The 144179-nt window shown below is 48.3% G+C and overlaps 2 protein-coding genes and 2 long non-coding RNA genes across 9 annotated transcripts; 2 read left to right on the forward strand and 2 right to left on the reverse strand.

Moving 5' to 3' along the window:
• Positions 1-7203: 7203 nt before the first annotated feature.
• LOC144168945 (uncharacterized) lies at positions 7204-27172 on the forward strand. Of its 6 annotated transcripts, none has more exons than XM_077697961.1 (5): positions 7204-7460; positions 8700-8801; positions 10220-10330; positions 16487-16656; positions 26967-27172. In XM_077697961.1, the coding sequence occupies exons 1-4, from the start codon at positions 7243-7245 to the stop codon at positions 16512-16514; spliced, it is 459 nt and encodes a 152-aa protein (XP_077554087.1). In that variant the 5' UTR covers positions 7204-7242; the 3' UTR covers positions 16515-16656; positions 26967-27172. The 6 variants fall into 6 exon arrangements, with proteins under 6 accessions (XP_077554087.1, XP_077554093.1, XP_077554078.1 ...); XM_077697967.1 differs by having other exon boundaries at positions 7251-7460; positions 8680-8801; XM_077697952.1 differs by lacking the exon at positions 26967-27172 and adding an exon at positions 19816-19855 and having other exon boundaries at positions 7258-7460; positions 8673-8801.
• Positions 27173-33032: 5860 nt separating this feature from the next.
• Positions 33033-35967, forward strand: LOC144168983 (uncharacterized). Its single transcript, XM_077697988.1, has one exon. The coding sequence runs from the start codon at positions 33103-33105 to the stop codon at positions 35932-35934; it is 2832 nt and encodes a 943-aa protein (XP_077554114.1). The 5' UTR covers positions 33033-33102; the 3' UTR covers positions 35935-35967.
• Positions 35968-43731: 7764 nt separating this feature from the next.
• Positions 43732-54250, reverse strand: LOC144168990 (uncharacterized). Its single transcript, XR_013322324.1, has 3 exons — positions 54152-54250; positions 46449-46598; positions 43732-43966 (listed from the first exon to the last, which is right to left on the reverse strand). It is a non-coding gene; the product is annotated as an uncharacterized LOC144168990 (long non-coding RNA).
• A 14455-nt stretch (positions 54251-68705) lies between these two features.
• LOC144168998 (uncharacterized) lies at positions 68706-82410 on the reverse strand. Its single transcript, XR_013322331.1, has 3 exons — positions 82314-82410; positions 70711-70891; positions 68706-68798 (listed from the first exon to the last, which is right to left on the reverse strand). It is a non-coding gene; the product is annotated as an uncharacterized LOC144168998 (long non-coding RNA).
• Positions 82411-144179: the final 61769 nt, after the last annotated feature.

The following is a 144179-nucleotide window of genomic DNA, read 5'->3' on the forward strand; positions in this document are numbered from 1 at the left end:
GCCGAAACAGCAGAAGAAAGCAGAACCAAAGGTTGCAAGTGGCAGATGCACATGCTGCGGAGGAAAGTGGCCGCACGAGGGAGGCAGAGAGAAATGTCCTGCGTGGGGATCCACTTGCCACAGCTGCAACAAGAAGAACCATTTCGCCAAAATGTGCAGGACGCCCAAAGAAGTGCGAACGGTCAGAGAGAGAAACAACCCAGAAGATGACCCAGAAGAACTGTACTACGTGCAAGGAAAGAACTCAAAAATTCCTACTGTGCTTGTCGAGATAGAAGGAGCCAGAATGGAATTTTGCGTGGACTCTGGAGCAGGAGTTGACGTGATTGGAGAAATTGCGTGGAGAGACGTCCTGAAAACACCTTTGCAGGAGACCAACATTCACCTGGTTCCGTACGGAGTGAACCAAGCCCTTCCAGTGCTGGGAATGTTCAGAGCAACAATAAAAGCTAGGGAGAAGACAACGGAGACCAACGTGTACGTCATAAAAGGACAACACGCGTCCCTCCTGAGCTACAGCACAGCGACCAACCTTGGACTTATACAGCTGCAGTATGGCGTTGAAGAGAAGTCAAGAGTAGATCCTGAGAGGGAATTTCTAAGTCTCTTCACCGGACTCGGGAAACTGAAGAACTTCCAGGTCAAGCTCCAGATCAAGACGGATGTTAAGCCTGTGGCCCGCCCACACAGAAGGATACCATTCAAGATGCGAAATGGAGTCGAAAAAGAAGTGAGAAGACTCGATGAAGAAGACATCACCGAACCAGTGACAGGACCAACACCCTGGGTCTCACCGATAGTGGCAGTACCGAAGATGAAAGACCCTGACGCCCTAAGAATATGTGTGGACATGAGGGAGCCTAATGTGGCCATAGAAAGACAGAGGCACATTATGCCGACGGTAGAAGATATCATTGGGATCTTGAACGGAGCCAAATTCTTCTCAAAACTAGACTTGAACGAAGGATACCATCAGCTAGAGCTGGACGAACAGTCACGACAAATAACAACGTTTTCGACTCACATCGGACTCAGGAGGTACAAGAGACTTCCTTTTGGAGTCAATTCGGCGGCAGAGGTCTTCCAGGACGCCATTCGACAAGTCCTGCCTGATGAAGATGGAATCATCAACATCAGTGATGACATCTTGGTGTCGGGACAAAACCTGGAGGAACACGACCGGCGACTCCGTCTGGTGTTAAATGCTCTTCAGACTGCTGGACTGACACTGAACAGCAAGAAATGCGTATTTGGCACCGCCAGCCTGAAGTTCTTCGGACATGTGTTCTCAGCAGAAGGCATCACAGCAGACCCAGCGAAAGTAGAGGCGGTGAGAAAGATGACACCTCCAAAGAATCCAAGTGAAGTCAGAAGCCTCCTTGGAATGATCAACTATTGTAGCAGGTTTATCCCTCGCCTGGCACATATTGTAGAACCGCTACGTGAGCTCACACATGCCAAGAATGTGTTTGAGTGGAGCAGCAAGGAACAAGACACCCTAGACAAGGTCAAGGAAGAGCTGGCTGCCAATCACTCACTAGACTACTATGATGACTGTAAGGAGACATACCTCATTACAGACGCAGGTCCCGATGGAATCGGTGCAGTGCTTGCACAAGAAAAACCAGGAAAAGGAGGAAAAGAGGAAACCAGCATCCTGGCCTACTACAGCAAAGCACTAACTCCGACAGAAAAGAGGTATCCGCAAATTGACAAAGAGATGCTGGCTATAGTGTCATCGGTGGAACACTTCAGAGTGTACCTCGCTGGAGGAAAGTTCACCATCAAGACCGATCACAAGCCTCTGGTCTCTATCCTGCAGAATCCAAGGGCGAAGCTGTCTGCTAGGCTCGAACGACTAAGCCTTAGATTGCAGCAATACGACTACGAAGTCGAGCACATCTCTGGCAAAGACAACCCAGCGGACTTCTTGTCAAGGCATGCACACGAAGATGAAGTGATGCCGCAAACAAAAGAAGGCAGAGCAACTCAACAGTATGTCCGTTTTCTGAGCAGGGTAGCTGTGCCAAAAGCTATGACCATGACTGAAGTTGAGACAGCCTACGCAGAAGACCCACTTATGCAGAAGCTCATCGTTGCCATCCAAGAGGTTGATAAGAAGGCATCTGAGAAAATGTGGGAAGAAACTGCCTTGAAAGCTTACGTCCACATTCGCCACGAGCTTACAGTGACCGACAACAACGTCATTCTTCGAGGCACAAGGCTTGTACTTCCAGATAAGCTTCAGAGGAGAGCGATAGAAATTGCTCACAGAGGACATCAAGGTATCGTAAAGACGAAACAGCTGATAAAGGAAAAAAATTGGTTTCCCGGTCTGGACAAAAAGGTGGAGGACCTGATCAGGGACTGCCGTGCTTGCCAGAGCACTGTTCCAAGAGACAAACCACCACCTCTTCAGATGACAGAACTACCTCCAGGGCCATGGCACACTCTGGCAGCAGATTTTGCAGGTCCTCTTCCCGGTGGAAAATACCTCTTGGTTGTGGTAGACGAGTACTCAAGATTTCCCATGGTCGCAACCTTGCCTTCGCTGAACACGCCCACAGTGACAGCGAAAATGCTGGAAATGTTTGCCATTCATGGAATGCCACTGAAGGTCAAAACGGACAATGGACCCCCATTTTTCAGCGCTGACTTTGCGAGCTGCATGGGAGCAAACGGAATAAAGCATCACAGAGTGACACCTTTGTGGCCGCAAGCCAACGGAGAGGCTGAGAGATTCATCAAAAACATAAAGAAGACTGTGAAAGCAGCAGCAATAGAAGGAATAAATTGGGAAACAGAGCTGCAAGAATACCTGCTCAACTACAGGGCGACCCCGCAAGGAACAACAGGTCTCTCTCCAGCGGAGCTTCTCTTCGGGAGAAAAATCAAGACAAAACTCCCAGGGGTAGCAACCGAAGACGAAGACAAACAACTCCGAGAAAGGGACACGCTCAAGAAACGAAAAATGAAAACATACGCGGACGAGAGACGTCATGCAGCTCCACACTCTCTTCAGGTGGGAGATCGAGTACTGTTAAAGCGCCCAGTGAGATTGGCCCACGAGTCGCACTACGACCCAGACCCATACGTAGTAACCCGCGTACAAGGGACTGCGATCACAGCAAAAAGAGCAGGGAAGAAAACGATCAGAAACTCATCATTTTTCAAAAGAATCGAAGGGTCCTCCGAACACACATCTGCGGAAGAGGACGCAATGGCGGGTTTCAGGACTGCTACAACTGCAGACGACTTCAGTGCGAGCCCTGGGGCCGACGACACGCCTGCTTCAAACGAAGACACCGCGAGACTTCCCGCCGAAGCTGAGGAGCCAGAAAACTCCGAGGGAGCCGAGGATTTACCACAGCCTCCACTTCAATCACCCCAAGCCGAAGCGGCGCCGCAGCTACGGTGGCCACGGCGTTCAACAAGAAATAAAACGCCGAGCCGGCTCATGGACTACGTCGTGGAGACACGCTAGGCGAACATTTCCAAAAGCACAAGAGGAAATGTGGTGTCTGACGGATAAACCAGACGGCGCCACCGTCCCTGGGCGTACGCTTGAAAACCGAAACCCAAACGAAAACACGGGCGGCCGGAGCGGGGCCGCGGGAGGCGCGCAGGGGGAGAAAGGAAGCGCACTGGCGCTAGGTTGTACGCTTGCATCTCGTCTTTTACAATAAACCCAGTATCCGTTTAACTGAGTGTTTTAATAAGAAGCAAGAACACTACAGTTTCAACGGAGCGAACGAAATGCAACGACCCGCCGGCGTGCGAGCCCTGCAGCGGCGCGCCAAACCAAGCCATCTTGTTTTGAATGCATACGAAACGCCATAGGAAATCGGCAAGAAGGATGCAGAAAGGAGAACCGCATTTTCGAATTGATTTTTCTACTGAAAAATTACGCCAACCTCCCCTCGCGGGAACCCTGGTGTGATGCGACGCTGAGGGGGGTTCAAGCGCAAGCGAAGAGCAACCGTCGACCGAAAGGCCGCCGGAGAGCGGCACACCGGTTATATGCGCAGCGCGCCCGAAGGAGAGGAGACATCGGACTCGGAGAGAGAGAGTACTGCACATGCGCAGCACCGCGCGCAGCGCCGTCCACCGGCGGAGTGAGAGCGCGCTGGGCCGCACACCCGCAGATGTTGAGAGTGTTCGCTCTCACCAGGGCACGCGCCGGCGCCAGTGCGTCTGCCGCGGCTATGACGCAACACAACCCAACACAATCCACTTTAATCCAATCTAATCCAAATCAAATCGAATCCAAGCCAATCCTATCGAATCCAATCCAATGCCCCTCGCGAGAGAGTGTTTGCTATCTGAGAGGAGAGGGGGTGAGCGGAGGAGAGTGCGGACACCGACGACAGACGCACGCAGGAAGGACAGGGCCGCCGACAAGAGATGCTCTCAGCGCCGCATCTAATAAAGTCGCTTATAACCATAGCGAGAGTGGTCGAAACATGGCCTAGGCTCCAGACTACAATTTGCGCTAGCAATGCGGCATTGCTTACAAACCATTTCAGTGTCCCTTTAAGAATACGCGTGATCATATCGTCCCTCGATCTACCTCGCGCGAACATGATCGAGGCTCGGACACCTTGTTCCAGTTCCGGAATTCCGCAGGCGCGCCGCGTTTCTAAGCGCGGGACACATGAGCGGAGAGGGACGCGAATGCGTGCACGTTCCACTCCGCAAACCGGTTCGGCGGCGGCCAGGCGCACGCATGAAGGCTACAGGACCGGCTAGACTGGGCGATGTGTGAATATACGCTTACAAGAGCATCGAAGGATGGCTCTAACCTGGCGAAACACTGTTCTGCGTGTGGTTGTACACCAATTTTTTTGCGAGGCTTCAGTTTATCAAAATTTCGGGACAAAACCACCAGAGAAGTTATAGAATCATTCCATATTAAAAGGTGTGGCGAACGATGTGTCAGCGCCTCCTCCCTCACTTTGACCGCCAAGGGAACTAATGCTTTGGTTTATGAAAGGTTGTGGCGCTGTTTCAGGTTTTTGGGTACTATATGTTTGGCGTGTGTTTTATATTTTTCTGCCGCATATGCCTCGGCCGCTGTTAAGTCTTGTAACGGTGTGTATAATTGGGGAGGGAATCCGACCACGTGTACTCTGGATGGACTCTATGCTGGATGGTATATATATGTGTATGTTTTTCAATAAACGAGTAGTTGCAAGCGCCGTGCTGTCTACGTCTTCCTTCGTCCCTGTTTTTTGAGCGCTTTTGTTTTCCACCAAGATGAACACATACCAACTAGCCCAACTTTCCGTTCTTCTGCAAAGGAGGAAAACGCGCGCGGCAACGCGTTGCTCTCCGCACATGTGTCCCCCGCTTTCAGAAGCCAGTATCAGTTGTCTCTCTTTAAGCGGGATTCACACGATGGAGGAACAGGCGCGCCGAGGCGGACGGATATGTGACGTCAACAGCACGTAACCGGATTATCCGGCCTGGCGGCGCATCCACACGTGCGGAGCTACGCGGAGTGACTAGCAGACGACAGCGCCGAGGAACAGGTTCCATTCCCCGCCGAGGGCCACCGCCGTCGAGCGAGAACATGCGGAGGCATTTTCTTTCGCGGAGCCTCCGCGGGCTATCCCCACCGAAGGGCGGAGCCTAAAACCGGTCACGTGAGCGGGTCCCGCGGGCCAAAAAGAGAGGGTTTCTCCGTCGTGTGAATCCTCCCTGTTGGTTCTGTGTGTGAATCCCGCTTTAGCAGCGGCTTGACTGCACAACGATCCTTTTCTTCCCCGCCAATATCCGCATTTCGTAACCGCCATTCCCATTCCTCCCTCGTTTACCGCCGCATTGGCTGCAGACCCGATTCTACAACGCTTACAAGTGGTCGCGACTCGCGGGAGTCGCAAGACGACCCGACGAGGCGCAGGCAGTTGGCGCGCCGCTCTCTCTACGCGGTGATCTCCGCTCTGTCGCTTTCTGCTCCACTATCGCTCGATCTGCTGACAGAGCGATGCGTTAATTCTCAGAACACTGCAACGATTTTATGATTTTGTCGACGCATGTTTCATTATTGCTCACGCAATAAAAAAAATGCATGGCGCCTCCACGCTACGCAATGCAGCAAGAGCCCCGCCGTAGTTTTGGTTCATAAAGTAGTAGTAGCACCTTTATTGGTAAGGAGGGCCAAAGGCCGGTTTAGGGAGGAGGAAAGGGGAGTAGGGGAGACAAATGCAGCGTCTTTTACAGGGACGTGGCAGCTTGCAGGGACCAGAGTCGACCCCAGCTACACTGCCCGTGCTAGGCCACTTTTGATAGCAAACAGCCCTATTTTGTGCGGTAGAGGTTTCTCCATAGTATGATAGTCTTCTGGGGTGCTTGTGGGCGCGTGGAAAGATGTAATGATGTCTGAGCGGTGTTGCGAGAAGAAGGAGCAATTCCGAAGGAGATATTTGGTTCATAAAATCAGATTTTATTTAGCGGTCAGCTCAGCTTAGGAACTTGATCTGCAAAGCACCATATGTTTACGGCAACACTTTGGAGCAGACGCCTGCATGCCTGCGCAGGATCCTAGCGGCTGAACAGTTTCTCAGACCAGTGGGGTATTGGTCAGACTGCGAGCAATTTAACAATCAGTTCCTTTCAAGCAACTGTTTCTGCACAGGTAATTATTACCTGTTTAAACTCCCCATCAATCTCGCCCCAATTACCCCGAAAATAGCGTAATATCAAATTGGGCTCTAGTCTGGGCGACTGGCAACAAAGAGTTCTCGAATGAGACAGAAAAAATTAATATATGACTCAACCATAACATAAGTCGCACAATTTAAAGTTGCAATATAAAATTGTAAGCAAGCCTAATCTTACCACAAACAAAAGTTAGTTTTGTTTAACTACATAAATACGGCAACATTGTTCTAAATACATATATTAAGTTCTGGCAACATGCAAATATATATATCTCAAAATATCAGTTGATGTATTTTATAACGTGCATATTATGTTAACAAACTTATAAGTTCAGATTAACTAAACTAAAGCCCGACATTGCACTTTTTGTTATGACAACAGAAGTTCGGCCACTATGGCATGGTTTTGATTGTTAAAAATCTGGCAACAGAGGAGTCGACGTTTCAAATGTTTCAAGTAGTATTAACTCTATGGTTTCAAGCGTTTCAACTTTTTCTTCCTCCATGATGTAGATAATCAGTCATTGCAGTCATTGTAGGCATTGTGAAGTTCCCACAGGTAACATTCATTACATATTGCATGCGTGCTTCTTCATTAAAGCTTTGGATCATTTCCTCAGCCAATAAAATGTCCCCTTTCCTTCAGGAATCAGTACTCGGCCAGATGTTTCAGCCATTCTGTGCTTCCTCTATTGATCGAGGTGCACCGGCCGTCTCTTGTTGCTGCTTGATCACCAAAGCTTGTAGCGCCCATCGTACGAGCGAGAATGCGTTGACAAGACGTGTCAGGGACAAAAGGTGAGTTGGGTGAGTGCGAGGCACTCTGGCGAGTCCAGCCCCGACCACCAACGCCAGCGTAGCCCTAGATTTTCCCTAGCCTGGCGCGTTTCCCTGCTCGCACTGCCCGCGCGCGGATACGCGTTGTTCAGAGCAACGTTTATCTACAAACGTTGGTTCAGAGCGGGCTACGTGCACGAGGTGCTGAGCAATTTATTTCATCCCAGAATTCAAGTCTTTATCATGACATCCCCCCAGAGACTGAACTGGCCCGTCACTTCGCCGGTCGGTATGTTGTCGTCACATGCCGTTGAAGTGTTCGGAACAGTCCAGAGCTAGCTGAATTCATTGTCAAATGTTTTTCTGGAAGGGATCCTGGCGTGAGCTGTGTTCGCGGACTCATGTGGTGTGGTTGCCGCATTCAAACGCAGCCTTCGCTTTCGTGTTGCGTCTTGGGTTGCGTGAGCTGGCAAAGCAAACGATACCACGGCTTTCTGATACTCAGGACTGCGTCTTCTCCTGAAATTTCATGCTTCACGTTTTGTGTGTGTGCGTGCGTGCGTGGAATGTTTCTACATTGGCGCTTTACCAGAGTATGAATAGATGGCGAACTAGCACATCGCCAGTGCAGAAAGCGTTGGATCAAGCAAATAACCCCAACACAGTCCTTTTTCTCAGTTCAACAGTGTCGTGCTTTGTACGTTGTAGTAGCAGTTGCAAAGCGTACGGCGGGCTTGTCAGCCGTGTATTTACTCAGTTGCCATTACGTGCAAACTCTAATTGCCGGATGCACTTTATTTTAGGCTGCGGTGGATGAAATTCGTATGCGGTAACAAACTGGCAGGCCTGGCGCTAGAATTTCGGCGCAACGGCGTAGGCGGCAATCCGTGATTTCATTTTCGGGCCTGGGCGATAGTTTTGTAGCTAACTTTCCAAAATAAAATTGCTGCCAGACCTTAACATTCAGTTATTTGCCAGCGCAACGTACGCTCTACTATCAAGGTAATTTTGTTGTGGCACATATTCTTATGATTCAGCGAGAGACAAAATTTGGTACTAGGTTGATGCTGCATTCCACCTGAACTGGCACTTGTGAGGGCACGTCACTTGATGCTGATTATTGATGTTTGTCCACTGGTGTGTGTTGAAAACAACACCTGGGGGGTTTAATTATCTTGCGCCCCCTCCACTATGGCACACCTCACAGCCCAGGTGTGGCTTTGGTATGTGCACTTTGCAGGCATGGGCCCATGTGTGCAGGGTTGGTGTAAGGAGGTGGTGGCGCCCATGCTCCAGGGGCATGCAGTGCCACCATGGGTCTGCCGGGAGGATGTGCAGAGGAGTGTGTTGTGCCAAGTTGGGGTAAGTGCAGGATGCTCTGTGTGAACCACTGTATTGACCTGTGGGAGATATGCATCTCAGGAGGATTGACAATGAAAGCGCACTTAGAACGTTCATGCTGTTGTAGCGGGCGTCTGAGGCCAACAGCGTATGTACAGTGGTGATCTCGCTAAGGGTGAACACGGGAGCGCGTGGCCGCCGGTACTATCAGTGCAGCCTACCGTGCCCAGCGCGAAGCATCACGCATGCGCTGTGCGTGCCGAGCGAGACTATGCTTTCAGCGCGCGCACTGCGTCATCGGAGCGTCTACGCGTCGTCTGCTATGTTTATCGCGCGTGTAGCGCTTGAGCTATCGGCCACTGTATGAATGAGTGGAAACTAGAATCCACATGAAAAATGTTTCCGTGTAAGCGGTAATTCGTTCTTCAGCTCCAATACAATGGTTTCGGCACAGCAGCGTAACTAGCCCACTTGTTTCAGACTCAATCGAAAGATCACGCAGATTTTAACAGCACTTAAAATTTTTGCAAGTGCTTACAAAAAGTCTTTTAAATGCACATATATATAGAAGCACGCAATTCAAGGCTTCGAAGGTGTTCACTCAAAGGGAGCACGCAGGCGCTACGACCTTCACTCAATATACGGGAGAAAACTATCATCCTTTACCTTTTTATATTTGGGCGTTTTCATGCAAGAATCCAGGAATCGTGGATCAAAGCAAGGTACTATTAGCAGACGAGACGCAACATAGCAGACGACGAGCAGACGTTCCGATGACGCGATGCGCGCGCTCAAAGCAAAATATCTCTCGGCCCGCACAGCGCATGCGTGATGGTTCGCGCTGGGCACGCTAGGCTGCTCTGATAGTACCGGCGGCCACGCGCTCCCGTGTTCACCCTTAGCGAGATCACCACTGTACTCTGGTTCGTACTCTTGTGACTGGCAGAAAAGACAGGATAGTGGATGAGTGGCCATCTAGCTGACAATTATATGTGGGAAGCTTGTTTTGGCTAACTTTGGCAGAAAGAGTATTAGGCATTTTGGAATGACGAACGCGTGTATTTTCACCTGTCTTAAATAGTGTGGTCTCGTTTACCATAACAAAGCGATGGAAATGAATAGCTGTTGCTTGTGCCCGATTATTCTATTGTGTCTCTGCTCTGCCATGGTAGCTACGTTTGAACCGAATGCTTTATATGTATGTCCTCATTCTAGACAGAACCACTTTTTTTTAGCAAGCTTGTAACAAGCAACCATCCCACGTAGTCAACGTTAAAAGTTTTCACATTTACGAAGTAGTGCTGCATTCTTGTAAGCTGCTATTTCTTATATGATTCTGGTGAAGTTAGGCTAATCTAGACAAGCTGCCTTTCAGGAGCATTGGACGTGTGCCCTGATGCAGTGTTATGTATCCCTTGATTTTGCTCTTCCTGCCGCAGGGTTTGCATGAGGAGAGAGCCCATGGTTGGGCCTGTTTTGGAAGAGTGCCTGGTGCTATGTACTACTGGAGCGGCAGCTGAAAACTCCCCCAAGAAAGTTGGATCTCCAAGGTAGGTGCGGACAGAGCTTGGAAATGTCAGTGCAGTTCTATCATTTAGTGTGCAATATGACTAAGATTTGCATAACAATGTGCAGACCCATACCTACTGGCTGGTTGTGAGTCCGGCAGTATGAATACATGTAGGCCTGTCTTGATGCAAAATGCGAGTGTGATTGTCAGTATGCTGAGGAAGAAAAAAAAAGCCTGATACAGACACAAATACACACAACTATAAGTTATGAAACCAGCTGGGGCATCAGATGGGTACGAGTAACATGGAATATTAGTTCACATAATTAAATGCTTCAATTGACATGTGGAGAGTGCAAACAAATTTTTTTGCTGCCTTTGCGCCATAAAAATGCACATACTAATTAAACACAACAGTGCACTAAACTAATTTATTTAATAGTGTTTGGGCTACTAATGACAAGACTATCATGTACTATCATGATAAATTGAAATACGAACAACGGTGCGCGTGGTTTTTATTTTAGTGTATGATCCACACTCTAAGCGAGAGGCTGTGCCTGCGCAGTAAGAATAAGCTACCAGAGGGCTTTCCCAACCTTATGCCTACTGCACACGCACGGCCCGTCACCAGGGGGTGCAGGATGTACTGAAAACCACGTACACTGTTGTTCGTATTTCAATTTATCATGATAGTACAAAATATAGACCATGTGTGCTTCAGTTTGACCTAACAAACATTTTTTAAAATCTACAACGAAAACTGACCTCATGTTTTATTAAAAGGGTTTAGTGTCCCCTACTTTAATGGCGCTCAATTTCCATATGTTGTGCACCATGCACAGTGTTAGTTGGGGAAGATACAAATCATCCGGTGAGCAGCTTCCAATGGTGTGGACATTGGCGGATCCAGAGGGGGAGCCCGGATGTTCTGACCCCCCCTCCCCCCCTTCCCCCCTCAATTTGGGAATGTACCCTCTAGAAGATGACCCCTCAGGTCGTAGAAAAAGCCTAGTTGAATATTTTTTTCTATTTCTTGTATTTCTGGTTTGAAATATTTCAGTGAATAAAAAAAGACTACTATCCTCATCCTCCTTTTTATCATCATCATCATCATCACTGGTAGAAGCTGACTCCCCCCTCACAAAAAACCTGGATCCGCCCCTGGGTGTGGAACAGGTTTCAGGCGGGAAATGGATGACCTTACTGATAATTTTGAATTCGGTAGAGGTATGAAGGCTGAATTCGGAAGTTGTTGAACAGTGGGTTATTGGCATAATGATGGTTAGAATCACTTGTAATTCTTAGTACTGGATTTTGCGATCACTTTATACATACGCAGGCAGGTTTCTCCTCAAAATTTAATACATACATTGGAAAATGGAATGCTGCGTGGAAAGAAAGTACAAAATTTGAAGTGTGGGTATGTCAGATTGCTCACAAACTTGATGCAGAACAATTAAACGCAGCTTAGAAAGACACCAAACTGAGCAGGTTGGTATTCTACTGCGCAAGACACATACACTTTAGAAGATAAAAAAAGATGACACATGCGCTTATTTTGTCCTTTTCTTCTTCTAAAGTATTTGTATTGTGCAGTTTTTCACTATGACATGCAGAGGCGAGTATCGAACCCACTGCATCATGAATCTGGTCTTTGACAGTGTAAATGCATATATCTAGGTATTGAAATGATGACGCTTTCCCTTGTGCAAGTTCTCTATGGTTATTTTAATGCTGACAGCAGAAGGTCTTCTCCATGAGCGAAACATAAAACGGGTCTTGTTAGCATTAATTGTTAGAACATTAGACATGAGCCACTTTACACTTGTAGTTCTATTTTGTGTTGGCAAGCTGTAGTTATGCTATTTTGTAATGGGCCTTTTCCCAGTAGTGATCTGTGCAAGCACTGCTCTCATACCAAGCACTTTTGTGCTGCCGGTCATTTTCAGCGGGTGCTCTTGGCAATGTAAACAAACAGGCACATTCTCAGCTTGCTGCTTGGAGAGCGGCTACTGCTTTTAGTGCCTCACCTTTCTTGTTCTCTGCTTTTCTGACGGCTCGCGGTAAGTTCTAATGTGCATACACACACACAAAAAAAGAAGCTTTTGAAGGAAAGAAGCAAACACGTGTGAGGCTGACCAGGCTGCAAGTACATGGCTACCAGTCGTGGAGTAAAAAAGACTAATAAAGTAGAGAAAAAGGCGCTTCATTTATGGCATATTAATCTGGATGTGCACCGGCTTTTGTGGCCTTCATCTGAATGGAAGGTACCATGAGGGAGAATATATTGAACAAGGGGGGTGTTTCAATTAAGCACAGATTTTTTTTTCTGTGTGAGATCTTTAAGGAGCATGCCTTCATGTGATTTTCAGTTTGCCTGATGGCCGCTATGGGGGCCGGTACTGGGAAGAGGTTCATTAGCACGCATTACCATTAAAGAACAATTAGGCATAAATAAGTTGTTAACATAAAAGGAAAAAAAATTGTCCAAGTTATGTGAAAGCTCGTTAATCTGAACTTCAATAACTCAGATTCATGGATAATTCGAACAGCGCGATTCAGCCCCGCCAAACTTCATGGAAGTGTATGTATAAAATAGCCCATGAAATTGAATGTATGTAGCGCCAAGGATAATTCAAACTACGTGCCACCGCACTGACGGCCAGAGATGTGCACCCGCTGCGTACATACTAGGCTGGGTCACCTCGAGAACAGAGCACTAAAGAATAGGGAGAACGTAGAATTGTAAGGAAACTTGCCACCACAAAGATACCAGTCAGCTTTGTCGAAAGTGGGGTCACCACCCCCATAGCGGACATTTTGGAAGACGTGTCCTTTGCAGACTACGCTGATATGCATGCAGTCGCAGTGGTGTATAGTGCTCTGGCCTATAGGCCACCATTTCTCCGGTCAGCAGCGCAGAACCTGTAGCTGCTGCTGACGGGAAGGAGGCAGAGGACGAAGCACCGGTGTGGCGGCCCTCTGCTGCGAAGTCGTGGCCAGATTGAATGCCACCCGTGTCTTGTTCAGAGTTGAAGAAAGTACAGGGAAGGCCTTCCATCACATTTGCTTGTTAAAGCAAAAAGTGCTGGCTGTCGCCTTTAATGACAAAAAGCAAACTGCAATTGGACTTTTTCAAGCATCAAATTGTTAGCACTTCCTACTAATTCCCAATTGCAGTGTATGTTGTTATTTTTCACTTTTGTTAGTTTGAACTTTTCTTAATTTACTCATACGACCTCCATTTGTGGTTTGAATCAGTGAGTTTGTACTGCACTTTGTCTTCTGCCTATAGATACTGCGGTGGAGATGCATTGTTATTCATAATGACTGTGGGATGATGGTCATGATGATTTTATAAGAAAATTAGGGGTAACATCCATAGTGGCATGATGTTTTATGGGTGCTTAATTTGCAGTTTGCACTACTTTCTATTATTCTAGAAAGATAGCAGATGGTAAGTGGCCTTTCTGTAACATCGTATCGTTTGTCTCAGTGAGTGATAGGACTGCAGTAAGTATGATTGATGTCTGCATTGCGGAGTGGACTGAGTGTCAAGATTTGGGCATACATTATGGATGCCTTGGTGGTCGTTATTAATCCATAGTTCTTTAATATGGCCGGTCCCACACATAAAATAAGGGATATGAGGTCACTGAGGAAGACCAGTCATACATAAGATGAGGGAGCTATGCCTCGGCTATGAGGCCTTGGGCCTCATTATGCAGGTGTTTGTTTGGCATGTAAAACCTCAAATATTAAAAATTGTTGTCATGCATAGGGTTATTGCAGTATTTGTAAGAGCTCCTCCAAAAAAGTATTCTTAGAAAGCATACCAAGAAAAAAAAAGGGTCAGTTGCAACTTGTAAACATAGTATCCTGCTCGAGAGGTCTGTTTGGCTTGGTTTTGCAAAGTACATACACACGTTTTATAAAAATAAGTTACCGGATGATTGGGTTCAGCCTGTCACACTTGTGCTGAAGCGCACACAGAGGCGGCTCTGCCAGCGTGCCATCCATGGCATGACAGAGTGACCAAGCGCTGGTGAAGCAGACGTTAAACCCTCGCCTACTCACGTGGCACCACGTTGGGGAGGCTTCAAGTGAGTGGATGGCGGAACTTTGCCGCCTCTCCTCACTGGATCACGTGGCGTGACGTTACACCTGCGAGACATGCGCTGCAGCGACTCAAAGGTCATTGCGACACGATGAATGACCTTCCGAGACAGGGCTTAGTAGAGCTTTCACTCTAAAATTGGTGTGAAATTTAGAAAGTTGCATCGATCACCTTCATTATACATTGGCATGACTCTTCCAGTTTTTAAACGTTACAGATATGTTGATTTATTAACCAAATGATTTAAATGGCTGCTTCACAGCCAGCCAAGGGGCCGAGATTTCCTTATGAAACTAATTTTATTTGCAGCATAATGAAGTTTTCCTACTGTAATGGACTATAGAAGCTGCGATAAGCTTGTATGACATGCAGATGCATGCGTAGCTATGAAATAATATGTGTGAATGGGTCTGGTGCGGCATGTTTGTTATTGTGTTTCAATTTTTAAAAATCATTTTTAGCTTGTATTCATTGTGTTTCAATTTCCATCATGAGCCTCGTGTGTGGCGAGAAATTTATCCTGTATTGCTCCAATCTAAAAAATACATATGCATATTCTCTGTTGCATCTTTTTTTTGTGATGCCAAAAGTCTTATATAATAGCTCAGGGTAGCTTTGTTCATGAACGGACAGAGTGGTGTACTCAAGATATATGTAGACACATTCTGACTGGCTTTTGAGATTGCGCAAGCTAGGGCATGCATGAGCATTGAGAATTCCACACTGTTGTCATGGGAAATGCCAAAGTGAATTGACGTACTGCTGTTCCATAGTTTTGTTGTTCATGTGGTGACAAAGGAAGAAGGTTTGCATACCGCTCTTGGTAAATTGTTACGTGGGATGAAAATTAGTGGTGGTGGTTTGAACTTGAGTTGTCGTAAGCTCAGCTCCAGCAGCTATGCCTAATGGAGGTTAATTAATGAGAGCATTATCAGTTAGTGTGGCGGATAAGGCTGCTAGTAAGGGTAGTTCAGCAATTAGGTTTTGAATTTGAAGTGGCCTTCAAAGTATTTGAGTCTATATTAATCGCGCTATCAGTGTTACTGCGCGTCTCCTACCATCACAATGGGTTCTTGTGCTGGTGCCAAAAAACTGCATGAATCTTATTAAAGAAAGAATTGAGACAAGAACTGGTCTGCTGGTGTGATTGGAGTCGTTCCAACTGAAGAGAAAGTACTACCATCAGCGCCAAAACAATAGAATACGCATGTTCATGGTTATAGTGCATAACCAGCATACATATACGTCCCCATTCTGTGGTGGCATTCACGTTAAAATTTCGTTTGTCATGTACCACTGGTGTATCCATGATTTTATTACGGGAGACGTTCTTCAATGTTTCAGCAGGGTGGCCCATTCCCGCACCAAAGCTCATGGCATATGCATAAGCTTGTGAGCATCCCAGGAAAAGTTGGATTTCTCCCACTCACATCTGCCTATGCCACTATGTTGTACCACTAACGCCTCCCCCCACCCCCAGAACAGACTACAGCATATGCACATGATAGCGCAAAACAACCTGCACCACTCAAGCCAAAGTTTGGGTTATTCCTTGTCTGCTTTGAGGAGTGAAACGGTAGTATTGCGTGTTAAGTGATCACCTTCCTTAATGTGAAATGTCACAGTCTTCTACTTCGAATCTGAGCTCCATTAAATTGTGGAATATAAGGGCAGGGCCCACATTGTGTGGGCAAGTAAGCCAAGTTACCTTTTTCATACCTATGGCATGTTCCCAGAGCCAGTCATCAATGTGACAACTAGTTTGTACAGTGTAGGACTTGGCTGTTTGCCATAGACATTGGTTGGCTGGAAGATGCATAATAAGCTGAGGAGTTTTTTTCTAGCTTTATACAACCTTAAGATCTTCATTGCACGTTTCATGAATGGCTCGCGAGTTTTGCCCCCTGAAGCCTTAATGAATTCCTACTTCTCTCTTATACGAGTTGATTTGTGAATTATGATCTTGTGTTTTGGGCTCAAATGATTTCTGGCATACAGCAGCTCACTGTGGGGGCAGATGTGTTCAGTCTGGGCTTGCACGAGTCCTGCCTGTCACGAAATTTGATGGTTGTGCAGGTGGAGGGATGCCGTGCACCTCCAGTGAGGGCTGGTCCTCTTCAGCACTGCTGGGGGGGCTGCTGAAGATGGGGGCATTGCCTCCATGAGACACTCCCAATGATGCACCACAAGCCTTGCTGCCAACAGGAGAGCCTCAAAGCAGCAAAGAAGCAGAATGAAGGAGTGCTGTGAGTGCTTCTCAGCCGGTGATTCTTTTGTGCCCTGACAAATGCATGACTTGACAAATTTAGCTGTTGTTTCAGCAGGTTCACAAAACAAAGCCTACCCTTGTTTTCAGAGAACAGCTCTCCCTCGCTCTTTGTTTAATACCGTATTTACTCGCGTAATCCTCGCACTCGCGTAATCCTTGCACCTCTAATGTGAGCCACCAAAACTTGGATTTTTTGGTTCCTCGCATAATCCTCGCACCCCCAACTTCGCAGCGGCGAAAGTTGCCTGCTCGCGAAACCAGCATGGTGCACGCGCTCTCCAACGCGCGCCCTCCCCCGCCGCATCTCCGTTCGGCGGAGAACGCTGTGTATCCAAGGCCATCCAGGCACCCTAACAACCTGCATGGCTACTCCCTAACAGGAGCCCTAACACACTACTCACACTGTCCTTGAGCCGGTTTCGCGCATGTTTCGCGTGCGCGCAACTCGACGGTGTTCGCGCAGCCCGCTGTCGTGTCGTCGTGTCGCCGTCGTGGTCCCGTCGTTGAGCGGCAGCAGTCAGTGAGTCACCCGCGTCAGTGGTGGATAGCTCGCTCCCATTTTGAGAACTTTTTGATATCTTTGTTTTGTGCTTGGTGCCGCTTCGCCATGGGGAAGAACGCTAGCTACACTACCGCTTTCAAATTGAAAGCGAAAGAGTACGCGATCGAACACGGTAACCGTACCGCAGGCAGGCACTTCGGCGTCACCGACTTCAACGTGCGTTACTGGAGTTGGGCACGCACATACGACGACGAGATAGGGCGCGCGCCAGAAAGCAAAGGCGGCAATTTCATGATCGCTGATCGACGGGAGACTGTTTACGTTGTAAATAATGAAATAAAAAGAAATAGCTGCTGTTGGCAACACTGAGCTTACATATACAAAAAACGACCGCTAAATTTAGCAGGATTGGCATAAGGCAAATTGGCAACACTGTGCACCGAAATTTTTTTCCCCGCGTAATTCTCGCACCCCTACCTTTGCATTGACTTTTCCGAAAAAAAAGTGCGAGGATTATCCGAGTAAATACGGTATATGTAAGAGTCAGACCACCATGAACTGTGCACACAGGGGAATGCCTCCTGTGCTGTGGGGCCCTGGCAGTGTCTAGACAGACACAGTTTGCGTACAGTCATACTGAACAAAGTGCACAACTGAGGGGATTAATACAGGCTCACTACATCGCTGACACTTAGCGAAAACTGTGTTTATTTATTTTATTTATTTATTTCAATACCTTCAAAGCCCAGAGGGCGTTACAGGAGGGAGTGGTCACTGGCATTATCACCAGAAAAAAACAAGTGAAACAAATCATTGGGAACAGCCACAACAAAAACAATAGTGGACAACAAAAATGCAAATAGCATACACAACAGAGTCAATAGCATAAATGCAATTACAGTTGAACCCCTTTATAAGAGACACGTACCGGGGAGCAGTTTCTGTCTCTTATACGAGATGTCTCTTATAAGCAGGGTACCATGTTTTCACTTACTAATCAGACCCTAGTTCAATGTGGGCACCGTATAACTAAAATAAGCTCAAAAGAACGCTACAGCATGTTTCAAAAGATTCATTCTAATTATTGTTTGGTCCCAGAATTTATGAAACTTTGTTTGCTTCATGACTGTATTTACACTGTTTTTTACAACCTATTCTGCAAGCTTTTTTTCCTTTCCTTGTTTGTGGAAGATGAATCGTAGATGTTGAGTTCACAAGCCTGATGAATAGCCAGAGCGCAGAGCTTCTTCCGCTGTGTGCTCAGGCTATTCATTACGCTTGCAGGACTCAACGTCTGCAGTGCTTCTTGATTGGGAGCTACGCGAGTAGGAAAGCCCGCATGTGTGACCGCGCTCCATACAATGAACGGCAGTAAGCTTCAACTACTTCTGTCAGTTGCATTTCCATTGGCAGGGCTTCTCATCGTCATTTCATAGCTGACTGAACCACTTTGTGCTTGCTGAAGTTATAATAAATAGCGACTGCAGGCGTCTGTCGTCCACCTGTGTTTCCAGAATGGAAGCAACTGTAATTAGTGACTGGTGGCACTGCATCTGAAGTTAAAATGTCTGTTACAAGCGAGATTATCGATTAAAGTTCAGGAATGACTTGTCCCTTATAACCAATCTTCTACATCCGATGTCTGTTATAAAAGAGGTCAATTTAATGGGAAAGATAGGGCAGCCAACCATGTGGGTGAATAGTGTCTCTTATACCCATTTGTCTCTTACATCAGTGTCTCTTATAACGAGGTTCAGCTGTATAAGGAACAAAAGTAATTTTCGATGGCAATCTTAAATGAAGATACATCGATTATACTAGCTATTGCAGGGGGCAAGTGATTCCATTCGTTAGCAGTTTTGGGAATGAAAGAGGCAAAAAATAAGTTAGTGTTGTAGTGGGGAATGTATACCTTATGGCGATGGTCAATACGGGATGATACATATGATGGCGCAGAAAGAAGTTCAGTTTTGAGGTATGCGTTTGAAAAATAAATTTTATGAAAGGCTGACAAACGGGCAATTTTTCTGCGTAGGGCTAGGTTGGGAAGGTTTAAAATTCGTTTCATAGCAGAAACACTAGATGTCCGAGCATAGTTAGGAAGGATGAAGCGTGCACTACGATTTTGAACCATTTCCAATGTGTTAATGAGATAATCATAATGGGAATCCCACACCGAACACACGTACTCAAGTTTAGGCCGAATTAAAGTTTTATATAACAGTAGTTTAAGCCGAGAAGGCGCCATAGAGAAATCACGTCACAAGTACCCAAGCATATGGTTCGCATTATTAACAATAAAATTTACATGAAGTTGCCAAGAAAGGTTGTTGGTGATATGAATTCCTAAATATTTGTATGAAGCAACAAGTTCAAGTTTAGAGCCCTGGATATAGTAGTCGTAAATATTGGAGGTATCAGGTGGAAAAGGAATTAAGGAAACAATACCAAAATTTCCAAACAACCCATTAAGCATGTGCCCACCTAGTGGGGGGCACATGTACCCTTCTAGCAGGCACATGTGGCCGGCACATGTGCACAGGTCTGAAGTGGTGAAACAGGGCACCACCCCAGCCCCTTCTCTAATCTCTTTCCTCAAAAGGAGGAACATTTCTTTGTTTGAAATGCCTGTAGGCGGCCGATGAGGTGGTGTGGCCGAGCCCACGTTTATTGATTTGATTGATTGTAGGGTTTAACGCGCCGACGCAACGCAGGCGATGAGGCGCGCCGTAGTGGAGGGCTCCGGATTAATTTTGACCACCTGGGGATCTTTATCGTGCGCCGAAATCTCGTACACACGGGCGTTTTTGCTTTTCGCCTCCATCAGAAAAGCGGCCGCCGCGGCCGGGAATCGAACCCGCGACCTCGTGCTCAGCAGCGCAACGCCTTAGCCACTGAGCCACCGCGGCGGGTCCACGTTTATTGAGGTTGCGCTGGTTGTGCCATGGTCAGGACGAGGCGAGTAGAACCGGGGTGCTGTTCCAGACCGGGGGCCGAGTGCTGAGTGTCTCCGTCCCAGCTGGCCAATCTGCCAATGACAGGGGTGAGACAGCTGCGCATATTGCGGAGATTTGATACCAATTTGTTTTCCTGCGCCAGGTTGCTCCAAAAGCTTGAAAATTACAAAAATTGTACCAAACTGCTCCAAAACAGTCTGGGAGCCAAGGATTTTAACGCTCCCGTCAGTTCCAGTGTGGAAAAATGCTTACTGACGGCATAATTTTCCAGCACCCCCAAGGTGATGCTGGTTGTAAAGGTTTAATTGATTGATCGATCATTCCACAAAAAACCTGCATAAAATTGTCCCCGAGGTAGTTTTTTTCGAAAGTCACTATGTCGGGTTGCACATGTTATATTCTGTGCGTTTTTAAAATTCTCCTATCAAAAGCCATTTCCAAGTCCTGTAGAAAAAAATGCTGAGGTGTCAAACCGCTTGTGCAAGTTATGAAAAAACGGCAATTTTTCGAGCGCCGTATCAACGCAACGACACTACTGGGCGCCACCATTTTGGTGTGGTGAAGATTTGAAGGAGGAGGAGGAACAACTTTATTAAGTCAACAATCATTAAGTTTTATTATTAAGGTTTGAAAACATGGCCGCCGGGCGAAGCAGTTCCTTGTGGTTCAGACAGAGCGCTCTTCGCCGATTTCTACCTTGGTTTTAGTTATGGGGGTGGCTGGGTCTACATTTAGTCTTTTGATCGGTTGGGGGAACGGGCGCGACTCAAAAGACGGGAGCTCCTCAAAAACGGCATGGCGCCCGCGAATTCGCCGTGTTTCGGCCTTGAGTGTGAGGCCGGTACGTGCTTGAAGTGAAATTTCGGACTCATTGCGGTGTTATAAAACGCTAAGTAATTGCTGCCTTTCCCAGCGGAATTGCGAGCGACGGGAATGGGTGCATTGACGCTGCAGAAGTGGCGGCGCAGGCTACATCGCCGCAAAATGTTCAAGCAGTGTTCGATAGCGGGACGGGCTATTATTGCACGCTAGTAATAATGGTTCATCTATCTGAAGTCAAATTTATTGCCAAAAGGGAGGTGGCTAAACATACCAACGTTACTCAGATTACGATCATAGTGAACATGCACCTTGGGGATTGAAATGGGAGGGCTGGTGGGGTGCGACGACTGTGACCTCGCTTTGCGCAGCTTTGGCCGTGGCTCTACACTTGTGCGTGAAGACGAGTCTGGGATTACAAAAATAACAATTTCAGCATTCATATGATAATAACAATGCCTTACAATTGCTTAGTTTTTCAATTCGACATTATCAATGATAGAGCCTAAGAATTTAAAAATGGCTAGTAAAAAGGTAGCGCAGTTCGTACCTTGTGATACTCTGGTAGAAAAACTATTGAAAGGCTGTTTCAGTGTTACGTACGTTCAAAACCGATTAAAAAGTGCACTTTCCCCCCGTGAGTTGCCAAAAATTTGATTTTTTAGGCTCCTAAGGTGACATAATAAATGTCGCTCTTCTGCTCCAAAATAGATATTTCGCTGCTCCAAAAGCTGCTCCCAAATCTGATTCAGCTGTCTCACCCCTGCGATGATGATGGTGGCACTGAAGAAGGTGATGATGATGGTGGCGCTACAGGGCTCCTCGCCAAGCGCGGAGCGCGATAGAGAAAACTGAGCTGGTTGTTGTTTTGTGTGCAGTACTGTACGTTAAAGCGGGGGGGGGGTTGGCGGTAGGAAAAGCACTTATCGAAGTTCACAGGCACATGTAATGTTTGTCCGTAGGCAGTCAGTGGTCTAGTGGCAGGGGTTGAGTAAAGGGCATGGTCCTGGTCGTCGGCAAGGTAGCGTCCGGGTAAGGGGGCAACCTCTGGTGGTCGAGGCTGGGAGGGAGTGTGGCCGCGGACGCGTTGCGGGGTGCGAAGCGGCTGCTGCAATTGATGGTGCAGCGTGGTGTAGCAAAATGACGACCGCAGTGTGGGCTTGACTGTGCGCCAGTGTGGGGTCTGTGGCTTCGTCGCTGACTCGGCTGCTTTCGCAACCGCGGTGGGAGGTGGCAGAGCGGAGCCTTGCAATGATGAGCTGCGCTTGAACTCCCATGATGTCGGATCCACATCCTGCAAGCTGGTTTCGTCTGTTTGATTTGTAGATAGACGGCTGAGCTTCGGTTACTGCGTCTACCTAACACTGTCCTGGAGCAGGGAATCGGTCGATGTCTGGGGACCAGCGTTTGATGCGTCTCTTGATTGCATGGGGTCATGGGATACTCCTTTCGGCAACGGTTGTTGGGAGGGGCGTCCCACAATCTTTGCTCCGGTATCGCCATCGTAGCCAGGGTGTGAAGATTGTCAATAGCAAGCTGATGTGCTTCGAAGGGAGCTTCGACTCCTGGAGTTCTCGATCTGTCGTTGGCTGCTGGAGGCTGTTCCACCTGAGGCGAGGAAGACGGCTGTCATACACCAAGAGTACAGCACTCATGAAGATCGCTCTCTCTCTCTCGTGCCGTGCAGAGAAGTTTCGCAGCCACGAGCGGCAAAGCAGTCGACACTTGCTGGGGTCGGTGAAGCCGACGCAGCAACCTGTAGCGTTGCGGCATGGAGGTGGGCGTGTCATCACAGCCATCGCTGTAGTATTAAAATATACTGTTTAAGACGCCATAGTGCTTAAGGGGCCCTGGAACAAGCGACATAGGTGGCAAAAAACAAAAACAAAAAAAAGCCATTCCTTGAAAAGGGTGTGATCAGGTGGGCAATTTGAGAAAGTCATGACAAATTATGATTGGCACCTTGCACTACTTCCTCTCTATTATTTTTATGCTTGGTTTATAGGCCGTGCAAGTTATTCGCTTGCAGTTTAATTAGCCATCCTATGTAGCAGGTGCTCCCTGCTCTTCTCTTAGACATAGACGTGTCGCGAAAAAGAAAAAAAAAGATTAGCCATCCTATGCAGTAGATGGTCCCTGTTCTCCCCTAACTTAGACACAGGAAAGGAAAAATAGGCACCTTTTTGTTTGCATGTACCCTTTGCCACAACTGCCCTTGCTCTTGGGGCACCTTTGAAAATAGGGAACCCTCGCGCACCTATTGGAACTTTGTGCAACAGCCCTTTCCCTTTTCAAACATCTGGAGGTAGCGAGCTGCAATGCTGAAGGTTTCCAGTGTACATTGTGCTGGTGCACAGGGCTTCTTGATCTTGAACAGTGTGAAAAAAAGGCTGGCTTGCATTCTTGTCACCTTGATTGGCCAGCATGAGTCGGGCCTCCTCAAAACATAAACACAAAGTAAGTTCAAGCCATGCTCCCCGTTTGCAAGACCGTGCAGCAGGCCCTTGATCTGATTGCATCAGCAACAACATACTTCAATCGGCAAAAATATGCTACTTTGTCTTCTGCAGTCCTGCTTCTCTATGGAACAGAAATGATACTGAAGGACTTGAGTCGAGAGCAAATCTGTTTGCAAACGACATGCTCAAAGCCATGAGAGCAAGGTTTGCTGGCTGCAGTCAACAAATGGCGACTGCTTGCGACCCAGGGTTCAAGAACATCTTTTTCACTGGAGCTGCCCAAGGAATGGTTCATTTGGAAATTGTGCAGACTGAGCTGCAGAAGTCAGCCCCAGCACCCTGTGATTGTACGGAACCCTCAACAGCTGTGCCATCAACAAATGAGTGCAGCACTGGCATATGGGAAACGATTGAAAAGCTGGCAATGTCATCGGGACAGAAGCAGCTTCATGCCTCCAGTAGCAGCAGGGAGCTCTGGCAGTATTTTCAAGAACCGACTTGCAGCAGGAATGAAGATCCACTGGCGTATTGGCGAACAAGTGGGAAACAGAAGCACCCCAGCGTGAGCACCCTGGCCACGCAAGTGCCGAGTGAGAAGCTCTCCACTGCTGAAAACATTGTCGCAGCTCGACACTGCCTCCAGAACACAGGCAGCAGCTCCTCCTTCTGCATGAGAATTTGTGAACAGGGGTTTCAATAAACATGTGTGGCTGCTGAATATTTGCCCTCCCATTCCATGGCTGTATATGTTGCAGTGACCACATTGGAGTGAGCCACCATTCATTGCTCCTAGGTGTTTGACCATTGGCACTATTTGGCCATTGTTTGCACTACTGGACATTGTGTGACATCACATTATAGTAAGAAAAGAAAAACTCCAAACTGCAAGCTGTGGCTCTAAGTGCATACAGATCACTTGGGCACCTCAAACTCAAAGCATACTCAAAGGCGCCGCAAACTTAAAGTTAAACTTTATTTTGCTCCAAATGTACATAGACCATTTGAGTAATGGCCAGAAGGGACTCTGTTCTTGCCATGGGATTAGTCTAGTTGCCCAGTATGCAATTGTACCCTTAACTTCTGACACAAACCCTTGGTCTGTCTAGCTAGGGCGGCCCACGTATCCCCCTAGCAATTAGACGAGCACCCCCTATGTCTCCCCAGCATCTGCCTGGCTCGGATGCTCGGACAAGAATGCCTATTTTTGCTAAAGTTCGGCTTTATAAAACCTCGGCATCTTTCCCTCTCAGAGTCTTCTCTACCTGCATAGGGGAGGGCCTAGGTTTGCGCGGATAGCTGTTGCTCATAGTCACCTGCCAGTCAATTACCTCTCACAGTGTATGGGCGTAATGCATGTACCTTACATGTGCAAGGGAACAAGCAGTGCTGAGAACACGTGCCTTGTGCTGCTGAACACAAGGGTGCGGGTTAAATTCCCGGCCGCGGTGTCCGCTTTTCTCATGGAGGCAACGCCCGTGTGTTCGAGATTTCGGTGCACATCAAAGGTCCCCAGGTGATCAAAATTAATCCAAAGCCCTCCACTATGGCGCGCTTCATTGCCTGTGTAGCATCGGTGCATTAAACCCTGCAATCAATCAATCGAGAGAACTCGCCAACTCCGGGGGTGGGTGGCAGGCAAGACACCATGCGCAATGAAACTCACCTGCCACGGCATGATCAGCACAAAGATGACCGCCTGACAAACTTTGCCTTTCTGCATGGGAAGCGGTCACATGGCACGTGGACTGTGGCGGGACGATGCATGATGGTCGTTGAGCTAGTGGCGGCAATAAAGTGTTTATCCCTCCCCCTGCGAATTACCCAAACTCGGAGGGGCTTGTGTCACAAGGGACACGCTAGCTCAGCGAGCATCTTTCGCAGACATTCCGCCGCCCAGAGATTCTGTGAATAATTCAACACGCCAGTGGTGCAGACAGTACAGTAGCTTTTTTTGTGTTCCCACCGCGGAGCAAGAATATATAATAGGAGAAATGGCCCATTGCGGCAAGTGCGGTCGAGCGACCAGAAAATGTCACAATGAAAATCAAGGCGACTGAATAGCTATTTTGCTGCCAGAGGAGAGGGTAGCGGCACCTGATGGACGAAATGATAGCGGCCGCAATTCATTCCGTGGCTGCACAGTGAAATGCCAATCGTGGCAGCAGTGCAGTTTTTTTTCACCTGCAGCAGATGCCGCTAGCTTAACCTATGATGAGGGCTTGTGACATTATCTGGCCGCACTAGGAAGCCTCATTTCTCCTCCTGTCTTGTTCTTGCTCTGTGCTTCCAACACAAGGCAAATCCGTCCAGTGACTGGCCTTACGAATGGCCCTACAAGTCTTGCAAATGAAACATTAAGAGACGGTGGGAAGGAGAAAGATGGAAGTACATAGTCTGTGTGTGCACAGATGATTAGAGTGATTAAGTAACTTTGAGTGCGGCGTGTGGTCTACAACTGTTGGCAGCATGGTGTTCCCCTAGACGGAGCATGCCAATACTCCATCCATCTCTTCCAGCAGCTAAATGAAAACGGCCTTAGTGTTCGCTTCTAATAGCCCTGTTTACTTGTAGGAGTGCTAGGAAACGAAGCCGCTGACAGGTTGGCCCCGCAAGTACTGCCAGGCAAACAGCAATTTTAAAGCAGAACATTACCGAACATTTTAGGTCCATTTGGGCTCCACATTTACAGCATTGCGTTACACATCAGCTGTGTCCCACGCAGGGTGTAACAGGTGACATCGGACTTTTTTTTTTGTGGACTGGCCAGAACATGCAATGACTCCATTGCATTTTCTGGGCAGGAAGCAATGTTTAAGGAACTTTAAAGGAGAGCCGCCTCACATTCCTCCTTTGTGGGACATGCTCACGCTGTACCCAAATAGACGCTGGATCGTAGACAAGACATCTTGTGCCTAGTCCTCCCATTTTTTGAGAAGACAAACTTTTGTGATTCTTGATTTGCCGACAGTGGTTTTAAAAAGGTGCTGTATTTTTACAGTGCCAAACGCATCAGACCGGACCGGCCAACCAAGCCCTCTCCTTCTACTCCGGCCACTCTCCCCCAATCTGTAACCTTCCCAGCACTTTAGTCACGTGACCGGTTCATCCCGGCGCGACGCGTGGTGGAAAGTGGCAAGATTGGCAAAACGTGCTCCGCCGCGAGCCTGAGTTTTCCGACGCTGGCGGGGGTGCCCCCTCTTTCGGTTATCTCAAACATAGGTTGCCTTGGCAACCAGGCACAAGCCACTCTCGAAATTAGTTACGGTTGCGTGATCCCGGTTCAGCTCGGGGCCCCACCTTGCGAAATCTAGGCTCTGCAGGTGTACCAGTCGCTCCCATTGGGAAGCGCGCGATGCGTTTGCCATTGTAAAAATACAGGAGGCGATGGGTGTACAAGCTTCATCGCCAAGGGGGCAAGCTGCAACAGGTTATGGGTATGGTGAAATGCCTATACATATTTATTGTGTCAGTTTTATTTTGGGGGGTTTCTACTGCGTGAACTTAATGTGCTTTGAGCAATGCTCATTTCCTGCACGCCTCGTTTTTGCAGGTCCATTCTATCTGGACACCCTGAATATATTCATCAGGATTGCCATACTGCTTGCCACTGGTGGTTCGCGGGGGAAGCGAAAAACGAGCACGGTTTGGGAGATGCAGGCAGCAGCTGCCGTCTTGACAAAATTCTGCACATTTCAAGCAGGAGTCTGGAACAGGAGCCGTAGCATTTAGTTATGGAACGCTGCAAATAAAGGACGAGTTCCCGCAAAATAGGCCTGGCCAGTGAAATTTCTAATGCTCTTACCTGGAGTTTGGTGCGGGCCTTATAGCACCCTGAAAAAAATGTCGTGGCCTAAGTCATTAATTTTACATTGTGGGTAGCTAAGGTTTTTAGCAGTAGTTGGGGGAAAGTCCAATCTAGCTGAAGGCTTGGTGAGAAAAACCTGTCATTAGAACCAGCAGTCAAGTTCTACTTCAAACAATATTCCTTACTGTTCCAATTCTTTTTGTATTAGGTTTGTGAGCATGTGTCAGGAGAGGGGTGTTTGGATGCGTCGACACAGTTGGCAAAACGGTCTCCTTGTTGCTTTTGTATCACAGCTTGTGTGGTGTGAGCAGTAGTGACCGTGTGAACTTTAAGAAACGAATTGTACAGCATGACTACAATGTTGGGGAACATCAGGACTTCAAACACTCTGACTGAGGTTGCAGGAACCTCTAAAAACTAGATAAACTGGAGCACAGTGCACATGCTTGCGAAAGAGAGGAAAGTGAATCTGAGCCCTTATTTGCAATCATTGATAATACAAAGAAATGAAGCTAACTTTGAACCAAATCAAGCGTTATGTTCCTCTGATTTGTTCGTAATGCCTATGACCCATACTTGCGTAAACATGCCTCCGTGTACTGACTGTTTCATCATGAACAAGGCTCCTATGTGGAGCCAAGGTGTCCGATTCCCTTGGATATTCTGGTCGACGTTTTTGTTCTCTGCTGTCACCACGGTATAAAGTAATGCACCTAACGCAGTTATTGTACTCAACCACGGCAATTTGTTGCACATTACTGCCTGAATGAAATAAGGGGTGTTGTGAGGCATGCTATTCCCCCCCTCAAAAAAAGGCACACACAGGTGTGGGGCAGTGCCCCAGCTACGCTTTACTCGTGCTGTTCTCCAATTTTGTCTGTTCTGAATATCTGGTCTTGCACCGACATTTCGTAAGCAGATTTGTAGATACTGCTCTCTGCTGACTTAATTGGCAGCATGTTTTGGCAGTGTCAAGATATGCATAACAGCGGTAACGTTTGCAGGTATGGCAATGTGATTATACGGTGCTATAAACAAGGGCTGTTGGTGTACGAGGGAGATTCTGTGTAGCACTCCAGGAGGTGTGGTCCACTTATAGAAGAGCTTATGAGTGAACGCAAGGGCAAGTGGGGAAAAGTTCAGGAAGGCACTTCTTGTGACAGTGCGTGACTAATTTTAAGTTGCTTGCTCAGACTTTCAGCAAAGTTGACTACCAGCGTTACGAGTTGGCTGAAAGTTGGTAACCTGCAATTGGAAGTACGCGCATGTTTAATTAAGGTAAACTTAGGCCGTCCACATATTTTCTGACTGCATGTAGTGTACGTGCTTTGTGCTTCCTTGCAGAGCAGCCGGAGACTTCTTTTGGTCATTTTGGACTGGTCAGAACAAAGCAAGAGAGGCTAACACGTGGGCAGATCTTCATCGCTGTAATTAACCAAGTAATTCCTCCCCCCAACATCCACAAATCAGCCGATCCCCACTTAAATTGCAACACATCCCAAAGGGTTACCTCTGAATTGGACGCTCGGAACGAAGCCCAGTCTAACCTCCATCAAGGCCTGTGCCAGCTGAGCATAACAACAGTGAGAAGAGGAAATAAAGAACTGAGAATTGTACACATTGTACTAACATTTGGGGAAACATCAGTTCGTTATGAAGGATAGCTGGAAGTGGGATGGATACATTGCACTTGTCTTTTGGGAAAAGAAGCGAGACATTTTACTGCAGATGCCTATTTATGAATATCAAAGCTTATCAGTGGGAGCAATGCCACAATTGCGTGCATAACTTGTCCTGTCAATACGCCCGCTGCCTATAGCACTGTTTAGCTATTAGAACCAACAAAACAATCTAAAGAAGATGCCTTATGAAAATGCTGCGAAACATCTTGTTCAGCTACAGCCGTCCTATCATGCAAACTACAATCCATCCTCTGCTGCCATCAGCTTTGCCACAGTTTGGCAGAAAAGTAGCTTTTTTTTTTTCATTCATTCTAGTAGCATTTACCAGAAAGCATGCTTAGCGATTCCTGCAGCATGTGAAGTCACGTCTGGTAGGAAATTGATCACTGTTGGTGGCACTGGCATTATGTTCAGGCAACCTTCCTACTCTGTAGATGCATAGCTACTTGCAAGAGGTGAAAGATGCTTCATTTCATTCATTGCACTCCACTCCTGGAAATAATATGCTAACTTGGCAGCAGTCTAATAGCAGTTTAATAAAATCTAAAAATCTACCAGGAATCTGATTAAGCATGCACCAGTATTAATTTTTCAGAATATCACTTGTAATTATGAGAATGTTTTTGGCTTCAGCATTTCTATGAGAAGATTTGATGGGAGCTAAGTCACATCCCTTTTAGCCAATCAACATTAATATTGGTAACCTTAGCACTGTGATATCAATAATAACTGCTGCCAGTTTTGTGAGAGCCAAGGAACGGTAGCGTTGCATTAATAGATCGACAGCAGCCAATTATTGATAGCAATATACCAAGATTGTCATTGTAGCAGTGATGTGATAGCTGCGCTATAGCGCTTAACTGCGACGAAAGGTAAATCCTGCTACATCCTGCTACATTTCGAGCAATCTGTGCCAATCTTGCGCCAAAGCTTCGTTTTTCCGGGTTTCTTCGATGTGGCATGGTCTGGTCTGAGGAGTCCTCTTTACGCTACGTGCGTTGAAGAGGAGGGAATATCTTAATCTCCTTTGCAATAAAGCTTGGCAGAAGTTCACGTGACTAGCTCCGTAGGGTCGAGATGGAGAGGGAATTTAAAGGGTAGCTAGCGGGAAAGGGGACGAAAGTTCAACATGGCTTACTTTGGGACTGGCTTCCCGGCTTTGAAGAAAGTGATCTTTTCTGACAACATGTTTAGGAGGACAGCTACGGGAGCGCTTCAGGAAAGCATTTTTTGATAAAACTTTCTTTACAAAGCTACTCTGTGAAGAATGTGGTCGAAGATCCACTGATTTTTTGGCTTTGTTTCAAAGAAGTGAGCAGTTGGCCCACCTACTCTATGATGAGAAGGTTGCCCTCGTTCACAAGCTGGGTGGATGCTTCATGTAGAGATTCTTACCGCGCGAAGAAAGCCAGAGAGTTGCTGATGTTGCAAACCTAGTCCCCTGCAAATTGGAAAGCGAGAGTAGAAGTCGGAGATGCCACAGAGCGTGCAATTTCGTCTTGGGAACCCGGAGAGAAACTGACATTTAGGTTGGGTGCTAAGCTTTTACATAAAATGCACTGAGTACAGTGCGCAACACCCTTGTCTATAACACTGAGTTCAACTTCAACTAGTTACTTCTCAAAACTGCGGACTCAAACTTGTCACAAAAAACGTTGGGGTCAAAATATAGGGTTAAAACTTCAGAATGACACAATAGTTCTCTTCAAATGCTTTTCGGCCGAGGCAAGATAAGGCTATAAGTATGAAACATGTGTTATAGACAAGTGTGTTGCCCTCTGTACCTCCTGTTGCAGCTGCTGTTCGACGTCATTTTGCAGAGCCTGCGCTTCTTAAGCCCACAGCTGAGGGAAGAGGAGTCCTCTTGCTCTCATTTTAGGGTGCTACCAGGCTGCCGCAAGTGACCCAACCCTGCGATGTTTTTACTTTGGTGGATGAATACACTCTCCTCCAGCTGGAACATGTTGAATCAGATCCGTCTACACGGATTGACGAGTATTGGCAGCATTTGAGCAGGAGGAGGCTGACAACACAACAAAACCAAATTCCCTCTCTTGGCCAGGCTAGTGAAGGCATTGCTTTGCATTCTACATAGAAATGCAGATGTGAAAAGTGGCTTCAGAGAGAACCGCCAGCACCTTAATGAAAGGGCTCAGTTGACGATGCAAAATGTTAATGGCATCAGGCACTTTGAATCGTTCTCCAGGCGCTTTGAAAGAGATGCAAGTTGCTTCAATGTGACACCAGAGGTTTTCAGAGCAGTACGAACGTCGGACAAAAACTTAAAAAAAAAAAAAAAAGCTGGCGAATGCAGAGCATCTATTTTGCCACGGCATGAAGTCCAAGAGCTTCAGTTATGTCGAAAGTGGACAGTCTCTTCTAGCCGAGGGTAAAGCGAGAATGGCGGCAGCACTGGACAAAATGGCGCCAAAGAAAACTTTGGACCAGTCATGATAGTTGTACTTTCATTACATGTTCTGCTTAAACAAAATCAAAGGCATTTTCAGTGGATCTGATCATGTTGTTTTATTGCCATGTAGTCTTTTTTAGCTTTAAAATGTTTTAATGTACATCAAACTGTCCACATTATGTGACTATGTTTCGTTCATTATGGTTTAATGAAAAGTACAGAATCGAATGTTACCCCGATAGTCATTTTTTAAACAAGGAGTCAAGTTCCTTCATGATCTGTTGGCTCATGTAGTGAATGTGCACAATCGTGCGAACTCTTTCGGTGCTTGTCCTGAGGCATTTCATAATCACTGTTAAAAGACATCTGTGCAGCAGAAACTTTTCTGCACCGTAGACATTTTACTTGTTTAAACGTTTGTGTGCCCAGGATGCTGCTTTTTGGGCTCCTCTCGGTTGTTTTCTGCCCATTCTAGCAATATTTCTCAAATATTAATGCTCGTTCTGGCTGCTACAAAACCTACTTTGGCTCCTCCAAAAGCTGTTTCAAAATGACTTGACCCAATCACATCACTGTTGTAGGTGTGCTGTTGATAGCTAACTATAGATATCACTACAAATAATTTCTCTATTTGTTTTTCTTTATATACAAAGAAAAACAAATATTGAATAATTGAGTCATTGATTGAAAAATTGAAATTGAAATTAGCATTAGTCGACTTACAAGCCAACTATCGTTGAAAGTTTTGCATCGCTAGTTTCCACACTTCTGCATTGGCAGGTTGATAGCGACAAAACATGTTGCCTTGAGCCACATAAAGCTGTATTAAATTACCTCAACGCACGACTGAAGCATAATACAGTTTCTACAGCTTGAAATTTTACCCAATAAGTTTTATCGATAATCTATGAAAATAGCCAAGGACGGGCATTACACCCTAAAGGTGTTTGCAACTGACAAGAAAAGGAAGGTGCGAGAGCTCGCACAGAATAGATTGTGAAGCGGCTTTGCATGAATCTGAGCAGCACTCAGTGAGGTGGGCTGTAAACGCGTGCTGCCCCCATGCTGCAGCAGGCTAAGGTACACACTGGTGAAGTAAGCACACCCTTTTTTATTGTTTTTACCATCATGCATACTTGCCTGAACTACAGAGGACGTTTTTCTTTTGCAAATCGATACTGCTCAATACTGCAGCAGCTTCCAAGAGATCGTGGCTGTACGTTTATACATTGGTAGAAAGACTATGTTAATTGCGTCGTATTACGCACGTCCTGAGCCCAGCTGCTGCCGCCGTGGGTCCCAAGGGGGCAATGTCGGGTACCAGTGGATGCTCGACATGAGAAAACAGTACCCAGAGGACCGCTTCCTTGTGGCTGGAGATTTTAACGCACACCACCCAGACTGGGGATACAGCACGGCGGACGCACGTGGCAACAAACTTCAGGAGACTACTGAAGCCGCCCGCCTTACACTCATCAATGACTTGGAATACCCTACGAGGCGCGGACTTCACGCGAGACAGCGCGATACCACCGTAGATCTCACATGGGCAGATCACCGCGTCGTTAAAGAATGGCGCTGCGGAGCAGATCCCATGAGCTCCGACCACTATCCCATATGGCTGCAGTTAAACGCCCGAAGCCTCCGACGGTCCAAGCGTACAACACAAACAGTCGATTGGGATGCCTTCCGTGCTGCTATGGCTGAATATGAAAGCAATCTTTCCATCACTCAAAAGTTGAAGCGCGCAGTTCAGGACTCCACACGCGTAATCCAAGTTAGTGAAGACATGCCGGTACCGGACAAACACCTCGTCAATCTCTGGAATACGAGGGAACAACTATGCATTCAGTACTTGAACAATGGAAGGCTGTTTAAAGATCTTCTCAGGGTACGAAAAAAGGCGGCTGAGGCTCGACGGTACGCCAAACGACTAGCGCGATCGCGGTGGCTCGACCACTGCGCCTCCTTTAGTGAAAAGACCGGCTCAACCAAGCTATGGCACACATTTCGTACCCTGATAGGGAAGGCCAAAGCCGCGCATACGGGCCGCAATATTTGTCTGGCAACCAGCCTTTCTGCTGCAGAATTTGAGGAGGAGGCCGCTCGCACATTTTTCCCGCAACCCAGCATTCCCCCGGCACCGACTACGTATCAATGGCAACCACCAGAGAATGATGTGGCCCAAAATGCGCCGTTCACTCCACAGGAAATGGCAATAGCTCTGGGGGCGATCAACGTGAGGAGCGCGCCCGGTAAAGATGGGATTACATGGCGCATGCTTCAAAACTTGGATGAAGACGCCAAAATGCAGTTGTTATCAGAGTTAAACGCTGTGTGGATGTCCGGTGAGCTGCCAGTCGACTGGAAGCACTCAGTAGTTTACCCCATTCCCAAGGCAGGAAAAAAGATGAATAACATCAACAACATGAGGCCCATCTCCTTGACTTCTACACTTTGCAAGCTTCTTGAGCGCATGGTTCTCACCAGGTTAAGCTACATTCTTGAGAACGCTGGCGCAGAGCCGTACTATGACGAAGGGCAAACTGGATTTCGCCCTGGTCTGTGCACCTACGACAGCCTGCTGCTCCTGCGCAACTTGACCGGCAAGAAGCGCCGACGAACGAAGATCCCCGCCGTGATCGTGGCAGTCGACCTCAAAAAGGCTTTCGACACCGTCCGCCACAGTGCCATTATTGAAGCTCTCCAGGACTGTGGTGCGGGTACGCGCGTAATTAATTTTGTTAAAAGCTTTTTAAATGGCCGCACGTTTGAAATTAGAACGGAGCTAAACCATCCCCGCGTCTTCACCAATACAACTGGTGTACCGCAAGGAGCCATCCTCTCGCCCACGCTGTTTAACCTAGTGATGCGGAAGATTGCAAAACAACTTCGCAACATTCCACACCTGCAGCACACTATGTACGCTGATGATATCACCATCTGGGTTGACCCTCGATGCACTACGCTGAACACGCAGCAAGTCATCGACACAATTCAGCTTGGACTTGATACCATTGACAGGTGCCTGCCTCCGACTGGAATGAGTCCGTCTCCAGAAAAGACAAAATACCTCGTCATTGGAGGGCTCGACCATCTGCAGGCACAAATACATTTCACGCTGAATGGTCAACCCATCGAGCGTGCTGCCGACAGGTGGCTCCGGATACTTGGCGTACCACTCCATGAAGACGGAGGGGCCAGTGAATGGATCCGGCAAATCATATGTGTTTGGAAGCAGCAGCTTCATATCATCAAGAGAATTGGAGGCCGCTTCGGCGGGGCAACAACGCAGGTCCTGCGCACACTTACACAGGCCGTCCTGACTTCCAAGGCGTGCTACGGTGCTCCATGCTTTGCCCTTACGAAGACACAATATGACCGACTGGAGACATTACACCGCGAAAGCCTCAGAGTAATTACTGGTTTACCTCGGCACACCCGCGTGGAAGAACTCTACCGCTATTCCCAGCTGCCCCCCCTCCGCGCTATCATAACGGAGAGGGTCGAAGGCCACAACAGGAGACGCGCCGCAACCCGCGCGGGGCAGCTTGTCCAAAAATTGGCTTCCGGTCAGAGCGATTCGCTTTTCCCGCAACTGCCGGCTGTTCGAGCCCCTTGGGAAGATGTCTTGGTTCGTGTGTCAAAGCCTCTATCTCGCCTGCGTGGCCGAAACCATAACCACCATGAGCGCGCCGCTATTGCTGCACGCGCAGACCGCCGAGCCGGCGCCATCTTTACAACAGCAGTCCTAAATGAAACAACATCTCGCGCTTCACTTTCCTGTATTGACGGCCAAATGCGCATTTCCCGCACAATTCAATTTCTTCACCCTCCAAGCCCATGTCAGACCCGTCTTGCGGCAGTTCTTCTCGCTGCGGAGCACATTGAGGCAACTTACGGCGCCGGTGACAACCACCACTTCACAATATTTACGGACAGCCCCCAAGCCCTCGATCGACTTGGCAAAACCCCATACGTCGGAACTACCTGCGACCTCATCAAGACCATTTGTCGCAGACTGCGAGACACACGCAATATAGTCGTTCGGGTAGACTGCGTCCCGGGACACGCAGGCGGAATCGGCAGCGAGACCGCTTACGCGTGCGCGAGCGAGCACTTTGAACTCCGCTCCAACCCGGCGTTGCCCGTCCCATTTGCACAACACGACCCCGACCCCCCAGAAGCAAAAGCGGCAGCACGGCACGCGTCCAAACAGTCGTTGCGGAACTTGGTTCCACCAGACCCCGCCCCCCTGCCCGCTGGATTGCCCCGTGGCGCACAAGTACTTCTGCACAAGGCACGGGCTGGTGCCGCGCTAACCGATGATGTGTTGGCCAAGTGGCGTGCGTATGTGCCAAAACGTCACCACCGTGCCGTCGAGGTTGCGCAATCTGTGGCCACAGTTGCCTGCACCTCTTGCTCCACAGGAGCCACGCCCACTGTCCACCACATGTTGTGGGACTGTCCCGGCCTTCAAACGCTCCGTTTACAGTATCTTCCGCCCGGCGTCCAGCGGCTTGTGGAATGGACAACCCCGCTGCAACCCGCCACTGCAAGGCAGACGCTGCTTTCTCTGTGGGAGTTCGCGCGCTCTTCAGGCGTCGACCGCAGAATGTAACATTTAAACTCTCCCCCCCCCCACCTTCCTTTCTTCCCCATGCTGACCGACGCGTCCACCTTCTGAAATAAAGTTTTGTTATGTTATGTTATGTTATGTCTTTTGCTGCTTGTAAACGCACAGTGGGTTATTCGGAACTCAACCTACAGTTCTTGCAGCCCCATAATGCATGCCGGCATACTTTCATGCCATGACAACGTAAAGGGACGTGATACCATACTTTCGAGCGTTCGGCAAGGTTGCAAAAACTTACAATACATACGATTACCAGGACTCCCAACGCCTTCTGCCAAAGCCGACAGCCCCGAAAGCCTGGTATTTGTCTTGGTCTTGCGGTTTCGCTGTCGGTTATTAGCAGCTGAGTGTTCCTTTTGTTTGAAAGATTGCTTAATACAGAGGCTGACGCCTAGCTCTGAGTCTTCGCACTCCGCACAGGACCGGCTTCGCAAGGAATGGGGCGACGCCGGCAATGTTTCTTCCGTAGCAGTACCCAAAACTGCAAAACTCGCGCTTTGAGCTAGTGTGTGCGATTTTACGTCTATTATTATGATAAAAAGTTACGCACATGCCAAATCTGGTGCGGACAAGCGTCCGATGTCAATCGAGTGCGAAGAAACTGCAGGGAGAGCGAGCCCGAGTGAAGCAGGCGACAAATGCGAGAATCCCCAAGCCGACGTCATGGAGGTGCGTTTCGCACGCCGCCCGTGGTCGCGCTCACTGCCAATTTTCGTACAGTCTGCTTAAAAAGAAGCGGCATGCAAAATACAACAGCTGAAATACGCGCATGGACGCCGCAAGTGGCCAGCAAAAATCAGATTTCGAAACCGAAACTGAGGAGAGCGCAGCCATTGTAGTGACGTTGCAGCTGTCCAGTGAGCGGCCAGACAGTCACCAGCTCGGGAGAAAGTGTGCGGCGTGCACGGGACAGCTAATGGGCGAAGCCTGCGCAACAGCTCCACCAGTTCTCCAGCGTCATGGCTGGCCAGAGGAAGAAGCCCCCCGTCGGCTGGAACGTCACAGGCGCGTTATGGCTGTTTACGTGATGTACCGGCAGGTGCAGCGTGGTCTGCAGTGGAGCTTTTTTAAATGCTTCTGACTGATTAACGAGGCGTTCACGGGGTTACCACTTGTGTCCCAGCTGATTTGGGGGGTACTTACTACACATTAAAAATAAATTTGGTCGAGGTGAAATTTGAGTGCAGTTGGCCTTTAAACGAACCTATTTTCTCACTTTGCTTGATGCATGAAGACAAAAAAAAATAATAAAAAGTGGCTGCATGGGCATCACTGCCCTGCTTGATGCATCCACAGAGGTAGTGACGAGCACACCATCATGTGTACAATGGCGCTGCTGCTCAGGTGGAAACCACCGGTGAAACGTGTCCACTCCTGGTTGGAAGGGTTGGCAACGCATTCTTAGCTCGAGGCATCTTGGAATGAGGATGTTTCCCACGATGCCTTTCTCAATTTCAATAAAACGTTTATTCTGGCCCATTGGCACTACTCAGCCTAGTCAGCATTGCCCAAAGCCTTTCCTGTGGCCCTGCTGACGACTCCTGCATGGACGACTAAGGCAGGCGAAGAGGAGATGCTGAGCCAATGCCAATCCCAGACGATGTGCGATGGCCCCGGAATGAAGGCCCAGAAGTCGTCGGCACTGCTCGGCGACTCTGGCTAGTTTCGGTTTCCGAAATTCTGGCGATCCTAGCGGTAGGGTGCTGCGGCGTGGCCCTTCCTTTTCCCTCGGCGTTTCTGTCTTTCCACACCGTGCATGCTTCCGCGCCTCCTCACGCATGCGCAACAGCTCACCAGCGCCAATATTTTTTTTTCTTTCTCTCGGCGCCTGCGGCGGGCCAGTTCGGTGCGTGCGTGAGCGAGCCGGCGTGCGAGGGTTGCCTAAACGCCTCCACGGGATGAAAGTTTCGCTGCATTATAAAATATATTCGAATGTATTCTAAATATAAGGCCGCGGAGGAAGGAGCGTCACCAGTCCTGCGTAGCTCTGTGGTGCAGCAACATAGGGCGAAACAGTTCGGCCAAGTTTCTCGTCTTCTCCAAAGATGACAGGTAAGCAAATTACCGCTGTACGAGTTGTAGTAATTTCCAAAAAAGCCGACCGATCGCACTCTTCCGTTTTCAAAATACTTCGCGCATGTAACGGGAAGTTAATGAGACATGTCAGTCGTCTTGGAGTGGAAACTAATGTGTAAATATATCCCAGCACGCCTTGCAGGTACAAAATTTTTAGTAGAAGTAAACGCGCGTTCAGCGCGCACACTCTTGCTCATAAGGCGAATTTGAGGCGGCATTGCCGTTTTATGATTGCCTTAGTAACTGCTTGAACGTCGATTATTCAGGATTCTTATCAATGTATTTTTTATTGTTGTTTCGTGCAGTGGGTTTGCGTCTTGGTTGGGGCCCCAAGTCGAGGAAGGTTTGAGACTTCATTGGACGTTTCCTCTGGTGAATCTGAACCCCTCCAAAGTCATCACGCTGCACCTGCTCACAAAGAAGGCAAGCTCAACGGTACGCGCTTCTTGTCATTGACTTCGTACCTGTTACATATTTAAAGCGACGGGGACCAGAAGAGGACGACGAACCTGGCATGAACTGAGGGTATGGGGGGAACGAGGTGGCGCGTGCCATCAACATTGGTTTTTTGGAATGATTCTGGCCGCTGGTACAATAAAGTGGTCCTCTCTCTACGTCGCCCGCTCCACGGTTTTCAACAGAATTGGTGCCGTCACCAGGATGTGAAATCCTACCGTTGAAGACCCCATCGAACAGCGAGCCTACTGAAGAGAAGCAGGGCCAGCGCAGACCAGCGGTTCGAGATCCAGACCAGCGAACCCGTTCATAGCAACGCCATGGATCGGTTGAAACAGAAACGGGCGCACCTTCGCGCAGCCACAACGAGGGTGATCAACGACCTCAACACCTTGATGGACGCGACACCCATCTCTGCCGGTGAGCTGAATGACAAACTTGGACTTTTAAAGACTAAAGAAGGACCACTCGCCGCGTTAGATGAAGAAATTGAACGGCTTGTTGAGGATGGTGATTTAGAAAAAAAGTTGACCTCAGTAACCCGCTATCAAGAGTCTATTGCTCTCACCAAGCTTCGTGCAGAACGCCTTCTTTCGTCCACAGCGCAAGCTACGTCCACAGCGCAAGCAGCGCAGGCGCAACCGCCAAGTGCTCCTCTAGCGATTGGTGCGATGGCACACGGTCGAGCTCAGGTCAGACTTCCTAAACTAGAGCTGATCAAATTTCAAGGGGACATTGCGGAGTGGCCTGCCTTTTGGGACCAATTTGAGTCTACCATTCACAGCAATGATTCGCTTGCAGACGTAGATAAATTGAAATACTTGCGCAGCTACCTGAAAGGAAGAGCCGAAAATGTCATCAGCGGATTACCAACAACAAACGAAAGCTACGGAACCGCCGTCGACCTCTTAAAGCAACGATTCGGCCAGACGGCGCTAATAATAAACGACCTCATGAGCAAGCTACTAAATATAAAAAAAGTTGAGTCCTGCGATGATTTAGAAGGCCTCCAAAGATTGAATGAGGATTTCCAAGCTCATTTGCACTCTTTAAAGAACCTCGGAGTTGACACTGATGCCCACGGTGTCCTACTGAAGTCAGCATTACTCCGTGCCCTGCCAAAAGAGCTTGTACTAAAGTACCACCAGCACTTGCTCAGGGAGGCATCCACGCAAGGGCAAGGAGACCGGCAAGATGATTTGTCGTCGCTGCTCAACATCTTGAATATCGAAGTACGAAGCCGTGAATCTGCAGAGATGATTATTTCAAGTGACAAGCACCATCCGTATAAGTCAACGCAGCGAAGACTCAACAGCGACACCTTTCAAGGTTCGGCGTCTATGCTGGTGGTTCATCAGAACGCAGGTACCTGCCTTCTTTGCGGCACTCCAGCTCATACGACGGAGGCCTGCACAGCTCGTGTGACGATTGGTGACAAAAGGGCCAAATTACAAAAACTGGGTCGCTGCTTCCGCTGCGCGAAACCGTTTCATCGCGCCAAAGACTGCAGAACGGCGCGAAGATTGCAGTGTGTAAACTGCGGGGGACGCCACATATCATCGATGTGCGACCCCAACTGGAAACGTGCACCACCAGATAAGGTAACCATCGTTTCCAGCTCGGCGACTGACCAGAAAGAACGAACAGTTCTTTTGCAGACAGCGCTTGTTTGGGCCAAGGGCACAACAACGAAACGTTTTCTAAGAATTCTTTTTGATGGAGGCAGCCAGCGCAGCTTTATTACACAATCTCTAGCACGACGTATGCAGGCTGAATCAACCGGACACGAACTGTTGACCATTTCTCGCTTTGGAAATTCTTCATTTCAAAGAAAACAATATCGAAAAGTGAGAGTCACGCTGTACAGTCAGTACGACAACCGACCATTGGAGATCGAGGCACTCGAAGTACCAGAAATATGTAAGGACCTCTCTCCTCTAACGGAGCAGCATGCTTTCCAACACATGAAGGATGATCAGCTTTCCTTTGCTGACGTTGCCGCCTACGACATCCAGCCTGACCCAGGCATTAACATACTTATTGGCGCAGATTTTTACTGGACGTTCGTCACTGGAGATATCAAGCGTCTGAACGAATCGTTGACTGCTGTGAACACTGCTGTCGGATGGACTTTACACGGGAACAGCGTGAGCGTTACCAACAGCGGCAGAGTGGAAGAGGTTAAGACCTTCCACGTGTCTACTGGAGAAATCTCACATCAGCTTAAGCCATTTTGGGAAATTGAGCACCTCGGATTGAAAGATGAACCACAATTTACAGACGAAGAACACGACGTTTTCGAGAAGGACGCGTCGAGGAACAGGCTTAAAAACGAGATGGAGCAGTACGAGGACGTCTGGCGGCAGAAGATGAAGGAACTGGGCAGGGCCGTCGCTCGGCTGCAGGAGGAAAACTCCAAGCTGAGCAGCTCCCTCAAGGAGAAAGAGTGCCGCCGTTCCCAGCATAGCCAACCGTACAGCGTGATGCTGGATGATGACGTCGTTGTGCTTGAGGGACTCCGGGATGCCTTCAACAAGCAGTCGGCCAAGCTGAGCCAGTGCAAGAGAGAGATGGCCACCAGTGCTGCTGACATTGAGTCGCTGCAGCAGCAGCTGGAAGCGAGCAAGAAGGCAAGCCAGAAGCAGTGGCGGCGGAAGGGGCGACTTTATTCTCTCGGAAGGTCCTCGGGCATCCAAAAATTGTTCCAGTGCGTTATGCACAACCTACAGGTGCCCGGCGAGGATCCCCGCTCAGAGATCTTGCCCGAACGTTTCAGTTTTCTCAGCGCCCTGTGGCCCCACGTCAAGCCTGGATGACGCCGCCGAGTGGCCTGGCGGGAAGCCTTCTGAAGGGTCTGCTCGCCCAAGGCCCGCCACCGGAGTGGCTAGTTGACATCGCACCCTTCTTCGAATTTGCCACAGCCTTCCTTTGCTTTTCCCTCCAGACTTTGGACTCCTGCTGTGACACCGCGAAGCTCTTCTTCTCGCGCTGCTGATCAGTGCTTGTGTGTGACACATTCCATGACCAGCGGGTGTCCACTGGCCAAAAACTAGGGGCGCACTGAGTGCTTTCTGTGACAGTGCATTGTTTTATTCTGCAATTTCAAGTCTCAAGACGTTCCGGTCTAATGTCAAGATCGGTCACCCAGCTGCAACCTGTTGCTTCATATCTGGCCGGCCCGGAGCCTATTACATATTTAAAGCGACGGGGACCAGAAGAGGACGACGAACCTGGCATGAACTGAGGGTATGGGGGGAACGAGGTGGCGCGTGCCATCAACATTGGTTTTTTGGAATGATTCTGGCCGCTGGTACAATAAAGTGGTCCTCTCTCTACGTCGCCCGCTCCACGGTTTTCAACAGTACCTATTACCACGGCGATTGTTGGCGTGGGGGCGGTGTTCCCTGACCAATTTTTCCTTTGCCACCTTGCTCCCCAAACGGATATTTGCGGCAAAATGGCTGCCAAGCGTTGCTTCAGTGCACCAAAAAATCTGGCAAATACCGCGGTGTTCAATGCCACTCGATTTGCACAGTGATCAGTGGAAGGCCAAGCCGAAATACACGCGTTGTCTGCAGCCCCCATTGTAAGGGTTTCGCTCATTAAATGTGCGCGCCCCCGCCTTGTCATCTTATCGCGAGTGGCCTTGCTGTTCCATAGTTCTAAGTCAGAAGCATGATGCCGTAGCGGACAGGATGAGATAAGAGGCGCGGCCCAGGCACGAGCTAGAGAGTAGCTTGTGACAACCTAGCCGATATCTGGAAGTAATGAGCACGGTACATTCGGCTTACAACACAGGAACGGTTTTTTTTCTGCACGTCTTCTCCCCTCCCTCCCCTCCCCTCCTCTCCACCCTCCCTCCCTCCCCCCTCCTCCCCCCCCCCCGCGCAGTAATGAGATTGTTCACGGGCCATTAAAAGAAAAGACGGTGCGTTCGATTTGTGTTGCGATTTTGTTCTGTGCTGTACGACGTGGTTGCGCATTATTTTTGTACGCAGATATAATCCAGCAATGAGTCGTCAATAGTGCGGTTTTTGTTTTGCAACAGTTTTTTCTCGCTGCATTTTGTTGGTGTGAACATGATTTCTCGGCAGTGTATGCAGGTTAATGTCCGGGTTAACGCTTTCTTTCAGATTTTGCGTTAACTGGCCAAAAAGGCAGACCTTGAAGCATACCTGTGCATGCTTTATTTTAGTTTATAGGTTCCCAATTACTGTGTCTGAACTGAAACGAATTTCTTGAATGTCTAAGAATATTCCTGTCTCGAGGTGAGCCCAAGAAATAAGTATACATTGAGTGGGACCTTTCAAGTTCTTTTCTTCTCCCGCCGAGGTGTGCACGAAAAAAAATCTATAGTGACTAAAACTTTCGAAGTTCTGCTTGCGTAATCAATTATTGTGTATTTAAATGTGTATCGCGCACGTTTTTTTTTTCCTATTGTGCAATGTTGTAGTCCAATAGTGTGTTCATAACATGTATGTGCAATAGGTATATGAGAGTAGTGCATGTTTTTTCATGACTTCGAATTAAAGATGTCCTCATATGAATTTTGGATAAAAGAAAACCGAAAAGAATGTTTTGTAATGCTCCAATTAATATTGCCACAAAGACAACAATTCGACACAAGAAAACGCACTATTACCTACATGTTTTCTTCGTTCAATTATTAAACGCATTACTGCGCACACATACCAAACGACGGGCGGTGGCCATTCCGAGGCATCGCCGCCGCTCGTCCAACTTTCGCGCCTAGTGCCATTGCCGAGCGGCCCATGAGAAGCGGCCGGAGCGAAAGTTGGGCGAGCGTCGGTTGCTGCGGCCGGCACCCGGCGGCCCGGCCCGGCTGCCGCGGAAAAAAATGACATCAGAAGCGTCCGCGACGTCACCAACCTTCTCTCCCCCCTCTCCACTCGTTGCCATGACGATAAATGCAACGTTTTTCATCAGACGCCACGTACCACTAGGTGAGGATTTGGCGCGAATTACGCGGGACCACTGTGGATGCTAGAGAGGCTGCCCCGTGTTGTCGGTGTGTGCACGTTTAAGAGCAGTGTGGAGTGGTAGGTACAGCGCTCACAATCAAGCATTACAAAATGTGGGCCCTCTCCAAGCAACTGGAAGCACTCTGGGTGCCCTTGGCATACCGGGCAGCCTCAAGGTCACATTTTTCAAGCGATCTAAAGCCCACAGGGAAAGAAATGTTTTTTTTTTCTTTTTTTTTCTCTCTTTTTTTTTTGTTTCACATGACGCATGCCAGCCGTGAAATCACACGCAAGCCACTGGCCATGTGTACAGGCTTCCATTTGGACAGCATTAGTGATCCAGGTCTTTGCCAGTCCACCTCCTGGCCCGAAGTCGGGTGATAGGCCCTTTGATATCTGCCAAACTCCCCTGGTGCTGCTTCTGCCACTTGTGCTTGTAAGGGCACACTTGTCCATCGAAGATCAACACTAGGTGGTTCCATAAAGGACCTCACGAAACCTTTCTGGAAAAGAGAATAGACGGTGGTGAAAAAGGCAGACCTTCCTACGATTCTCTTACATCATTGCAACAGCAGCTGATGCGTCTTTTTCATTGGGGAAATGAGGAAGTGGGAGGGAAGGAGGGGAATGGATTGCAAGATAAGTTGCACAGCAGATAAATGCACCACTCGACAAGTTGCAGTACCGCTAAATAGAAGATGTTCAAAGTGGTACCAGCAACTCAATCTCTAAACAGAGGGCCCCAAACTTTCACAGCCTGTTCAGCTTCTTCAGGGGTGACAGAATGAGCCGGGAGGTGTTCTTGCCAAGACTGCAAAATGCATTTTGAAGGTATTATTCCAAATGTTTAGGATGCAGGTGTTGCCAACAGGTCAATGCAGTGGTCACTGACCATGCAAGGTTCTGCAAGAGTGCTGTATGTGAGGTCGCATTTACGCACATTATTATTATCCAAGAGGGCGATCTTGACAAAAAAAAAATCACATGCCTTGCCTTGCACATGGCTTTGGTGTATTTAATTCCAAATTTGATTGTATGCTCGAACCAATAACCCCTTCCCTAGATGTGATGAAATTCTCTCTTTCTAATACATGCAGCAGCATTTGGAAAGCCATTAAGTCAGCAGGAGAGTTTCTAGCTCTTGACCCTTGCCATTATTTGTATGTGCACCAGTTGCCCCCCACATACAGCCAAATATGAAGTCGCCCGTGTGGCTTTAGTACCCATGGCGGCTCGTGCAAATTTCACTCGATTACCATCCATCGGAGAAACTGTGTCCATCGGGGTAACTTTTGCCATTTCACCCATAGCAACAAAATTAGACATGGAAAAATTTGCCCAACAGGACGAAAAAGTTTGTTATTGAGAAATAAAGCAGCTAGGGGCTATCATTTGATTATGAAGTTTAATGTGCCGATGCTACACAGTGATGAGCAGCACAGTAGAGGTAGGCTACGGATTAATTTTAGCCACCTGAGGGTCTTTAATGTGCGCCAAAATCTCGAGCATGCGGGTGTTTTTGCTTTCCCCTCATAAGAAAAATGGTTGCCACAGCTGGGAATCGAACCCGTATCCTTAGACTCAGCAGCGCACCGCCTTAGCCATTGAGCCATGGCAGCAGATAGCTGGGTGCTACCACCTACTACCTTGTTTTAAGAAAAGCAGACCAAGCTATATAATCTCCCAATGCGAAATTTGAGCGCGAATGAGCCAGTGATTTGAAAAGGTGAAAGTATGATGTGCTGGTGCTGCACCACTCCATACTGATTTACTTCTCTTCCTCAAACTGCACTACAACCAAAACATGCAACCTAACCACCTAAAGAAGCATTACAAGGAGAAGCCAAACCAAACCATAAGTCAGTGCAATAAAGTCCTCAAACAAGCCATGCATACAAAATGCAAGTTTCTTTCATTTGAAAGACTACCTCGTTAGAATGACACTGAGTTATATAATTAGGAAAACAGAAAACGTCTATGCAACTAGAACGTATGATGTGTTATGCACAGCTGTGCAATTGGCTGAGGCTGGCAAATTCATATTGAACAGGGATTATAAGCAAGCAATTTCTGTTAAAATTTAGGGCACATTCTTTTTATAACAGTGAGAATGGTGGGGTGAACAATTGAAGTTACAAACACATAAACATCGAAGCACTTAGTGCAGCACTTAGCTGGCTGACACTGTTTTACACAGCCGATCGGACACGTTGGAACGGCACTAACCAACTGACATAAGTGGCACGGCCACTTACGTGACCATGTTTGTTGAGTCATAGCTTATGTTTTAGGAAACGATTAGCATCAACCCTAATAAAAATATGGTAGGTGTAGAAGTCCGGCCACAAGCAAAGTGTGAAAACTGGCACATCAGCGGTATTGCAGCACCATCAATGAAAGTGGATGATAAACAAGATAACCAAACGGCCGTCTTCGAGGTGGTAGCAGCCCTGGTCAGCAAACTGTCTTTAGTTTTTGGGGCCCTGCTCTGGATACATTTTGTCGACGTGGCAAAACAAGCCATTTAGCCGGAGAATTGAAATTTTGGCTTAAAAAGTTTAATTTCTCAGTGAATAAAGCATCGCTTGCTGCCGCACAAGTGCTGAGGGCACTATAAAATACAAAATATTTCGAATAAAACAAACTCTTATTTTGTCTGCATGGCCCCTTTAGCAGTAAACCTTAAAAAAAACGACTTATTGCTGATGAATCCAGTTGAGTTACAATCGCCGACGAAAAAAGATCACTTGCCCTTTAATTGTTTCTTGAGGTAATATAAGGATGCATTGTTTACTCTCTCTCTCTAGAAGGTGCAGCACAACTGTCACAGCCTCAACATCCAGGGCCAGGACGGGGGAATACAGCTACAGACGCACTTTATGGCAAAACTTTCCCTTATGAGAGGCCCAGAAAGATAGCGTTCATTCCAGGCCCATTAAACTGAGCGCTGGAAACAAGTGGGAAGAAGTTGTGATCACCACGAACCCTGGGCCTGCGATCAGATGTCTTGCTTGAGAACAAGCTCCCTCTCTCGGGAACGCTGCTCCAGGTCCGTTGCGGGCAGCTTCGCTGTTGTGCAGCTGGCAGTCCACCTGCTGGCTCATCTGGGGGGCTGCGCTGCTCCACCTCTTCCAGCTACGAAAAAGCAGAAGAGATGGCAGACATTAGAAATGCAAACTTTGTTAGTGAATGTGATTGCTTAGTGCAGAAAATTGAAATTGTCAAACCCTCGGGGTTTTAAAGGAGCCAACACAAGTTTGTGTTATTCGAAAGATTTTGTGTTTTACAGTGCCCCCAGCACCTGTACGAATGCAAACAATGCTTTATTCACTTTAAAATTTTGATTTGCCCGCTAAATCGTGCGTTTTCGTGGTCTGCAATGACATCACAGGGCCTTGTTTACCATTAGTGAACCTAGATGGCGCCACCACACCACGGCAAGCCGTTTTCTGCCTTTGGTTTGTTTGTGAACGTATTTGTACCTGGCTTGTTTTGTTCATGGAGACAATCGTTTCGTGAAACATGGTGCTCGCTCCACAAATACGGTCACGTAAGACATCGTCGCTTGCATCAATCGGCCAGTGTCGTCTGAGACAACCCCAAAGCCCCGCAGTCCTGTGCAGGTAAACCAAGCATAGTGCACGCAGTACCAACAGCAGCATACGCATTGCACTTCTATGTTTACGTGTGCTTTCGTAACTTCTACTATTTGTCTCATCATTCTTGGGGCTTCAAAAAGAATGTGCTCTAAATTTAAGCGCAAATAGCTCGTTCGGCAAGCTTATAAGCTCTGCCTAATTTGTGTTTGCTTTTGCCGGCCTCCACCAATCGCAGAGCTGTCTGATATGACATCATAGGTTCTGTTGCGGGAAATGAGCTAGTGGGTCGCATGGCCATTCCAGTTTTTCGTAATTATGTAGCTTATTTGAGCGAAGTTTACGTTAAAAGTGTTGTCAGTATGTTTCTAATGAAGCAATCTTTTGAATGAACCAAACTAGTGTTTTCTCTTCATGGCTCCTTTAAAGGGACATCGAAGTGAATTTGTCAAGCTCCCGTTTTTGCTTGCACTGTGTTGACTGAAAGAAGAAAAATTACCATGCGCGGTTTGCGGCGGCTGCACCAACCAACCGCAAAGACGTCGGGTCAAGGTGCTACATGATTGGAAGATGTCCAAGATTAGCATTCAAACAAGTTGGTTTTAGTTCTGTGAAACAATATGCTTGCGATCCGACGTTATGATTGGATGGGCATTCTCCATATCTCAATAATCGCCATACCGCGTTTCTGTCATGTTGTCGGCTGTAAAATGCCTCAGATATTGCATGCTGCATCTGCCCCTGTTTGGGGAAGAGGCAAGCTCCAGCCGACCGCAGTGCAATGGCAACCTCCGCCTGGGGCGCCGGCCATCATCACCACCGGACAGCCCAGCCCCAGGTAAGTATATAGATAAGCCTACCAGGACAGGCTGTAATCGTAGCAATCACTAGCTGGGGCCTACGCAGTGGATACGTACGCCCTCCGCGTCACCACAGACGCTCAAATGCCATGCGCTTTTCCTTGATCTTTAAAGGAGCCATGAAGACAAAATACAAGTTGGGTTTATTAGAAAGACTGCTTAGTCCTGATAACAATGATACCAATATCATCGCAATCTTCGAACAAATAACGGAGATATTAAAGGAGCCATGAAGACAAAATGCAAGTTGGGTTTATTAGAAAGACTGCTTAGTCCCGATAACAATGATACCAATATCATCGCAATCTTCGAACAAATAACGGAGATATTAAAGAAAACGTGTGAAGCAGTCACGACCCCCTAGCCAATTTCCCGCAACTTTTCTATGACGTCACAGAACCTTGTTTGTGCGATTGGCGACCGCCTAACTGACCTGTCACGACGACACGTGACCGGACGTCTGTAATGGGGCCTCTAGTTCCATTTGACAGCATCACTTAAATGCGAACGTGCAGTTAACGCACTGAAAATTATGTTTTATTATTGGCCCGTATGACGTCACTCTTGCTCATAATACGTCACAGTGGCGCAAAATTTGAAAGTTTTTAAATACTTTTTGCTTTTTTTTTCGTCAAAAAACATATTTTGTGTGTGTAATGGAGCTGAGTGAGATACTGAATCCTAGTTCTTTCAAATTAAACGAAGTTGTATTTTCTCTTCATGGCTCCTTTAAAGAAAACGTGTGAAGCAGTCGCGACCCCCTAGCCAATTTCCCGCAACTTTTCTATGACGTCACGGAACCTTGTTCGTGCTATTGGCGGCCGCCTAACTCGCCTGTCGCGACGACACATGACTGGACCTGTGTAATGGGGCCTCTAGTTCCATTTGACCGCATCACTTGAATGCTAAAGTGCAGTTAACGCTCTGAAAATTATGTTTTATTGTTGGCCCGTATGATGTCGTTCTTGCTCATAACACGTCACTCTGGCGCCAAATTAGAAAGTTTTTAAATAATTCTTGCCTTTTTTTTCGTTAAAAAACATCTTTTGTGGCTCTAATGGAACTGAGTGAGATACTGAATCCTAGTTCTTTCAAATTAAACGAAGTTGTATTTTCTCTTCATGGCTCCTTTAAAGCTTGCCTCACTCATGTTTGTATATTTAAAAGCGTGTTCGCACGAGGCCAAGGGTCGGCTGATACGGGACTGTGCCCACTGCCCGCAAGCAGTCGGTGCTTGTGGCAACAGCACGCCAACAAGAACTCGATAGCGTGTCAGTGTCACCCTGCATGCTTTCTGCAAAGTCGCCTGTGGAGCAATGAATGTTACGGCCCAAAAATGGTGACCTAAGTACAGAAAACATCAGCCAAAAACGATAAAATCAATTTACAAGAGAGAGAGAGAGAGAGAGAAGTATGTACCCTCGGAGATTCGAACTTGCGACTTGTGAAATAACATACCTAGCGCTCCAGACCACCAGGCCATGAGCCAGCACTGCCGGTGTTGTCTCATGTACCTTTAATGTGCCAAAGCTAAATCTGGGCTGTGAGGCGCGCCGCAGTGTAAGGCTCCAGATTAGTTGATTTGTAACGTGCTAAAGCCTCGACACACAAGAGTTGGCACTTTCCGCCTCCATTTGCAAAGCTGACGCAACGGCAGAGATCTAACCTGGGCCCTTGGATTCAGCAGCAAAATGGCTTACCCACTGAGCCACTGTGGCAGGTGTGTTCACATATTAAAAAAGATGCAAGCATAAGTTGGACATATCAATGGGCTGAATCATTATTGAGAAATCCGTAAAGACAGGTAATTTACCAAAAATTCTTATTACATGGCCATTAAGAAAAAATGCTTGTAAAACAGTGTTTAAATATTTGAATTGGTTACGCATACCAACAAAAACTTTTTCGATATTTCAACAGGCTTGCAATGAAAAAAATTTGTGCAACAATCTTAGTGCTTCTTACATTCTCAGGGGTGTAATTTTGAAAAATTCTGCAATATTGGGTTCCTGCACCATAATAGGAATGTGCTTCTCAAATTTGAAGTTTCTGCAACCAGCAGTTTGTTTGGCTTGGCATCCATATAAAGTGGAAACCTTGTCCTGAAAACATCTGTTTCTCCCTGTTAGCGGCGTTGCAGGGCGAAATCCCTCACACTGGTTTTGTGCACTTGTATGAGTAACATTTATTAAACATTTATTAAAACCAATTGGATAAATCAATCAGTAATACATTCATTGGAGAATCTTTAAGAACACCTATTTTCTTCCGAAACGCAGAATCACCTTCAAAACTACTTTTTAGATATTCTTACGGGCTACAGATATCAGCAAAAGGCACTTCGATATGTGAACGGAAGGCGCGATAATCAGGAATTTACAAAAACAGAATTTCCTTCTTTTCCCCGGTTAGGAGTATAATTTTGGAAAATCCTGCCCTTTGTGCTGCTGAGCATGAGGTCGCGAGTTCGATTTCCGGCCGCGGTGGCCGCTTTTCTGATGGAGGTGAAAAGCAGAAACGCCCGTGTGTTCCAGATTTCGGCGCACGTTAAAGATCCCGAGGTGGTCAAAATTATTCTGGAGCCCTCCACTACGGCATGCCTCATCACCTGCGTTGCATCGCGCGTTAAACCCTACAAACAGTCAATCAATTGAAAAATCCTGCCTTAGTGAGCCCCTACGCCATGACACCAATGTACTCCCGAAATTTCAAGTCGCTAGGTTAAGCAGCTTTGGCTGGGCGTTGATAAAACAGTCAGTGAATCAGTCGGGCACTTCTCTTTATAGGCATAGATTAATCGTTTCAACTTTTGTCTGGTCAGCTGAATTGAGTGACAGCCTCGGCCATTATCTGAATCGATCTCCGGAAACTCATTGCCCTGATCGTCGCCAGTTTCTCATTTCACCCACAATGAGAACACGAACTTCTAGAGCCACCAAACTGAACTTCCTCCCACATATGCCACTCCAACCCCATTGCATGCAATAACGGTCGGGCCTTCCAACTTCAATTTCATGCAATGACCCAATGCTATCCAGAAGTATGTATTGTTTGAATTATTGATTACAGCAAAAATGTTTCTATCCTGATGATTCTTAGTTCCAGTTCACATTTGATTACCTATGTGTATTGTTTGTACATACCACCAAATAGCGTATTCCTCCCCCCTCCCCTAGTGATGCTGTTGGGCCTTTAAAGGGGCACTGACACAAAATTTTGAAGGCGAGATAACTTCGGAGATAGATTGGTGGGAACACATATACATCATCTGCAAAATATCAGCGGCGAATACAGCCTAGAACACATTTAAAATCAATTTTGAAGTGTGCGAAACGCAACCGAGCAGCCAGCAGAGGACCACGCGCAATTGTAAATAAACAACATCCAACACGTCACGAGTTTGTGTTCGCCGCTTCCGCACTACCGGCGTTTTTAGCCGGCTCGCCCGGCTCGCCGCTCCAATCGGAGGGCCGGAGGGCGGAGCTTCTGCTCTCGAGAACGAACGACCCGATCGTTGGCGGCGGAGGCACCGTGATTTCACCAGAATCGGGCAGCTGGCCGCGACCAAAGTTCTACAGCGATTCCAGGCACTCTGTGTCTATTACTGTTTATTACCATTGGATGCGAAAACGCGCCGGAGGCACGAAAAGCTCACTGAGCTAGCCGCACGGTCGCTGTGCAGGCGGCGGCCACGGCCGCGAAGTGGCCCAGGCCGGCGCAAGTAGCTCGAGTGATAGCTTGTTACCGCTGCACGAAATTGTCCCCAAGTCCAGACCATGGTGGCTTACATGAGAAAGGAGTTAATGATGCGATGGCGGGTTGCATTCAAAATTGTCATCTGTACCGCTTACGAGAGCGGCACTCGAATATCCGCCCCAGTGCTGAGCCGAACACATCTGTAGGCGGACCTGTAGGCAGACCGGCCGGCTGCTCCCAGCGCGCGTCTTGCCACCCACCGTCTCGAGCGTCGCGCGTCGTTCTTTAGCCGCGGTAGCATTTGCACTCGCAGCGCCTGCGTCACATCCACGGTCGCTTTTTAATTAAGCGCCTCACGAGATCAGTACGTGGGGGCATTCGCAGAAACTGCCATCGATGCGGATTCGACAGTGCTACGGCGGCTCTGCTCTGTGATATCCCTCCGACGGTCACGTGGTCAGCTTTGTTCACACAAAATCCACAAAATCCATCGTTTCGCGGCACTCGCTGAAACCGAAACTGCGACTGGCCGCATTGAAAATGCCTCTAATTAAACAACCGTCGCACACTGAAGCAAATGAGGTTTCTACAGGTTATAAGTAGGTCACTAGCTACTTATCGCAACAAAAAAAACAAGATGCAAAATTTTTGTGTCAGTGCCCCTTTAAGGACAATCCTAAGCAAAGTTCAAGTGTGCTCCCAACAGTGAAGCAAAGTTCTGGCTCTTGGGGATTTTATTTACTTCTCAGCAGTGACTTTCTCTGTCTCTCTTCTAGTTCAGTAAGATGCTCCCCAAAAATTTAACAGATGTATGAGTTGCCACCGCATTACATCTCCTTGCACCTGCCCATAAATAGGAAATTGCTGAAGTGCACTTTTGGAATTTTAAGATTAAACATGCACTCAAAGAAACGTATCAGTTCCTTTCACATTTCCAAAGTGCACTGCAAAGGGTCTTTTAATTACATTTGCTGTTTTGAGATACCTAGAGCCCTTGAACGATATTGTTTAGCATGTTACCACTTTTGCTACACCCACTTTTCAAACTCATCCCAAGCACAGAAACACCACACGCTGCGTTAAATCCTTCGTGCCACATCCCTCAGTAGTCAGGTGCATCCATCTTTGCCCTCTGCTCCTGCAACGTTCTAATGCAGCCCCGTCTCCGCTGACTCCATACCACACTCACCACCAGGCGTTGGCTTTGGCCAACTACCCACCGCGGTGGCTCAGTAGCTAAGGCATTGTGCTGCTGAGCACTAGGTCGCGGGTTCGATTCCCGGCCACGGCGGCCGCTTTTCTGATGGAGGTGAAAAGCAATAACGCCCGTGTGTTCGAGATTTCGGCGCACGTTAAAGATCCCCAGGTGGTCAAAATTAATCCGGAGCCCTCCAATACGGCGCGCCTCACTCCAATACGGCGCACCTCATTGCCTGCGTTGCGTCGGCGCATTAAACACTACAATCAATCTGCTTTGGCCAGCTACTTTGTAGAATTATATGCAGTGCCATCTACTGTAGTCTCAACAGAGCAGCGTTCTAGCATCAAAGCTAAACTCAGAGCCAACATTTAGAGTACTTCAAACCAACACAAAGGACAACATGGGTCACAAGGCTTCTGGTCGCAGAAAAGGTGAAAATGAGGGATGACAACCACAAGGTATCCTTCAAAGCAGCCGCTTGATCACACAACAACCAGCGGGAATTCTACTGGAGATCAATCAACTGTACTGTTCATTACACAAGTTGAGGTGCAATCCGTTTGGCACAGGATGCATACCTTCCACTTGAACCGTTTCTCAGAGGAGTGCATACTTCAAGTATATATGCAAAACATGGGAAAATGCAAGAAGGAAGCCAACGAGCCCAAAGTCACTGCGAAGGTCTGTGGCACATGTCACCAGGCATTTTGCAGTCTACTGTTCCCTCAAAATCTCTGTGGGTGCCTTACCAAAAGGATGAATCGGTGGCATATATAGATATATAGTCTGCGTCACACAACTTACATTTGAAGCCATGCAATTAAAACACCTAGCTGGCACCTTCCAGGGGATTAATATTTTAATAACAAGCAAAGACACAGGGCCCCCCCTAGTTGATAATGGTTTAAGAGCGGAACACGCAGGTGGTAACTTCCAAAAGTGAGCTTTATATAATTACCTCACGTGCATTGTACGGCCCGAGGTGCATCCAATCCACATAGCGAGAGACCAGGGTGGAAACTTTTGTAGTACAAAGCCCAAGTTGAGTAAACCAAATGGGACATTAAGCACATTGCAGCATTTCATGACTGAGGGACACAGGGCATTTGTTAACTAGTAGGATAATTAATTAACATTAGCATACACTGCAAATCACGTCTGCTAGTGCACTTCATACAACCACATGCAGGAGTGTTGTAAACTAATACTGCAAACAATTGTACTGGATTAGAACATTTAGGCACAGCTTTTGTTATTCACTCGCGAAACTAGTGTGAGGCCCTAGCGTATGAACGCTGCTGTCTCCACACACAGAGGCAGTTGTGTTCCACCTACCAGCGTGGGGCCGCTGTTGGCTGCGGGGGGTGATGGCGCACAGGCTTCCGGCGCATCTGTTATACAGGCCCCAGAAGCTGTGGCCTGTGCCCAGCAGATCCACCTTGATGACACGCAATGTACGAGGCAGAACGAAAATCATTCACCCTGGATCAAGCATGAAGAATTCATGCAACTTCCACAAAAACGATACAAAAACGCATTTTTTCTCCCGAAAACTATGTTTGGGATGATGATGCCGTGATATCAGAGAAGCATAATCTTTCTGCTCGCAGTCTTCTTTTCAAGCTTTTTTTTTTGCTAGGAACAAAGTATCGTAAAGTGCAGTAAGACCAAGATAAATGTAATTACTCAAGAAAAAAATTGAGGCAGCTTTGTGCCCTCAGCCGTCAGGATGGTTATTTGCATAAAAAAGTTGAACAGATCTTTGACATCAGCTCAGATTTGTTAGTACAAAGGGTTTCGCCTTATTCAACTACCTCATGATTTATGATTGCTTCGGTATGCCACTAAAATACCACCTGGTATGTAACAAAAGGTCACGTTTTTAAAAAGATGAACAAAGCTGTTTTCTTGAAGCAAGTTGTTTCGGAAGAAAAATTTCACAATTTAAATGGGATGGAAATACGGGTTGAGAGACACAATAGCCTTACTTCGTTGCCAAGGCAGCATATTGCTGAATCCATTGCTGAAAGCCAACAGCACTGATGACGTTCTGCCTTCCATACGATGTGCATGGCTGTTGCAAACTGATAATACAAACACCTGCATTGAATTATGAACTTTTCTGCACAGCTTTTGCGTTTCACTCAAGAAGAATCTGTTAGGCTGCTAGTCTCCGGAGTACAAACGGTGGTGTGCCTTTATGCAGAGACAGGCGCAGGTGCAGCGCACTTACCAGCGTTGGGCCGGTGTTTTCCACTGGGGATGAGGGCGCACAGGCCTCCTGGCTCCACCCTGAAACAACCCTCGGTGGACGCAGCTACCAGGCAGCTGCCAAGAGCGCCGAGAGCTGTTTCAGGATGGAACCGGCCGTGGTGGAGGGGGCCCTGGCGGCATTCCCAAATCCAGTACTTGGCAGCACCGGAACGGCACAGTGCACGAGGTGGAGTGCAGCCTGCATGCACACACACACACACACACATGTACATACACTTTACGCTCGTTACAGACGATCCTGCAACAACAGACTTTCGGTTACAACAGACCATTGCTGTTGGTTTGTTTGGTCGCCATGCGTTTCAAGTGGAATCCACTCTGCTCATAACGGACCCGGCTTAGCAGACTCCTGGATACAACAGACTAAATTTCGGGCGAAAACTGTTTTGACTGAATGCTAACAGTGAACTTTCGCAGTGCCGGCACCCGATATGCTTTTCTAAGGAAACTACTGTCTGGCAACATTGTCAGCATCAGCATTGTCTGGTCATTGGTGCAGCCAAGCCAAGCCAGTGCCGGTCGGCCTTTTTTATTTTTTTCTGTGTGACCAGCGGCACGATAGCTGGTAGCTGGTTTCACTGCCGGATAAACTAAGCATAATGCTGTCGAACAAGGTGAAAAACAGGCCGACACCAGCAAAAGTATGGGACTGTAAGCAGACGGTCTGCTCGACAGCCAAGAACAAGGAAGCTGCCGGAAAATGCGACTCAGGTGTGATTGAAGAACAGAACTTTTGAATAGGCAAAGTGGCGCACCTGGAGGTTGAAGTTCTTCGTCGCACTTTCTACGTACTAAAGAACTGAGGTTCAGTGAAGTTCGGCATTTATTGTAACCACAAATACATCGTTCCCGTTCTCAGTCAATAAAAAAAGGTAAGAAATGCCTTGTGCAGGGGGAAGGTTCCATCCATTGTGTGCAATCTGGCGCTGGCCATGCAGAGACCAGCTGCTATAACTTTCAATTTCACAGATGTCTGTCAGATTATTTCGTAAGAGCTGTTTTACTGAGCAGCAGGGGTGGAACAAGGTACATGGGTTTGGGAGCTGTCCTGGGAGCAGGCAAAGTTGCCTTTTGTAGTAGGCTTGGAGTAGCGGCAAAGGCGTTTTGGAGCAGGTGTGGAGGAGCCAGAAAGGCCGTTTGGAAAGGGGCTGGCACAGGTTGCTGTGCAAGTTCCTTGCCAATTAACTTCAATCTATTTATCTTCTATATTCTTCTTCTATCTTTCTATACTTATCTTCTATCTTCTAGTGGTCTTGAGGACATTTTTGCAATTTTTTAACACATGTGCTTGAGATTTGCACATTGAGTGTATTTTAACATTCAGAGCACAAATATGCAGCCAGTTTTCATCAATGTGGCGCAAGGTCAGAGTTATGCAACACGTTATGCCTTTCAATTTCGGGCAATTTTTTCATCATCTACCTATGAAATACTCAAATAGCTTTTATCCCTTTGTGCTCTAGAAGAACCAGGGAGTGCAACTGTACCACAGCAATAATTTTAGCCTTGTTTCTGCAAACTCTGTAAACTTCATAAATGCCAGTTCATCAAATTGCATAAAATCTTGTGCCAGCAAAAAGAAACTCTATATCTTGTGGTTTTATTTCACTGTTCAGTTCGTAAGCTTTTGAATCCAGCAAAAATGATACAAATCAAACCAGTACATCCCAAGATATTGCACCCGATAGCTGAACATGTGGAAAAAAAATTGGTTCTGAGAAAACGGGGCACAAAGTTTGGAAACAGGCAAAAATGATCATTTAGGCAACTTCAAAGGGCGACAGCTTTGTGAATACTTATGATACAGCTATGATATTTTGCAGGTACATTGTCTTGGACCTGTATATTGCAAATAAAATAATACAGAAAATTGATATTTTGGCAAATTTTCAGTCCTCAAGACCAGTGTCAAGACCTTGCACTAGAACTTACTCCTAACCGATAATGGAAGTTTACAATATGCAGCGTTATCTGCCTTCAGCCCCAATGAGCATGCTGCGTTATCACCGTTCAAAGGGTACACCTCACACGCAGAGTCGAAGAGTATCAGATAACAGGCGTAGCTTCGTTTCCGGTAGACGGCAGCATTAGGCGAACTCGCGGCGGCATTCTGTAAAACAAGGGGTTTGCTTGCTTTTTTAAGTGCGAATGCACTTTATAAGCGACCCCAAACCATCCACCGCCGGCGGCGGCGTCGGCGTCCGCAGTGCTCCTCTATATTTAAAAAAGAAACAGCATCCGGCGCCAGGTTTCGATCCCAGGACTTTGCGGCCGCAGCGCGACGCTCTACCGACCAAGCCACGGACGCGACGGTGATACCAGTGTTAGTGACGCGCTTTATATCTTTAACGCATTCAAACTACGTCGTCAGCGGCGTGCGTTGGCGACTCAGCGGCGTTATAGCGGCTTGATAACTGCGTGGTGTACACGTGATACTACAAACCCGATGGAAGAGATGGAAGAGAAGGCGGCGAGGCGGTGGGCTGCGGAGGCCGAGCGCAAGCGCCGCAAGCGGGCCGACAACCGTGCATTCGCACTTTCACATTCTCCCCCTCGGGGAAATGCGGGGGAATTTTTTCTATCGAACAGCGTTTTCACTGTGGGAAAATCAGACCATAGGTTTGTCTTCGCCTGTCATGGGGTTGTGAGTCGAATAACGTACACTGTAGACTACGTAACGGGAGCGTGTTAGACATAATTAATGTTGGACAATCCTCCACATAAGCAAAGCTAACCCCAAATTTCACAAGCAAAAATGAGTAGTTACCTCACAACAATGGCGAACCGAATTAACAAGCAAGGGAAAAGCGTCCAAGACCCTGTTTGTTCAACAATAGTCACATCAAAAATGGTCAACTAAATTGAAGTTCACCTCCAATAAACTGCTACCTTTCATGCGAATAATATTGTATTTGTTTTCTATCTGTTTGCAATGTGACACAAGAACATTTCACTTAGTTTTTGTCATTTTTCATTTAATGGTGGTGCAGGCGCCGGAACCGGCAAACAAAACCCCGCAAATGCGACACGAATAAATCCAAAGTGAAGGCGGATAATGCGCGTAGTGCCTGCGGCCTTAGAGATAACCAAAAGCCAACCACCATAGCCACTCATAGCCTTGATGAAACCGAAAGTATAATCGCCTTGAAATAGAAAACACGATGTTTCAGCCAAGTTTTGGGCAAGGGGCATCAAGGAGGTCGTATCTTGTGGCTCAGTTCGGGTGCTGCAGCACAGTACAGTACTGATAAACACTGATAATAGGGGCAGTTTGGCGCAGGATGGTGCAAATGGCGCAGCTGTTCCACCCCTGGAGCAGACTAACATCATTGAAGATGTGGACGCTGCCTTGGGAAAACGATCAGTTTCGGGTACACCTGTCTCATCACAAAGGGTTTGAAAATAGCCTCGGTAATTTTGCTGGCCACGACAGGCTCTTATAGCTGGTTAGTACTTGCACCTACTTGTGTTCTTGCTTTAGTTGCTCAGCTTAGTGTGTGTATCTACACACCCGACCGCATGTGCTAGGCCTTTTCCAAGTGCTTGTGCGAATCCTCGAAAACAGCATTAGGTGATTGTTTTCCTCCGTGCGACTGCTGTGGAGAGATGCTGCAGGCTTGTAGAAAGAACACTGTCTGTAACATGTATATGCAATGCTAGTCAAAGTTCCCGTGAACTTTAAGTACCCTCTGCTCGCATTTATTCCTGCAATTTCAAAATGCGAGCGCATGCTGGCATTTGGGTCCGTTGCTTCGGTGGAGTGATACACTAGATGAGCTATTGCTGTTCAGCCGTTCGTAAGTTTTCTGAGTACAGTAGAATCACGATATGAATCTCGCGGGACCGCGAGAATATTCGTATCATCCAAAATTGATATCAACCAACAACAGACAAAAAATTGAGCACTAAAAAAAGTTTCAGTTTTTTTTTCTTATTATTTTCGCGTGCAGAAATGCGTGATGTTTTCTTTTTTTTTTTTTTTTAAACCTCCATGCCACCGAGCAGTCCTTTCTGAAGCGTGTAAAACTTGGCATTTGTCTCCTCAATTGCGATGCCCAGGCCCACTACACTCCGAAACAGTCATGGCATGAACCGTGCGGTGCGTTTTTGCACACTATTCGGGAATGTCAGCGTTGCGTGCAGGATTTTTTCACGCCCGCGTCGACAATTCCGCTTCTGCCTTGGTCAGAAAATGACGCGCGAAGCGCATGACAGTGGGAGAAGCCTGACGACTTGCTGTATTGGGATGCGCACATTTAATGGCGGCAGTTTCGAAGCGCTCGAGACAGCCGGCTGGCTTCGCCAGAGATGCTGAGGCTTGCCACCCCGCCAGGTATTTTTCATGGGCCCTTTCACTTGTGGCGCAGATGATGTTTTATAGTACCATTTCTGCTCATGTTATCAGCTCCTTTACCGCACAAGCAACTTCGTGTGTGCCTTGATCAACATTTTGAAGAGTGGTTAGGACGCAGTCGCCCGAACGCCCCGCACGAATTAGCGACAGAAGCCACCGTCGGCCACGTCATGCGCAGAGTGCAGGTGGTTCCACAAAGGCATTAGCATGCCTATGTGGTGCTTCATGGGCCGAAAACAACCCGGCCGTACCTGGAGAAAGTGACAAAGAGGGGGGAGAGAGCCCGCACGTCTCCGTTGCTTGCTCACTCGGCAGTCGGACGCCTCACCGGCTCGTTTGCATCACCCGCCGGGCCGCGCAGGTCCGTTCGTAACACCCGAATTTTTTCCCATTGCAAACAATGCAATTTGGCCAGGACTTCTCATAAATTCGTATCATCCCAAATTTCTTATCACCCCAGAATTGTATCATCGAGATTCCACTGTATAGTGCCTGCGGACTTATGATGGCAAATCCAAACCACAACTGCCTTGATGTATCCAAAACAGGATGTTTCAGCCAAGTTTTCAGGCACCAGAAGGCTCGGACCACCTGGACATCTGTAACATGCACTAAAGCATCGACACACAAGAGTTGGCACTTTTCTTCTCCATTAGAAGAGCAGACACCATGGCAGAGATCTAACCTGTGTCCTTGGGCAGAGCAACACAATGCCTTACCCTCCGAGCCACTGCAGCAAGTGTGTGCACAGAGAAAAAAAGCCCTTCAGCACAGTGCTTTGATTCAAGGTCCACTGAATGAGCATTTTTCGGCTCTCCAAGGCCACGTCCGGCTTTATATAGATAGCGACCTGCCCACACGCACTGATTCCGCGTGCCGAATTTGTTATTGCTTGTTTGATTCTTTTTAGTTCATTCCGCCGGCACTGCACTGGCTGGTGCTGGTTTTATTCCCCACTTCTCCACTGTAGACACATTTTCTCGGCCTGCCATCGTAGTTATTTTGCCTTGCAGTCGGTCTGTTGTGCTAGTTTCTTTGCCTATTCAAGCTGGGGGTACCACACAGCTTCTGTGTGATCGCCGGTGTGCTGAAAGAAGTGTTTTTTAACGCCAAATTGGTACTTTGATAGGCTGGAAAAAGCACACACCCGACCGGCGTCCACTGAACGTGCACCCACCCGGATATTGTCCGCAAAAAAAGTGTCCACAGCTGCTAACCCTTTGCTAACGCGCTCAATGTCATTTGATAGCGCGCGTAAATCCGCGAGGATAAAATTAAAAAATATTCAGTGAGTAAAGTTTTATGCATGGAACAGACAAAAAGGAATAGAAATTAAAAAGCACTTGGCATGCAATTTCATATAGCGCGACAAAAAAAAAAGATTAAGAAACCAGAAGAAACACTTGGCATGCGTCTTACGGCACATAGCACGAATATTAAAAAAAGAAAAAATATAGCGTGTCAGAAATTTCCCATTGGCTGCTAGGCAGTGCAGCAGCAGCATCAACAGTTGTTGAAAAAAGTAGCGGCCATGAGTCTGATGCCAAGGTTGTAGGATATGGTCGACTTAGGCAGTAGGCTCGGCGTTAAACCTAGCAAAAAACACGCGAAAAAATATCCTGAAAGATCCTACAATATTTTTGAAACTTACTTTGATAGACTGATTGCAGGGTTTAACGCGCAGACGCAACGCAGGCGATGAGGCGCACCGTAGTGGACGGCTCCGGATTAATTTTGACCACCTGGGGATCTTTAACGTGTACCGAAATCTCATACACACAGACGTTCTTGCTTTTCGCCTCCATCAGAAAAGCGGCCGCCGCGGCCGGGAATCGAACCCGTGACCTCATGCTCAGCAGCGCAACGCCTTAGCCATGCAACATACCGTAATTACCCGATTCTAACGCGCCCCCGATTCTAACGCGCACCCGATTTTCCTGGCAAAAAAAAACGAAAAAATTTGCGCCTCCCATTGTAACGCGCACGGAACTTTGTGAGCAAGAAAAACGAATACGAGAGAAACGGGCGATTTATTTCTCGAAATAATCTCACTCATCTCACTCCTCGTCGCTCTCCGCTGACCAGAACATCTCGTTCTTGGTGCTGTCAAGCGCGTTCGCGATGCCACACTTCATAACGAACGTACCATGATCGATGGGATCGTGGCCCATATGCCTCGCACGCCCATCCTGCGAGCTTCTCCAGAGGCGCACGCTTCAGCCGACCGCTCGTTTTGAACGCGTGAGAGCCGCTGCCGCCATTGCTGTTATCAAGCGCGCAAGTGGAACGATTTGACGATTTGTGTGAACGCCGATAGAAAAGCCTAGGCGCCTATGCTATAGTGCCTAGAATATTCTAGGCACTATATCTATGCTTCCTGCGTCTGAAAAATCGTTGCTAAAAGCTTTGGCGCCTGCTTGAGATGGCGATGGTGATGGGCGGGACGAAATTTCCGTTGTTTCGGCAGTTTCGGTTTCATATCCGATTCTAACGCGCATGCGATTTTTTTACCTATTTTTCCGGAAAAAAAGTGCGCGTTAGAATCGGGTAATTACGGTACTTTCAATGAAGATATCGTATGTGATATTTGTTGCATACAGCTGAGCAACCCTGGCACGGGCACGGTAAATGGAATTTTTTTTGAACAGGTTCCGATCGCTTCGGTACGGGAGCAGTCGCTCAAAAAGATATGCCAAAGATACTGGTTCTCACCACAAGCATTGAACTCGGACAGCTGTTATACCCAACTTTGCCATTCGTTGGGCTTGTAAGCCACCTCGACGGAGCTCCTACAAACGTGAAGCTCCATTATGGTGAAAATGCGCAGTCAATGAAAAGGTTGCCATCGATTAGCTCTCCCTTTTTTGGAAATACCTTATTTTCTCACAAGAAGGACGGCGCTTCCACGCACGGAATGGCCCTGTTGGAGTGTTTATTCAAATTACAGCTTTATTTGTGAACTAGCCTTTATTTACTAGAGCTAGAGCTTTATTTGTGAACATTGACTGACGCTTGCATAGCTAATGGATGGCTCTAGATTTAACCGTGAATTATAGTTGCTGGCTGCTACTGTAGCTAGTGATCGGCACAATCGACATCTATTGGTACGACCGCTACATTTTATGCGAGCAGTCGCAGGCCCTGCAGCGAGCGAAGCAAAGCTGGCGGCTTTGAGGATTAAATTTCGCCCCACCTGATGGAGCACTCCGTCTCTACGCAGCAATGTTTTGGCACGCTTGCTCCCATTGTCGCCGGCTGCAATGGGCAGGTCGGTATCTATAAAGCCAGTCGTTTTCAGGACTATAGTTTTGCAATACGCTTTTTCTAAACCACACAAGTACAAGCCAGACGAGGAGGACTTGCCTTGGCCTGAAGCTGCGCCTTTTCATTGCGCAGCCTGTCGACCTCGTAAGGGCTGCCACGGTCAAGCAGCTGTGCACGCAGGAGAGTGGTTGGGGTGGCGGAGCACCAGCTCCGCTGTTTCTCCAGCCTTGCACCACTAGTACAAGCTGCGCCAATTTTTTTAGGAAAAACTTTAGTACTTTCTCAACAAGCGTGTGCATTGGAATATAGTTCTTGTGGATTATTTTTGGAGTTATTGAAACAAGTTTTGGTTTCACTTCTGCGCAACACGTCTATGGCTTCCGACATTACCTGTGATCGTGCATTACACGAGCCTTTTCTTTTTTTAAGGCAGCTTTATTGAACACATCCTGGAAATAAAATATTTGGACCGATATACAACGGCCATCAGTACAAACATTTCTAGTATTATTTCCTATTATTGAGTTCCCAATACCTATAAACACACTGCCTAGTAACCACACAATTACATTTCCTATCAACTATCAAAACTTGCGCGAATTATTGCGTATGCACCGTCAGAAGTGTCCCTCTATTGGCCTACATTCCGCCAAGTGATAGAACCACCATAGGGACAGGCCTGGTCTGGGATGCTGGCACCCCTCCAGTCAATCAAGTATGACCAATCAGGTTTTAATTTTCATAAAATTCATTGCAACCACTAACTTCCCACTTTCATCCAGTTCACACCACCTATCAGAACAATCCAATGTTACGAAATTAACTGCACACACTACACCCCCCCCCCCCCCCCCAAAAACCTCTTATGCAGATAATCGTGCACGCATAGCGAAAACTGTCCACTTGTTTGAATTATCCCACATTTTGAGTCACAGGTGATAGCAGCAATAAACTTGTTATGGTCCGTTTTATCTGTGTTTAGAACCAATCAAAACAAGGGATTCATAAAAATTATACCCCTGCTACACTAGCATCCGAATGTCATTTGAACCAAATGTCATTTGACTCAAATGCAAAGTTGTGCTGCTCCACAGGATGCTGAAATTCCATTCGGCTCAAATGACTTTCCAGCCAAATGAGCACCCAGAGAGACATTAGGGGGTCTCGAATGCCATTTCTATAGCACTCTCATGCAAAGCGTTCCAAGTGCGCATAAACGAATACATTAATGGCGTACTTATTACAAAATATTCTTAATTGTGGGACTGTTTACTTCTCGTTCACTTAAATCATAATATCAAGATGTAACAATACCATACTCTCTGCACCAGTGTGAGACAAACTAGTGCCAAGTGACAAACTAGTGTGGCCAGACAGCCCAAAGCACCACAAAAAAACATCGATTGCGATTCAGAATTAAGCAATAACCGCGTCAAAGCTTGCGTTATGATGTCATATTTTAATGCCAAGGGCTGCTGTTCAATTTGTTGCATTACTGTGTAAAAACAGAACTCGACAGCAGCAGTGCCATGCAGCATATGGCGAGTGATATTTAAAGGGGTCCTGAAATGCCTTCCGCCGATGCATGGATGTACATGTAACCAAATAAAGCAATGTATTAGCAATCTCCTCCTGCAAGAATTTTGTTAAAGCGATGAGTATTAGCTGAGAAATCGTAAATCAAAAACCGCGCATAATCGTCGCGCCGTATTTCCTCCTCCTTTCAACTGTTTCTTCGCTGTTGGCCTCCCCTCCCATGATGCTCCGCTCCTCAGCGGTGACGTACTTCCTCTATTGCGCTCCCACACACTGCCGTCTGCTACGCGCCAGCTCTTTCGGCTTTTTCATCTTTGTAGACACCATGGACACTCCTCTAAAGGCTGGAAAAGCGAACGAAAGACCTGGCCGCATGTGTGCGGCCTGGCCTTGCCCTTTCGCGGTGTACGTAGCTGCAGTTGGCATCGGCGGCGAACTCGCAGCCGCGCGGGGAGAATCGTGCGCTCGTTCCCTTTGGTGCACCGCGCACTGTTTATCCAAAAAGCGCGGTCTCAGATGTGGGCCCGCTGGTGCGGGGTCTTATTTTGCGGCGGTTGTAATTCCTACTACCGGCGGCATGTGAAAAAAAGACATTTTCAACCGACACAGAACCCGTGCACAAAACGCGCCGGATCGGATCGCTTTATCAGCGGCGATGAACGGGAAGGCGCAGAGCAAACCAACGCCGCACTCGATCAGCGAGAACCCGTGTTCTGGCAAGCTGCACCCATGTGTTGCATTCAACACTGACGGGAAAGCGTTTGTTTGCACTTGTTTGGATAGTCGTAAAATGTCCAAACACTCCGGCACTCCGCTAGCAGATCAGCCGGCGAGACATTTCGGAAAACATTTGACAAATGGCGCCGTATGCATTAGTGTGTCGCTACGCAAAACTGATGAGACGCTCTACTAAAACAAACTCCCCTCGCGGTGTTTACGTAGCGGGACGCAAAAATTTAGCGTTTAGCGTATGCAAAGGCCACAAACGCTGTACTAAAACTCTATTAGCAGCAAAATAGCGTGCGTATGTGAGACCGCTTGCGTTTACAAAGCTGCACGCCGAGCGCGTACGTTTCAAACCTAGTGACATCGTTTAAATACACTGGCAAGGACAGTGTAACGTAGTCAGATATCAACCGAATGCTCAGGCGACAAGCAAGAGCTTGTTTTATGTGGGGCGGAGTCTTGCGCATAAAGGCCCGTTCGCACTTGCGACGAAAGCGAGTGAAAGCGGCAGGAATTCCGTCGCTTTGTCGCGCGACGATCGTTTTTGTCGAATGGTCGGGACAAATTTTCGTCGCGCGACAGAATTCCCGTCGCTTTCGCTCGCTTTCGTCGCAAGCGGGAATGGGAAGTTCTGCCGCTGCCGTCTGCTACGCAGCTCGGAGGTAACCGCGCGATCTGCTCGGGCCGGACAAACGCGCACACTCCCGCACGGCAGCGCCCCAAGCGGCAGCCGTCCGCGTACATCGCTCCAGGCGGAGCCCGCCCTCGGCACAGTAGCCAGTATATTTGAAAGGCACTATAATGGAGGAGATTTTTTGCTTCCGATGAACCTAGTTCTTTGCCCCTGTGTTTTTAAATACGTGAAGTGGTTAGCACGTCGTCCTCACGCAGCTCTGTATCGTCGTAGCATCGCTGATTGTCCGAACGAAGCTTGCAGCTAAGCCAATGCAGCGACCGAAGATGTGTGTGTGTGTGTGTGTGCATCGCCTCCTGTGTGTTGTGGACGCCTTCGTTTCGCGATGAAATGCGACATTGTACTTCCGCTGGTGGATAGTGCTTCCCATGGTCTGGATTATCTTTCTCGAACGACGTACCACTCAACCTCGCATGGGGTATGTGTAGTGTGCCTGGCTAAAAGCCTTCTCGCTTGCGCGCCAGAGTTGTGACTTGCTGTTCGTCCCCGCAAACCGGGTGTAAGGTGGGTGCCGAATTTACGACGGGCAGGAGGAGGCAACCCATCGTCTGTCAATCGCGGTTCAGACTTGAAAACGCATGTTGTGACGGTGCGTTCGCTCGAAACGCATCTCTGGATTGTTTTGAAGTTGAATAAAATGTACGCGTCAAACCCGGGCATTCGGCTCAGGGCGTTCTCTGCGATTGCACCAAAGAAGTGCCACGGGGCTTTCTTTATGGTACGTACTCACGCAAGATAAAATCCATGTCGTGTTATGGCCGTGTTGCATTCAATACAAACGGTTAAGCCTTTGTTTACACTTGTTTCGTTTGTTGTAAAATGTCAAAGCACTCCGGCACTCCGCTGGCAGATCAGCCGGCGAGCCGACGCTGAGCAGACGACACATCTCTTTGCCGGAAGTGCGTGAAAAAGCCGCCCAATAGCAGGATTTCTACCTCGTGACGAACATCAGGGAATCGATGATGTAGACATGTGAAGATGGCGGCGTCCAAAAACACGAAGGAAAGGGTGAGAAAAGGGCGACAAACTTTGCAACAAAAGTGTGAGCTTTCCGCTGCGCGTAAAAGAGTAATACTTGGCACAGGTGACGTTGACGACCCAATCTAACGATTGCGCTAGTTCATTTAGTGTGCTCAAAATGCCTTTCAGGGCCCCTTTAAAGCTTTCTAATTCCATCGAAATTGTACTGTAGCATAATCATCATCATCACCAGCCTATCTACGCCCACTGCAGGGCAAAGGCCTCTCCCAGTAATCTCCAATTACCTCGGTCCTGTGCTAGCTGCGACCAATTGATTCCTGTAAAACTTCTTGATCTCATCTGCCCATCTAACTTCCTGCCGCCCCCTGCAACGCATGCAATTCTCTAGGGATCCACTCTGTCACCCTTAATGCCTTCGTATTACATGCCCTGTCCATTTCTTCTTCGTAATTTCTACGAATATGTCCTTAATATGCGTTTGTTCCCTTACCCACTCTGCTCTCTTCTTGTCCATTAAAGGAGCCATAAAGACAAAATGCAAGATTGTATTATTCGAAAGGTTTCTTGTTTTATAGTGCCCCCAGTGCTTGTCCGAATGCAAGTGATGCTTTATTCACAATGAAATTAATTAGTTTAAGTTAAAATTTTGATTTTCCCACTAAATCGTGCGTTTTCGTGGTCTGCAATGACATCACAGGAACCGACCGCTCTGCTATTTCTAGGGACCATAGCTCTGCAGCTGATTGGGAGGCCTTGTTTGCCGTTAGTGAATTTAGATGGCGCCATCATACCGTAGCAAGCCGTTTTTGCCTTTGGCACGGAGCAAGAATTTCTTTCTCCGTGGCCTTTGGTTTGTTTTTGACCTAAGTTAAACCTGGCTTGCTTTTTTTCACGGCGAAAATAATCATTTCGTGAGACATAGTGCTCGCTTGACAAATATGGTAACGTAAAACACCGTTCCTTGCGTCAATCGTCGTGTAGTCTGAGACAACCCCAAAGCCCTGCAGTCCTTCCTGTGCAGCTAAACCAAGCATAGTGCGTGCAGTACCAACAGCAGTACGCATTGGCATTTCTGTTTACGTGTGCTTTCGTAACTTCCACTGTTTGTCCCAGCATTCTTACGGCTTTGAAAAGAATGTGCCCTAAATTTAAGCGCAAACGGCTCGTTCGGCAAGCTTATAAGCTCTGCCTAATTTGCGTTTGCTTTCGCAACCCTCCGCCAATCACAGAGCTGTCACATGTGACATCATCGGTTCTGTTGCAAGAAATGAGCTAGTGGGTCGCATGGCCATTCCCTTTTTTTCCTAATTATCTAGCTTATTTGAGCGAAGTTTACATTAAAAGTGGTGTCAGTATGATTCTAACAAGGCAATCTTTTGAATGAACCAAACTTGTGTTTTCTCTTCATGGCTCCTTTAATGTCACACCTATCATCTTCCGTTCCATTATTCGGTGAGCCGTCCTGAATATAAGTCGAACCTTTTTAGTAAGCCTCCAAGTTTCTGCCCTGTAAATGGGTACCGGTAAGATGCAGCTGTCATACACTTTTTTCTTTAGAGACAATGGTAGGCTGCCATTCATTATCTGAGAATGCCTGCCGTATGCACTCCACCCCATTCTTATCCTTCTAATTACCTCTGCCTCATGGTTGGGATGCGGGGTCACAACTTGACCTAAGTAGATATATTCGCTTACCACTTCCACTGCCTCGCCACCTATCTCAAACCGCTGTGCTGTCCCGGGGTTATTGATCATTACTTTAGTTTTCTGCCTATTAATTTTCAGGCCCACCTGCTTGAACTATGGGTCTAGTTAAAACCTAGTCATGGCCATCCCCAAACGTATACATTTCAAACATCATTGTGAATCATTCAGCTATGCCGCTCTACCACATCTACTCCAACTTCACCACCAAGTATGGCTCAACAAGGCGCCACAACACATTTCACAGGTCCACGGTCCGTTCCTACAGCCGGCAACACAAATTCAAGTGACAAGACTCACAAGCGTTGCGCAGCGAATTTACAAGAAATTAGAATGACTCACGCAAGGGACGTTGTCAACGACTCCAGCAAATCCGCGGATGGCTCGAGCTGCAGCCAGAAGTCGTACACCAAGCTCCACCGGCTTGGCAGGCGGAATGTCATAGTGGCCTGAAAAGCACGACGCTGAGCGCTCGACAATGACGCGTCCACTGTGGTCGCATCGGCGTGATCGCATGGCAGCTCGGAAGAGGTGCAGGCTTCACTGCTGCCGGCTTTCCCTTGTTCCTCACGGTGCGGCGACGCTTTAAGAGCTCTCTGCAAAGCCATCAAGCAACGGCACAGACTATCATCGCCTTCCCATAGCTCCCCTTCACTATCCTGATCGGCCGTCCCTTCCGTCCTTCTGTCCCCGCGCTCGTTTACAGAGGTCGAGGTGCCTCCCGGCGGTGAGGCTGTGCTCGACTCCAGTGCCGTACCAGCAGATGCATCTACTACAAGCCTTTCAGTCATCACAAGGTTCGCAGCAACGGCCGCTGCCGCCGCTGAACCACTGTACCAGGTGCCAAAGTGCTGCGCACTAAAAACGATTATTTCAACAGCAAAGCTGTGTGACACGGCAGACTAAATAGCATTCGAAGCCCCTCATTTCAGTCAAATGACATTCGGACGCAAGTGTAGCAGGGGTATTAGTCTCTGTAGAATGCATGTAGTTGACTTCTGCAGTATTTACCAGATATGTAGTCTAACCCAGTGACGGAAGCGGCATTTTACTTCGTGGAGCAGCTGTTGGAGCAAGCAAAATTCCAGTTTGGAGCAGCCACCAGCAACTTTGGACCAGGAGCCAAAATATGCTTCTATACACTTATGAGGGTTAAACAACTGACAAGCTACCGTCAAAGTTACAAATTATTATTGGCCATACTGTAGATGAATTGCGTCGCAGCTGGTTTCTTCAGTGACCCAAGTTCATTCGTGTGTCGCTTCGTAGCTTCAACATGTTGCTTGTTGGTGTTGCATGCCGCTTGGCTGCACTAACGCCGTGATGAGAACATGAACGACTTTGCTGCAAAAAATGGAGGACGTCACTTTGTCCTCTTTTGGGCCTGGTCTGCACGCACGGAAATAAAGTCGATATTGTCATTTGTCTTGTTTAGCATACGGGCGGCACAATAGCATACACAAATGATTTATCGTGTTTATCCGTACACTTAGCTCAACTTTTGACTTGTATGTAAGGGTTTGCAGGCCAGAGGCACTATCATTTAAGTTTAAAGAAGTGTCCAGAACTCGTACATAAACTACGTTGGCCATTTAAAGACAGCGTGCATATCAAGACATTCAGAATATTCTGGCACTAAAATTTTTTTATTACACTGTAGATGCAAAAATGAGCCAGAAATTCCTGGGCAGCTTAACGGATGTGATTGTAAAACCTGGCAAGACACGCACACTGTCAAGAAGCACGACCGTAAACACTGATTCTGATGTTTCCTCACAACAGAGAACTATGTACACGAAGTCTTTTTTTACGAACAAAAAAACAGTATACAAGCTTTTGCCACTGTTCCAACTAGCACAATTTATGCACTTGCTGTTGAGTAGAATGCGTGCACGGCGTTGGGATAAATGCAACAGTGAAACAATGAACCAGTCTTCGTTTATGCTCACAATCCACCCCCCTCACAACAAGCCGTCTCAAGTTCACCACATCCCGGATCATAAACACTCACTCGAGCATTCAAGAAAGCATGCTAACATGCCTGTCAGCCTCACTTTCACGGTCGGTAGAAGAACGTATGATGGCCCAATAAGGGCCTTTTGATACAGGTATACCGCCATACGATGCCATGAATCTCCATGAAGCGCTAGACACTGAGCCCCTTAGAAGTCATTTTCACAAATATACACAAATGCATTGCAGGGTAGAAATTTTTTTAGTGGAAATATAAGGTGTCCGATATCAATCTATGAAGGTCTCCGCACCTTTTATTAATGTCATTTTCACACGTGGTGAAAGTGGGACACATGAATTAAGCGAAACACTCTTGTGGACATAGCACTGGCAGGCAGTTGCACTTACCAGCGTTGGGCTGGTGTCCGCTGGTGGCGAGGCCGCACAAGCTTCCCGACTCCACCCTGAAACAACTCTCGGCTGATGTGGCTACCATGCAGCTGCAAGAGCGCCAAGCTCCGTTTCAGGGTGGAGCCAGGCATGCTGGTGGGCACTCCCAAATCCAGGACTGCAGGACATGGAGTGGAGCCTGCATGCACATACATGCATACAGTGTCACGAAAATGATGATGGCACAAGGACGTATACGCCTCGAGATTCGCGATCGCTGTGCCGCCTGCCGCCGCTTCTCCGTGGCGTTTGCTGGATTAGCGCTGCGTTGCTGATAGGTGGTCATGCAGTGTTTTGGTTCTCTTTCGCTTCTCTTTGCCTTTCCGCGCACTAAACAACTTGTTATGGTGACGTCTGTAAGCTAACTGCACGTTTAGGGCACTTAAAAAAAAAACAGGTGCGTCTTGGTAGAGCGCTCTAGCGCCAACAAGAGCTGCCCGGAGAGGCGGTTCTGCACGCTTCTTGGTCGCTCTTGCGGGCGTCGGCGACGGCAGCAGCATATCACCGCTGTCACCTTCGAACACGTCAGAACAAGTGAATTCTATTTATTGTCGCCTCGTTTAGACCTGATATTGGCACTGTAAGAGGTTGGTTCGTTTTGCAGCGCAGACAACAAATGCGGCTTTGCTTCGAATATGTACGTCGTAGAAAAATATGTTTCGGGGATGTGATAACCCAATAGCTGACAAAAACTTGTGCCTTTTATGGGAGTATATGCCACGCGAAAATGTTAAGTACATTCAAAGGCTGTGCATTGTCAGATATATGCCCACTCATGCCTTATAGTAAGAACCAAGGTATATGTAAATGAAACCACGGGAAAATGAATGGTCTGCAAGTCAGGAATAAATACAATAGTCGTACGGGAATGAAAAAAAAAAAAAAAACGAGTGCAGCCTCTGAAATGCTAAAGACGTTTGTTTGAGCAAGGCAGTATTCACCAGACCAACTAGATGCGAAATGCACTATTTCGCTAGACATGGGGGGGGGGGGGGGGGTGAGGAGGAGGACGCTCAACTATCGTTGTTTACAAATGCGGAGCGAAATCAACGAATGAACGTTTTAGTAATCACACACACAAGCTGCGTGTTCACTTTTCGTTTGTTTTTCGCCTTCAACGAACGGCTGATCACTCGGCAGACGCATTTTTTGAAGAATACAGGGTAGGCAGTTCGCAAGCGATACAAGGTGTCGTTGGAAGAGTTGATTGATTGCAGGGTTTAACGCGCCGACGAAACGGAGACGATGAGGCACGCCGTAGTGGAGGGCTCCGGATTAATTTTGACCACCTGGAGATCCTTAACGTGCGCCGAAATCTCGTACTCACGGGCTCGTTGGAAGAGTGTCGTATCTGATAAGAGTCTCTGATTTCGGTTTATGCTAGATTCTGCAGTCTCCCTGGGCCATATGACAATGTTTTGAAGAAGAGTTGGGTCACGGACGCGGATTACTCTATAAGCCCATCTTCGCGCTTCTGTGGAGGATAAATGTAACAGATGAATCTTTGCGAGCGCTCACCTCGGGACAAGACGACACAGCATTAAATTTGTCCTCGTGTGCTGACTCCGGAGTGTAATTTTGCATTATCCATCGTACTTCTTTGGTACAATGTTTGTGAAATTTATGCCGCATTGGCTTGTTCATGGTACTGATCAATATCTGATATGTGATATTGGCAGGCGTAACTTGCGTGCTGTCACGTATGAGTGCTCCGCTGGATTTTCTAAGTGCACAAAGTCGATTTACATCATAGTGTGTATGGCCGCTACATGACCATCGGAGGAAACACTGCTTACGGAGACACTGCCACTAAATTTCAGGGCAGCGGAATTGCAATCAGCTTGCATGCAAATGCTGGCTTCGGGACGCCGGCCTGTGACACGCCCGGCGCTCATATACATCTCACTAAGATCGCGTCATAAACGTTTATACTTTCGTGAAAACACCACGCTTGCAAACAGAGTGCCTGCTCCGCGTTATTCGGTATTTCGAACGCGGACAAACGATAAATCGCTGTCTTGAACGAGCCCCAAAAGCAACGGCGACAGGGGGGAGCGGGCCGGGGACTCCCGCGCCTGCTTTCGAAACGGGCCGCTAGGGGGATTTCAGTGGCGCCCCTACAGGCCGCGCTCGAGGCGTATAAATACACCATGTTTAAAAGGCCGGTTGTACGCTCCAAAATACGAGCGAGGAGGCAAGACAGTGACCAGACATTGATGTAGCAATTAACCATCAGAGAATCTATGGACACAGAACTTCGTTATCCTATATCCCGCTTTTAGTACTGCGCCAGCAATGCTCCGCTAATAGCGTGGCGCTGCTCAGCTTTAGCTCAGAATCGTCGCTAGCGCCATCTAGGATATCAACAAATAACTATAATTTCGCAAGCCAACCAGCCCATACAAAAGCGACCCAAGGTAAACGGCATTATCGCCCACACCGGTTGTGTTCGGTACGGCTTGGCACAGCGATACAGTGAAGTACAGCCTAGTATGTTGTGCGACCCCAGGTACCTGTCAGCAACGCGAGATCATCGGTAAAGGCGAGGCGCGCGAACACAGAACCATTCCGGTCAGTAGCAGCCAGCGGAGGCAGGGCGCCTCGAGCAAACAAGTTTCGTGAGACCAGTGCCAGCCGCGCGTGGCCCACAACGCCGCAAAGTACCGCCCGCGAACTTTGGAAAATTGCGTGCGCCCGCAAAACGCAAACCCTCATTTTGCGGACTGTGCATGCGCACTACGGCGCGCGCAAGGAATAGCGCGCACTAAACGCTAGCTCCCGCTATACTAAAACTCTCTACTACAGGTTTTCCCGGTCAATTTAATCCAATCACCATAAAATTTAATCCAAGCGCCAGCCAATTTAATACAAGTGCCTTCTAATTTGATCCAAACACCACCGAATTTAATCCAGGGGCCAGCGAATTTAAGCCAAGTGCCCACCAATTTAATTGAAGTGCCAACCAATTTAATCCAGCTGTCGGAAGGTTGTTCAGGGGTGTTCTGTGCGGAATTAAGTGCAGCTTTGCGGGATTTTATGCGCGTTGTGTGACGAAAACGTGGTGTTCCTTGATGCCTTATGTGCAAAATATCATATGCGCATAGCTTAATGGACATTTACTAACATCCGCAGACCAGGAGAGCGGTCTCTGATCCGTAGGTGGCGTGTGGGGATCGTCTGCGAGATCATCAGAAGTGTTGTCTGCTCGCGTATTGTTACCCCAGCAGATTTGCCAGCGTATTTTTACGCGAGCGACACTTCTGTCACCAGCAGGTGATATTTCTGACGATCTCTCAGACGATACTGTAATTCGGAAATATTGCTTAACACTGCAGAAAAGCATTGATGAGTTTTTACCAACAAAATGTCTTAAGGCATTGTTACGCGAGGGGCAGACGATAATTCTGACGCGAGTTACACTACGCTAGCAAGTCTGGTGGCGTAACAATACCGGAACAGACGATACTTCTAACAAACTCGCAGACGATCATAACATGGCACCGACGGAGTAAGTAAAAAGACCGCTCTCCTGGCCTGCCGGTGTTAGAAAATGTCCCGAGGAAGACCGAAGAAAGCGCCGGGTGAACGCAAGAACAAGTACAACTCCGTTTCAAATGTCGACAGAGCCCGGATAGTTGAGATTTATCGGCGCTTTGGCGACTTAAAACTTCTCGCTGAGACGCTTGGCATAAACAAAAGACGGCTAGATCCATTGCAACAACAGACCACAGCACCGCAAGAAAGCGTGGCGTTTCGTCTAAGAAGTTCGACGTGACCGTTGTACATGCACTGACCGAGATTGTTGACAATAACCCATCTTTCACGCTTTCTCAGATTCGGTCTGCCGTTGCCGAAACCATGCCACACCTTGAGGTTAGTTTCTCCAGCATCGACCGATTGTTAGATGGCCACGGCTATTCCCTGAAGATGGCCACGCTCTCAGACCGGTAGAGAGAGAGACAGCCTGGAAGTCAAGGCGAAACGCCAGGACACTGTTGGGAAATGACGATCGCACCGCTGCCACCAATGTTGGGACTGACGATCCCACCGCTGCCACCACTGTTGGGAATGGGCCCTCTCACCGCAGCCTCCAACTGTTGAGAATGACTATCCCAGGCCCGTTGCCAAGGTTGCGACTCGCCTTCCTGCTCGTCACCGAGGTTGGGAATCAGCCATCCCGACGCTGTCTCCGCTGTTGCGACTGGCCACCCGAGCGCAGTCACCGGTGTAGCGATGTTGCCTTGCTCCGTCCGCTATCGACGCGGCGCAGAGCAAAGCGAAGAAGTTCTCGAGCCGACGAAAAAACTTGAAGTAACATTTATATACAGTATTTACAGGGTAAGCAAACGTTACATCATTCGCACAAAGGCGACAGCACCCTTTCACTCGGTGCTTCCGAAGAGACTGGTGCCGGAGAGAAGCCGCCGAGGAAAGCCGACGATGAGAGCCTCCGGGCTTCTTTTATAGCCCGGGAAGTTCGTTGGGGCCCCGAGAAGTTCAAATAGCTCCAATCAGAGCTCTCGCTGCCTGAAGTTTGAATTCCGACGGTTGGTAGCGAAGCGGTGAGTCAGCTGCGCCGCCAATGGGGAAAGGGAGAGCGATGCCGCCGCCGTCTCCGTGACCTCGCCTCCGGGCGTAGCGACATGCCCTTGTTTGGGTCGTTCTCCGCTGAGGGATTCGGCCGCGCCGCAGCGTTTCGAGATGCAGGAGTCGGCCGCGCCGCAGCGTTCCGAGATGCGGGATTCGGCCGCGCCGCAGCGTTCCGAGATGCAGGTTTCGGCCGCGCCGCAGCGACGAAAGGGAAAGGCGTGACTCAGCCTCGCTGTCGGCGCGTCGCCTCGTGCAACGCCTTTGGGCCAGGCGCTCTGGCACAACAACACGAGGGCACGACGGTGTCATGCTACTACATTGATGAGACCAATTTTAATGTGTGGTGTGCGTGGAGTTTTGCCAGAGCGAAGGGAGGTGCTCCGGCTGTAAAACTTGTGAGGACAAGGACAATCCAAAGACTGCCGCCCTACAGCCCTTTCTTCAATCCGACTGAAGAGGTGTTTTCAACATTCAAGTTCAACGTCAAGGCCTACCTATTTTTTTCATAGAGGAACATCGACAGGCGCTCCTGAACGCGCCAGCAGGTCTGGCCAAAAAAAAAAAAAAAAAAACACCGGCTCCATGCTTGCGAACGCCGCGAAAGAGGCCATTGAGAACGTCAGTCGCGTTGAATGTGCAGCGTATGACAGACACAACTTTTCGTTTGTTCACGCTGCCGTTAACGTGGAGAATATGTAACTACATTCACTACGATCACTACTTATTACACCTCGAGATATAGCGAGGTGTCGTAAGACTGTTTACTTGTTCTTTGTGGGCTGTAATGTGAAAGACCCACTAAATAAAGAATTTCACATGGTCGAGTCATATAGCCGTTATGACCACATCCAATTTCATAAATGCGGATTGTGTGTCATGAAAACGAGTGAATCTAACGGGCTTATTTCATATCCGTTAGGGCATAACCGGGTAACGGCTGAATCCGGGGGGTAAAAGTGATGAGATGTATAAGTGATTATTTACCACTCTTAAGTCTGACTGCAACTACCGGATTTCCGGCTCAGGTTTATTCAAATTTCCATAAAATTTACTTCAAGCACCAACTAATTTAATCCAGACGCCATGTAATTTGATCCAGCTGCCAGCGAAACTAACCAAAGGCCTTCGCCAACCAAATTAATCCAGGTAGCACAAGAGTGTTCGGGAGTGTTTTGTGCGAAATTGGGCACAGCTTTACGGATGTTTTTGCGGGTGGTGTCGTGAAAACGTGGTGTTTCTTGATCCGTTATGGGCAAAATATCTTATACGAAGAACAGCTCAATATACATTTACTAACAGGCGCAGACCGTTGCTGTGAGCTGATCGTCTGCAACAGCGCCACCGATAATACACGTCAGAAGTATCGTCTGATCTTCGCGTAACAATGCGTTCAGAAGCTCCTTTGATAAAGACACATTCCATAAATGCCCTTGGTGTTTTGATTTTCAATAATTCAATGCTTTTCTGCAGCGTTAAACAACATTTCCGGATTATAATATCGCCTGCGAGATCGTCACAAATATTGCCTGCTGGCGACAGAAGTGTCGTCTGCTCGCGTAAAAATACGTCGGCAAATCTGCTGGGGTAACAATACTCGAGCAGACGACACTTCTGACGATCTCGCAGACAACCACCACACGCCACCTATGGATCAAACGAGACTGCTCTCCTGGTCTGCAGATGTTAGTAAATGTCCATTAAGCTACGCTTATATGATATTTTGCACATAAGGCATCAAGGAACACCACGTTTTCATCACACAACGCGCATAAAATCCCACAAAGCTGCACTTAATTCCGCACAGAACACCCCTGAACAACCTTCGAACGGCTGGATTAAATTGGTTGGCACCAACGTTTTTAGGGGCCCTATTCTCGACTGCACAAATTGCCGGCAATTTAGGCAATTTTCCGGAAGTCTTTTCTGATTGGCTTTCAATTTTGGTCACGTGCTTCCGGCTGACAAAGCGGTTGTGTGTGGTGTCGTCATTTTGACGTTTCATGTCGTCAACGGACACCAGTTCTAAAGTTTGCCTTATTTCTCGTTACTAAAGGCGCATAATTCTTGGCCGGCAATGAAAAACCAGACAAAATGCGGCGGACATGACAACGTAAGCCTGTCTTTGCTATTCAACAACAATACTGCTTGTAATACACACCCCCTCTGTGATTGGCTGAGAAGGCGTGACGTAATTTAAACAGTTGGCGGGAACGATTACGTCCTGCATTGGCAACTTCAGCCTGCGTAAAAGTGACGTAATGCTACGTAACAGCATGAAAATGGCGGTTGTTTTTGTCGCAAAATACAAGCAAAATAGGGCACAATATTGCCCCGGCTTACGGCGCCGCGAAATGTGCGGCAATTCGCAGCAGGCGCAGTTTCGCATGCGCGCTGTTTAAAGCATGTTTCCTACCGAAACAAATTATAGTTTCAACTGCTTCCAAGTCAGCGATCATGCGACATACAAATAACATGCAGTATTTTGCTTTTATGTTTGGCAATGAAATAAAAAATATTTGTTTGGCGTAACCGCAACATAAGAGGGCAGTACAAGCCTCTCCATGACAAAGAGAACCCAATGCATGGCATTTGTCCATACTTGTCCTAGTAAGCTGTTGGGTCACATGATCGAACTCAAGAGAAAAATAACAATGAAAAGTGACTATTTAGTTCATTACAGCGCTGATTGCAGTCGAGCTTGACGAATGAGTGAATCGGTGACATCGGTGTGCTCCGCGGTTATCAGGCGTAGAGCTTCGCTGCTCTTATGTGTCATAGAAGCGATAGTCGCGGCCGTCTTTTTCTGTGATCACGCCATAAACTTGTAACATAGCAGCAGACGATGGCGTGGCGGCGGTGGCGGCAGGGAAGGTGATAACGCAACAAAGCTTGCATTGAAGCAGAGAGCCCAGCTATGTTAATAAAAGCGATTGAAAGAAATAAATAGATACGGTAAAAAAATTGTGTGATGTTCTTTAGCTCGACATCCGCCTTTCGCTCGCTTTTGGATCAACGTTACTCGATCGCCTTGTGGTGTTGGCGCCAAGTCTGACCTCCAGAAATGTGTTTTTCTTGTCAGCCTCAGCTACCGTCTTAATTTTTATAGTACATGCCAAGTGTTTTTATATCTTTCTTGCACAATATTTGATACCTTGGTAGCGATCGTTATGAGTGACTCGTCAAATTACACTGCATGTCGTCATAGCTATAGGTGCAGCACGTCACTGATTGCTTACGTCGTGCTTACGCAAAAAAACATGGGCGAAATGCCGGCAATTTGTGCAGTCGAGAATAGGGCCCTAGGTCAGTTGGCAAAGAGCGCGGCCTTCCAAGCACCGCGGCGCGGGCCGGTGCTGTCGCCGACCAGGCGGTGGCGCTGCGGTAGCGTTGAGATCGGTCTCGGCGCGTCGTCTGCTACTCCTTGCTTGGAAAGGCGCCGGTGAACGACCCCCGCACACCGTTAATGTTCTTCTTTGACATGCGAAATCCAACTTCGCGCTACTCTTACGCTTTAGTGACAAGAGCTTTACAATTTTATCGACATTATAACGAGAAACAAGCTGTACTTAAGAAAAAAAAAAAAAGACAAGGCAAACACTGCACAGTCCGCTTGTCTTCGGCTGCTTCCCGTTCCATTTATTTATTTTTTCATTTCTTTTTCCCCAGTACGGGATCCCTTATAGCTCATTAATGTTTAAAGCATACCCGAATACGTCTTACACTTCTGAGAATGCGGGAAAGCCTACAATAGTCAGCGATCTACTTGGAATCAAGAAAAGCCGCCTCGACATTTTTATTTATGCTGTGGCACGGCCGCTGGATGGGAGCGCACGATCCAGCGGCCGTGGCTGTGGAAGCAAATGCAGCAGGTACGTTTTCACAAGAGCATGTTTACAACCCCAACAAAACTGATCAAGTGAGCCGATTGGAAACCAAGTGCTGACGTGCGCGCTCAAGTGCACGCGCTCAGCAAATTCTTGGTATTTTAACTGCGGACACGAAAAATTATTATTTGTTAAACAGTTTCGCTGTTAACAAAGAAAACTGAACCAATTATTAAACCAATGTTTTTTTTTATTTCTCTGATAGGTATAAATGTGGTTTTTTAAAGAAATAAACGTTTTTTCTCGGATGAGAATGTTTGTCGTATTGCTATTCTTTTTTGTTGGTTCGTAAATCTGATGGACTATCTGTTAGGGTCACAGACACTTTCATATATCTTCTTGTAGTGCAGATATGCCGATTTTTTAAAGCGTTAGCCTTCACTTATCTTCTGGTGGCCCTGATATGCCGATTTTTTAAAGCGTTTAAGGGATCTGATCTGACAGCACCGTGAATATGTTGTGCCACACACACTGCATGCCCTTTCACGGCAGTTGTTGCGGATGAAACGTCTGGAAACAGGTAACATTTGTTCCTAGGGCTGATCTTTAAGGCAACAATGTAGCGAATAAATCTTGCTACATTCTCCTGCCTTGTCAGCTGAGGGTGAATATTCCCATTTTTATCGCTGTAGCTACACGGCGGTACAAGTAAACCTCTTGAATTAACTTCATCCGACAAGTTTTGCCCGACTACTGCACCTTTCTCAATCAGCACAACTGCACCCAGAATGTTCGAGCTTGTAGAAGAATAACCTAGCTAGGCGAAGCCTTCACATTCTACGATTGAAATGTCGGACATTTGCTGAATTTCTGCATAACTGCGAACCACAAATCATGCAGTTCCCAACGTACGTGCTAACATCGGCGCTTTCTACACCACTCGCGCCACTTACGCCAGTTTCCTCGCGCAAAGACCCATCATTTTGGCAGGACGCAACATAGGTGGGAACCACTGTCATCCATTTGGATGGTTTTTGGCATGACTTTGACGTATTTGGTGGCGACAGATGCTCAGGTATGTTAGGGAAAATACAGGGCGCCGCGCCGTCCCCCAGAGTCCACCTGCCTTACGGCATCCTTACAGTTTGACCGTTCACAGCGTGTTCGTAACAGTTGACGACGTCTGAAGGCTCACAATGAATGTCACAAACGTATGTTATGGCGTAACCTTGAAGTTTTTCCGCGGAATCGCGATTTCCCACGCCTTCGATCCGGCAGGACCCTCCGGCGCTTTGAAGAAATGCCGCTGCACGGACTTGGCCGCTTCCGAAGCATACCCCGCACGGCAGCCTGGCGCGCAGCACGTCAACAAACTGCACCGACACTTCAGATATCCACTAAAATATGTATGCACGATGACAGCACAGAGCTAATACGTTAATACAGACGTGACGAACAGGCGAGCGCCAACAGCACAGCGAAAATACATGGCCGGGGCGAGCCTCGCTCCCCAAACTAGATCTCAACGCAACGCCAGCGCCACCTCTCGGAATGGCGACAAAATGGTACCGCCTCTCGAGGCGCAGTTTGCAAACTGACCTAATCTAAAAACGTTGGTTGGCACTTGGAATAAATTGGTTGGCACTTGGATTAAATTCGCTGGCACCTGGATTAAATTAGATGGCACTTGGATTAAATTGGCTGGTGCTTGGATTAAATTGTATGGCGATTAGATTAAATTGAGCGGGAAAACCTGTAGTTTTAGCATAGCGGGCCCCGTCCGCTAACGCTACGGCGGCGGGTAGCGGGGCCCGACTGGGCAGGCGCAAATTCGTTCCGGCAGGGGAGATTAGTTCCGCGGGCCGGCCTTCGCCATGCCTGCTTATTCCTCCTCACCCTTCCCGCGCGCCTGCGCAGTAGGGTCTCGCTAACCCTCCGCCGTAGCGTGAGCCTCCGCTAGCCGCTATGCTTAAAACTCTCTACTAGCCGCTATGCTAAATGAAATCCGCAAATGAACCCAGAAATGAAATTGGAGTATTCGAACAGAAATAGCTTGCGTTAATTTGTGTCAATGCAGCCATTTATCAGAAGAAAAAAAATTCGGCCACCTTCGCAATTCAGATTGAGGAAACAATGAGCTGGTCGTCTTGAATAGCAGTATCTGGACTCGATGGGAAACTGATGCCGCCGAGGCACTCCATCTCTCAACTGCCCGTCCCCGACGCGCGCGTCACCACCCGAATATCTGCGCCGCGCACTCCCCACACCAGCTCGTCGGCTCCTTAAGACCTCGCCACTTCCCCCAACACTTCTTAGCCAAGGATTTTCGGCTGGCGCCTCGTAGGTGTTGTGAAATCTCCCCCCCCCCCCCCCCCAACTACCGGATAATGGCCGCCGCAGCAGTCTGTCTTGATTTTACCTAACTGGCCAAACCGCTTCCGCTCACTGACTGGCCAGAGTCACTGTTAATTATTGATAGTGACGCTGGCTAGTCAGTGAGCGGAAGCGATTTGGCCGGTTAGGCAAAATCAAGACCGACTGCTATCGCGGCGGCCGTCTCGGGGTGGGGGGATTTCACACCACCTACGAGGCGCCAGCCGCATTTTCTTCATGTCCACTTTGCTGCGCCGAGTTTTGAGCGGCGCCGGGGACGGATGGAACGAAAGCTTAAACAGCGCTGCTGTTAAAAAAAAAAATGGTTGTTTTCTGGGGAATATCACTACCCGAACAGTCGAGACGGACTGGAAACGCTGCGTCTGCTTTCGGATGCTTTCTGCTCGCAACCACTTGCGGCGTCGACGCCAATGCCTCGCGAAAACAGATCATCGCTGTATCCCATGCGCGAACGCGCCAGTTTCCATGTACTTGAACGAGGCTTGCTAACGCAAGTAAACGCCGGGGGATGCCGGCGAGTCAAATGGCTGAAAAGACGCTCTAACGTGACAAATAAGTGAAGTCCGACGAGCCCCAATGAAATAAAAACAAGGGTACGTACGGCAATGCACACGACAGTCGCTATGGCTTCATGGCTTTATCTCGACTAAGCCCGAGTGAAACGCCTGAGTGCCACTCAAGCTCATCTAGTGACCCTTGGGCGCCATACGAGAGGCAGCTGAGTGTTCGCGCGCAGTAGAAGCTCTCGCTCACCTTTTGTCCGAACCACGGCGGAGGGCCTTGCAGGAGGCCGCTGCAGGCATGCTCCTGGTGCCCCTGGAATCGCCTCAAGCCCGTTTTCTTCCATCTCCGTGTTTTGCAGCACAAAGAGGGAAAAGAAGCTTCAGGCGAGACGAGGTCACGTGGCTCTCGCGGACCATCTCGTACGACGACCATGGCGGGGCTGGAGGCGAACAGAAATGCCCCTACTGTGCGCTAGCGTACAGCCACCTGACCCGCTGCGTCCGGCGTTATGAACAAATCAGGGCTCACCACGCAACAGCGCGAGGTGTTCCAGAAGGATCGGTAGCACCAGTGGAAGACACGTACGTATGTACGTCGCGGCGCACGCCATGCACGTGTTCGCGCCATCGCACAGAACGCCATCGCCACAGCAACAGGGAGCCATCGCTGGCTCTTCGCGCCACCAACCATCGCCTCCAACACCATCAAGCGGATGCAATGAATCAGCCGCTGACACGCCAACCGCCGAAGGAAAAAAAAAACTCAGAAGCAGCGATTGGTACGTTAGGTGCACAGTCAACTTGAGATTTTGAAAAGAGACAATAAGAAACCCAAGTTCTAGTTTAAATTTTGCATATCACCTTGCCGGTTTGTACTTTTCACTCTTCGCGAGTAAATACGAAACCAAAAAACACGGCGGCATGGGCGCAGCCATGTTTGGACGATGTGACCTTCACTTGACATTGGCGGCCTTTTCGGAGGCGTTTCTCGCCGTGACCTTCAATAGGCCGGCGCGCATCGGCGAGCGCATGAGTGGCTTTATGGTCGAAGTGTGCAATTATTTAGTAGTGCCTCTGGGAATGATCGGACTTACCGAATGCGTAGACATGTTGTGTGCCAAACTTCAGAAACTACAGTCCCGAAAAAAGCCAAACTCCTGTTTGGCGGCGTTTTTTTTTTTTTTAATATTTTCACGTACGCAGCAACCATGTATATCAGGAGTGGACACCTGCGGGCCGCACGCGCGGAAGTATTGTGCGGCCCCCGGCACGTGTCAGAACCCCCCTCCTCTTGTCACTTCTGAAGGCTGACATGGCAATTCTAACCTCGAATGGGGTAAGACAGGAAAGGAACAAAGCAAGATCGCTTCTGGTTGGCATTGCTTCCCATCTTCACACTTATCCAGATAACGTCTTCACTTCCTGTCTTCGCACCGGTTCAAAAAAAGCCCCGCCTACACCCGGGCCCCATATTTGCCCTGCGGCCCTCGCCCTGTCGGCTTCATGCAACTCGTCCCTCCACCTCTAAATGCTGCCGACCCCTGATATAAATGAAACGGCTTTGAGCCGCTGGTTGCCACACTTTTATCTCAGGAGCATGTACGGATTCGTTCGCACACGGATTATTGTTGCTAGTGGTAAGTTCACCGTTGCAGGAAAAAAATACCAAGAAAATGCCCAGCGCTCGTGAGCGCGTGCCTCGCGGCGACGACTGAGCATCCTCGGCACGCGCAGTGGCTTTATAAAAAAAATAAAAAATAAAATCTGCAAATACCCCGAGGAGCGAGAAAATGGAGAGCGCTCGTGAGCGCGTGCCTCGCGCCGACCCGCGTGTCCCCGGCTCGCGCAGTGACCTTTAGCAAAAAGAAAACAAAAGAAAACTCCAGCGCTTTCGTCAAGCCCCACCCCGCATGTACAAAAAACATTAACACTAATGCTAAAGCCTAAAAGACACCCTGCATGGGAGAGGTCACCGCGGCCGCCGCATTCTCTAGAAGCCATTGGCACACCCGGAGACATGTTTCCGAGTGTGCCAATCCTTCCCGAGACGACTTGCAGATCCCGCCACCGCTGCCTCGAGTCGATGATGAAGAGCTGGTGGAAGTCTACAATGCTGAGTATGATGATGATGAGCAAACTTTATTTTGCCCAAACTGGGGGAGGGAGGGGGAAGAAAGGGAGTGTTCGATGGTTCTTCCCCGTCAGATGGCGGCCAGGAGCCCGTGAGCCCTAGCGGCTTCTTCGGCCAGTTGGACAAGGCTACGTTGAGTATATGTCTCAAGCCTGTCCCTGCCCCCCATATGTAGCGATTGCTCATCAAGATCGAGGCGGTCCCGGTAGCTGAAACCCTGGGCGCTTCGTGAGCACGCTCATTACCTGGCAAGGACGAATGTGCGGCGTCCATATGCAAAATCCACGGGGTCCTCCTCATGAGGAGGACCCCGCGGATTTTTGACCCAGTACAGGGTTGCAGAAGGCGCTGCGCTTGGGGTGAAATTCTACCCTTCTCAAAGTTTCTAATGGCTGTTCTCGAGTCAGTCACAATTATTTTTGTGGGTGTGGAGGATATGGCAAGTGCAATGGCTGCTTCCTCCCCCGTTTCTGGGTGAATTGTACAAACTCAACCAGAGGCAGTTAAATTACCCTGCTGATCTACTGCCACTGTGCTCATGGCCGCTCTGTCTGGGTATTCCGAAGCGTCGACGTAAATTTGTTTATCCTCTCGAAGGCGGCGGTGGAGAGCAGCCGCCCTGGCTAGGCGTCAATCAACGTTGTATACCTCGAGCATATTTAGAGGCAGTGGGGAGGTACGGATATGCGCCCGTTGTGAGTCAGTAAGCATCACCTTTTCCCCATGCTGGGAGGCGTAAGCAATGCGCAGCTGTTGAAGGATAGTGCGCCCCGTTTCGCTACTGGAAAGCCGTTGAAGTTGGGCTATCCTGTGCACCTCAATAAGCTCTTCGAGGCTATTATGGATACCATTTGTTTCGAAATGTTCAGTAGAGGCGGTAATGGGAATTCCAACATTCCAACCGCCTGTTTGTAAGCTTTCCTAATAATGCAGTTAAGTTTTATCCTGTTCAGCTTTTTTGAGAGCCAGAAACGGCGCGATATACGTAATTCGGCTGACAATAAATGCCTGCACAAGCCGTACGAGGTTACTTCTTTGAGGCCATGATGCCCATTCGCGATGCGAGAGATGAGGTGAGCTGATCATGGGTGTCAACAGCTTGTTGGAGCGTCTCTTGAATGACGCCATCCCTTCCCCCAACATCCATAACGTGATATCATCGACATATAATCTATGTTGAAGGCCTGCAATGAATTGAGTAGCTGCGGAAGTTTATTCATGGCCACGTTGTGTTAACAAGAAAGGGGACAAAACGGAGCCGTGTGGAGTTCCCTACTGCCCAATGTAATAATCTCCGATTCCGGTCCGCCAACGATGAGCCGGGCTGTGCGGAAAGTCTTTGGTGTAATTATAGACTCGTTGACCCACGCCGAGATCAGCAAGGTTGGCCAGGATAGCGTCGTGGCGGACGTTGTCAAGGCCTTAGATCTAGAGTAAGAACGGCCCTTGTGTCCAGCGGAGAGCAGCTGTAGTCATCGAACATGTCGTCTTGCGTGGAAATTCCGGCACGAAAGCCAACCATGCATGGTGTGTGGATAGAGGAGCTTGTTTTCCATGAAGCGATTATGGCGAGCGAGCGCAACATGTTCAAATAATTTTCCTACGCATGATGTTAGGGAGATTGGCCTGAGATGGCTGAGCTGAAGATTTTTTCCGTGTTTGGGAATCATTGTGATTTTGGCTGTTTTCCACGCGGCGGGAATAGCGCCCTGCTCTCAAGAATTATTCATGTATTCGTTAGGGCCTCTATTGAGCTACCGTCAAGGATGCGGAGGATCTTGTTAGAATGCCGTCAGGCCCAGGCCCGCCGATTTAGTGCGAATACATTGAATGGCAGCGCGAACCTCTCCTGTCGTGATGGGCCTATCTAAATCAGTATTGAGATTCCCCGCATAATCAGGGAGGGGGTCGGGCGTGCTGGGGCTAATATAGCGCGCCTAGATATCGCGCAATAAGTCGCTGTCAGTGCTCTCGAAAGAGTGCAACAGTGCTCGTAGGTTGTTACGCTGAATAAGCCTGCTGTTTTCGGCGTCAAGAAGACTTCTACGGGTGTTCCAGGTCCTGGCTACCCCCATTTGGCCATCCATACGATTACAGGTGCTGTGCCAGTTTTGTCGCGTGAGGTGGGTAGCATTCTTCGATTTCCCGGTTGAGGTAAGCAAGCCGTCGATGTAGTGGGCGATTTAGTTTGTGTTTCTGCAGACGGGCTTGGATACTAGATCTACCCTCCCACATATGGAAGAGCTTAGTGTCTACCTGCTGGAGCTGAGCCTCCTCGGGAATGATCTTCGTGGCAGTGTTTACATGGTCATTTAGCTCGGCTATCTAGGTTTCGATGTCCTAATGTCAGTGAGATCCGACTCAACCGCCGCCTCCCGTAGTTGACGGAAAGTGTCCCAGTTTACGATTCGAAGCTGCTTTCCGAGATGGCGGAGCGGACCTGAAAGGATCGTTATGGACAAGATATAATGGTCGCTGCAAAGGTTCTCGTACGTGTTCTGCCAGATGGCATCTTGCGTGTTTTCTATGAAGGTAAGATCAGGGGTAGTATCGTCGGTGACACTATTGCCAATGCGCATTGGGTAGGTTGTTTTTATTATTATGTTTGTGTTTAATGGCGCAAGGTATCGCGACCAAGGAGCGCCAAGACTCTGCTAGGTGGTCCTTCTATGTCAGGTTTGCACTTAAAATGTGTATGAAATGAGCATGGGCATGGCACTGCCTAAAAACTATATATGGGTGTAGAGGGCCCGCAGACTAAAACATAAAAATGATAATGATGGCGGATGAGAGGAACAATGGTTGATACATGAGGGCGCCTGGAGCCTCAGAGCATGCTGCGCAGCCAGGCTCCCTGTACGCTGTTACGAATCGGCCAGCGCCGCCGTACTGTCCCGCATCACTCCTCGGCTGTGCGGCGAAGTCCCTGCGTGCGCCTTCGAAAACAGGCGCAACCATGTCAGTAACAAGTTGCGACAAGCCGCGTCAGACGCTTCGCTCTCGGCGCATTTCAAAACTTCGGCAGGCGAGGCTCGTCTCCACGCTCTTCAAGGACACAGAGGCCCCGTCGATCGCAACGGAGTCCTCCTCTCTCCCCTCTCTCGGACTCAACGTGCCCGAGGCTATGAACGGTTTACGAACTCTGGAAAGAGTGTTGTGTGTGTCTGTGACGTTCGTGGCGTGTTGCCGCTTGTTTCGTTTGTCCGTTATCGCTTTTGGGTATAAATAGAGCTGCCCAAGCGTTGTAACTCATTCCTGTTAGAGCAGCGAATCGATGTTGTCGCTCTGCTCGAGTCCTGTATTGTAACCTCGCCCGTAGGGGCATTGTTCTTTGGCTTCGGCTCACCTCTCGCTATGAAGTAAACAGTTTACGTTGGCCTATCAGCTCTGGACCTCTTCCCGGCTGCAGTCGGCCTTCACGGTCGCAACAACGCACAAAACAGTCTTCAGAACCTCCCTGAAATAGGAGAGAGTCTGAGGTCTGAAGTCACGCCCTGTATGAAATGAGTTTTAAGAAATTGACATCTGCAAGATAAGTTAAAAGACATTTGTAAGAGAACATTGGTTCGTCTCCTAAGAATAGTAAACGGTGTAGTGGAATATTGTGTGTGTAGAGTTTAGGGAAGTGTCGTTTACTGGCATCATTCATGGACGTACACTCAGTTAACACGTGGAGAACAGAGAGCCGTCCCCCACGCTTGTCACAGACTGGTGGGAGTGCGCCATGCAAAATATATGCGTGTGTGGCCTATTCGCAGTCTACAAATGGATACCTCTGCGAATCTATCTTGTTTCTCGGTGAGATATTTACCTATGTAAGGTTTAACTCTGTGTAATTTGTTGTTGGATTCTTTGTTCCATTCCTGCTGCCACATTTCACGAAGTCTCCGTCGTATAGCTGGTTTCATGTCCAAATATGGAACCAGAGGTTCATCCACGCGAGTGCGAAGAGCAGCTGCCGCAGCATGCATACCAGTCGGCAATTTCGTTCCCCCGTATGCTGCTGTGCCCCGGCACCCAGCACACTACTATCCTCATATCTGAAGCACAAGCCAACATTATCTTCCTAATGAGCTCGTTTATTACAGGGTTTTTACTTGGTTTTGCCAAATGTAATGCCATCACGACACTGAGAGAATCTGTAAAGATAACAGACTGTTGTATATTTGTTTCTGTGATGAACTGTACCGTAATTAAAATTCCGTATGCTTCTGCTATAAAAATGCTGCAGTTTGCGTTCAGTGACTTTGTACTAGTGAAGTTGGGGCCATGTGCAGCGCATGAGGCAGCAGAAGCGTACTTCGAAGCATCTGTGTAAAAAGTAGTGTAGGGGTACGTATGTTGTACGTGTAAAAAATGCTGTAAAATGAGTTCTCTTGGTACGTTTCTTTTGCTGATTTGTCTAAAAGATACATCACAAGACACTGGACACAGGTCCCAAGGGGCAACGAGGTCGGTGGGAGCAGTCTTGTATAAGTCATTAAATGAGACCCCAAGTTCCTGTGCCTGCATTCCCGCTCGAAAGGGGAATGGCATGGTGATAGATAGACGGTTAGAAAAGAGATTGCTAGACGACGTGTCAGTGATGATAGAATAATCGCAGAAGACATGCTTTAAAAAAACACGCGCAATTATAAGTTCGTTATTTTCTAATGATGTTTCCAATGTTATTTTTTGGGCTTTTCTATTTCAGTCTTTGTTAATTGTAGCGTATGTAATTAAGGTGCGCACTTTTTATTTGGTTAAGTAATTTTTGTAAGTTTGTTCTTTCTATTCTTGGGTGTTCAATACTTCATTGGACCAGCTGTCTCCAGTTACACTGTTATAAAGATTAAATGTGTCAGCTCCACCAATTATGCATTTGTTTTGCCTTAGTCTGCCCGTATGCTCTCGTAGTACCTGCGAAAGTCTTCCTAGGTTTTTCGTGCCAAGAACGCCCCACAATGAAAGGGGAGGGGGGGGGGGGAGGGTGCAAGGTGGAGCTATTGTACAGGACACGTTAGACTCGCACAACTTCCCGTGCTGGCCTCGGCTCGCGGGGGAAAGGTCGAGGAACCCAAATTCTAAGGAAGGAGCTCCGCGCGCCCCGCGGGCCACTGACGGTCGTCATTGCATTGGCGTGGGTCCCAGCTTTCCCTAAACCAGCCTATTGAATTTTTTTTCTAAAGCCAGGAATGTCTGGCCACGAATGTCTGGGGTGCCGATGATATGCGCGACTTGAACATTGCCGATGCGGTGACCGAAGGCGAAGAGGAAGCGATTCCTGGGGAGGGGGCGCCGTCGGTACGACCGCGACGCACGGAAGGATGTAGCGAGCAAGCTTGTTCCTGGAGGGGGAGACAGGGGCCAACAGCAATACCGGTCATTGTGTCCTCACAGGCTTTTTGGGCGGCTTTTTGTTGCTCACTAGAGAGGGTGTGTGAGCTGATCGTGAATGTGTAGCTTTTTCTTGCATCAATGCGGTGACGCTTCGGAGACCGTGAATTCCTCTAGGCCTGTAAAATTTTGAGGGGAAACCGAAAATAATATCACTGAAAAAGAAATCTGGGAGAAATTGAAACTTGAATAGGGGGGGGGGGGAGGGGGGGGCTGCTGGGACAATAAATTAAAATGAGAAGAAAGTAAGCCTGCAAATAAAACAAAGGTTGGTTTGCCCGACCCGTACGTGCTTTATCAGCATTGAGGAGACATATAAGCTGCGTACGTGTTTTCAAAAAGATCCGTCGTTCTTTTTCCACGACAATATCCCACGACTTGTCCGGGGAAAAAAGCTAGCGACAACAGTGTTTGCGAATTCAGTTTTTCGTGACAACGCAACCTACATATAACTTTAAGATTTTCTGAATTTTGGGGGCAACTGATTATTTGCAAAGCTGCTTTCTTTGTAAAGTGAGAGTGCCTTTTATTTTGAACGAATTTTATTAGGAAGCATTATACCGTAGTAAACAACGGCCAATTGTCTCGGCTGATTTGCTTGCCGTAAAAAAGAGCGAATATAAATAACGAGTTCTCATAAATTAAGAAAAAAACATGTGCGAAAGAATTCAATCAGTTGGTTGCATGACAGGTGTTCCCTGAACGAAGTATAAAACAAATATACAAATGCTCAATTTCTAAAAATAACTGGCAAAAATCAAACACGGCATAAATCTAAAAATGCAATCACTTCGCTATATTGCTGTTCATAACTAATGTTATTCGGAAATAAAAGAATAACGGCTGTTTCAAACAAACAAGCACCCGATAAATCGGTCGCCGAAAAACTTCCACACCGAAATGTTCGTGCACCGAGATGTCCATACACCGATATGTGCGACACCGCAGTGTCCGTGCACCGAAATGTCCGTCCTGCACCGAAATGTCCTAGACCGGTATCCGCATATTTCGGTGTAGGAAATTTCGGTGCGGGACGTTTCGGTGCGGACATTTCGGTGCACCGACATTCCGGTGCACGGGCACTTCCCAGCCGCGTCTGCCCGCGGTGTAGTACCGGCGAATGTATAGTGTGAGAAAATCAACACTGGCAGAAAATCACCCGCTGTTTGTGCCGATGCGCGTGCCCCTGTCATACCTGTGAATTGAAGTGTTGAAAAAAAAAAATTAAGCGAACACAGCTAGGCTTCAAACGCCCGCGTAATTCGTGCGTCGAGTGGGAGCTCGGCAGCCATCCTTAGATGATAGAGAGCAATACGGCCCGGAATTTCAAGGCCCGGCCCGACCCGGCCCGGTAGAGACACGCCCGGCACCGGGCCGAGCCCAACAAAACATTGAGATAAAAGCCCGAGTTCGGCCTGCAGCCCGACACAGCTTTAAAATATGAGCCCGAGCCCGGCCCTAGCCCGGCAGCTTTTAATAAAATAGACCCGAGCCCGCACACTGTTTTTTAAATATCAGCCCGAGTCCACCAGACTCCGAACATAAGCACTAAAATGCTTGGTGTTTACCCTAAAAGCACTGATTTTTACCCTAAAAGCGCTGATAGTGCCGACCCGTTGCAATGGATGTGACCAGTATATCATCGTCATCAGCTGAGAGTCGCTTTTGCAATTGAACAGGGTGGCCGCGGACGAAAGCATTTCATGACTCCGTCAGCACACTGTTTTCAATGATGTGCTGCGCTTGGCACAATGCCAACCTGCTTTGCAACCGGCTGTACGAGCGGATAATTTTTATTTACAGGAAAAGTACATGTGATTTTCCAGCCCACTTAAACAGTGATGCTCGTGAGAAGGCTGGGCACATGCTTTTATGCCCTTTACAAAATGTACAAATGTAAAGAGGAGGAGCCGGAAATCTTTCTAAAAAGCTATTAATGAAACAAAACAAACTAATGACCAAAGAAAACAAGAATTCTTATGCTAACACAACTGAAGCAGAAAACATACAGTTCAAATATGAATACAAAACTTCTTATAAAACTAATAGAATATGGGCAGGAACAGTTCAAATGTGTGTGTGTGTCTAGTTTAACGAGGCTTTAGGGTTAGCCATAACAGGAGGAACAATTTGATTTTTTCGAAACTCTAAAGGGTACGTTTACTTCGTTTGCTAAAGAGAGAAGGGGCACAGTAGGGGCATCTTTTCCCAAAATTAGGAGGAGGAGGAGGAGGATAAACTTTATTGGGAGCAGGGAAATCGCGGGGAAATATGTATTTTTCAAAATGACACAGAGGTCTTTGTTTATGCTTTCAACCTTAAAGTTACGCAAAAAAAAAAATGTTTTCGAAGCGCATCGTGGTGGTGGTGGTTGTGTGGGATCAGGCCTGGTTTGATATGCCGGCAATTGCTCTGCCCAAGCTCCATTAGAATGTTAGGGTCCTGTCACCACGAGTTTGCCAGTTCCGTCTCCTGAAGGAAGCTTAGTAGAAGGTGCATCTACAAGCAGCATTTCGAGTTTATGCATGATTAAATCCTTGTCCTCTCCGTCATTGTGCGTTCCATATGAAATGTTGTAAAGCATTCTTTTCGTTATGTGGTTTAATGCGTTTAGTCGGTATTGTGGTACGTAGACAATTAATCGTACCCTAATATTGATTCTCCCAGTGATTTTCATACCATTTTATTTTATTGAGCTGTTTGATGTAAATTGTAAATATTTTTTTCACTTGTAGAGCACAACGAAAATGTCAACGGCGTAAGGCACCATTCGAGGTTCTTGGAAAAGTTCGCGTCAGCATGTCGAAAGTGCTGTCGAAGTCGCGTCAGTATGCCAAATACGTAACGGGAGGGTTATTTAGGTGCACGGTCATTGTCACTGGCATCAAAACAGGGACAAAGCACAACAAAAACTGAGTAGTAGCATTGTTTACACTTTACTTTCGCAGGAAACACCTGGCAGCAGCTGCCATATTTAAACATTCGTCACCTTGAGGTTAAAACTTTCAACATCGTCACAAAAATTTCATATTGCGGTTAGATTTTCAAAACACGTTCAAATAAACACATAAAAGAAAGTTTTACATGGCTTCAGTTCCTTCAAATGCGTTTGCAAAAACAGTTACGGTATTAAAAAAGACCCCCTGCTTAACCACACTTCCGTCTCGATGAAAGGGACGCAAAACGTTATAGAAACGGACAATTACGAGAATACCGCCCCCGGTTGAAAACGGTTTCCACCCGGATTTCTATTCACTGCACTTGGCGTACAAGTCCACCTCGTAGAGTCCTGCGTCGTACGCGTCGTGTAAGACAGCTTCGAACAAAGTGCCCGGTTTCCACAGCTGCTGCAAGTCGAAACGGGAGCTTGCGTCTGTCGGCTTCACACGGCGGATAGAACACTCCATCGCTTCCTTTGGTTTGGCCGCCGATTCCGCGTCGATGATGTAGAGGCGATCAAATCCCACGTCATTTGTCTGGCCGCTGTCACGTGCAGCACATGGACCTTCAACGGTATACCACTTGGATTTATGTGCTCGTCCGTCACGAGAGCACGGAGCGCCTGCTGCTGTCTTGGAAAACAAGGCAGGGCATGCCGACAGAGGCGTCGTGGACGCAGTGGTGGCTCGGGGAGATGTGGTAGTCGTCGTGGGCGTCGGCGCGGAACGTTTCATGCAGCTCACACCTCAGGTATAGCTTGACCGGGCTGCAGTAGTGCGTCAAGCGTACCGCAACTCGCACTCCCTTTAGAACGTCTGAAGGTTCCCTGATAACTGGGCACCTCGACGCCATGTCCAGCGCGGTGGAGCAGCGGTCTGGTAGCAAGAGTACACTGCCAATAACGTCACGTTGTTTTCTTTGTGCTCTGTTTGGAATGTCGCAGCGCTGAAGCTGACGTGTGAGCATCCTGCCCATTATAGCCCGTCTCCTGGCTCACCACACCAGTCTCTGGCACCGGCTAAATCCCCTGCCTTGTCACATCCCATCTGTGTCAGGAGCCAAGTGGACGAGCGCCGCCTGTCCTGCCGCGGGTTCATGTCGGAGCCGCTGTGCCTTGGTCCTGTCATCCCGGTTTCTCTCACAAGGGTCCGCGGCCTCGCCCCTCTGCCTTGAGGCGTTGCTCCACGGAGGAGCCCGGGGCGGCCGGGCAACAATAGTCGGCCACTCTGCGGTTGCTGGGACTCCAAGGGAGTACGAGTGCACAGAGCGGGCACCGAAGACGGGGGGAAGTGGGCGGGGTCCGGTGCCTGCTATGCTCCGGCCATTGACGGCGCTGGCGCTGGTGCAGGACTCGAGACCGGCGCGGGTTTTCCCCGCATGATGCGGCCTCGCTGGGATGGCTGCTGTGACGATGCCGGTGTGGATGCCACACCTGCGCGAATGTTGATGGCCATGCGGCCTCTTTTTAAATGAACGCAGGAGCTTTAGGTAACACTTTGCAGCTACCCGTCAAGAATGAATGAATAAATGACTGTATTGCAAAAAGGAGGCTATACAGCCCTGTCGGTAGGGAATGGAAAAGACGATTGGGAAAGACGCCACTAATTAGTTGTAGTACATCTGACTAAGTAATGCTCAAGAAGCTTCACTATCCCAGTAGCTGTCTCTCGAGGTTCCGTTGGAGCAACACACACACACTGGCCTTCCCCTGAGGACAGGGGGTGTCAGGCATAGTTCTTGATGGCACATTACGGTTGGTGTGGCAAGATGGAAGCGCACCGGTGTTCATTTGTGACTAAAGGTAGTGGGTCAGCCATTAAACCATCTTATAGAGAGCATTTTTTTTCCAGACAACGTGTCTGGAATGGTAATGGAGCACGTAGTGATGAACAGAAGAACAGGTACGTGGATGAGAAGGGGCTTTTTTTTTTCTCATACCATGGTAGGATTTCAACCTAAACTATGGACTCAAGACGTGATGCTGAGGCTTAAACACCAGATTATCGACGAAGCTGGCTGCTCTCATCTAGACACCAGGGTAATACTGGGGTGGGATTGGACTAAGGCCTTTGGCAACGTGAGGCATGACGTGATGCTGTAAAACCTGCAAAAAGTAGGCGTGAGCCCTCGAACCTACGACTAGGTGAAAGACTTTCTGGCGGACGGGGCAGCCACCCTAACGTTCCGGGGCATTGACCAGGAGAGGTGGGGTTGTGGAGCAGGGGCACAGCGCAACGTTCGGTCCGTTCCCCATTTCTCTACAACACCACCATGCTAGGCCTAACAGAAATGTCATGAAAGATAGAGCGACTACAGCATAGTATCTATATGCGTACTATAGATACTATGGTATCTACAGTATCTATAGTATAGTGGAACCCCGATAATACGACTTTCAAGGGACCGCGCGAAAGCGTCGTATGACCGGGGTGTGGGTAAATGCCGGCTTAGTAGACGGCCTCACGCGACAAGTGGTCTAAGAACTTATTTAAACTGCTATATTTAGCTCGTTCTCTTATGATTTGGGAACCTCAGGCTAAAATCGTAAGTTAGAAATGAAAGAAGCTCACACTAACGCGTAAGACTTGAAGGTAGCGAAGCTGGACACAACAGTAGCGTGTTTCCTCTTTTTCGCCTCACGGCGTTGTTTAAACGACGCCACTGTGCGAGCGACCACAGCTGGATGTTGGTCCTACCAGTCCTACTCCATCGCACACGGCTCTGCGCGCACGTCGCCTTCCTTCGTGGTGTGCACTTATTGCTGTGGCGGCGGCGTTCTCGCCTTCCTACGCCAGGTGGCGGCACGGGCCCTGCGCGCTTCTCCATTCCCTCCTCGCCTATCTCTCTCCGCCATCGGGCGCTGCTCCAATCCGGGCGCTTGCGGAAGGGGGTGTGGTTTGACCTCTAGCTCTCAAAGTCAAAACTGGTCACCCTGCAAAGACTGCCCGAGGTAGCGTACTGTAGCTTTGGCTACAAAAAATAAACTCCTATTTTGTGCCCTCCATGGCGTCCAAGCTAACCCGTGACCCCCGTGCCCTCACGCGCCCGAGACAAGGCGACGTGGTTGAGCAAACTCAGAGGAACAAAGGATGATGTGAAACTGCCAAGGCCAACCGAAACGAGCAATAGTACGAGACGGCGATGGTAAAAAAGCGGCACAGAAAGGAGCGAAGCGACAACGCCGATTTGAAAGACAGTTAAGTAGAGAGAGGGGAAAAGAGCGTCATGAAAGGAAGAAACTGGGATCAAGCGAGCGAGAAAAGCTGGTGTTGGTCGTCGCTGTGGGGCTGTGTCGTATGTGTTTTCGCGTTCGTCGGAGGCTCGACGGGAGCTTCAAATTCACGGTCCGCCAGCCACCTGAACTTTGACTTCTCGCGGTTGGCGCGTTGGCGTATTGCTGCCGCGTGGGGCCGGCGAAAATTAACTCCCGCTCGCGAGTACCCGCCTGCTTGCTTGCGTCTGTTCAGCAAGTGGTCTGGCCCGCCTGCGGAAATTTGTAAATCAAGCAGCGTTAAACGTGGGTTACGAATTACGAATAAAGAAAGGTTGAGACGAGGCGGCGAAGCAGCGTTAAAGATGGGAAAAACACCGTTTGTCCACGCCAGCGTCCATCGTATAAAGCGGACCACGTGCACCCGAGCGTCATATCATCGGAGATTTTAATGCATTGTTTCTATGGGGAGTTCGCCGGAACCACGCTGATCCGTCGTAAGAAGCGGGTCGTCGCAAGACCGGGGGACGTACCAGCGGGGTTCCACTGTATGCATATATAGTGTCTATATAGGACATAGTATCTATATGTCACCCTCTATTCAGTGGGAAACAGCGACGGAGAGAGAGAATATGTCCTGCAGAGAGCGATGGACGTCGTGGAAGCGCATCTGAAGCCGCAAAAGTCGGAGCCCCCGGCCCGATCTACCAACCCGCCCGGAGGGGATGGACATCTGCAATCACAACGTCACCAATCCACTTTATGCCAGTGGGAGGCAGCTCATTTCGATGCATCAGACTACTTGGCGCCCAAATTAAGGCTAACGGCTGTAAAATGGAATCCATTAGGGCACTCGAAAGAGCCTCTATCAGACAATCCGACTCGTTTCGCTGATCTCCAACGGCTATCACGGGATGAAGGAGGGTAACCTCATCAGATTAGTTCAGGCATTCGTCGTAAACTGCGTGGTCTACTTCACCCAGTTCCTGAAGCTCAGGATGGACGAATAGAACAAAATATATGCTATGATGAGGAGGGCCTTCAAACAGGCACTAGGCGTACCCTTCACCACCTCGAATGAGCGTTTCGAAGCACAGGGGCTGCACAATACCCGAGACGAGCTGATCGAAGCTTCGAGAACAGCACAACTGGAAAGGCCCTCCGAGAGAACGACTGGGGAGCACGTTTTAAGACCCCTTAACGTAAACTGAATCTCGATCTGGAGCTAAATTGGACATCCCAACAGATATCGGGATGACCATCTACGTTCCGCCACTGTCTAAACCGCCCAAGACATAGGGCGGCCAGCGAGACCCCCACACCCCCTCTACACAGCAGCCACCGTGCACCAAACTTAACCGGGGATATATCCTGGGAATGGACACACACCTCCGCCCTCCGAAAACATCCCACTAAGGAAAGGCTGGCTACCGCCTCAGAAATTAAACAGTAACGGGACCTGGTGGCCTTTGTTCGGAATGCCACCGGCAGCTGCTTCTATACGAGGCGACTCACAGATGCCATTCGCCCTCCCACAACGTGATCATAGAAATGATCTCTCTCTCTCTCTCTCTCTCTCTCTCTCTCTCTCTCTCTCTCTCTCTCTCTCTCTCTCTCTCTCTCTCTCTCTCTCGCCGTGGCCTTCACTATGCCCACGCGCACCGGCGAACGCTGGCTTGACTTGATGGGCACATCTAGAACTGTTTCGAGTGTCGCTATGAATGGCGACCTAATGACGACTATAGATATTCTGTGTCAACCTTCACAGCTTACTTGGAGACGAAAAATCAAAGATAAAGTTTGTTTAGCACTGTTTCCATTGGCGTCCGTCCCCCGTGGTTTCCCGTTGATATATTTTGTCCACCCGCCGTGGTGGCTCAGTGGCTAAGGTGTTATGCTGCTGAGCACGAGGTCACGGGTTCGATTCCCCGCCGCGGCGGCCGCTTTTCTGATGGAGGCGAAAAGCAAAAACGCCCGTGTGTACGAGATTTTGGCGCACGTAAACGATCCCTAGGTGATCAAAATTAATCCGGAGCCCTCCACTACAGCGCGCCTCATCGCCTGCGTTGCGTCGGCGCGTTAAACCCTACAATCAATCAATATGTTTTGTCCACCGCAAAGCTCTCCGACGGCATTTTTTCTACATCTCGTACAGTTGAACCTCGTTATACGAACACCGATGTAGCGAATTATCGGCTATAGTGAAACTTTGGTTGGTCACACTTTATTTCAGGGACACTTATTCTTTTATAACGAAACTGAAACCGTGATAGCCGCGCGCAATATCCGACATAAGGAAGAAATATTTGACTAGGTGTGCTAGAAGATACTTGAAAAAAAAAAAAAACCCGCGTTGTCCGAAACTGCAGAAATAAAAACGCCCTTTTGTTCGTGGACACAGTTCGAAACTTCCTCCTGCCCAGTGCTGTGAATAGCCACCAGACGAAGATGACACACAGAGTCCTTAATAAAATAAATAAGGATGCAGGCCTGTTTTGTTAAGGGAACTTTGATTTCTTGCAATTTCACGTACTCACGTTCCGGTTCATTGAGGTTGAAATGCAACAAGGAGAAAGGTAAAGGTTACCTTGTTTTTAGTGGATTCGAAGCCTAAAGAAATGCATTTTTATATCAGGTATTTTTACGCGAGTCAGATTTTCGATTTGTTAGAGCGTATTTTTAGCTCTATACTGTTACAACGAATATCGGATATAAAGAACTAATTCGCTGCCCCCATACTACTTCGTTATAATGAGGTTCGACTGTACTCTCTTTCAGCAGCCATAAAAATGCATACAATAGAACTAGTCGAACATTCCTTCTCACGTAAAGGAGCATTCGTATATCCAGGGTATTTCTCTGTGGAACATTTACTGCAAAGATTGCAATACATGTCTGCGTTCGCTCTCATGTCCGTGTTTGACCCATGGGTATGTACTCACGAAGGGCTGCGCTGAGGCGGCACTACGTCAGGAACGTGGAAGGAACCGAACACCACCGCCAGGCAGGACGCGTGTTCAGGCGCTGCAGCGAGGAAGCGAGGAAAAATCTCGTGTTGTGCCTTCATGACACTTGACGAGTTATCACTGGCAACAAAGTCGTACCTGGCGGACCGTTCAAACGTAATAAGCGCTGAAATGGAAGGCTATTTCGATAGCCTCAGTGTTATAAAATCATGCGGAGCATACTGTATTTCCGGTGTTTAAACCTCGCCCAATCGCGTTTTCGCTTTAGCAGGCCAGAAAATGACACGTGTCATTTGTAATGTAGGCCGGTAGCAAGAATACACGACGCCGAATAATCAGCAATTTTCAACGCCCCCCCCCCCCCCCCTCCTCAATTTTTTTTGGCTTAGGTGGCGGACAGGCGGAATTCGACGAACAGCGCTGCTTCAGTAACAACATGAGTGGGTTCCTGCTTCTTACACATTTTGTGGAACACGGCTGTCTGAAGTGCACGAACAAAATGAGCACAGTGCATGGTCTGCTCCTGCTGCTCTTGCTTTACGACGTTTTTGGCTGAAATAAAGAATAATTTAAGCTTCTGCGATTTTTTTTTATTTTCAGCGCCACTGCGGCCTAGAAGAACCTCCAAAAAGAAGCATCAAAAGCTTCACCTATATTAACACGAACGATGAGCGGTGTGTACAACCCGTCAAGCCACATGGCGAAGCCGTAGAAACGACTTCCACATTGCGTCATATACTTGTGCCAGCAACTCGGGCTTTGCAATTTCTAGCATATATCATTCAACATACACCAACGACAGGTGCTTGAGACGCATGGGTAAAATGCGAGTTAAATACCACCAATACAGTGTCTCCTAATGCATGGCTGCTCACGGAATGAGTATCATGCAGTATCAGATCGTTCAACTTGTCTTTGTCACTCGTATATCAATGTTGGAAGGTCTGACTAATCTAGAGGCACACGGGCACTGCTAATTCCAGTCTATTGGGCCTTGCCCGGACAGCACAATTTTGGTTGAACAAATACGTATTCTATGACATGCCTGTACTTCAACTTCACCACACTCAACTCGGTTTGCTAATCTATGTAGCCAACAATGAAATGATAGTTTGGCGAATGATGTCGAGCAAACGATAACACCCCGTACTAGAGCGTGTAGTAGAATGAGGTATGCAGGTTTCAGAGCGCCCTTAGGGCGAAACTCATTGGCGGAAAGGTACGCTTCTGCACACGCGTTTATCCGCTCCGGGACCGGTCCGCTCCGGCCACCTTGATCGGACGCTCCGCGGACGTCCAACCTGCTAGATATTTTTTCCTCCCCGATCGCATCTGCCGCAGGGGACAATTAGCTGTCGCGGGGAGGGGGGGGGGGTAGTTAATGCCAGAATTGGGCGCAGCAACGTCCCCGATGACAGTACCCTCGAGAAACGTGAGGGGAAAATGTCACTTCTCTACTCCTAGCGTGGCCTTCGCGATCAGCTACCGGCCGCGCGCCGTTGCTCGGCGCGCCGCCGGCAGCAAATCGCGGAGGCCACGCTCCTAGTCCCCTGGTTCTAAGGACGCACCAGAGGTGTACACACAGCATGTCTCTCAAATGATCCAAAAAGGGAAGCGTGGAGTGGTCCCAAGAACGACGTCGGAAACCGGACCGCTTAAGGGTGGGATGAACATTAGTGGGGTGCTAAGGCATAACAGAGCCCACCTGTACAGATATCGTTTGTACGTCTAAACCTATTACACAGGGTTATCGAATACAGCCCCTACCGCGCAATGAAACCCGAAACTTTAGATTATACAAGCAAAACACCTAAGCCACTTCCTTGCCATGCAGGCCTATATCAGTTTACTGCCGTGTACAACAATTACCCACGGGCCCATCTCCGCACCCAGCAGTCATGATACATTCGGACTGCCTCGAGACAGAAATCTGGGACTTACTTTCAGGTCGGGTGGCGATCCATTCACGTGCCTCGCATACTGCCAGGGGCTCATCGGAACCGGAGGGGCTGTAGGCCCGCTGGCAGGAAGGCGAAGTGGGACGTGCCTGTTCTGCACGCTTCAGCTCGTCCTTGCTGAGCAGGCCGTCGTGCGCATCCGGGCCCGAGAACAAGGAAAGGGCAGAACCCTGTCCCATGGTCTTCAGGTCAGGAGCCGCCAAGAAGCGGCGCTGGATGCTCAGGCCAATCATTATGGCTGCCCAGAGGTTGGGGCTCGGCTGGTTATCGTCTCCTGCGGCAAGGCCTCGCTGACCTAGCGGAAGAAAAGATGCCGATATTCATTACTTGGCCTGGAAACCGAATGCATAGCCACAAACACGTACCTCACAACTTAGTCAATTGTTCCGCAGAGTTGAGGCTTCTGGATGGGAAACACAATCCTGGTAGTAGTGGTTTGCACAGCCCTTTAATGGCTGGCTTAATACAAAGGTATGGTTTTACTGAAGAATAAAATTATTCCGCTAGAGACGCCACTGCCACAACACGCACCTGGGGACATCAGCAGTCCCGGTTTGTGTGGATCCAGGGGTCTAGAAAATGACGTAGGCTAGGTATCAAAAAGCACGTTCACTGGGCAGGCCAGCAAAATCATCTCGAAAGCTTTGTCGGTACTCTTTCCAACGCCTGCATTGGTTTTGTCTCATGCATTTCGGTTATGTTGTGTATTGCGCGTGTCGCTTTATGGTGCCTATCTATATATCTTCCCGCACGCCTTTGGCAACAAAGTGGAATAATTACGGAACCCAACGTCGCTCAAAAACATCCCCCTGCCAAAACCACGAGTCACTGTAAAGGAATGTGTCAGTGCCCCTCCAAAGCCCGAAGACCTCTTGAGAATAATGACATGCATCGCTATAAAGAAATATGTCAGCGTACCTCCAAAAGCTCGAAGACCTTTAGAGAAGAATGAGATGTTTCGCTGTAAATAAATATATCCGTCTACCTTCAAAACACCGAAGACCTCTTGAGAAGAATAACACACCTCTCTATAAAGAAATATATCAGTCTACATCCAAAAGCCCGATGACATCTTGAAAAGAACGAGTCAAAGGAACTGAGTCGTCGACAAGTGACCCTTGTTCACTGTGGGACGAATCAGTGTGCACTATTTTCCTGCAAGTTATTTTGTTGTTGCGCACGTCTCTGCGGGGACAGTTACGTTCATTGTGCGGGCTGTAACTTTGTCGTATGTGGTGGCCGGCCAGCAGGCGCGTCTCTGCACGTGAACAAATACGCACTTCGGGCTCCAAAAATGATAACGATCATTATCAGCAGTAGCTCCCGCTTGGTTTCCAACACAAGACGAAGGCCCCTGCTTCGGGTTCTACCCGCTGCTATCTGTCGTCATCCGACTGCAATCATTGCGCTGACCCCAACTAATCCTCCACAAAAAATGCTCTCAAGGCGACAACAGCGAGCCACACACGCCTGATACGACAAGCCCCAAAGCATACACGCCTAGCTGAATGTTGCACCTCTTCCGAGGGATCACAGGCGGACCTTCCTCTGCACAGTTCTTTTAGAACACTGAGCCTGAACCTGATATGAGCCGAAAAAAATTACCGGAGCATGACGGAACGGTTTGGTCATGCGCTGTCAATTCCCCTGTTATGGTGCGTGCCAAATTATTCAATGGCATCATCATCATCAGTGTCATTGGAGCACGTGGATAAAGTCGGCTTTGCCGCAAGGCATTTCGGCGTACGCCACCACCGACGGCGCCAGTCAGCCGGTACAACAGGCGCTTTCAAGGTCCAGGCGCTCGCATATTGCAGTGCGGCAAGCTGGGTACCTGGTTGCCCCTGCAGTAGCGGGAGCGAGCCGGGGGGGGGGGGGCAGAAGGAAGTGCACTTGCGGCGTCTCATACCTACTCCAGGTCGCCTAGGGGGTGCTATTCCCTTTGCGCAACCTAGTATGCTGCTCACGTGGCGCCCAGCAATATCGCTACCTGTATTTGTGCGCATCCTTTCCCCCATGTCGTGAGAATAGAGCGCTTACATGGTTGTGATTGATTGGAAGGGAGAAAAAAACTCAAGCGATGACGAGGTTGATGCAGGGGTGAAACAGCTGCGCATATTGCGCAGTTTTGATACAAATTTGTTTTCCTGCGCCAGGCTGCTCCAAAAGCTTGGAAATTGCAAAAATTGCGCCGAACTGCTCCAAAACGGTCTGAGAGCCAAGGATTTTTGGCTCTCAGACTTCAGCATTCAGTGGGGAAAAAAGCTTACGGATGGCATAATTTTCCAGCACCCTCATGGTGATGCTGTTTGTGAAGGTTTAACTGGTTGATCATTCAATACAAAGCCCGCACAAAATTGTCCCAGAAATAGTTTTTTCCAAAGTCCCAATGTCGGGTTGCACATGTTATATTCTGTGCGTTTTTAAAATTTTCCCATCGAAAACCACTCCAAAGTCCTGTAGAAAAAATACTAATGTTTACTGAGGCGACAAACTACTTGTTCAAGTTGATGAAAAAACGGCAATTTTCGGAACGCTGTATCTCCGGAACAATATTACTGGGCGCCGCCATCCTGGTGTGGTGAAGATTGGAAAATATGGCCGCCGGGTGAAGCACTCATGGTTCAAGCTAGTTCACTCTAGTTCAGGCAGAGCACACTTCGCAGATTTTTAGCGTGCATTTTCATTATGGGGGACGCTAGGTTTACATATATTTGTTTGATCTGTTAGGGGAAGTTGCGCGACTCGAAAGACGGTGTTCGTCAAAAACAACGCGGTGTCCTCAAATTCGCTGTGTTACGGCATTGAGTGTGAGGTGCGGTGCGTGCTTGAAGTGAAATTTCGGACTCATTGCGGTGTTACAAAACGCAGAGTTATTTCGGCCTTTGACAGCGACCTTGCGAGCGGCGGGAATGGGACAGTCGATACTGATGATGGGGCGGCACAGGCTACATCGCCGCAAAATGTTCAAGCCGTGTCCGATAGCGGGACGGACTACTTTTACACGCTAGTAATAATGGTTCATCTGTCTGAAGTGAAATTTAATGCCAAAAGACAGGTGGCCTAACATACCAACGGTACTCAAATTACGATCGTAGTGAACGTGCACCTTGGGGATTGAAATGGGAAAGCTAATGGGGTGCGACAAGTGTCACCTCGCTTTGCGCAATTTTTGCCGTGGCTCTACACTTGTGCATAATGCTGAGTCTTGAAATACAAAAATAATAATTTCGGAATTCGCATGCAAATAAAAATGCCGTACGATTGCTTAGTTTTTCAATTCGATATTTTAAACGGCGCTCCACACTATCTCAGCTTAAGAATTCAAACATGGTTTGTAAAAAAGGTAGTGCAGTTAGTACGTTGTGATACTGTAATAAAAAAAAACATATATCAAAGGCTGTTTCAGGGTTATGTTCAAAACCGATTAAAAAGTGCACTTTTCCCCCCCGAGTTGCCAAAAAATTGATTTTTTAGGCCCCTAAGACCCCGTATTTAATGTCACATCAAGGTTCTTCTGCTCCAAAATCGAGATTTCGCTGCTCCAAAAACTGCTCCCAAATCTGATTCAGCTGTCTCACCCCTGCTGATGGGATTAGAGACAAAAGCAGCAAGTCACATTGGCAGCGCGCAGGGATAAAGTGTTGACTGTGCCATTGCAACCCTCCCGGGAATTCCCGTTTTCGGGCGCAGCTCTCGCTCGCCGTGCGCCGCAGGATTGGGCGCGCGCAAACAAGTGTCGCGCCATGGCACGCCACATTAGGAGACTATCAGCGTCGTCGCTGGCATCACGCCACATCGCAGATGCGTCCGCTCCCTCTCGTCGGGTATACTGCAGTTTACCTAGCGCGGCATGGGCAGGCCGCGCTTGGTTCGCTCTGTGGAGAGCGGGCAACTATTGAAGATCGTAATCGTAAACATTCCTGATAATCGCAAAAGAATCTTGTACGATAATGTATGTAAAGTGTTCCCGTTCGGGAAAAGATCAGAGAAATGAAAGGTTTTCGTTTTGGTCGATCGATGGTTTTTGCATTTTCATATCAGGCATCGCGTTATGATTTTGGGGGAAGCGTTTTCTTTTTCATTTTGCGGCCATTGCATTTCAATTTTCGTTTGCATTTTCACTGAGGTCAAGCTTCGCGTGCACCCCTGTTTTCAGAGGGGAGGGATTCGTCAATTTTTTTAGGTGCGGATCCCTTAGGACCGCACAATGTCCGTCCGCGTCCGTGCGCATAGCATTTACAATCGCAAAAAATCACACAGGCACCGGCAGGATTCGATCCTGTGTCTGGAAGACCAGACAGAGTTAGTGTCAGTCGTCTTCCCCATGGGGCTACGACCGTGAGTCAGTACCCGAGAGTCAAACGGCTTACTCCCTCGCCTGTAACGGTGCGGAGTACCTTAGGACCTCCCAATTTCCGTCCGCGTCCATCCGTGCGCACCCCACCATGAAGCGAAAATCAAGCGAAATTCGATTTGAGCCGTGAGTTGCAGTTTCATTTAGGGAATAATCGAGGTGCAACTCACGGCTCAAATCGAATGACGGTCGAGGCGCAAATCGAATGTCACTCGGGGCGCAAGTTGGATTTCATCTCGACTCCCCGTACTCCATACCCTCGCCATCATCCACGGAGTGGAGATGCTGCCGTTTTTTATTTTAATTTCCTCATTCATTGTATTCGTGTTGTTCCAATCCGGCGCAATATGCACCCCACCAACAACAAGCCGCGCCGAGCAGCAGGGTCCCGCAACATTCATATAGAGCACTACCATGCCGCATGAATCTGATAAACGGACGAATCGCCATGCCTCGCCTCCCCCCCCCCCCCAAAAAAAAAAAAAAAAAAAAAATCTGCACACGCCTCCAGCGTCGTCAATACCCAAGGAACAGAGCTCACTGCAGTGACTGTTTTCACCAGCTCTAAACAGCTGAAGAGGTTGCCGTCGCCCTCGCCGCCACCACAGGCGAAGAATTTTTTACCATTATTACTGACTGCCAACCCGCCTGCAGAAACTGCCTAAATGGACACACATCGCCACCCCTCTTGGCAATTCTTCAACGAGTGAAACCACTCCCACAAGTGCAAATAACTTAGTCTCCAGGCCACGACTCCCTTGAGGGTAACGAGGCGGCACTCATCACTGCCCGCGCTCATTCACACCGGATCGTTTCCCACGAGAAACAGAAACTACAATCTGAAGCAATGCTTAAGCCCAACCCACTGCAAACATATGCCGAAATGCTCGCCCACTACAGAAACGAGCGTCGCAAATACTCATTCCCCGACCCACACCTCTCCCAAGACGAAACACCTTCCGGCGAATACAAACTAATACTAGATAACACCCTTCTTCTACATGCCATCTATCCCACCCTATGCCCCGCCACATGCAAAATCCGCCCCCAACGAGTCACCCTGTACCAGCTAATGGTAGTACCAGCGATCCACAACCCTCACCCCTAACGCTAACCCTACCTATATCATGAGCCGTGCGTGGAGCTGCTGACCAGCTACGACCATCAGACCAGCGACGATTGCAGGAGAGGGCACGGATGGCCAGCATGGTCCGAGGCATCCCGGCCTAAGGACACCTCCCAGCGGCCGGGTGCCAAAATATTAGCACCGCGGCTGAGACCAATAAGTTCATTCAACTTCCTCATTCATTTTTAAACGGCAGGCCGGGCCAACCTGGAGAGCCCAAAATGGTTGAGAAGTGTGTTTTTGTGAGGCAAAAAGAAAAACCCCTGCACGTCTATTAAAGATACTCCAACTCGTGACCGAACACAAATAGTTTTCGCTCTTCTTAGTAGCCTCTAATCATCAAATTAGCAGCAAATCGAAAACTTCATTTCGCTGTACGCATTCCTTCGTCAGACATTAATCAACACAAGACAGGAGTGATCTTTGTCAAGGTAGCGAGCCCGTCATGCCTGGTGTAATCATCTCTCTCTCTGAGAACGGGTTGACCGGGAAATTTTGTGTTTCTTTAACGAAGAAAAATGGCGACAATAGGTGTAGAATTCGCTGCGCAATAAGTGCAGTTTTTCTCCTCAGGAAAAGACAACACTACTTCACTGGCCTTCCACGCACTATACGTACGCCTTTCGTTTCCGAAAAAAAAGCAGCGCCACGGACGTCGACACATACAATAAATGCAGTCTGGACGGCAGCTCAATGATTTGTCCAGCACTCGTCTCGTCTACTTTTTTGTTGCTGCACCTACTTATGCGCGCGTTGTTTTCGGAGAGGAAAATGTACCGGTAACCTAGTCGCACTTCTGCTGGCCCTCTTGTTCCACAGATGGCTGGCAAAACTCTGCAGGGCAGGAAGCTGAAGACCCCCCTCCCCCCCCTCCCCCCCCTTTTTTTTTTTTTTTTAAGATACAGTACCTCTATCTCCTGCTACTCCCAGTAATTACCCCTTTCAGTTTCTAATCGCATAACCAGTCGTTGAATTCCGCCTTAGAGCCAAACACGTGGTGGCAGGTGCAGACAGAACAGAGACGTGTTCACACCCACCCACACACCGCTGATTGCTACCCTAACCATAGCTACCAAAACGTCCTGGAGGGAGCATAACTACCAGAGTTATGTTTTAAAGAGGCGTCTAGAGTTTAATGACATCCCACACACGGCTTCTCTCCCCTAAAGTAATCAGCGAAAAAGCACCTGATGTTACCGGGCTTCTCCAGGTTCCACCGCGCGGCGCGCCAAGAGGCACCTCTTGAGTGGAATTTCAAACCCTAGTTTCGACTACCACAGCCACTGGCATTCGCTCGAAATATACAGAAGGCGTTTGCGCTCACCGCTCCCTGTCGGAATCACAGAAGAGAGGTCGGGGACGCAGTGGCTGGCGCAGTGTGACTCAGCAGTGGAACTCGATGGCGTGTCCAGCCGAACATCCGGGCATGCCAGGCTGGCGCGAGAGCACGCGAGGCACACGCAGCGTCGAGGTTGCAATCCGGCTCTCACGCGCCAGCCAAAGAAGAAAATCAGGCTGGTAAAAAAGAAAACGTGGCCTCAGGATTATGGTTTAATTGAGGGCGTAAAAATACGCAATAAATAACTACCGCTTTCCATGATTCGCTGTTGTTTTTCGTGCGCTTACTAAACTGCAGTGTAGCCACGCGGGACATTAAAAAATAAAGAAGGTAATTCCTGCCATCCAACCAGAGTTAGTTAATATACACTAGTTGCGAACTCCCCATACCCCCCATGTATCATAACCCAGTCCTCGGTTGGCCCCTCTGCGCTTGGGGCAAACAGGGTCAAGCATGGACGGATGGATGGAAAAATGCTTATGAGAGAGTAAAAGAAAGAGGAAGAATGGGGAAAGGGAGCAGAAAAGAGAGTTCATAGGTTGAACCCTACGTCCGGGGCTCCAGATGCAACGGCTCTTCCTTCGTCCTCGGTGACCGAGGATGAAGGAAGGAGCCGTTGCGGCGGTCAGTGAGTGCCGATCATAAAGGACGAGCTGGACAGGGGCGTCTCCCATGTATCTGTCGTGTGTGTGGCGTTTGTTTTTCCAGGCCATATCCCACGACAAACCCAGGTTGCGGAAAATAACGTGGATATTTCTTCGAACTACTGAAAATTTATATTTACGGTTGGCTGGTTTTTTTTTTTCGAGTATAAGTGCCCATCGCGACTTATGAATAAAAGTGTTTGTCTGATATTTTCTCAGTGCTGCGGCTTCAATGGTGGCAAATCTCCTGTGAGACACAGAGAAGAAACTGTGGTAGATTCCTCTGTCATAGGAATCGGTAAAACACGAAAGTGAAATGTGCAGCGAAATCTGCAGCTGAGCATGATTTGCGGGTCGGCGGCTGTCTTGTGGGTGTACTTGGCGAGCGACGTCCTGCTGGTGAATCGCTTCGGCAAAGTGTAATGACGTAATTTCCGTTACGGATATTACTCCAGTGAAATCTTGGTGTATCCTGGCATAAAACACTTTCGTGTTAAAATATAAAACCAGAAAACGAACTACCGTAAGTATAACGTACTATTTAGTACTAAAGGTTGCTTCCCCAAAAGAAGGAGCTGTGTGCAGGGGTGCACCCTTTACAGGCCGCTTGCTTCGTTGTACTGGCGTCATTTCCGTGACGGATACGACGTCAGTCAAATCTTGTTGTATCCCGGAATAAAACACTTTCGTGTTAAAACGCCGCCCTAAGCGCAGGGCGAGGAGACTGGGTGCGGACCCAGTCATGCCGATCCTGTGAAGGCTTTTTGTCCATGCTCCCAACATCGCAGAGAACGATGTTCAATAAACATGATTTCATTTGATTTGACGCTCAAGGTTTTTTGGGAATGGAAACGTGGTAGTCGGGGTCATAAGCGGCGCGGTGTCTGATATCGCAGCGCCCTCCCCCCCCCCCCCTTCCCCCGGTGTGCCCTCGGGTCTAACTAATTTTATGCGGCTTTTTCATTGGGGAGAGGAGGAGCACCTTGAAGGGCTTCGGAATTCTTCCTGCGGTCAGGAGCCCCACAGCCTGTTGCGCACCTGTAATGATGTTTAGACTGCGGCTTGAGCCATCCCCTAGACGGAGAGCTAATAGAATGGCCCCGGCCTCCACTTCCTCTGTTCCAGTGTGGAGGAGGGTCACACATTCTTGCTACTGCTACAATCGTGGCTTTGATGCCATCGTACATGCAGGCAACCGCAGATATCGTATTTCCATGATCTGGAAATATCCGACGAAGAAACTTGACCCTGCCTGTCTCCATGGTTAGTGTAGGCCGGGGTCCATGTTCTGTGGCAGCCTGGGGAGTGTTTTTATGTGTAGGCGTTGTTCAGCCATCATTTCTGTCATGGCGCCGAGTCGTTTTCGAGACGCTCTTCTTGTGCTGTGAGGGTGGCTTCCTGGATCTCGTCAAAGGGGTTATTGAGACCTAGTCGAAGTAGTTTCTCTCTCGCTGTGAAGATTGGGAGATTCAACGCGGGTTGGTAAATATTTCGGATAATGATGCTGATTCGGTCCTCTTTCATATGGGTGAGCCGAAGATAGGACGTACATTCGACTCACGATTAATACTTGAGTGAGTGTTATGGTGTCTTCCTCCATCATTCCTGCAGCTTCCCTTGTGAGGCATTTTACCACCTGGACAAACTAGTTCGTGGTTATCTGTAGCATCTGTAGTTCGGCTGTTGTAAGGTCGACTTTCTTTGTAGAGTCATCCCGAAGATACCGACGTTGTTGTCCTCCGGGATGGTATATTGGCCCATTCGAAATTTGATCTTTTCTTGATCCCTGTGGATATGGCCGCGTACCCTTAGCACTTCAGATTTCTAGGAGGCACAGCGTAGGCCATTACGTGCCGCAAGCTTCAAGACCAGCTTGCGGCGTTTTGCAGATTTTGCTCTGTCTGTTTAATGGAGCCGTGTGAGGCCCATAACATTATGTCATCGACATAAATGATGTGGCCGATGTCTGGCAGTTCACATAGTTCGCGTGCTATTTTAATCACTGTTAAATTAAACAACAGTGGGGAAATAGCTGAGCCCTGAGAGGTCCCTACATTAGTTAACTCGAAAGGAACGGAAGAAAGTTCGCCCACGCCTACTCTTGCCGTTCTATTGGTGAGTAAGGCAGCCGCGTAGTTGAAAACTTGTTCCGCGAAATTTAGCTCGATTAGAGCCTCTAATATCGCCTCATGGGTAACGTTGTTTAAAGCGCCTTTAAGGTGTAGGATGGAGTGTTCTCCCTGGGGATGTCTTCTCTAGAACTTCTTTCTTGATGAACAGAAAGGCGTCCTGCGTTGACAGCCCCTCTCGAAAGCTAAGCATGCGGTCCGGGAAGATGATGTCTTCAAGGTAGGCGGTGAGCCAGTTCGTAATAATGCGTTCGTAGATTTAGCCTACACATGGGGTTAAAGAGATTGGTCTGAGGTTTTCTATGCCGTGGCGCTTGCCTGGTTTTGGAATAGAAATGATCTCCGAATGCCGCCGCTCTTTCGGCACTATACTCCTTGAGTTCATGTTGTGTTAATATAGGTTGTGAGTTCGTCGGCCTGCACGTCGGTGACATCGTGCAGCATGGCGTTGGTTATTCCGTTTTTCCTCACGAGCTGTTTATGAGGGCCCTGAGCACAGTGTTTTTGTTTCAAGGCTTGTAATAATTCTTCGTCCCCGCCTGGGAAGGCATGGGCTACTCTCTGGAGGATGCGATTGTTCTGTCGGCATGTCGTCGTAGGGCCTAGGATGCTTTTATTAGTGGCCACGTCCTTAATGTACTGAACATACCTTTAAATGATTCACACGAGTTGTGGCAATTTTGCCGCGCTAACATCGGGGCGTAGTATTGTGCGAGCTTGGTAAGTCGCCGGAGCCTAGTTTAGGCTTCCTCTTTCTTTTTTGCTTCTTCCATTGCTGTGTTAGTTCTCTCCTCGCAAGTGTGCTAGGTGTCCACCCACATTAGGGTGTTGTTGAGTGCGTGTAATTTCCCCCTTACATGACTTATATCTTCCTCTCATGGCTTCACGCCATATGCTGATGTCGGTGATGGTTTCAGTGATCGAGCTGGCTTGCATGCTTTCTCTGTATTTTTTCCTCTCCGTGAGTTTCGCTGCTCCCAGGGGTGGACGGAACATTGGGGCGGCCAGCACTACGCAGGTAAAGGTATGATCGGTGCCTAAAGTCTCGCGTGTTTGCCCATGTTTCCACATCCTGGGTGAATCTTAGGTCTGGTAAGGTTTCCCTTCCTTGTGCAGTGCTGTTACTGGTTGGGCTGGTGGGATCGGTGACACTCGAAGGCTTTTAGACGACTGGTGCCTTTTCGTGTGTTAGAATCATAGTTTCATCTCGTATGACGAGCACTTAAGTCTACTTAAGTACTTAAGATACAACTAGGATGTTAAGATACACTGGGGTTACCTAGAGTGAAGGAATATAAATATTTGGGAGTGTGGATAAACGAAGGGGATAACTACTTAAGAACTCACGAGGAGCAACTTAAGGTTAAGGGAAAGCGAAACGCAGCTATAATGAAGCATAGAGCTCTGTGGGGGTATAACAAATATGAAGTAGTAAGGGCAATGCGGAAAGGAGTAATGGTTCCGGGTCTAACATTTGCGAATGCTGTGCTCTGCTTAAAATCAGACGTTCTATCAGGCCTTGAAGTGAACCAGAGAACGGTAGGACGTTTGGCCTTAGGCGCGTATGGAAAAACAACTAACGAAGCAGTACAGGTAGATATGGGCTGGGCGTCGTTTGAAGTTAGAGAAGCACAGAGTAAAATTTGTTTTGAGATGAGGTTGAGAGCAATGGCTCAACGAAGGTAAGCAGCTAAGGTTTTTAGATACCTATACTTGAAAAGCGTGGAAACGCAGTGGTTCAGAAAGACTAGAAGGCGAACGATGAAATACGGAAAGAACAGTGGAGAATGCAAAACAGCCAAGGTAACCAAAAAAGTGGCAAGGCAGATTGAAAGGAATAAATGGAGAGAAAAAATGGAAGCTAAAACGTCGTTAGAGATGTACAGGGCTGAGAAATTGAACATCAGAAAGGAAAATTTCTACGATAATTCCCAGGGCAGTGATTTGCTTTTTGAGGCGAGAGCAGGTTGCTTCCGAACTAAGAGCTTTCTGGGGAAGTATTCACAAAATGATGGGGTATGCGTGGTCTGCGGAAAAGAAACAGAAACTACGCGGAACATTGTGTTAGACTGTTAGGGTATCCATCCAAATGTGCATGAGGGAAATATTCGGCTTCCAGAAGCCCTAGGATTTAAGGGTAGCACAGAGGGCGTTAACTTCAAGGCTGTCGAGGGGACGAAAAGAAAATTAGAATGCTGGTGGACGAAAAGCAGAGAGGGGAATATTGTCTAGGACAGTTACCACCTATAACCGAAAAAAAAAGTATTTAGTGCCTAATAAGCTTTTTGTGCCTGCCCTAAGCAGCACCAGTATTAAACCAAGAGTATAAAACATAGGTATATTAGTCCTTTTTGGTAAGATGACATGTCATCACCCCGCTACAAAGGGGAAACCAATAGCAATCATCATCATCATCATCATCATCGTTAATATTTCCCACTTCTTAGCGCACTTCCCAAAGTATATCTTCAAAAAACTTTTTGATATTCGATGTGGAGCTGAATACATTAAAAGTGAATATACTCGGTCGACTTCGCCTGTTTGGTCCAATTTCGGTGAAGGACGCTAACGGGGACTCCGTTGTAAGACGGTGGGAAATAGTGGGGCTGTCCTTCACGGACATAAGTTGCAACCTTGTGATGTGCATTCTCCGATTGATATCCCTTTTTGCTTGATTCACTCTCCCACCTCCAGGAAGCAGAGTTATCAGGCTGTGCAGCAGTTGTCCCTATGAGGTGTTCCATGAGGTGTTTTTTGGCGCGCAGGCCGCGGCAGTTCCAGTGCCATACCGCAGCGTTTCCGTCCACGGGAGTGGATTACAGGTCTTCCAGCGGTTCCGGCACTTTTTTGAGTGCTTGGTATTTGCTGCAATTGACGCTGCCGGACTTGCTGTTTTCCTTATCTCCCGTCCCCCGGGCTGAGTTCCGATATTGTTTTGAATTTGGTCGAGCTGGGCTGAGGAAGCCCAGTTACGAAACAGCCCAGTTCGGTAGAGCTTTTAAGCGTCGGTAAATGAATGTTTTTCGTGAACAGAGAGTGGTCAGCTCTACTGTCTCCCTTCGGTTGGCTCATTAATTCCTGCAGTTCTCTGTTCGAGACATTTCCTGTTAACTTCAGGAGGCGATTTTTAACAGCGAAGCTGTTTATCAAATCGTAATTTTTCCTGTGCGCCGTTAAAAATACCATGAAAATGCCAAGCGCGCGCGTGAGTGCGTGCCTCGCGGCGACCGCTCGACAGGTAAAAAAAAAAAACCAAAAAAATGCCAAGCGCTCGTGTTTGGGTGCTTCACTGCGACCACCCAGTGTCCGCGGCGCCCGTTTGTCAAGCCGAGCGGTACCCATTTAGGGAATTTGGCCAAAACTTGCCAAAAAAAAAAAAAAAAAGCCTGTTTCCTGGCTATGCTCCACAACAGCATATCGCGTATATCTGCTCGTGTCGGTAGATGCGAGAACGTCACCTATTCATCTCCCCTTACTTCTACCTTATGCCCGACCTGTTTATTCGCGCATGCGCATAAGGAGGCGCTGGAGGAGTTTTCTGCGTACACGGGACCACCGTATTTTCGTTTCGTGTAGCCATACAAGCTCGGTTTAAAATGTATGACGTCTTAAGAATTCTTGACAACAAAAGGCTCGTTAGGGGTGACAAGCCTTAGATTCCTCTGCAAAAATAGACCGAAAGCTTTTTGCCATGCGTGACTTTCCGAAATTACTTTTTTTTTTTGGCGGTGCGCCACGTGCACCGCTTTCCGCGGACCCGAGCGAGCCAATCAGACAGGGGCGCCGCGAGTCACGGGGGCGCCGAGTTCAGTGCTCTCGGCGGCTCCCCGCCCAAGCTTCCCAGCGGTGAGCCTATTGGCGGTGAGCGCGAACACAGGCGGCGCTGCGAAGCGCGCCTCCGTGACGTCAGCTTAGGGATTCTCGCATTTGTCGTCTGCTTCACTCAGGATCGCTCTCCCTGCTGTTTCTTTGCGCTCGGTCAACGTCTGATGCTTGTCCGCACCATAATTGGCGTGTGGGTAACTTTTTATCATAATAATAGGCTTAAAATCGCATGCACTAGCTCATGGTGTCAATTAAATTATAGTTTTGGATACCGCTACGGGAGAAACATTGCCGGCGCACCCCATTCCTTGCGAAGCCGGTCCTGTGCGGAGCGCAAAGAGTCGGAGCTAGGCATCAGCTTCTCATGTAAGCATTCGAACAAAAGGAACAGTCAGCTGCTAATAACCGACAACAGCGAAAATGGAAGACCAAAACAAATTCTAGGCCTTCAGGGCTGTCGGCTTTGGCAGAAGGCATCACGATTCCCGGTAATCATATGTAAGGTAAAACAGTTTTTGCAACCTTGCCGAAGGCTCGAACGCGTTTTGTCACATCACTTTACGTTGTCAAGGCATGAAAGTTTGCCGACATGCACTATAGACTGCAAAAACTGTAGGTTGAGTTCCCAACAACCCAGTGTGTATATACGCGCGTGCTGATTCTATACCAGGCATCTAACCACTATGGAGGTTTATTGAGCAAAACGAGTCACGTCTTCGTTAAATTTATAGTAACACATATATGTTTGTTAAGACCTGGAGGGATATTTCGGAACATTTTGCACAGCCATATCTTCCCGATATTCGGATATGCGTTATAGGAAAACTGCACTTAAGAGGAGGAGGAGGAGTAAGGGGAGGAGGGGAAAACTTTGTTTAACAATTAAATCGATCTGGTTAGTGGGCCGGGTCTTCAGTCCAGGACAAGAGAGTAAAAGTAATTTTCTTCAAATCATAGAACGCCATCCCGAGTAGAATAGGATTTGTTCTTCGCGCATGGAAGGGTTGAAAAGCAATAAATAGCTACTTGGAATTCTTCTTCGGTTTCGAGTCTTGTAATATATGCAGGTATACTATTTATTACGTTAGTTAGCGAGTATATCATGCCTTCAACACCATAATCATGTCATCATTGTTCGAGTTGAGAGTCAGTTCGTTATGATAACGATATAATTACGATAGAAATTCGGAGCACAAAAGCCGCCTTCGAGTACTGTGGACCACGTTGTTTAGGGCGCGATCGCGGTGGCGTAGCACAAACCTTCTCATTGTATTTTCATGTGAATAAACAAAGCACACTGCCGATATGCACCTACTTGCACGCAGCCGTAATGAAAGCCAATTTGTGAAGAAGGGAATGTATGCCATACAAAATGAAGGAAATATCCACACGACCTTTGTGAGGCTCCCAAACATCCCGAAACCTCCTAATAACGGGCGCAGGCACTCAGTTTCCTTGCCTTTACGCGCAGCAACGTCGCAATGGCAGTGAGAATGAGCACTGTCGTGCTCAATGTAGTAAGCAAATCGTCATCACCTGCCATTTTGTGCGAAGGGACCAGCAAGCATGGAACGTTCGATTGCGTACGTGAAAAACGAATTCCCAGCAGGCGGGGTGGATTGAGGCCGTGTTGCCGACCAATGTTGGCCGCAGCGCCCGACGCCGCACCTGAAAAAGCCCTACATAACCCTTCACAATATCCTCAGGGGCCCTGCGCTGGGCATTACGCTAAAAAAATTAGGATTTTTCTTACATTTGTATCTACCCGGAGCAGTGGCTCAGTGGCTAAGCGTTGTGCTGCTGAGCTCGAGGTCGCGGGTTCGATTCCCAGCCGCGGCAGCCGCCTTTCTGATGGAGGGGAATAGCAAAAACGCCAGTGAGTACGAGATTTCGGCGCACGTTAAAGATTCCCGGGTGGTCAAAATTAATCCGGAGACCTCCACTACGGCGTGCCTCATCGCCTGCGTTGCGTCAGCGCGTGAAACCGGATCAATCACCCCCTAAGACCGGCACTGTTTGAAAGGACCTTTCAGTCTCCCACCTCGGCAGGTGGAACTGCAAGGCCCCGGCGCTTATTCTCGCTTCCCTTCGCGATGAGTTAGGCGCCCTCAGTGGACGCTCTATTGACAACAATGTAGCCTCCACAGTGCTGCACGTAGCTTGTGGTATGAATTATAGCATCGTTGTGGTGTCGTGGTTGATGTCGGTGGCATGACAGTTCAATAACCTTGTGTTGAGCAACGCCAGAGCGAGCTTGTCGTTTTGGTCGACGTCTTCGTACGCCACTCTGCAAGCGCGACTTATCGTCTCTAGCGGATGCTTTGCAAGCCGAGCCTGTCGAAGCGCGGCCTCTTCTTCGGCCGGGAAAACTATGCGTGGCCGGGCCATGTGGAGTCAATGATCACCTACAGCAGCTTCGACATTCAAGTCGCGGCTATTCATGGAACAGAGCGAATGCTCACCAAGACACGAGGACGAACAAACGAGGGTAGTACGCTATGACGTGTCTTTCTCGTTCCGAGCAAGTGTTGCCACGATACGGCGAACGCTGGAGTTCTATTTTGTGGCCAGTGTTGGCCAATCTCACTAAGTGGGTATGCTTGGCTTGACGAACGTGCGCTCCAGGCACGCGGCGAACGGTGGAGTTCTTTTTTTTTTTTTTTACCAATATTGGCCCATCGGATCCCAAAGTGGGTATGCTTAGCCTGATGAACGAGGGCTCGGCATTTTCTTTTTCTTTTTTTTCACAAAGGGCTAACAGAATCGCAGCAAGGGAATGGAATGTAACCCCATACGCTATATGTGGATTGCTCGCTCAGTCACCTAATTTCGGCGCACGTTAACGATCCACATGTGGTCAAAATTAATCCGGAGCCCTCCACTACGGGCCGCCTCATCCTCTGTGTAGCGTCGGCGTGTAAAACCTCATAATCAATCAATCAGTCACCTGCACCGCCGACACGTGCTCCCTGAAAGCCAAGGAATTCGATTTCCCTTAACGATAATTGGAAGGACGGCGCACTGTCACGTGCACCGTTTACTCACACGCCTGCAGCCTCCACTGTCTTATTTACACATTTGTCGAACATTTAACTAGCTGCAAGCTCAATCTTTGCAGTGGGCACCTAGGTGGCTTGCAGTGCCGCAGCCCAAGCACAAAAGTCTTCACCGGCCTTTGCTGAATCGCGCATACGATTGCTCGAAACGGTGCGTGTCTGAACTTCTGTGGTTGTTTCGCAAAAGCAAGCTGACTAATGAAAGGCTGCCGTCTCGCATGGTGGCAGCATATCTAAACGACAACACACTGTGCATCGCGGGTGCTTAGCCAAAGGCGACTTCCGTGAAAGAAAGAAAGAAAGAAAGAAAGAAAGAAAGACACACACACACACACACACACACACACAAACTTTATTCGTCATCTTTGCTGAGCGTAATCACCTGAGAGGGAGGCCCTCCCGGTGGGCACTTCGTCAAACGACGGCCAGGAGCCCGTGGTCCTTGGCGGCGTCTTCCGCCAGCTGGACGACTGCAACTTGTACTTCGGGGATGCAGCTGAGCAGCGCGGCCTCCCACTGCTCGTAATTTCTTATGTGAAACCCAGGGTTGGCAAGCTGGGGTTTGAGATTACAGCCCCAAACCATGTGTGTGAGTGAAGTAGCTAACAGTCCACACCATATGCATGTGTGCTGGTATCTCTCTGGGTACTGTCGATGGCATAGAGCGGGGTGGGGGAAAGTGCATGTCTGCAGCCTACGTCACGCCACGCTACTGATTCTCCTCTTGTAAGGGATCTGTGAGCTGCCGGAAGTTTCAGGCGACTCAGCCTATATAGTGCAGCGTAATTTCCTGATATGTCCAGAGCCTGTCCTTTCCCCCTGTGTCAGACAGCACCTCTTCAGAGTTGAGGTCATCCTGGTTGCAGAATCCTCGGGCTGCCTCGTGTGCCATCTCGTTCCCCGGGAGGGACGAGTGCGCTGGTGTCCAAATCAGACGGACTTGTCTTGCTGTTGACTAAGAACGGGTCCGTAGCATATGCGCCGCTTCCGTAGAAACACTCCCTCTTGCATAATTGCGCAGGGCGAATCTTCGAATCTTATACGAATCTTATAAGATTCATCTGATAAGATTCATCTTCGAATATTATATGATGATGCTGGCCCTTGTACCCGTGATAACGAGTGCGATGGCCACTTCTCCCGTTTCTGGGCGGGACGTGAGAAATTTCCGACGGTAATTCTCACGGATACCGTGAGAATAGACACTGCCTTCATTGTTAGAGTGTACTGAACAACGAAATCACGGATATAAAACCCACCTGTCCAACTTCAAATTAGGGCCTCCATCATTAATTGTCAGCGGAAACACACTGTTTATAGACAATATTAAGTGCTTATTTCTAAACAAAATGGTGTGCTTAATTGTTTATAAACGTCGTGGAGTTTTTAAGCATTAGCGGGAGAGTCGCGGTTGTGATCAAGCTAAACAAGCGATATGTATACAGGTTAGCCCTTTCAACCCTGGAATTTTTGTTGTATCTGCAGATTTTTTTTGGTGCATATTTTTCAACAATATGAACCTAGAAACACACCTAAGCAAAAAGTAAATGATTCGCGTCATTAGTTGTCGATTTACAATCATGTCGTCAAAACAGCACATCAGGGCTCAGTGGGTGCGGAGTGCAATGAAAAGCAAGTTTATTTAGCCGCAGAGGCAAGCTGCTTTATTTGAGCATGTGGAAGTCTCTGAAGCAGTTTCGGGCCTTTGCTAGACACAGGTGGACGTGGCACTTTTCGCAAATTATGCGCGTCTGCCCTTTGCATCCCTCGAGTTTGCAACGCTGCTCCCTGCTGTCGGTGCGAAGCGGCCAGTGCCCGAACTGGTCAAATCTGACGTCTTGTACAGGCCTGTTTTCAGCATATCTGGCTTTCTTGGAAGGCTGCAGAGGAGAGTGCGAAGGTCTTCCTCGCTTTTGCACCTTCGGGCCGCTCTCCGTTCGTGCAAGCGCATCAATGATCTGCAGGGTGAAGTCCAGCAAATCCAGTTGTCTGGCGGGTATTATCCCTCGTACAGTTGCATCACGTCTATACTCCAGCCATGAATTTACAACTGAGGCATTGATGACATGAAAGATCATTCTCAAGGTCCATTTTCGAGAGCGGATCTTTGTGCGGTAGAGAGCTACGAGAAAGTCAGTTTTATCCACTCCGCCCATGCTTCTGTTGTACATTCTAACAACCGCTGGGCGCTTCACGTCTACATAGCACCTGTCTGTCTTGATCCAGCGCTTGACGGTGTCCTCGTCTTCAATGGCCACGAAGTTGGATGCCATGGTTACCTCCCTGTTGTCATACCAGCGCGTGACAGCTAGTTTTCTATCTGTGCTGATCATGAAATCTGATGAACCGCGGCCTTTTTTCTTGAGTGCTTTCTCTGACTCCAACGGGCATTTTTCACAACGATTGGTGTGAACAGTTCCTGCGGGAAATATTTTTTTTAAATGCAGAGCATTTCAGTAACTCACGATGTCACCCGCGTTGGCGTCCGTAGTCCGCACGCTCACTGCGCATGCGCGTCGAGTCGAGGCGATAGCGAACACTCTCTCGGGGCATTGGATTGGATTCGAACACTCTCTCCCGAGGGGCATTGGATTGGATTGGCTTGGATTGGATTGGCTTAGCTTAGATTGGATTTGGATTGGATTGGATTAAAGTGGATTGTGTTGGATTGTGTTGCGTCATAGCCGCGGCAGACGCGCTGGGGCCGGCGCATGTGCAGTACTCTCTCTTCCGCGGTTTCCTCTCCTTCGGGCGCGCTGCGCATATAACCGGTGTGCCGTTCTCCGGCGAAGCAACATCCGCGCTTGGCTCAGACACCTAGAGTCCACGCCGCTTTACAAGTACGCCAACGTCGTCGACTGGGACCGGCTTACGCAGTCCCCTCAACGTATATAAGCGGCGGAGCGCGCGTTCGGAATTCAGTCAAGGGCGTCTTTGCTTGGCTTTCGCTTGACGTGACGCTTTGCTTGACTCTAGTAGATGCGACGCATTTACTCGAGAGAGAGAGAGAAAACATTTTATTGAGCTCAAATGTGAGAGTGGAACCCTAGTCCGGGAATCCATGCGTTTCCCTCGCCGTCTTGGCGCGTGTCACCAGGAGAGTCTGGTCCTCCGGTTGACAGCTGGTCAACAGTGCCTCCCACAGCTCGGGAAAGGAACAGGTGGAGAGGGGTGGTAGGGCTGGGTTGTGAGCGCATTCCACAATTATATGCTGGAGGGTACCTAGCTGTGGACAAAACTTGCATAGCGCGGTGTACTGTGTGGGAAACAATAAATTCATTCGAACCGGGTGAACGTACGTGCCTGCTTGTAATTGTCGGAGTGTTATTTCCTGAGTTTTGCTGAGGGATGGGTGAGGGCACGGGAATTTTTGTCTGGTGGTCCGGTAAAATTGAGTAATTTCCTGATAGGTGAGAAGTGGCGTCGGAGCTGCGGTGACCTCTGGGGCTCGGTGGGCCAGTTCGCGAGCCTGTTGGTGGGCGAAGTTGTTGCCCGTTACAGAGGCATGGGCAGGTGTCCAAACGATCGCCACTCGGTGAGATGGACGGTATCGCTGAAGTAACCGCAGGGTCGTTGGTGCAACCCTCCCTGAAAGGAAACTGCGGCAGGCTGCTTGAGAGTCAGTGATGATGACTCTGCTGGAGCATTGGATGAGGGCTAAGGCAATGGCGAGTTCTTCGGCGTTTCGTGGGGATGTCGTACGGATGGATGCGCATGAAGTTAAATGGCTTCTGGTTGTTGTCACTGCAACCATGGTTTGGTTGTCAGCGTAGCTCGCCGCATCGGTGTAAGACACGTCAGAGCGATTGCCATATAAGCGTTCGTGGGCTTGGCTGCGGGCGGTCCTGCGCTCGGGATGGAGGTCGGGGTTCATATTCTTTGGTAGGGGTCGTACAGAGATATGTTTACGCCACTCGTCTGACAAAGGGGCCAGGTGGGTTTGTTCTGCACAGGGCCAGTTGATGGATTGCAGAACAAAGCGGCCTGCTGGAGTGTGTGTCAGACGGAGGCGCTGGCTTGCGAGATGACCTTCAATGAGTTCCTCAATAGTGTTGTGAAGGCCCATTTCAAGAAGCTTGGTTGTCGATGTACTCATAGGGAGCCCGAGTGCTTGTTTAAATGCCTTCCGAATGATCCTGTTTAGTGCTTCAATGTCGGATTTGGTTAGGGCCATGTATGGAGCGACATAGGTGAGGCGAGAAATGACGAAAGCTTGAATTAGTCTCATTGTGTCCTTTTCTTTCATTCCTCGATGCCGGTTAGTGACCCGCCTAATCATATGCACGACTTGAGCTGACATATTACGCAGTTTTGACAAGGCAAAGTCGTTTCGGGTATTGGCTTGGATGGTAAGGCCTAATATCTTGAGTGAGGGGCTCGGTTTGATCGAATGGCCGTCAAGAGATATTTCGATGGGCTCGACGTGGTGTCGTGGGGGGTGTTTCCGGATGATGACAACTTCTGATTTTTGCGGTGAACAATGTAAGCCACAAGCTTGGGCGTAATTATTGTTTCTTCGGCTGCACGCTGCAATGTGTCCTGCAGCCCACCGAGAGAGTCTGTGTCAGTCCAGAGGGTGATGTCGTCTGCATACAATGCGTGGTGAAGATTCGGAATCTGCTCTAGCTGTTTTGGTAGACCCAGAAAAGCGATATTGAAGAGGAGTGGAGACAATACCGAGCCTTGCGGTGTACCCCGACTGCCAAGAGAGATTGGTTTGGATTTTACATCTCCAATTTTGAGCACAGCCTGGCGGCCTGTGAGAAAGTCCGAAATGTAGGAATAAATTCGGTTGCCACAGCCAGTATTATTAAGACGGGAGAGAATCGCTGCGTGCGCAACGTTATCGAAGGCCCCTTTTAGGTCGAGGGCCAAAATGGCTCGAGGTGAGTGGCGAGTGGCAGGTGCAATGACCTCTTCTTTAAGTCGCAACATAATATCCTGGGTGCTTAAATGTTGTCGAAAGCCGAACATTGTTTTGGGCATTTGGTTGGTGTCTTCAAGGTATGGCTGCAGCCTTTTGAGTATAATGCGTTCCAATAGCTTCCCCACGCAAGAGGTAAGTGAAATAGGCCGGAGATTGTCTATGTGTGGGGATGTGCCCGCTTTAGGAATGAAGCGGACTTCAGCGGTTTTCCATTGAATAGGTAGGCGGCCAGATGTCCAAAATTCATTCAGGTGTTTAAGCAGGATGGCAAGTTCATCATCACCTAAATTGGCCAGGAGCTTATAGGTTACTTGGTCAGGACCCGGGGCACTCCTTTTCTTGCATTCCGCCAGGGCTGCTTCCAGTTCAAAAAGTTGGATATCTCGGTCCAAATCTGCGTTGGGAGTACCAGAGTACGGTGGCGGCGGGGATAGTATCTCTGTTTGGAGGTATTTAGCCGTTAAGTCTTGAATGAGGTGTTCTGGAGTGCCGGGGTAAGCGTGAAGAGTGCGGGCCATGTTTCGATTTGATTCCCCCTTGCTGTTTAGGGGGTCAATAAGGTACCTAAGTAGGTTCCAGGTTTTGCGGGAGGTCAGAGTGCCTTGGAGGCTGTCGCAAAGCTGCAGCCAATTTTCTTTGCTCAACGAGTGTGCATACTCCGCCGCCTGTTGACTGAGAAGAGATATCCTCCTACGGAGCTTCCGATTGTGGCGCTGGCGTTTCCATCTACGGGCAAGGCTATGGCGTGCATCCCAAAGGTGAAGCAACCTCGCATCCACACAGGGGGTCTGGTAAGTCGTGGTTACAGCTCGCGTATGAGAGTGAACTGTCTGAAGAATGTCGTCTATCCATGCAGTGTAGGACTGATCGGGATTTGGCGAATGGCTGTACAGCGCCTTCCGAAAATTATCCCAGTTCGTAATCCGAGTTTTTCCTAATCGTGCCTTGTAGTCCCGGTTACGCAACAGGAGGTGAATAATGTCGTGGTCTGAGCCTAAGTTAGTGTGGGTGGATGACCACGTGACATCGAGCTGGCCCGCCAACAAAGACAAGTCTGGGGTGGTGTCCCTGCAAGTACTGGTGCCAGTTCGGGTCGGTGTGTTTGGGTCGTTCAGGATGGTGAGATTAAGCTGCTCAATGGTCGAGGCAACTTGCCGACCTTTTTTCGTGCTGTACTTGTAGCCCCAAAGTTGATGGTGGGCATTGAAATCTCCTAGAATAAGTACCGGACGGGAGCCAGCTAAGGCGATAGCATCCTGTATCGTAGATTGAACGTCAGGTTTCTTGGTGGAGGGCCGGCAGTAGATGTTGAGGATGAAGATATTGGATTTAAGTTTGGTCGATGGCGATAAAATTTCCAGTAGTGTGTGTTCGCACCCTTTTTGTGGCGTGGAATGCTGTACAGAGGCTATTGAATTTCGAATGAGTGTGGCTGTGGCTCGTTTAGACGGGTCTTCATAGGTAATATAGCCAGGAAGCTTGGTGAGGCCATTCGTTTCTTGGACAGCGATGATATCAGGTGGGGGATCGAGAGTGTTTATATATTGTTGTAAAGAGCCTGATTTGTTCTTGAAGCCTCGACAGTTCCACTGCAGGAGTGCAGTGGCGTGCTTGTTAAGCTGTTTCGTGGTCATCAACGGATGAGTGGGAGGGTTTGGGTTCGACGGATCTGGCATAAGGGGCGGGTCGGCGGTGGGAGCGAGAACCCGTGCTTTCAGGTCTATCTTGACGGATGGGGCCGGCATCAGGTCGGCTCTCTAGCTGGCCGGACAAGGCATCAGGGCGGGTCTCTAAATGACCGGAGAGGGCAGGAAGAGACATTACCTCTTGGCGGAAATTTAGGTGCTCGGATCGTAGCGAGTTAATTTCTTGTTTAAGGAGGTTGTTGTCTTGCCTGAGGTTTTGAATTTCTTGATTTAAGGTGCCAAGTTGTGCATCAAGCTTGGTTAACATGGACTGGAACCATGAGGACTTCTCGGATTGGGGTTCGGCCTCTGCGGTCTGGGTTTCTTGTGGCGTGGGAGGGGGCGCGGAAGTCAAGGGAGGGGGCTGTGGTGTGGTAAGGGGCGCGGAAGTCAGGGGTGGGGGCTGTAGGTTGGGTTTCTTGCGTTTTTCGGTCACGGTACCCTTAGTGAGTTCGAGTTTCCCCCGTGGGAAGATGCGGGCGGCTTTTTTTCCAGCAGCGCACGCAACAAGGGCAACAACGTAAAATAATTGTCGAAGTACAGCTTATGTCCTTTGTCACAGGGAATTCGGTCAGCCAGCTGTAACACTACAGCACCTGTAACACCGTACTGTTGCTTCAGTGTTTCTTTCAGCTTTGTCGTAGAGCCTTGATAGGGGAGCGAGGAATATATGAGGCCAGATTCCCCACAAAGCATGAAGATTTTTACACCCCAGGGGTGTAGTTTTCCTTTGACATACTGTTTTATGTCCAGGTGGCCTTTGAAAGGCACAATCTGTTCATCAATGCACACTCTCTCTTCCACTTCCAACGCCTGACACCTTTCTTGAAATTTGTCAAGAAGGGGTCTCACCTTCCAGAGTCGATCATCTGGGTCGGGCTGTGTCGTGCAAACAATGTGAAGGTTATTCCTCAGCTTTTCGAAGCGGTTGCGGGAGAGTCCAGTTGACGCGACCAGCGTTGTGCTCATCTTGGGTTTCCAATACAACCGCAGCCTCGGATAGCGCATGACGCCCATGGCGAGGTGAAGCCCGACAAGTTTTCGAACCTCCTGTTCATCGGTATTCACCGATTTTCCTTCCTGCAGCACTGAATATCGGTTCGTCTTTTCAGCCAGTTCAATGAACACGCTTTTTGGAATGTAATGATTGAAATATGCGTACGGTGACGGCATGTTTTCGTCAGCCTCCAGACCAACAAATTCTTCACCGTGGAACGTTGTGTCCGGCTTTACAAACGTCCTCCTCCGCCACGCGGACGTCGATGCTTCGAAATCATCATCCCCACTTTCATCCTCGCAGTCCGCATCATCTGGCTCCGGCTGCTCGAGTTCATCCCCGCTGTCGGAAGACCCATCCTCTCCCTCCACATCGGACAAGTTTCCGTTGTCAATCTCGCGGAAAAGTGCATCGGTGGTTTCTTCCAGACGCCTGGAGCGAGTGATATGGCAGGAATAGAAAGACCTTGCCGGTATAGCCGTGCCTGAAAAAAAAAAGCGGTGAAATCAGACACTCTGGTAAGTACAACCGGACGTAAAATACAACCACTAGCCCCTGCTGTCGTCAAAACCGCACACGACAAAAACTGCTCCTCAAAAATTATGCTTGCATGCAATGACGGTAATTCATGTGAATGTGTATTCTACAACGTATTCCGACACTGGTAACAAAATCTTAACGCGATATACACAGGGTATTTTACGTTATAAAAAAATTGGCCGCGTATCTGCTCCTTTCATTGCAAATGCCATCAAAAGACGATAGTCTTTATCGGCTTTTGCGAAGTAAACGCCTCCCTTCGCTTTACCGCTCACCTCTCATGTTGTTTCTCTTGCGTCGCGCTCCTCCCAAGGTAAAGACGCCAAATGTTTGCTTAAATCATTCTAAATTTCCCGCGTTCCACTGCTTCAAACCGGGCGTCTCGATGCGAACACTGACGTATACGGCGAAGACGCGCGTTAATCGATGCGTCCTACTTCAACGTTTATAGAACCGCGTTTCCCTACTCCACATGCGTTGCAAGCAGAACGTGGAACCTACCTAGTGGAACCTCGCGTAGCTGTTGCCGGTTGCTTTCTTAAAATGGCGCCAGAAGCTATAGTGGCGCGGGCGACAGCAGGCGACGGCGGAGTGAATTCTTTTTCTGCAATTGATGAAGTATTTAATTTCGCAAAAGTCAAGCATGTTTGAATTTTTATAAAGGAACGCTGCAAATATCAGTTCTGCATTGATTTGTTGTCTCATATTTGCGTAATGTCTTGTTCTTCTTTAACAATGTTGAGAAGTATGAACATTACACCGGACATAGACGGGTAGATTTAGCTCTGACTATATAAGACTATTACGCAGGCACTGTTTTGCTTTGGCCGGGTGGCTGAATCGAGTCACAGACAGACAGACGGACAGACATACAGACATACAGACAGACCAAAATTTCTGGGTTTAAGGAGCCCAAGAAAGACTATCGTCTTTAAAAGGCGCGCACACCTGACTGCGCGTCCGCCATGCTTCCCTTTGTGATTTCTTCTTCTTCCTTCAGCACTGCTTCGTAGAAACACGTGACTACTTATGGCGATGGCAATAGGGCTTCTGAGGCTACCATGAAAAAAAAAATTACGCAGTTTCGGTTTCGTTTTGAAGCTAAAAATGCTGATTTTAATTTGTGTCGTCATTTGACGACACCAGGGCCGAAAGGGTTAAAGATGACAGTACAGGCCTATGCGCCAACAACCAGCTATGATGATGAAGCCGCAGACAGCATCTACGAGGACGTCGTTTGCCCAAGCTTTTAGTCATAGTAATGGAGAGAAGAAAAATACGCAAATGGTGATGATGTTGATAATGAGAAGGCATATTTGAAAATCGGACTCTTCACAGTCACTACATCATAAGGGCTGCTCAAACGTTCTCGTTATTTTTTTCCCTGGTAAGTTAACAAAATAAGAGGTGCCATCAAGATAACTGTTTGTGGAGTTGCTTTTTTGTATGACATCACAACGCCTCTCCAGCTATTAATGAAGCTACATTTCGATTATTATGTCTTAGGTTGTGTAAGCGCATGCGGTAACATAACCAACGCCGTCGGCTGGGGACACGCACAGGTTCTTTTTCATCGCCTTTTTCTATGCTTTGATCTCCTTTTTCTTTTTTTTATTCTAGGGTCCCGTATTTTCACCCATGCGATATTCTTCTTTGGCGCGTGGCGCGGAGACCGTCATCTCGCGCATGCGTGCGCGTGCATCCCGTGCCCTCGCGCCGCAGTGGGATCCCCGGGTGTTTGGCTGAAGACACGTCATCGAGTTCGAGTGCTGAAGACTCCGGCGTTCACTAGAGGCGCCTGTGATTCCCCTGCGCCTGTGATTCCCCTCGGACTCCGACCTAGAGCGGTGAGTGCAAGTTCCTCGTACAACGAGCAAACACCGAGTGACCGCGGAAGCCGAAACTCGCGTTTCGATACCTGTAGGAGTGGCCACTCTTAGAGGCCCTGCGCGGCTCAGCCTCGCTAAGCCTATAGTGAGAGAATACACTTTATTGGATGAAAGGAGTCGAGCGGTCGGTTTCCTCAGTTCAAGACCCCGTTGTAGTGTCCAGCCGCCTGAACCTGGTTGAATCAGCCGAAGCTGATCTTCGGCGCTCCAGCTGGCCAGTTGTCCCTGCCACCGCTCAACCGAGGGGTCAGAAATCGGGGATAGTGTGCGGTTAAGCTGGCACTCCCACACCATGTGAGACAGCGTGCAAGGCGCGTTGCAGAATCGGCACTGTGAGTTGTATTGCATTGACCAGATTAAGCGGAGCTCGGTCGGATGGGGGAGCGTGTTTGGAGGGGACGCCGGTAGTCGTGGGAGGTATGGCGAGCGACTCAGTGCGGTACTATATTTAGCTTTTCACCAATTTTTTGGGGGAACAGAAATCTTGCGTTTGATTTAGACTTTGTAGGCGCTTCTTCAAAGAGTGACTGATTGCACTCCCTCCAGTCATAGGCGGAGACTTCCGGGGAAGGGGGGCTCGGGGGCCCGAGCAACACCACCTAGACTAGGTGGTGTTGGCCCGAGCCCCCTCTGGTGTTTCCCACAATGGGAGTCTGCCCCCTCCCCGATGATGATGATGATGATGATGATGATTGCTATTGGTTTCCCCTGTGTAGCGGGGTGATGACGTGTCATCTTACAAAAAATTAGCAGTGGCTTAGCTAAGCTACGCCAGGAATACGTAGCGTGAGCTAAAGTTCAGCAATCCAATCCAGTCCAGCCTAATCCAGTCCAGTCCAGTCCAGTCCAGTCCAGTCCAGTCCGGTCCGGTCCGGTCTGGTCCAGTCCAGTCACTGCTCCTCGCGCATGCGCAGCACGGCTCTCCAGGAGCCACGCGAAACGGCTATCACGCGGCTCCGGCGCAGCGTCAGACTTGGCTACTGCGCAACGGAGGCGCACAGCTGGGCACGCGCGGGCGCCAGTGCGTCTGCCGCGGCTATGACGTCACTCCTCTGGAATGCGCAGACCGGCGAATGTCCAGACCCAACTCTCTACACACCCGTACACCAATTAGATTGGATAATCCAATACAACCTAATTTAATCCAATCCAATGCTCCTCGCGCTTGCGCAGCACATCCCTTCAGGGTCCACGCGAAACTGCTCAACCTCGGCCAGTGTAGCTTACGCTACAAAAGGACTAATATACCTATGTTTTATACTCTTGTTTTAATACTGGCGCTGCTTAGGGCAGGCACAAAAAGCGTATTAGGCACAAAATATTTTTTTTGTTACAGGTGGTAACTGTCCTAGGCAATATTCCCCTCTCTGCTTTTCGCCCACCAGCATTCTAATCGTCTTTTCGCCACCTCGACAGCCTTAGAGTTAACGCCCTCTGTGCTGCCCTTAAATCCTAGGGCTTCTAGAAGCGGAATATTTCCCTTATGTCTGATCTGATTGTGGGGTTTAACGCGTCGACGTAACGCAGGCGATGAGGCGCGCCGTAGTGGAGGCCTCCGGATTAATTTTGACCACCTGGTCGTACACACGGGCGTTTTTGCTTTTCGCCTCCATCAGAAAAGCGGCCGCCGCGGCCGGGAATCGAACCCGCGACCTCGTGCTCAGCAGCACAACGCCTTAGCCACTGAGCCACCGCGGCGGGTTATTTCCCTCATGTAGATTTGGGTGGATACCCTCGCATTCTAACACTATGTGCCGCATAGTTTCTGTTTCTTTTCCTCAGACCACGCATAGCAATCATTTTGTGACTACTGCCCACAAAGCTCTTAGTTCGCAAGCAACCTGCTCTAGCCTGAAAAAGGAAAGCACTTTCCAGGGAATTATCGTAGAAATTTTCCTTTATGATGTCCAATTTCTTAGTCCTGTACACTTCTAACGACGTTTTAGCTTCCATTTTTCTATCCATTTATTCGTTTCTATCTGCCTTGCCTCCTTTTTGGTTACTTGGCTGTTTTGGATTCCGCTGTGTTCTTTCCGTATTCCATCGTTAGCCTTCTAGTCTTCCTTAACCACTGCGTGTCCACGCTTTTCAAGTCCCTCAAGCGCCATTGCCAGTGCCATTACCAGTTGCCATTTCTTTAGATTTGCCTCTACGTTTTCACTTAAAATTTTATTGGGGCTAAAAGCTTACTGCATCACTGAATTGGCGCAGACGTGGACGGCTTACTTTCATACTTTCTATTTATTCCTTCGAATTCTTGCCACAGGACAAGCACACTAGTCCAGGTACATGTATGTATGCATGCATGCATGCATGTCTGTATGTATGTATGCATGTATGCATGCATGTCTGTATGTATGTATGCATGTATGCATGCATGTCTGTATGTATGTATGCATGTATGAATGTATGTATGCATGTATGTCTGTATGTATGCATGTATGCATGCATGTCTGTATGTATGTATGCATGTATGAATATATGTATGCATGTATGCATGCATGTCTGTATGTATGTATGCATGCATGTATGCATGCATGTATGCATGCATGTCTGTATGTACAGTGCGCGTCAGGCTTGTCTAGGGCATGCGAGCGCGCGGCTTGGGAGCGTGCTGGCGACATCTGTTGATAGCGGCTGGGTTGGAGATAGCTTGCCATTGCGCGTGCGCCGATCTCGGACAGGGTCAGGCCGGTCGTCGTTTCGCATGCTCGGCTCGAATTTGCAGACGCCACCACCTTCGAGGTGCGCATGTCTTTCACAGAGGCAGCCGGGAGTGTTGATAGGCCAGAGAGACGCGTCGTTCGACGTGGTACAATAACCAAGAAGGCGGTTACGCAATACTACAAAACGACCTCCGCTAATCTTCTGAATCTAACGTTTAGCAAACGAAAAGCGCGCAACAAGAATGCACTGCAGCGCTTTCCGTCGAAACTTTTGTGCGATTAACTAACGGCTGCACTGATAATGCATCGCGTCAAATTACGCGCTTACCCCGTGGCACCGCCTACGATTGGCACTGCAGAATAAAAGCGCCCCTTGCGGGGCGTGGCGTCTCTAAGTTTGAGAAGCCCATGCTTTATGACGACCTACCCGAGCCTGTCCGAGATCCACGCACGCGCAATGGCAAGCTATCTCCAACCCAGCCACTATCAGCAGATGTTATAGCATGCTCGGAAGCCGTGCGCTCGCTTGCCCTAGACAAGCCTGACGCGCACTGTACGTATGAATGTATGCATGCATGTATGTATGCATGCATGTATGTATGTACGCATGTATGCATGTATGTATGTATGCATGCATGTATGTATGTATGCATGCATGTATGTATGTTTGCATGTATGTGGGTCATACTAGAGTCAATATAGTGACACTAGGTCATACCATGCCAAATGTCCCAGCCGTAAAATCGACCATCACAGATTTGCTCAGTAAAAATTGCGGGTCATCCTCGCATGGCCCACAATGCTCCCCGAAAGTGTTTTGTCCAAAAAAAGTTTGCTCTTTTTCTAGCGGCCCTTTTACCTCTACGGTTTAAAGCAAACTTACGCCTGTGAAAAAATTAATGAAAACGTAACTTCTCTTACAATGGCCACTATTTTTTGTGAACATCATGTTGACGCCCTGGGCTGCTCTATGCCGCATTTTTAAAATATTTTTCCTTTTTTTTTGCTGTGATTACGCCATTCAGAAAATACACGATGTCGAGCATTTTCAAACACGTTTAGCAAATACGAGCACATTCTCTCAGCCAATGGAGCATTTGTACCTGTATCTCAGCATTGTGGAAAATTGGTAAAACTATATTTACACTGAAAAAAGGTGAAATGTGCGAGGAAACTTTTGTCAAACTTGGGAAAATCTCCCTTATGGCCCATATTCACTTTGAAATTGCGCATTGTTGTGCTCGCAGTAAAAATATCAAATACAAGCCATTCACTAGTACAAATGATTGCGGTTTATTTCAGAAAGTTTAACAGTTTTTGTTTTAGCAGAGAAATTTTTTTTGCAATTTGTACAGTGACACTACTTCACCCCTTGTTCCACAGAGCGTCTTCTCTGCACGGCATGCACCTGCCTGCAGGAAAGAGGCGCGAGCCAGCGGGTTCGCGCTACAAGAATACCTTTCGCCGCAATGGTATTTGTAGCGTCAGTACAGGAATGTGGATTAATTCGCGCGTTAGTGGGAAAATACAACGTGGAGCTAGCGGTGGTGCGCCCATTTCATGAGTACGGCTAACTCAACGGCAGGCTGGACACAGACGTGCATTTAAAGGAGCCATGAAGAGAAAATACAACTTCGTTTAATTTGAAAGAACTAGGATTCAGTATCTCACCCAGCTCCATCACAGCCACAAAAGATGTTTTTTAACGAAAAAAAAAAGCAAGAAGTCTTTAAAAACTTTCAAATTTTGCGCCACAGTGACGTGTTATGAACAAGAATGACGTCATACGGGCCAACAATAAAACATAATTTTCAGTGCGTTAACTGCACGTTAGCATTCAAGTGATGCGGTCAAATGGAACTAGAGGCCCCATTACAGACGTCCAGTCATGTCTCGTCGCGACAGGTCACTTAGGCGGCCGTCAATCGCACAAACAAGGTTCCGTGATATCATAGAAAGTTTCGGGATATTGGCTAGGGGGTTGCGACTGCTTCACACGTTTTCTCTAATATCTCCGTTATTTGTTCGAAGATTGCGATGATATTGGTATCGTTGTTATCGGGACTAAGCAGTCTTTCTAATAAATCCAACTTGTATTTTGTCTTCATGGCTCCTTTAAAGAAGCAGGGTATGTTATACGTGGTATATTTTAAGTATGGGGAAAATTACGAAATAAACAGCGGCGGAATCATCGCGATAAACGGATTAATTTGTATGCGTTAGCGGGAATTGCATAGCCCGATGCTTTGAACGCACATCTGATGTCCAGCCGTTGAGTTACCCGTACTCATGGAATGGGCGCACCACCGCTAGCTCCACGTTGTACTTTTCCCACTAACACGCGAATTATTCCTCTTTCCTGTACTGACGCTACAAATACCATTGCGGCGAAAGGTATTCTTGTAGCGCGAACCCGCTGGCTCACGCCTCTTTCCTGCAGGCAGGTACATGCCGTGCAGAGAAGACGCTCTGTGGAACAAGGGGGGTAAGTTGTGCCACTACAAATTGAAAAAACTTTTTTTCTGCTAAAACAAAAACTGTTCTGATTAAACTTTCTGAAATAAACTGCGATCATTTGTGCGAGTGAATGGCTTGTATTTGATATTTTTACTACGAGCACAACAATGCGCAATTTCAAGGTGAATATGGGCCAGAAAGGAGATTTTTCCAAGTTTGCCAAACGTTTCCTCGCACATTTCACCTTTTTTCAGTGTAAATATAGCTTTTACCAATTTCCCACAATGCTGAGATACAGGTACAAATGCTTCATTGGCTGAGAGAATGTGCTCGTATTTGCTAAACGTGTTTGAAAATGCTCGACATCGTGTATTTTCTGAATGGCGCAATCACAGCAAAAAAAAAAGGAAAAAAAATATTTTAAAAATGCGGAATAGAGCAGCCCAGGGCCTCAACATGATGTTCACAAAAAATAGTGGCCATTGTAAAAGAAGTTACTTTTTCACGAATTTTTTCACAGGCGTAAGTTTGCTTAAACCCTGGAGGTAAAAGGGCCGCTAGAAAAAGAACGAATTTTTTTTTTGGACAAAAACACTTTCGGGGAGCATTATGGGCCATGCGAGGATGATCCACAATTTTTACTGAGCAAATCTGTGATGGTCGATTTTACGGCTGGGACATTTGGCATGGAATGAACCCATGTACGTTTGTTTGTGTGGCATGTATGCATGTATGTTGTACGTACGTATGTACGTATGTGTGTATGTATGTACGTACGTGTATGTATGTACGTACGTATGTATGTATGTACGTACGTACGTATGTATGTACGTACGTATGTATGTACGTACGTATGTATGCATGTACGCATTTATGATGATGGGTACATTTTATCGTCATCATCAGCATGGGCTGCAAGTCAAAAGGGGCCGAAACCCCCCCTCCTGGGAAAATGAAGGCTCTCCGCCTACGCCTCCAGTGCCGAGTGTTTGATCAGTGCTAATCACAATGGAATTCAAAGCTTCCTTTTAGCACCGATTTCTAACGTAACTTCCTTGAAGGCTAGGAATTCAGTTTTTCCGAGAGCGTTTCGCTCAGAAAAACGGCCACAAGTTTTTAGAGCGCCTACTTGGTGACGAATAACAAAAAGTGTAGCAGTTACAAATGATAGAATTAAAAGAGACCACTTTTCGTTACTATAGGAATGGTAGGTTTTATGAAATCGCTTTCTGAAATTAACGCGGTAAAATTGAATTGAATTCAACGAGCCTCTGTTGCATTCATCATAGGAGGAACGAGAGGGAAAGGGAAGAGCGTGAGGTGGAGATAGGAGAGGCACTCGTTGGCAGGGGCGCCAAAAAACTAACGTCTTTGGACATTTGCAGCAAAGCCAATTTTTAAATGTACGATCACACATGAGTGCAGGTGATTGCGTCTTTCTAGCCTAGCGTCTGCCGTCGCGTCTTTTGCTATACAATGCGGAATCCAACGACAAATTATGCGATTCTAAATAGCGGTAGGAGCGTGAGAAAGGGTTATCCTTATATAAGAGAAATATTTATTTTCTAAAACAGCACGTCCACTCGAGTGCGATAGAGGCAACACAATTGAAAATTCGGACAAGGGGTAATACTTTATCGGTGTGCACAAAGCAGCATCGAAGCGGACGAAGCAGAGAAAAACAAGACAAAAAGGGCGCCACCTTCTTTGCAAGCATTTCTACATGTTGAGTCCTCTTGGCGCTGCCCCTTTCCTCAAGGAAGAAATAGGAAGCGTCTATTCGACTGGCACTCGTCTCTGGCTTATGCAACCACGTGACATTTCCGTTAAAAATAAGGGTCTTGTTATTCTCACGGCACATTTGTGCGGTGACAAAATGAGGGCCAGAAGTAACCTAACGTGGCCTAACGTAACGTAACCTAATCAAACCGACCTTCCGTCACGTAATCTAACCGATCACAATCTAACCTAACCCAACCCAACGTAGCGCACGTAACTCAGGCCAGCTACCCCAAACCTAGTCTCCTGTGCGCCGACATTACTATTATCGTAGAAATAACCCGACGGCAGAAAAATTCGATAGCCGAAACGCGATGATAAAAAACGCCAAATTCTGAGAACAGCAAAAAAAAAAAAAATGCCTACTCAGCATTCGAACCTTTGCCCCCCGGTGTTGAAACCGGGTATGCCATACCCCCAAGGGAGCAGCCCGCAAGGCAGGCATTAGTCCTTGGCTCATGGAAGCTCCAGGTGGCGTACTTAGTCAATCCCAACGCGAGTATCGGGAGAAATTCCCTAAGGTGTTTCTACCGACTGCCCGTGGAACAGACACTGTACCGGAGAAGTAGGTGGTGAGAACATGGTCAGGAAAGGTCTAGAGGTTTTCATAGGGAGAATGCCCACATTTCGTGCGGTAGTCTTATATCGATTATCAATTTTTGTCTGCTCAGAGATCGCATACTTGCCAGCCTTACGCGTCCTTAAATACACTTGTCATTCTAGACACGACGGGCAATGCCGGCAGTGCTGGCAATGATAGCAGGGCAGGTGAAATGCGAAATATCAAGAAAGGTTTGACTGTATGGTTTAACGCGCCGAAGCAACGCAGGCGATGAGGCGCGCCATAGTGGAGGGCTCCGGATTAATTTTGACCACCTGGGCCGAACTCTCGAAATCTCGAAATCTGGGCCGAAACGTGCGCCGAAATCTCGTGCACACGGGCGTTTTTGCTTTTCGCCTCCATCAGAAAAGCGGCCGCCGCGGCCGGGATTCGAACCCGCGTCCTCGTGCTCAGCAGCACAACGCCTTAGCCACTGAGCCACTGAGCCACTGCGGCGAGTCAATTCAATTTTCCCGCGTTCGGTTTGTGCGCAAGTGATTCATTGAGGCTAGCAGGAGCGCGTGTCTTTTTTTTTATTTTTTTTTTTGTACAGCTGGGCAGAGCAGAAGCTGAATTATTTCTTCGATATTTTGTCTCGCCTCTCTTCGGCGCCGTCATTCAACGCGTCGATTTTCCATTTGTTATTGTAAGAACGAATACTACGTGTATTGTTAAGTTGATATCGGTATTTGTCGCGCTAGGGCGCCTGACGCCAAAAAGCGCTGAGCCTGTATTCTTTTTTAAAAGAACTCTGGTTCTTTAGTTATGTACTTACATTTTTCCTGAATGGTGTCTGTTTCCTTTGATCTAAATAACGTTGACATGCACGAACCATTCCATTTAGAACGGTCTTGCGCCTAGTTCCTGCTCAAGCATTCTTTTAACTGTTTTGGCCGGGCGGTTGACTTTGCTGACAGACAGACAGACAGACAGACAGACAGACAGACAGACAGACAGACAGACAGACAGACAGACAGACAGACAGACAGACAGACAGACAGACACGGACGGACGGACGGACGGACTGATAGGACGGACGGACAGGACGGACGGATAGACAGAACTGGAGTAGACTGCCGTACTTGACTGCGCTGACTGTGCGACTGAAAGAACATCGCCTGGAAAGGAAAGGGAGGGAAGCGGGACGGTTAAGTGGGCAAAAAGGATGAAAACGAAAAAGTCAATAGACGTGTATAAATCAGGGAAATGCTGTGCGAAAAAATATATATATTTTGCGATAACAATAAAAAGAGTGTGTTGCTAATTGACTCCCGAGTGGCTGCGTGGGGATAAGAACCTGCGTTTGCAAATAATTGCCACGGAATAAGCCTTGTGTATTCTTTATACAAAATACAGAAACAAGCGAACTCCTAGAAAATTAGCGTGAAAGTATTCTTGCCGAACTGGAGGGATTTTACAGTTGGTGAAAGTGGAAGGATGCATTAACTAATCTGAACTCTATATTACCGAAACTCGAGGAGATTTGGGGGAGGGGGGGGGAGAAAAAGCAAAGAAGGGGTCGAAAACAGGATTGTCAAAACGATACATAACTTCAGGGCATAATCTAAAAGGAAATATTGGTTGTAGGTGAACAAAGGTAAACAGGAGTTCTTAAATTCCTTTTGCCGGCGAGGTCGAAATTTGGAAGCCTTTAGTCATCACCATTCGTGTCGCCAAATGTTGTCTGTTCGGTGCCACCAGGTGATTCTGGCGTACTTCACTGAGCCACTAGAACCTTCGAATGAGCGGCAGTCAAGTGTACGTATAGCTGTAACGGTGTAACTGGCGCGGTGTTTTCGATACCCAGTAAACTCGTATGCGTGTAAATTAAGCGCCCCGGTATTGAGCCACTGAACGGGTACGCAACGCCGCCATAGCGATCGCTTTTGCCTTCCACAGAGGTAAACTGTGACGAGCGATGTGGCAAGTTTTGCCGTCCGTGCTTGTGGTTGTGCACTGTTTCCAATGCCGCCTAAAGACTCCACGTGTTTTTTTTTTTTTTTCCAGCTCAGCCCTTGCACCGAGCTCTTATTGTAACAGCCGGTAGCCGACCGCGTCAAGCGCTCATCGACATCCATGGTGATCGGCCAGTGCTCCCCGCGGCGCTTCTTCAGGGCCCCTGAGGACGACATGGGCGAGGGTGGTGTGCTGCCGTCCGGGCCGGACCCTATATAGTGGCCCTTAATAGGACCGCATCCAGAGCGAAGAGACGCCGGGTCCCACGCCTCCCGTCTGCCACTCGGCTCACAGCCCCAGCGATTGTGATCGGCCCCAGCAGGCAGCAACAGCACCGGCACACGGGGTGGTCGCCAACCGACCAGAAGGTCAGTCCCTTGATGTCTATCTCGAGCTAGCCTGGATGAACCGTTATTGTCAGTGGGACCATATGTCCTGCAATTATCGTGTCGGGCAGTGAGCATGCAGGAGTACTGTATACAGGCACGGCCCCTCGACCATGCACACGCAAGGCGTTTAATCGAACTGTCGTGGTACATGTTATTTGCCTATTGATTGCAGTGTTTTGGTAGTAATGATTCACGAGTACGTGGGTTTGATAGAGCAGCAGCGGCTGCATTTATTGTAGGATAAATGCAGAACGGCCGCATCAGACGAAAGTGAATTACATAAAATACCCTATTTGAGAGGCTGCGGCTTACGCCATGAACTTAAGGTTGCCTCAATAACCCACATCCCTCAACTACGACACTTTTAGCCGTAGTGGGATAAAACAATTTTTTGATCCGTTCATATGAATTGTAACACTGCTAAATGAAAGAGGTCTTACCAGCATCTATGGTTAGGAACGCACAGAACGTCTATCAAGGAATCAATTCGAAACCATTATAACAGCCTGTGAATTTAGCTTGGGCTCGTACATTATCTCGAATGACTCGACGATTTGTTAAAGGGATCCTGCAACACTGCCGATACCCTCGTTCACTTTTGCCTTCGTGCTGAGAAACTCCACGAAAGCTGCGGTTGCCGTCAGCACAGAGCGGCACTGCGTCATTTGGTCAGAGCAGATGCGCCTTGCGATTTGTGTTTACTTTTGCTGGGGTTTTAAGTGCAGAGCACTTTAGGGGCTCTCCTTGTCGTCGTAGCTCGTTCTAACGGTCGATGTCAAACGACTTCCGGAATCAGGCGGTGCCACGAAATAACGGACGCAAGTAGAGCCCGGCGTTCCGTCGTAGGGAGTCCCGCAGAGGCTTCGAAACCCAAGCGGTTTAAATAGTCATAACCGTGGTCATAACCGTTCGAAACTGTGAAACGCTGGCGCTTGTCATACGTCTCCCCGTTATTTACCGAAAAAAAAAACTGCAGGTACACTTGACGCAAGATACATGTAATTAACCGGCAGCACCCGCGTTCATTTAGTTCTGAACGCTCGTTCGGTTGGTTTTTGCGATACTAAGTGATAAAAAGTGGCAGTGCAACTCCGGCATGTGCAGCAGGAAAAGCAAGCACAAAAAAATGGCTGCAGCTTAGCTCAGCTAACCTTGGATATGCAAAGCAAAAGCTTGGCTTTGTCTTGTTGTGTATTGGTTTCGCTTGGTGAACCTTTGATGATGCTGTATTGCCGACCATGGATCGAAGCCGTTCGGTCCCGCGCAACGCTCACAGGAGGAGGCCGGGCGAACGCGGCGTTCGCCGGGGCGAACGCGGCGTTAATTTACGGCAAACGCGCCGTTTCTTTTCGCTGGGCGCGAGACGACCTAGCGGCGCATGCGTGGGAGGCTGCGGGGGTGGTCGGCGGCCATAGAGTTTCTTACTAGCTTATTGAGAAACTCTATGGTCGTCGGCCGATCAGTCTGAACGGCTGAAACGCGGCCTTGTGCACAGCGCCGACAGCGGGCTCGGCGAATAACGCGATGCGTTTCGAGGAGTGTGTCGCCGGGGGTGCGTCTCCGGTCAAAAGGTTAACTTACGCATCCTCCGCGATACCGCAGGACGAAAGTACCACAGAGTTTCTTACAGTATACACTAGAGAGGAATCTGGCGCTAGCGTCTATGCGGCTCACATCATGGCCGTCTGTGTCGTCATGGGCCGCCATTATACATCGCGCTTGCCTTAGCTTCATCATTGGCTTGGATTGAAACGTTTTAGTGACCGCAAATTTAAACAAAGTGCCACAAAAGCGCGAAGATTAGTGTGCAATTATGTAAGTGGAAAATATAAACAGGCTGTTTTAAAACTAAGGAAAAATGAATTAAAGCGTATTTTTGCCGAAACGGTTGTGCCTGCTATTCCGCAGGCCAAGGTTGTAGTTACGAACAATGTTAATATTTGGGGGGTAACTCATTAGAGACTGTAATTTTATTAATTTTACTATTTCAAATAATACGTTGTTTGAAGAGTTTCGAAAGTTTTTTGAGCGTGCCTATGAAAACGTTGCCTTGGTGGTGATCCGGTGCACCGACCGCCAGCTAGTTTAACAAGAAAAAAGAAAACGTGGCGTTAAACAGTCGTGGACGATGACAAGATAGGACGCATACAAGAGCCCGTATCTGCCGTATCTTCTCTTCGTCGAAGTACGTTTCGTTTCTTCTTTTCGCCGGTTACAAATTTCGCGGCGGCATATTACCCGCTCAGTCATGCGTCCTTCGACTGCGGCATGAGCAACGTCAGGTGCGACCACGCACTGCCTGCTGTTTCACCGAACACGGCTACCACAGAAACGGGAGGATTTCGGCTTCCTTGTAGCTCGTAAACGTGTTAATGCATAGTGAAGAAAGCAAATCCCAAAAACCGCTTAAGAATCCAATTGTCATGCCAAGCCCCAGCCAAAAAGGGGGGTCTTCCCATGAACCCCCACGACGACATGGCTTACAAGGCGCAGTTTCCTCTCTAGTATACTTACTAAGAAACTCTGTGGAAAGTACTAAAGCTTTGCTTTAAAAGAACAGAACTCCCGCTGGCGCTGTTTCAGGCAGGGGGCGCGCGAGCACTAGAGAGGCGGGAAATTGGAATTGCTTTTGGTGGTAGCAGTGAGCGGATACCGTGGTAGCAGTGAGCGGATAACGGCGCTGCAGCCCATTATGGCGAATAACTTTCTCTGCACTTCCGTCAGCTTTCATGTTGAGTGGAACGGCTTTAATTTAACACTAAAGTGTTATTCCCGTATGCACGAAGATTTCGCTGACGTCATATCCGTCACGGAAGTGACGCCAGTACAACGAAACAAGCGGCCTGTAAAGGGTGCACCCCTGCACACAGGGTCTTCTTGCGGGGAAGCAACCTTTAGTACTAATGAGTGCGATGAAATACGGAAAGAACAGTGGAGAATCCAAAACAGCCAAGGTAACCAAAAAAGAGGCAAGGCAGACTGAAACGAATAACTGGGGGGGGGGGGGGGGGGGGGGGAATGGAAGCTAAAACGTCGTTAGAGATGTACAGGGCTGAGAAATTAAACATCAGAAAGGAAAATTTCTACGATAATTCCCAGGGCAGTGCTTTGCTTTTTGAAGCTAGAGCAGGTTGCCTGCGAACTAAGAGTTTTGTAGGGAAGTATTCACAAAATGATGTGGTATGCGTGCTCTGCGGAAAAGAAACAGAAACTATGCGGCACATAGTGTTAGAATGTGAGGGTATCCATCCAAATCTACATGAAGGGAACATTGGGCTTCCAGAGGCCCTAGGATTTAAGGGTATCACAGAGGAAGTTAACTTCAAGGCTGTCGAGTGGACGGAAAGAAGATTAGAATGCTGGTGGACGAAAAGCAGAGAGGGGAATACTGCCTAAGACAGTTACCACCTGTAACAGGAAAAAAAAAGTATTTTGTGCCTAATAAGCTTTTTGTGCCTGCCCTAAGCAGCGCTAGTATTAAACCAACAGTGTAAAACGTAGGTATATTAGTCCTTTTTGGTAAGATGACATGTCATCACCCCGATACAAAGGGGAAACCAATAGAAATCATCAATCATCATCAGTGCGTTATACTTGGGGTTGTTCGTTTTCGGGTTTCATATTTTAACACGAAATTGTTTTATGCCGCCATACCCTAAGATTTCACTGACGTCATATCCGTCACGGAAATGACACCAGTACACCTTTGCCGAAGCGACCCGCCAGCAGGACGTCGCTCGCCAAGCACACCCACAAGACAGCCGCCGACCCGCAAATAATGCTCAGCTGCAGATTTCTCTGCACATTTTATTTTCGTTTTTTACTGATTCTCATGGCAGAGGAATCAACCACAGTTTTTTTTTTACTAAAGTGGCTCTCGGATTCGTCTATTTAAGTCGGCGAGTAGTAGGTATACACCCCTCGAATGACGCCATTAGGGCGGGCGAAAAACGCGAAGGCTGCGAAAGAAAGAAAAATTCTTTGAGCAAGTTTGTAAGTTATCTGATGGGCGTAGAGCAGTAATTTTTGACGGAGGTACTCTGTGCCCCTTTCACTACCCACGGCATGCACTGGCATGCAACAGCTTGACTGAGCTACTCGGATCCACTTTTTAGTGGTATGCATAAGATACTTCGACATTTGCTGCTCTCGTAGTTGGATGTTTTCCGCTTGTCATGTTTTTGAATAAGTATTGCCCGCGGTCTATGCAACGATTATTTATTAAAGACGACAGTCTTTCTTGGGCTACTTTAGCGCGATAATCTTATTCTGTCTGCCGGCCTGTCTGTCTGTCCCTCGATTCAGCCTCCTGGACAAAAGTTAGAATTCCCCAACGAGGCGTTTATATAGGCAAAACATTTTCAAACGACTAAATCCGGTGGCAATTGTGTTCATACTCGATCTTCATACTTTTCAACATTTTCAACATTGTTGAGTGAAAAGAAACAGGCATATTTGAGGCAAAGCATCGTACATAAGTGATATTTTAGGTCTTATTAAAAATACATGGCTGCTTGATTTTTACGATAGCAAATAAAAAATACGCCTTGAAAAAAAATGTTTTACGCGAAAATACAAAGAGTGCTTGTGTCGCCCCCTCGAGGCGGCCTTCCAAGAAGCCCAACAGTAACAAAAGGTTCCAGTAGATGGCGCGCGAGCAGTGGGAAGCGGCAAAATTGAATTGACCTGAGCAAACCTCCTCCACTGCGTTTATCATGGGAGGAGTGAGACGGGAGGGGAAGGGCGTGAGAGGTGGGAGGGGAAGAGAAAACAGGCATTTACGTGTTAGAGGCGGCAGAAGACTGTCGTCCTTCAGCGACGTTGGCAGCGAAGTGAGCAGATACGCGGCCAGTGGGGATCTCAAGGGAACCGCGGCGCTGTATTTTTATTTTCTGCCATGGGTTATTGCTGGCATGGAGCGGCAGCAGTACACGACTCCAGGCCACGTCCCTTTTTAAATGCAAGTATCGCGTCCTACGACGAAATTTACCGGACCACAACCGTAATAAAATTGGTTTTCTGGAGAAGTAAGTTTCGAACGACGAACATTGTTGGCGGGTCTTGCTTCAAAATATTTTTCAAAACCTTTTTTATTGTTACACGTTCATACTGTTTTTGTTGATTTTGGATGCAGAAGGCCAGGAGTGATGTGATAGGGAAAGTACGGAAGCATAGCTGTTCTGATTCAGGTAGTTGGCCAAATGGAATTATAGGGTAGTAGGTGTGTAGTATGTGTGTTTATTGGCGCAAGTGCGTCTGAGGCCAAAGGTATAGAAACCGCTACAATCACACAGTAGTGTTTTTCGTCGGGTGCTTTGTTCGATGGCCGGAAATCGCAAAAGACATGTCCCCGTGAATGTCATAATGGCTCGGCGAGAAACCTGCTGGTGAGTCCCGGCTTAATCTATTGCCCTTATTATCTACAGATATTCTTAGACTCCTATGTTGCAATTAGTATGATTGATCTTTTGAAGTGGGAAAATATCGAGCGACCCAAACTCATATTTTGTGTTCGCGGCCTCTCGAAGCAATCGGTCAGTTGATTGATATTACAGCTGTAGAACGCACACAGTCTGTATTGTGCATATACCTGTGTTAGAAAAACATGAGTTGCCGCATTACGTCATGAGGTGACGCCAGTGCAAATGCCGAAAATTGGGTAAGCCTAAAATTGTTTTCCCGCGAAATTTTGTTAATGTATATAGTTTTTCTTTGGTGTTCATCATCATCATTATTAGCATGTTTACGTCCACTGGAGGATAAAGGCCTCTTCCTCAGACCTTCAATCACTGTGGAGAGAGAGAGAGAGAGAGAGAGAGAGAGAGAGAGAGAGAGAGAGAGAGAGAGAGAGAGAGAGAGAGAGAGAGAAAACAAACTTTATTAAAGGAAAAGAGCCAAGCGGTCGGTTTCCTCAGCTTAGGGCCCAGATGGAGCGTCCAGCCGTCTCATCTCAGCCCGGTGGATCAGCCGAAGCTGATCTTCGACGCTCGAGCTGGGCAGTTCTCCCTCCCACTGCTCAACAAAGGGGTTAGAAATCGCGGAAAGGGAGGGGTTGAGCTGGCACTCCCACACCATGTGATACAGAGTGCAGAGCGCTTTGCAGAATCGGCAGTGCGAGTCGTATGGCAAGGGCAGAAGTGCAGCTTGGTAGGATGGGCAAACGTGTTCGTTCGCAGGAGACGCCAGTAGCGCTCCTCTTTATTGCTGATAGAGGGGTGTCCAGGGGGGAGCGTAAGCCGTGCTGGCCTGTAGTACTGCGTCACCTCCTGGAATAAGGGTATCGTCGTCCCGAGCCAACTCTCTCGCGGCGCTCGGCTGGTTAGACCTCGAGCAGTCTCGTGCGCAAAGATATTACCACAGAGAGAAGTGTGAGCCGGTGTCCAGACAACCGATGCCCTTTTCTTTGGAGGGTTCTGGCTGAAGATCTTCATTGCGGTCTGTGAGATGTGGCCTTGGAAGTAGCTCCTACACGCTGGCTGACAATCTGTGATGATTACTTGCGCAGCTAGTTGTCTGCGTTACCGCCAGTGCTATAGCTACCTCTTCGGCCTGTAGTGTAGTGACTTAATTTTCGTGAAAGTGAGGCTCGTGACGTGGCTGTCTATCATCGTTATGGTCGCCACCACGGCTCCGCGTCTTGCATAATCTGCGGCGTCCGTGTAGTACACTTTCTAGCCGTATTTCTTTCCACAGGGCTCTAACTAGCGCATTTCTCCGTTTCTCGTGGAACTGAACGTGCATGTTTCTTGGCAAGGTGGCCACTGTGATGTTTCGGCGTAGTTATCCAGGGATATCTTCCGTGGATTCAAGAGGGCGATCAGGGATGTTCATACCCAGTCTCAGTAGATGGGTCCTGCCCGAATCCGTCCTTGATAGCCGGTAGCACTGGCTGAGCAGGTGGCGCTCAGTCAGCTGGGTCACAGTGCTGTGAAGCCCAAGCTTGAGGAGACGGTCATTGGACGTGTAGGACGGCAAACCCAGCGCTTGTTTGTACACCTTTCGCAAGTGCGTATCCAAGAACTGTTCTTCTCAGTCTCGGTAGAGCATAAAGCGTCACATAGGTGATCCTTGAAGCGAGGAACGTCTGGACAAGTCTGTGTCCGCCCCCTTCATGCTTCTTCTTTTTCTGACGAAGCACGTGAGCAACCTTGCACGAGTGGTCAACCACTGTG

Source organism: Haemaphysalis longicornis, unplaced genomic scaffold (assembly GCF_048455015.1).
Source record: "Haemaphysalis longicornis isolate Haplotype H1 unplaced genomic scaffold, Haemaphysalis longicornis Haplotype H1 scaffold_1, whole genome shotgun sequence".
NCBI classification, from domain to species: Eukaryota; Metazoa; Arthropoda; class Arachnida; order Ixodida; family Ixodidae; genus Haemaphysalis; species Haemaphysalis longicornis.

Coding starts and splice junctions, on each gene's coding strand:
- LOC144168983 (XM_077697988.1), top strand. CDS start 33,103: ATGCCGGTACCGGACAAACACCTCGTCAATCTCTGGAATACGAGGGAA.
- LOC144168945 (XM_077697961.1), top strand. CDS start 7,243: ATGCGTGCTTCTTCATTAAAGCTTTGGATCATTTCCTCAGCCAATAAA. Junction 7,461..8,699: donor AGACGTGTCAGGGACAAAAG/GTGAGTTGGGTG, acceptor CCATGTGTGCAG/GGTTGGTGTAAGGAGGTGGT. Junction 8,802..10,219: donor GTGTGTTGTGCCAAGTTGGG/GTAAGTGCAGGA, acceptor TTCCTGCCGCAG/GGTTTGCATGAGGAGAGAGC.